Here is a 144,179-nt window from a genome sequence, read left to right on the forward strand (position 1 = left end):
GGCTGAATTACCCATACCCAGGGTAACCTTCGCCCAAAGTGTTTTACCAGAGACACCTACCCCAGCCGGTACGATAATAGCCCTGTGCAAGCCCCTAGTCAGAGACCAGATTATTACAGTCACCTGTCTCTGGGAAACTCTGACCTGGGAGTAACTCTACCCCAATTGTAGAAGCTCTAACACTGTCCTCCCAGTCCCAGAATTATAGGAAGTTCAAGTCTTTCTCCGGGGTAACACCCACCCCAGTGGGAGAAGAAGGGATTGCGGCCTGGCGAGAACACACCCTAAAAGGTGCTGAAAGAATGGTCCTGCACCAAGGCAGTGAAGCGACAGCGGATCATGGAGTGTCTGCGACCTCCTGCCTCCACAATAGTGAGCATCCACCGGGTGGAAACGCGGATGTGACGGCTCGGATGCTGTTCGATTTCCTACACGAGGCCTACGATCTGGAGGACGATGAGTGGGCTCTGGGCCAAATACTATGCCCTCCGCCAGAAAGAAGGTTGAGGAGGTGTCGGCGTTAATCCACCACATACAATTGGTGTTGTGGCCGCTACTCACCCGCAAACTCATCCCCGCCTCCGATGTGGATGAAGGCCGACGTAAGTAGTTTCTGCTAGGGTCAAGCCCAACCTACCCTATAGCCAACATACTTCGGTGTGGCCTCTTGCAAGGGAGTCCACCTACGTTCACGAGACGCTTGAACCAAGTGAAGGTTCACAAGGCACACGCTCGGCTGCATGCGCCTAAGAAACATAAAGAGTCCAAGGGGGCATCGACCACAAAGTCCAAGGAGGCAGAAAGCGCTGAAGACGACCCTCCTCCCAAGGCACCTGCCTCTGCGCCTCCGACGCCCAGGAGAGGATCTCCTTCCTCCAGGACTGGGATGAACCCAAGTGACATCACCTGCTACAACTGTGGACAGGTGGGTCACTACTCTCTGAACTGTCCGAAGCCCAGAAAATCCAAGACATCCAACCCTAAGTCCATGACCTGCAGGGTTCAACCAACAGAAATACCATCTCTGTTAGCGGAGAGCGCCCCAGCACCAAGCCCCAAAGAAACACCCTAATCGGACGCCTACAGTCGCGTGGGACCGGCTGCAATAATACGCGTCCTCGTGGATGGTACATATTCCTCTGCATTGCTGGATACCGGGTCACAAGCAACGATCATATACTGACCCTTCTACAATCAGCATCTGCCCATGCAGTCAGCGGACAAGATGAAGTTGTGGGGACTCAGTAATGATGACTATCCCATTGATGGCATAGTGAAGGTATGGTTAGCTATACCACAGTTGAACACCAACAAGTCTCACACCATGGAGGTGGAGGCTCTGATATGCCCTGAGCCCAGAGAACATCCAAGCTCCCCGATCATACTGGGGACCAACGCCGATTTGGTGCGGGCGATGATTCGAGTGTATCTGCCAGAGGCCGGTGAACTACCCCTGTCTTCTCTACGGATCCATCCGGTACTAAAAGAAGAGTGCTGCAGAATCTCGGCCCAAGAAGGATATGGTGATATCTTCAATGACCACTCCGGGTTGACCGAGATTCCACCATGGGGAGTGAAGTACATGGATGCAGTGTGCTGCTACCTGGGCCGTGATGAGGCTGATCAGTACCAGAGGAAGACACCAACTTTGATATGTCTCATAATAAGATTGCACTGACTATCGCCTCCCCTAACTCCTCCTATATCCACTTCCCAAACTGATGCAATGTTCCAGAATCAAAATGCTCCTGTTTGTGACACTTTTGAGTCTTAAAGCAAGTTTTATATGAAAATAGGTGATTGATAGAAACTGTGTTCATGGGCCAGACTAACAAAACCACATGAAATCAAACTGTCACGTGTGAGCGCAGGTAACGAATCGGTAAGAACAACTACCTTTATTTGGTAGCAATTTTTAAAATGAGAGAATTTGGCTTTACTACAGTAACATAGAACGGGTAGGGCGGAGTCTTGGAGGCCCCTACTAATGAGGAGAATATGAAAAGCAGTTGAAGTGATGGATGCTGAATTCTGATTTCACAGCAAACGATGGTCTGCAAAATGTTTGATATTTAACAGCAAAGCTCAGCTGCATGAATTAAACAGCCTGCTGCAGCGAGGCCGGGAGAGAGCCTGGGCTGGAAATGTTATTTATTACCCCACACGACAATTACAGGCTTTAGTCTTACAATTGTGACAAGTGTACATAGGTAACGATGAAAAGAATTGGTAACAATTTATTCAATTGGGAACTTTGGCTTCCAACACAAACATAGAATGTGGAGGGTTAGAGGTCAAAAAACGCTGATTCTGTCACAGAATACCAGAGCTATTTGCTGTGATCAAGGCACCAGACAGGACACAAGTCAAAATAAAGTACATTTATTCTGGCTGGAGCCAGCAGTCACAGCACATAACACAGATCACAGCTATACTCACTAAAACCGGGGAATACAGGGGGGAATCCTAGCTAACTAGGTGCTGAGCGCCGCTTCTAAGGTTTACCCACAGTAGGAGAGGAGTACTTCCATGTTCATAAGGGTTTAAGGTTTCCCAGACCTCTGGGATAAAACTGGATACCAAGCAAGTTCAAAAGTCTTGTTCTCAGGGTCTCCGGCAAGCATACAAGTCACAGGGCACAAAGTAGGTTTGAATCTCCCACTTGGATTGGCCCTGAGTCTCGTTCCAGTGTGTCTCTGGCAGACACTCAGGAAACACCATTTAGTCAACTTACATGCCAACTCCAGGACAGACTCTATAACTGAGTTCAGGTACCCGTTTCATACGTTCCCCCCGCTTGCATTGAAAAGCATGGGAAACTGGGTGCCGACCAATCACAGCACATATCCTACTCACAGCCAATCACAGCGCAAGGGCTTGCCTGTGATGGCTCAATCCGGACTGGGGTGATGACCATGCATCTAGGAACACCCACAGGGGAATGATTAGGGAAAGCAGGGATTTCAAACTGGCCAAAGAGACCAGCGCCTACAGGACTCATACCCAGCCACTGTTCCCATAGCTGGACGGATATCATCCGCAGAGATAGGCGCCTCAGTGTCTGGGGAGGACAAAGCTTCGCTCTTGGAACCAACACCTCCCAGACCTGATTACCACCCACCTCCACTCTCTATATGTTCCCAAGCCCTACAACTCCCCCATTTGTTTAACTCAAGACCAAATTGCTTTGTGGGCAGGTTAGGTAAGAGAATTATCAGCCTGACTAACGGAGAGCACAGAAACACATGAAGTAGAGGTTACATAAAATAAAGGTTTTACAAACCCTCAACCTATAGGGGGATTTTGATGGGGAAAATCGGGGAGATCCAGCCAGACTGGTAGGGCTTAACCTTTATTATGTGAGAAATCTTGCCCTTACTATCACAGATACATCCTACAACTCAAAAGTGTACAGCAGCATGCAGAACAGCAAAAACAAAAACCATGTGGAGGAAACCTCTCAGGAACCATGGCTTCTGCACTGCAGTTAGTTTGAGCATACTAAAGGAGGCAACACTATAAATAGAATATAGGTAATATGCACACCAGCAGCAGTGAGGAGGCAGAGCAAAGCTGAGAAGCACAAAGAGGGAGGGAAGCAGCTGAGGGTGAACTAACTCAAGAAGAGGGAAAATGAGAAGAGGTCAAGGATGTGAGAGTAGCTCGCCCAGGTAGGGAGCATGCCCGGGAGGGTCAAGCAGTTTGCCCATTTGGAGGAGAACAACCGGGTGGGAGCGTGAAGTGTAGCTTGCCCAGGAATGGGGAGGAAGTGCAGGGCACGAGAGCGACACCAGGCAGCCAAGGGAAGGCGGCAGCCAGTGTGCAAAATCCAGGGAAGCATAAGGAAACACAGGTATATACATACTATGTACAAACCAGGCTAGAGGAGTATAGATGATCCAGAGTGGAGCCAAGAAGTATAGCAGTGCGCAGATTGGCATTCTGATTTCACAGAGTCTAGGAAATGCTTCATATTTTAAGGCATACCTCAGCTGTGATTTATTCAACAGTCTGCTGCAGCAAGATAGGCTGAAAGCCTGGACTGGAATTCCTACTCGCCTACACAACAATTACAGGCTTTAGCCTTCCAATTAACACCATATTCACCAAGATGATATATTGCATATTGGTTTCTTTAAAGACAAGTTATTTGAAAATGTGGAGCTATTTAGTGTATATTCACTTAACAGTTTCACATGCATGACTAGCCAAAAAAATTCCTTCATATTGCGTTTTGTGTAGTTAAAAAAAAAAAACGTTACATACTGTGTCATTACAGTATTTAAGAATGTGTTTTAAAGACATAAGAGAGTAAATGTGGGATGGGAGCGACATTCATGACAACCACATCCTTTTATATCTCAGTGCGATCCTGTGGCTGATGTTTCTGAATCAAGTCGAATCACCCTAAAAAGTTACATAATGCATATTGAGGTATTGTAATAGTGGTAGCTGGAATTCTGTGTGCTGTGATAGCATTAAGGAGCTGCAGTGGTTATTGAGCATGGCTGGCATCTTTTCTTTGTGAAGCTGTTTTCTTTTTTTGCATCTTTTGCATAAAATTGAGCACGTTTGTGAAATAGAACATTCAATGAGTTAAAGTCCATTAAACAAAGAATCAAATTAAATGTAATAGATGTTTATTAAATGTGGCTGCTAACCAAGTATTTGTAAATCTAATAAGTACAAAGTCTACTTATTTATACACTGTTTTACCAGGAAGTAATACATTGAGAGTTACCTCTCGTTTTCAAGTACGGTATGTCCTGGACACAGAGTTATGATGACAATACATGGTTACATTAAATAAACAGGGTTATACATTATATTGCATGAACAGTTACAGATAATATATGTGATGGGTGTATGTAACAATTACAGACCAGATTGAAATGTGAGACAGCTTTAGTTTTGAAAGAACTTAGACCAGTGGAACCAAACAAGACTTATCAGGTGTCACAAACAAGACTTATCAGGTGTCACAGGTGGCCTTTTCATCCATTAATGGTGTATGTTATATACTGTAGATGAGTTGATCAGCTCTTGGGCACATAAAGTCAAACTGAAACTTATTCATTATTCAAGTTTTGGACTGTGATTTCATACTTGCATATTTCAGCCAATACTAATTTTCCTCACTACTATAATGTCTGTTTTTGTTTTTTTTATAACCCTGAAGGATTGACTAATTCTTCCTCTTCTATTACAATAGACGGAGTCAGCATACTATGCAATTTTTCTTGCATTTTTCTTGAGTGGTAACACTTTTCCATAGGTTTTTGTTTTTTACTATAAAGTCTAATTAAATATTGGAACTGAAAGTGGAGGTTTCATCAGGAATTAAATGTCACTAATATGATTTGCATTTTCAGGGATTGTCCGATACAAAGATCCCAGGATTGGAGTCTCACTCAAGCCACAATATGTCAGTGGTTCGAAAAACGAGTAAGGTCAGCCACAGCTTCTCTCAGAATTCTCTCTATCGCAGTGCCAGCCAACTTCTAACAACGCATGATAAAAAGTCTTTAGTAGGCAGTTCAATATGGGATAGTGTTATTCAAGGCCATGACAGTGGAATGGTAAGTTGTACCAAAAAAGTGTATATACTATTATAAGACCTACTGTAGACAATAATTGTTATTGTAGATATATTTAAAGAAGTATGAGTGGGAACATAATTCCCAGTTCTACATCAAGATTTACACAAAGGTTTGTTGGTACCAGAGTCAAATAAATAAACAAGAGGGCCTAGCACAAAACAGAGAAAGCAGATATTTAGATTACTGTATCTGTAGATGATGTGAGTCCTGATACAGTTCTGCAATAATTGTATAACTTTATTAAGCAAATTCAATGATTTATTCTGCCTTAGGGTTCAACTGATTATCTTTATCTGGTGGACATGGATAAATTATGGTGTCTGTACTTACTACCTGCTATTGAAGGGAGTGGTTACCTGGATCAATAATAATAATAATAAATAATAATAATAATACTAACTATTTATTGATTGTCTCCCAATGGGACTCAAAGCACTTCACAGTTACACAAAGGAAAAAATAAGAAATCATTTAAGGTTATAAACAAGACCAAATGGAAGGAAAGATACAATACAGGGTGGGGTGATTACTGTAGCTATTAAATGCCAGACAGGTTGTGGTTCATTAATTAAATGCTTGGGTATCAACATGATAAAACGTAGGAACCAGAAGAATGGGTTTTATGAACCTCCGAGTCTTTTTCTTAAATAATATATGATAGTATTATGCCTTATTATGTACAAATAAATTATATGTTGTCTATCAAGGTCTTTCAGCTACACATAAGCAGCATATTTATCATACAAAAGGAACCTATTTCAAAGCAATGAGACATTTGTTTCCTTTGATAAATATGGTGCACTTTTTGCCTCTGTTTTGCAACTGTGACACTTTGATGAATAGACCCTGATGTCAATTAAATTCAGTCATGGAAATATAGCACATATGGCCTAAATAAATTAATGTTATGATCAAAGACAAGACACCCAGTGTACATTTTTATACTTTTACTACAGCAGTTCGGGGAGGTATAAAAAAAAGATTTTTTTTTTAAATGAAAAAGGAATTTGAATTAACATGTCATTTACATTAATGTTTCAGTGGTGTATTAATTTTGATGGCACAAGATTTAAGCTCATAATGATTGAACAGGTACACCTAGAATCCCAGGCCCCAAAGTACTCTGACAGAACTCTCACAAAATATCCAAAACGTCTGGGACAGCAGTCCAGTCAGAAAGGCCTACATTGGTGGAATACGACAGGTGGCTCTCTTATTGCATGACCACATTTGTCATACTTGCAGTTGTGTGTCACAGCAAATTGTTTTGTTTTCCTACAAAAGACAATATATGTGCGGTAAACAATAATATTTATGTTATGCACTATATTTACTAAACATATTTTTTAAATATGTACAGTACATTTCTACCTTGAAGAGCCTGTACTGAAATTTGTGCTGCTGAAAGCAAGGCACATAAATTGACTTATCCAAAGTCACAGGAGCTGTCCAAGGTCTCTCACCCCTTACTGTACTGTATCTCGGCTTCAAGTTGGTGCTAGAACATTGGGAGACTTGAAGTTTCTAGACATTACAGGACTAAGGGCTAGATGCATCAAGCTCCGATGTGGCGTATCGCACCCGGTCTAGCGTTATCTGCCTTTGATTTGAATGGATTGGAGTGCGATAGTCCCCGTCAGAGTTTGATGAACCCCAGCGTCAATTTTTACTAAGGTAGTGAGATGATGGACTCTTTCAGACAGGAAATACAAATGCAGAACGTGAACCACAGAAAACATGATTTATCATGTTACTGAAAGTTGTCCTGTGTCTATAAACAACAAGGTTCAACAAGAACCCGAGGGGGGATTTATGAAGCTCCGATAACTTGTATCAATGTTGTTCACCCTTAACGCCATTCAAGTTTGATACCTGTTATTGGATCTCTGTGATTTTATCCCTGAGTGATCAGTGGTGGGGTGTCATCTAAGCAGTAGCATGATTCATTCTACATTGATGCCCTATTTGCTTTACGTCGCTGTATACAAACAGGCCACCTATAAATATTACAATAGGAATAGTGCTACTCATAACATTTAAAATACCCAGTCTGACTGATTTGGCCACATCAGATGCATGTAGTGAAGCCATTGCATTTGTAATCTGTAATGTCTATCTAGCAGTGAAAGTATACATTTTCACACATCGCGTATGACCTCTCGCAAATGTACTAGCACAATTATACAGTTTTGATGTCCGTTCCATATGTTGTAACTACTGTACATTTGAAAAAAAAGTGAAAGGGAAAAAATAGGTAGTATAGTATGATAACGTTTATTGCACAAACAAAAGTGAACAGTATACAAGTTTGTAAACCTTACATGGTTCTTCTTCAGGTATGGCTGTACAGCCAGTCAGAGATTACAGTATATACAATTTGTAGTATGATGATTTACACTGGAAATAGGTAAAAGAGATGCAATATTGAAACATAGGTTTGTAGTTTTGTCGAAATTGTCAAAGGAGTACTTCTTAATGTAATTAAACTACAGAGTCAGGAGGGGGCAAGAATCAAGAATGTGTGACGAGTCGAAGTTGAGACCCTCCAGACATGATGAGCTGAAGACTGAAGTGCTAAGTTTACACATTCCCCCTAACAAGTTACATCTTGGCACCTTGCACCCTATCCTACTATTATTTATTTACAAAAGGTTTTACCAGGAAGTAATACATTGAGAGTTACCTCTCGTACTGATATAATAGCTTGTATAACAGATGAATTCAGCTAGTCATATACAAAATGTATAACTGGTTGTCTTTTTTTTTTTCTTTCCCCTTTTAGTGTGTGGATGATGAAGATCTAATTAGTACCATTAAATGCTTCAGTACTGTGACCAAACAAAACACAGCATTTACCGACACACCATTGTAGACTGGGAAAAGCACAGCTCAAAGAATGTGCTCTGCCTTGTGAGAAGCACAGAATTAAGCCTGCTTTAGCATGTCTTTTCTGAAACTTAGTACAGCTGATAACAATAACCAACAGGCTCAACGTGGATTCCTTTACATACTGTAGTCTCCTAAAGCAAAGCTTTACAAATGCAGCTCAACATTCATGGATTTTAACTTACAAATGAGGTCCAAGTAATGTTTTTGTTGTTGTTGTAAATTATTGTAATAAATCCACTGCACTACGCTGCTCTACTATTTAGTATTTATAAATGCATGAGTGTCACAGTTTCTGATGCACTGTGTTATATATTATGATGTTGACATTTCAAATGGCAGACTTATATGCTTTACTCTAAGTAATTAAACTTTTTATTAATGATAAATTCCACTTAGGATTTTCTAATAAAAAATATCCGCAAAAACAAACTGAGCAAGAGACAGTTACTCTTGCTCTAAACAGTGTGTGTAACACTGTGGAAAATATGATGGCATTATATATCAATGACTTTTTTCAGGTGCCTTACAGCCACAAAAACAATCAACATTCTCATGCCCGTGTCATACATAAATAAAGAGTCTACATCATTTTAAGCAATTTGAGTAGCATGACACATCCACAATTCTAAGTGCTCAACTCTTCCCAAAGAACAGTAACTCCACATTACTGATGGTAATATACTGAGGATGCAGTATGCAGGTTGGATGAAGGATGTGATATATATGCAGGTTGGATGAAGGATGTGATCAAAGAGTAAAACCCACCTATTTAATATGGTGCAAAGCAGGTAGCATGCAGTCAAAAATGCAACAACCTCCATTCATTTGAATGGAAGTTGATGCATCAATAACTGTGCATTATGCTCACTGTAAACATATTGTATGGAGGCCAACGTTTCTACTCTATAATTTAGGTTAACGGCTATACAGGACAATTCATGGCATATAATATGTGAAATGTTTTCAACAACTAGACAATCATTTAACAATGTGGATGTATCAGTTATTAATCTATTAAGAAACCCTTCCTATAGTAGCAATATTCTTGGAAATAATAAATTGTTAATGTACACGCATGTTAATAATGCAGACATTAGCTATCTAAAAGTGTGCTATATTATATTAGAGTCGTTTACAACTAATAAATAGTATTTCTATTTTATTTTTAATCACAAATTTAGCAATTAGCTACTTTTTTTCCAACATTGATCTAAATAAATATAATTCGTTTTATTAGCATGCATATTGTAAATGACTTTCTAAAGAGTGATTTTGTTTTCTGATTTTGAAATAGACGCATTTTAGACAATTGATTTATAGTTGAAACTTTTTGGGACCTGCGTTTATATCGCAGATTTGTAACAAAAAATAGCAATGTAACATGCACTCCTTTTTTAGGTTGGTTTCCTGTAAAATCATTGTCTGTGTTACCACTGGTTTTTAATCACTACTGTACTTACAATCGAGCGTATTGAATCTCCCCCATGGTATTTTGTCTACTTTTACAATAAATTAATATTAATACAATTCTTTCTGGTTTGGTTAATGTTTTTCCTTATCATTGTATGGTGGGGTCCAAAAGTGGTATTGGTAAGACATAAATATGGTGACTTAACAATAAGGCATCCAGACATAAGTAATATTTTTGGAAAGTAGACAAACCAATGAAAACTCGGACGAGGTCACGTTAAGCAATCATAAAATGTGACACCCCAGATTATCCCCAAGTCTGATAGATAACCCCAAAATGTTGTATGTATATGTGTGTATGTGTCTGGGGGAGGTGTTTGAAAGAAACCCCAGTGGTGGATCTTTATTGGTGCAAATATGCAGGTACCCTTGAAAGAGGCATCACTGCCAATCAAGCATAACCCCATATTTATAGGAATACAAATGTCTAACTTTTGTGACATTAATGTACCAAATAATTTATGTAAAAATAGCCATTTAACATTTATCCGGGTAGTTCTTTTTCACAAGCACTATCGCTGATTAACAAGTGAAGGAGCATTTCTTTCGGTGCTTGTAATTGTTACATGCACAATAAGAAAAACTCTTCAAAATAAAATAAGTTATTATTCATAAAGAAGTGGAAAATTTGGTAGTGTAAGTAAATAAAAAGAGGAGCGATAATAAATACAACACAGGATTATTACACTTTAACCTTCACACCTAAATTATTCTCTTGAAGATGAGTTTATAATGGATGTTGCTTACCAACCAAGATACTCTCAACTTGAGATCCTGTCTTTTCACAAACATTTGGTTAACAGAGGAAGAAGTGCAAAGGCGGCAGTGGTGTAACTATGTTGCCGTTAACAACCGCAATGCGGGGTGGGCCCGAGAGCGCAGGGAGGACCCAGTCGGCACTTGAAGTTGGGCCTGGCCAGAGGCCTCATGCCAATGATCCTCCCACCCCCAGCTTACTCGATGCGGAAGTTGGGCCAGACTTCTGGGTGGGCTCAACTTCCGCAGAGTGGCCTCAGCTTCACCGACACGGAACCGGACACTGAGGCCTCCCCCATCACACAACAGGTAAAATTGTTAGGGGATTCAGTGTGTGTGTGGGGGGGGGGGGGATTCATTGTAAAAGGGAGGGGAGTGAGTGAGAGGGGGGAAGAGTAAGAGGGGGAGTGAGAAACGGGGAAGAAAAGGAAGGGTGTAAGTGGGAGTTAAAGAGGAGGGGGGAAAGAGCGGAACACAGAGCGGGGAGATAAATACATGGGGTGGGATAGGATGAGAGGGGGAGTGTGAGAAGGGGAGAGAAATAAATGGGGTGAGAGCGAGGTGGTGTGTGAGACGGAGTAGGGGGGAGTAATTAAAAGAGAAAGGAGGGCCCCGGTAAACACTCTAGATTTAGCTTTTTTTTTATTTGGGAGGCCCTTTAAATAAATTTGCGGGGGGCACAAAAATTGTAGTTACACCACTGAAAGGCAGCTTGATAAAATTAGGTAAAATAAAGCTCCTGGTGCCGATGGCATTTACCCAAATGTTCTTAAGGAGCCAAGTTCAGTAATAGCCAAACCATTGTATTTAATATTCAAGGACTCCATTTCCAAAAGCTCAGAACTACAAGATTGGCGTAAAGCCGATGTGGTGACTATATTTAAAAAGGAAGATAGAACACAACCAGGGAATTACAGGCCTTTACGCCTGACATCAAAAGTGGGGAAGCTACCTGAAGGTTTATGAAGGCATAATATAGGTTGAACTTGATGGACATACGTCTTTTTTCAACCTCATCTACCAAGTAACTATGTAATATTCAGGAAGACCTACTGGATTAGGAAATGTGTTAATAACAGTCAGCATTGATTTATGAGGGAATAGGGCATGCCAAACTAACTGTATTAGTTTACTTGAGAAGGCAAGTAGGAATTTAGACCAGCACAATGCAGTTTATGTGGTCTACTAGAATCTTGAAAAGGCTTTAAACATGGTACCATGTACCAACAATATTTTTAGCCAGACCAATTTCTTTTATTTGTACACTAACCTCTTGAAGTTAGTGTACAAAATAAAAGAAATTGGTCTGGGCACACAAATAGTTGCACCTGGATTTAAAAACTGGTTGAAGGAAAGACAGTAAAGAGTTGTCATAAATGCAACATTATTAGGTTGGGCTAACATATTAAGTGGCGTACCTCAAGGACCGGTACCCCTGCTTTTAAACCTGTTTATTTATGACCTTGAGGTTGGCATAAGATCAAAGTCTCCATCTTTGCTGGTGACACCAATGCATGTAAGGTAGTAAAATCAGAGCAGGATGTCATTTCTATACAGAAGGACTTGGATAAACTGGAAACTTGGGCTGGTAAATGGCAGATCAGATTTAAGTAATGTTATGCATTTGGAAAACACGAATAAACAAGTTATTTACAATTGAAATGGGAAATAATTAGGTCAAGTGTTGCTGGAGAAGGATTTAGGAATGTTTGTAGACAGCAGATTTAGCAATGGTGCCAACGTCCCGTAGTAGCAGCAAAGGTAAATAAGATATTATCTTGCATAAAACGGAGTATGGATGCAAGGGAAGAAAGCATTTTTTTCCACTAAATGAATCCTTGGTAAAACCACACCTTAATAATCCAGGAATGGGGAGGGGGAAAAGGGAAGGGTAAGGGATGCTCCCGCATCAGCAGGTATAAAGTGAGTTGTAAATAGTGTGTCATGCAAAATACCGGTGCAAAAGAGGGAAAGGTATAACTAAAGCAGAAAAGAGAAAAGGTTCCTCCTTGAATGCACTCGGATAAGCCAGTGGTTGATAGTAATGAGTGTATTTAAAAACCTTTTAATCACAAGAGAAGGTTAAAAAAGGATTGTATAGAGGGGCATGGTATAAATAATCCAAGGCCAGCCCCTAGTAGGCAAACCAACAGAATCGTCCTCGCTCGTGAGGAGATATAGATATAACAACACCTTAATGTGGAACTGTGTCGCTCAGATAATCCCCATTATTGTAATACCAGATTAGAAGGCCCGTAAACCATATGGGGATCCTTTTGTCAATAATTCAATGAACCTAAAATGATATAGGTCATTGAAGCTAAGTCTGGAGGGGTAATTATCTTACGCCGAATGGACAGATGGTATATATCTGGGTGATGTCCCTAGTCCACTAAAGCGGTGTGTACAACAAATAAACGAAACATGGTGAAAACAATAACAACGCAACAAAGATGATCATCATAAAATGAAAACTCAACCACCATATACATGTAGTAGTGAGATGCGTAGCTGGATAGTGTGTGAGCTCTGCAAAGGGCAAGCACAAAGTGTGCTACCGAAGACGCCCTGAGGCACGGTTCAAGGACCGTATCCAGTTATAGCCTCTATATACTAATTGATGTTAAGTGCAGAGGACAAAATCACAAATAGCCTCTCTGGAGTCCAGTAATTAACACTAGTCAGACCTAATAGTTATAAGTGGCTGATAAGTACATGGGGTAAAGAACAAACTGACTCATAAATCATATTTAGTCTCCCTCTGAGCGGGTAAATATAGTATATACACAGCTTGGGATGATAATGGTCAGTGAACAGTACCCCTGGTTATACCCCCCTCTCTTTCGTGCACATATTGTGCTGGTAACCTGAATGGTAGCTATGATAGAATGAAGACATAGCAAACATAGTAATGCACAGTAGAATATCAGGACAAAAATGTATATTAAGTCCTAATAAAGGTTCTACTTAGCTCCTTGGTGCATTCAAAAGCCGTTGCACCATCGTTGGTAGAAGGGAACGGCAGCAGGATACCAGGGGAGGGGTGTTTTGGTCTCGAGGCGGCAGCTACAGCCGCGGAAGCGCCATCTTGGCTGCGGTGACGTCACCACGCTCGTAGTCACCTGACGCACGTTTCGCGCGGGATCGCGCTTTCTCAAAGAAAAAGAAAGCGCGATCCCGCGCGAAACGTGCGTCAGGTGACTACGAGCGTGGTGACGTCACCGCACCCAAGATGGCGCTTCTGCGGCTGTAGCTGCCGCCTCGAGACCAAAACACCCCTCCCCTGGTATCCTGCTGCCGTTCCCTTCTACCAACGATGGTGCAACGGCTTTTCAATGCACCAAGGAGCTAAGTAGAACCTTTATTAGGACTTAATATACTTTTTTGTCCTGATATTCTACTGTGCATTACTATGTTTGCTATGTCTTCATTCTATCATAGCTACCATTCAGGTTACCAGCACAACATCAATTAGTATATAGAGGCTATAACTGGATACGGTCCTTGAACCGTGCCTCAGGGCGTCTTCGGTAGCACACTTTGTGCTTGCCCTTTGCAGAGCTCACACACTATCCAGCTACGCATCTCACTACTACATGTATATGGTGGTTGAGTTTTCATTTTATGATGATCATCTTTGTTGCGTTGTTATTGTTTTCACCATGTTTCGTTTATTTGTTGTACACACCGCTTTAGTGGACTAGGGACATCACCCAGATATATACCATCTGTCCATTCGGCGTAAGATAATTACCCCTCCAGACTTAGCTTCAATGACCTATATCATTTTAGGTTCATTGAATTATTGACAAAAGGATCCCCATATGGTTTACGGGCCTTCTAATCTGGTATTACAATAATGGGGATTATCTGAGCGACACAGTTCCACATTAAGGTGTTGTTATATCTATATCTCCTCACGAGCGAGGACGATTCTGTTGGTTTGCCTACTAGGGGCTGGCCTTGGATTATTTATACCATGCCCCTCTATACAATCCTTTTTTAACCTTCTCTTGTGATTAAAAGGTTTTTAAATACACTCATTACTATCAACCACTGGCTTATCCGAGTTAATTCAAGGAGGAACCTTTTCTCTTTTCTGCTTTAGTAAAACCACACCTTGCATACGGAGTAGGGTTTTGGGCACATCTACATAAAAAAGACATTATGGAACTAGAAAAAGTACAGAGAAGAACCACCAAATGAATTAAGGGGATGAAAGGACTGACATATGAGGAGAGGCTAGCTAAATTAATGTGTTTACATTAGAATGTATCTACGAGAGGATATGATAACTATTTACCAATATATTCAGGATCAATACAAGAAACTCTCAAGAGAACTATTCATCCCAAGGGCAGTACAAATGACACACTCCCATGCCTTACGGTTGAAGGAAAGGAAACTTCACCAATAACACAGGGAAGGGTACTTTACAGTCAGGGCATTTAAAATGTGGAATTCATTACCCATGGAGACTGTGATGACAGATACAATAGATATCTTCAACAATAGATTAAACATATTTTTGAAAAGCAAAGTTATACAGGGATATATCAAATAAGTTAACATAGGAAGGATGTTGAACCAGGGAGAAATCTGATTGCCATTACTGGAGTCAGGAATGTATTTCTCCCCTTATAAAACATCATCAGATAATGTTTCATTTGGTGTTTTTTCCTTCCTCTAGAACACTATACTGTAAATGTAAATATAAGATGGGTATCTCGTCTAAATGTAACATAAGTTGTAATCAATTGACATGTCTTTTTTTCAATCTCATCAATGTAACTATGTAGCTTCTTGATCATGATTGCAACACTGGGTCCCATTATTCATTCATTATTCATTACCTGCAAAAATGCTGTTTTCATGACATGATGTGCATTTTCGCATACAGAATCATCTCGTCGTATTCATTAAGCAGTTCTCGCATTTACAAGCTGTTCAAAACTTGTTGCAGTTTGGGGGTGCTGTGCAAATCTGGGCAATAAGTACATTTTGTATGCAAATTAAGAAATCTGTCAAAATGAAGTATTCACATACAATCCCGTATCTTTTTGAATAGTATTTCACACAGAAACAAATATGAAATGTACAACTCTTGAACTCAGTGTGAGAATCAAATACAGGCGGTCCTCGGCTTTCTGATGGAATCCGTACCAGAAACTTGCATCAGAAAGGATATCACACGTTAATGAGCGGCGGCGAGCATCAGGCAATCCGTTCCGCGGAATGTGGCACGTTACATAATCTGTCGTAACGACGGATAGCGAGGACCGCCTGCAGCCGCATATTTTTGCATATATATTGTACGTTTCTGAATGTATCCACTCGTTCTTTGCTTGAGTGGTCAGAAGCACATATTGCGTCAAATAAAACACATTTAAAGCAGAAAGCGCATGCAAATTAAATTCTTTGTTCTGATAATTCTGCATAATTTTTAATGAATACAGAGAAGATGCTCGATTTGTACTGCATCTAATTGCATTCTGTTTTTAAGTAATTTTCTATGGCAAAACTTGCAGTTGAATGAATAGGCCTCACAGCAGGTGCCCTTTACATCCCTACAGAGAAGAAAAAACACATGCATACAGTATGAATATACCCTGTGAACATAATTCAGTGGCTATAAAGCGATCACGACGTCACAAGAAAAGAGAGTAAAGAGATAGAGGTCAGTCACAACATATTGGAAGGAGCCGAGACAGCAGCACAATTGTAATCCAATTAGAATCGTGTAATTAGTTAACATTTGCTAGTGGTAATTACTTAGGGTTGCTGGACGTCACGTATTTATGAGATTGGCTCTTATTTCACTGACTAGTCCCTGAAAGGTCTGTTGGAATGCACAATTGTCCGGTATTTTAGGGAAATGCCTGAGCTTAAAATGTCTAACTAAGTCAGCCATAAAAATATAGATTTCTACTTGAGTGTAATACAGTAATTACCTTTCCCAATAATGTTGCCTTACTAAATTATAAAAATAATAATGTTAGGACACTGCGTGGTCATCTCATAATACCACGACACACACCCCTATAGGTGTTACTTTTTCTAGCAGTGAGGGAGGATAAGACAGAGACATAGCTTTCACAATAAATCCAATCTGAAAATTGAAGTGATAAGCTATCTATATCTAATAACTATGAGAAATGTTAAAAATAAATAAATAATGAAACCTGGTGATGTACAGTACAGAATTATCTTCCAAGAGTCTGGAGTGAGAGGAGATACGTTCCCTATTACCGGCTGATACCGGAAATAACAGAGGACATCACCTGCTCACGAGACGCCGACATTCAAATCCACGGAGGTCGTGAGGCTAGGGAAAGTCTCCGGTTCAGGAGATCCAACTCCTGTACTGTTAAAGTTTTATCACTGCACTAAAGAATGCATTTCTTGTGAGTGCAAAATCCGTAGGTTTTAAGTTGGTTATATTTAAATTTATTATGCCATCTGCACTATTGTGTCTCTCCTTTCATCTCTCCTCTGAGATCCTCCTGTTGAACACACACACACAAAATATATTTGAAATTTTTTTATCTGTCAAACTGCTTCAGCTTACACTATCCCTCTTTTACAAAATCATATAAAAAATATAACCATATTTATTTTATTAAATAAAAAAATGAATCCTGTAAAATAAAATACATTTTAAAAAAGTAAAAATTTTTATCATCTCAAACCCCAATGTATATCGTATCTGGTGCGTATGGTATAGATCCAAAATTGTTCTTTACGAATAAGTGACAGATCTCGGTCACTAGATCTGACATTTTTAGGTTGGCCACAGTTCTACTGCCCCCTAAATTCAGCTTAAATTAATAGCTAACCCTCAACTAAATAACACCAAAAGTAAAAACATTGTAATTTTGTTTTACAAATATTGAGAAGTAAAAAATTCTAAAACAAAAAAATATATATATATTATTCTGAATGTTAAACGTCTCAATGTGATTTCTTAACTTGCATTTAATTTAGTTTCTCAATATTAGGATTGATTTTCGAGCTTGATAACAGAAGCAGCTGTCAATAGACCTGTACTGTACGAAAACGTCTGCTCACAAATATGGGGAATAACTTAAATGTTATTATTTCAATTGATTTGATTTTTAATTGTTAAAGAAGTGATTATTATTATGAAATGGTGTTCACAAGTGGTATTTTTTATTTGCTGTTTATTTTAAAAATGTATGTTAATATTCATGATTACCGTAAAAAAAATTTTCATTTTAAGAATTTCGCCTTGTTCCTTTCCTTAAATGATTTTTCAGTCGATTTTTCTTTTTTGCTTCTTCATCAGACTTGCCATTCCAAATGCCGTAGCGGGCCACTTTTTGGCCAGTTACCCCTGCTCTAGAACATGTTTATATATCCAGCCTTGATTTTTAAATCACTAGCCTTAGAAATACAGGATCTTTTAAAAATGTTCGAGAACCTTAACTTGGAGACATCTTTTAGTTTAATCTATATAGTCAAGTCCACATACAGTATGTAGGACATCAGATATATAACAAACTACATTTTTTAAAGTTCCTAATTGGACACATTGAAATATGTGTTATACAACATGAAGTCAAACTATTTAATTCCAAATGGACAAGTTTTGCAATGACCACACTGATGGAATCCAGTGTATTAGCTCCCGGAATCAACACCAGGAAAGAACACTACGTTAATTCACATCAAACTCTGGAATTACTCCCATCTAGACCCACAACTTGGGGTTTTGCTTTTTCAGCAAAAGCCCCCTTTCAAGTTCTGGATGGGAGTAACACCTAGACAAATGTCACGTCATTTAAAGATTATGTTATTTCAGGATAGGGCTGTGTTATGTAAGACTATGCTATGTTTAACTGCGGCCATTATGTTTGCAAATATTTATCTGGTGGTACCAGTTTTAGGTAATGTTATGGTTTCGCCCCAATTTAACAAAACTTAGTGAAGCTACTTACAAGAGAAAGTGGTTAGGCAGGCAGAAAATGTACAGAAAAGCAAAGAGGAAAAAAGGGGGAGCACAGGTTTGAGAGGTGATAGGAAAATAATATAGATTCAATGTGAATAAATCAAATGTTCCTAAATTGATAGGAGCAGGGGTGGTGTGTAAAATGTTATAAACACTTACACGGCCTTGTGTAAATGCTGTCACGTAAGGGTCTTCTTCCTCTCCTCCTTCTTCCTTCTTTTTCTTTCTTCTTTTTTCTTCTTCTTTCTGTAGTGCTTCTTCTGCTTTGGTCCGAATAAACATCTCTTCCGTCTCTCAACGAGTTTCAATTATGGTGTTACCCTCGGAGCAAGAGATAAGAATTTAGGGACAAAAATTTGTACAATATAACACACCCTATTCAGATGGTTGTAAACAATAAATGCTGAAAATACTGCAAGCACTCACACGGGCAAGTGTGAGTGTATTCTTGGAGGGGGTATCCTTATCCTCCTCACGGGTAAGAGTTCATACATAGAGCTCTAATCCTCCAGATAATACACCGTTAGTGGGGGAAAGAGATATAACAAAATTAAAACAAAGATACTCACACGGTCACGTGTGAGCTCACACTGTGGTTAGGTATCTTTAAAACTCCTTCCTTAAAGTCCAACACTGCTGCCAAGTGGAAATGTTCTGAGTGCTAAGAAGGCCAAAAATGGTCAAAAAAGACTCTAAAAAGTGGCGTGTACCAACTTATACTTTAATAAAAATAAAAACATGCAAAACACAGTCTAAAAAACACTCAGTCTACACGACGTAGGTGCCGAAATACAAAAGAAAAGGCCAGTCCTTAACGGAACTTTTGCAGGCTGAGGAAGCCCAAACTAGGGCGAAACGCTAAAGCTTTTTGGACGTTTGCGGCCACCGTCGGTGCAGGAAGCAGGAACACAGCACAACGCCTGGACACGGGCAAAGTTAGCTGTGAGCCTGACAGCCTGCGAAAGTTCCGTTAAGGACTGGCCTTTTCTTTTGTATTTCGGCACCTATGTCGTGTAGACTGAGTGTTTTTTAGACTGTGTTTTGCATGTTTTTATTTTTATTAAAGTATAAGTTGGTACACGCCACTTTTTAGAGTCTTTTTTGGCCATTTTTGGCCTTCTTAGCACTCAGAACATTTCCACTTGGCAGCAGTGTTGGACTTTAAGGAAGGAGTTTTAAAGATACCTAACCACAGTGTGAGCTCACACGTGGCCGTGTGAGTATCTTTGTTTTAAATTTTGTTATATTCCTTTCCCTTTCCCCCACTAACGGTGTATTATCTGGAGGATTAGAGCTCTATGTATGAACTCTTACCCGTGAGGAGGATAAAGATACCCCCTCCAAGAATACACTCACACTTGCCCGTGTGAGTGCTTGCAGTATTTTCAGCATTTATTGTTTACAACCATCTGAATAGGGTGTGTTATATTGTACAAATTTTTGTCCCTAAATTCTTATCTCTTGCTCCGAGGGTAACACCATAATTGAAACTCGCTGAGAGACGGAAGAGACGTTTATTCAGACCAAAGCAGAAGAAGCACTACAGAAAGAAGAAAAAGAAGAAAGAAAAAGGAAGAAGGAGGAGAGGAAGAAGACCCTTACGTGACAGCATTTACACAAGGCCGTGTAAGTGTTTATAACATTTTACACACCACCCCTGCTCCTATCAATTCAGGAACATTTGATTTATTCACATTGAATCTATATTATTTTCCTATCACTTCTCAAACCTGTGCTCCCCCTTTTTTCCTCTTTGCTTTTCTGTACCAATAAGGATCCTGGATAGATCCTACGGGGTTTTTGAGTCACAGGAAGAGACTTTCGAAGCAGATGTGAACCTTATATACCACATAAGGTCGTTACGTTTTTGATAATATCTTATTATATAAGGATGTTTTATACTTTGTCTAGAGGGAGCGCCCGGGTACTTCTTTCTTTGTTATAGGCAGAAAATATATGCAGTTTTATGTGAGCTGTGTTGCTCTTGTTGTGTCACAAGAGAATTCTGTGAACTACAGTAATCCATTGTCCATTAATACATATATCTATAATGTAAGGAGATAAATCCTGTTTTTTTTTTTTTGTTTTTTTAAACGTCATCTTGTATTCCCATTAGGGAAGCTTAGGAGGTAGGTTTACTTCCTACTTTCACATAAAAACACTTAATTATTTGTAAGCTACCTACAGTATTCATAGGACACAAAAGAAAGCCAAAACTCTTCTCTACACTCAGAAGAATTCTTAGGACTATAATAGCACAAGCCTAAAGAGAAACCATTGCTATAGATTATTTATGTATCTGGTCAGTGTAGTATGGCAACTACTTATACCTTGTCTTCACTAAAAAAAAATCCACAGGCTTCTCTATCCCGTTTTCTTTTTTCAGATCATTACCTAATCTCCTATGCCATCTCCGACTTATCTTCCCATATACCTCCTGACACCCCTCACTATTCCAGAGATGTGCGATTCATGGATTATGAGGCTCTGAAAGCCTCCCTAAACTATAAACGCTTTTCTGTACTCCACTTACCCTGGACAATCTTGTCACTGCCTACAACTCTATCCTTTTTCAACTGCAAAGAACAGCATGTCCTACTTCTGCTACGGCACTCTCACCGATCAAACCATCAACCCTGGCAGAATACTCAGACATGCTTTCTACGCTCTTGCACTTGCTCATCTGAGAGTCTATGATGGATCTCTCGTATTTGCTGATTTCCTCCACTACAAATTCCTCCTGTCCTGTTACAACTCACCACTATTTCTAGCCAAGCAAAATTACAGTACTTCTCTTCAGTTAACATTCAACACATTTTCTTTAACACTCTACTTAAATCTGCAAGTAAGTGAGGCTCCATCTCTCCTCAACCTTTTGCTGACAACTTCAAAGACAAGGTGGACTCTTATCAGACAAGAGCCCCTATGTGCCTTCCTTTGCACTTGTTCTCTTGAATCCCCCCTCACCTACTCTAGCTGTTTTCTCCCCTGTAACAAGAGAAAGCATCTTGAAGTATTTCAATAGTAGTCTGTTACTCATTTCCAAATATTAATTATATTTGTAGTTTTGAACTCCAAAACATCTTCATTCCAACTTAAAATTCTAACTTTTGATTAGATATAATCATTAGCTTTAAATAAAGCCACTAAGTGTTTGCCTCTTTGTAATGCTCTCCCTAATCTCCTCTAACACATACTGTACTCCCAAGATTAGGACTGAAAATATATATACGGTATCTATATATTTCATTTCGTTTTATACTTTAATAAAATATTACACATTTATTTTCATATGACTGTTCTTACATTATCCTACTTCTTATAAATATAGTGTTTCCTTTTAGGCTTTAAGCTCCTATCGGATAAATCTGTCTGTGTGGCTGTTTTGTTAGCATGAATGGCAGTGAGATTACCAATATCATTATTGCAATCAACTGTTGCCTTTGGTACTTCAAGTTTGCAGGCCAGAAATTGGCTTTGAATGTTTGTGTGCGCAAACATTTTTGTGTGTGCCATTAAAAAAAAGGAAATATGAATACAGAAAACAAGTTCATGTGAGGAAAGATTAATTTACAATTTTAATATTAGGTTCTGTAAAATTCCATTTTACAACAGAATGAGCATAAACACATCACAAACTGTAAGTTGTTGACATTATGATTTTCATTACATTCTCAATAGGATATCTTTATTACTTTACTAAAATGATGTTTCCTGTTTTTTCTGATTTAGACAATATTAGAAAATCTTTGAAACTTCGAATACTGAAAGAAAATGTCAATAAACTGTAAATAAACGGTTAGTCCACTAGTGCAATGGAGAAGTCCATTTACACAGCACCCGAGAAGGATATTGCTGTACACGTCAAACACCAACAGAAAAATATAAGACTTACGACCTGCCTCATGCTAATTTGCCATGTTTATCAAAATTAAAATATTTTGGATAAATGACTATGTACTATATCAGTGCTTGCAATTGTAGGATAAATAACTATTTATAAATCAATAAATTATTAACTAGCATATGTACTGTATAGAATTAAGCCTCCTAAAAAAGTAAATGTTTTTAGAAAAGTACATGAATGCAGAATAACTGCGAAGGTCACAAAACCCCTAGCATGAATCTCTATAACAAAACCAAAAAGCAGCAAGTAAAAAAAAAAAAAAGGATTTTATGCAGTCTTTTTTAGGCTTCCAAAATAATAAATAGCTCTGATTTATATGCCTTTTGTCATATCTTAACAAGATAAAAATAATAAGCTTTTTCAACTCCGATTATACAGAGTAATAAACGAAGTATTTAAATTCAGCTTATTTTTTAAACTTTCGTTGACATGCTCGAAAAGCAAATATAGTTTGCGGCTGATGTTTTCACAAAGCATAGTCTTGGCAGGAGGAGTCACTTTTTTTACGCCGTGGTGAAGTGGTAGACTTTGTAGGAGATGGGGTTGCAGTACCAGGTGAATCATTTCCACCATCAACTGTGCTTGTAGAGGAGCCTAAATGAGGTACTTGGGAAACCTTTTTTCTTCCCAGAAATGCTCCTTCAAATCCACTCTTCTTTTTAACTTCTGACTTCGAGTCATTCTCATCGTCTACTGCTCTTTTCCAGACATCTAGATTTTCAGTTGCTCTGCAAGCATCTGTTATGTTGTCTCTTAGTGCTGTTGAAGTCTTATCAGGTGAGAAACTTTCACAATCGGGCTGTTTTATTTCACTTTTTATGAAGAAACTCTCATTTTCTGAGACCGCTTTCTCAAAAGTGTTTTTACCAACATTAAAGCACTGGAAGTCTTTGTAACTGTGAAAGCTTTCAGTTCGTCTTGCCCTTGCCAACAATGGGCTTTCACGGTAAGGCCTCACTGAACCATAGGTTGCGGCTTCATGGATTGTTTCATGGTGAAGCTGTAAACTAGAATAAAAACAAAAGGCATATTCTAAATAATAACATAAAAAATGATACCTTAGATATGATCGACTTTAGTACTGCTGTTGCAGTCTTTAAATGCAGCTATAAATTGTCATTTTGTTACACCAAGTAATGTTGAGGATAAGGCTATGGTTTTCAAATAATAGGAGAGAAAGCATAACTTTTACAAGGTACTGAACACATTCTAGTCCCATGCAAAGCTACAGGACTAAATAGGAATCGGTTCACACAGAACAGGGTGTATAGTGGAATGAAACACACACACACAGAATTTTATTGCAGATTATTGTGACCGCATACTGCATGTTTCGGGGGATGCAGCCCCTTCGTCAGGCGTCACAAATCGCACAAAAAGAAAACCATTTAGGTTCCGATATTTCTGTTTCTTCAAGTCCTCTATGGCAGCCAAATAGTAATGGGATAACTCCTCTCCTACTTACAGCTGGTAGGACAAGCACTTCCTGTGACCACTCTATGAGGGGGCGTTATCCACCTTAGGTTAGTAAACTTGTTAGAGCTCTTTAAAAAAAAGCACAAAACATTAAAATGCCAAACATAAGAATACTCAAGGGAGGGAGGGAAATGCACTGCCATAGAGGACTAGCAGAAACAGAAATATTGGAAGGTAAATTTCCTCTTTTCTTCTATGTCATCTATGGCAGTCAAATGCTAATGGGATGTACCAGAGTAATACCATGACTGTTGGGAGGGAGTACTTCTTCCCACCGTTGGAACAACTGCTTGAAGCCCCTTCTACCAAAGTTTGCATCCACTGATGAGTGAACATCCAGACAGTAATGCTTAGCAAATGTGTGTAAAGACGACCAGGTTGCTGCTTTACAAATTTCATGAGCAGAGGACTGAGCTTTTTCTGCCCATGAAGTTGCAACGGCCCTAGTAGAGTGGGGCCTTTAGTCCTTCAGGAGGATTTTCTCCTGCTATTCTATATGCCTCAAATATAGCTGCCTTAACCTTCTATATATGGAAGCTATGGAGGATGCCTGACCCATTCTGGGTCAAACAATATAGAGGTCGCTCTATCAGAAATAGGGGTCGGACAAAATGAGGGGACTATAATATTCTGATTTATATAAAAGTTCAATACAACTTTGGTTTGAAACTGTGGAACAGTCTTTAACACCATCTTATCCTGGTGTATCTGAAAAAAATGGTTCGTGACATGATAAATCCTGGAGCTCTCCAACCCTATGGGATGTAGGAATAGCTGATAGGAAAACTACTTTAATTGTGAGTAATCTCATAAGAAGCGATGTGTCGTGACGTGCCTGCACCACAGAGAAGTGGCTCCAGAGGCCTCTGGGAAAATGTGGCTGGCAATAGCATTACTACGGCAGCATGAAAGCGGACATTCTTGAGGTAAACTGGGGAAATTGTAGGGAAATCGCCTCCTACTCCGTTTAGGGCATCAACACGGCCCTCGCGAAAAAATAAACCTGTCAAGGAACTTGCCTGAAGTCCTTTCTTCAGCTGAAGTAGGACAAGAATAAATGACCTAAGGTGGATAACGACCTCTCATATAGTGGTCACAAGATGTGCTTGTCCTACCAGCTGTGAGGAGGAGGGCTATTCCATTAGTATTTGGCTGCCATAGAGGACGTAAAAGAAACAAATACCCTCTACAGAGTACCCACCCCCACATGAATTTGCACCATTTGGTTTTCTTCTGACATTATAGGACTAGTAATCGGAGATTTGCATATTCTAACGTCACTGTTGCCTATTGAAGAGTCCATATTGCAAGTTGCTAATACCTAAATGAAATGTTGATTATCAGCAGCCTGCTCAGTAGATATACATTCCCATTAAACGTATGTTTAATTATTAAACATATTTATTATTTAAAAAAAGTATTATTTCAATATTAAAATTATATGCAGAGAAAAGTATTAACATACATTAATCACATACATTAATGTTCAGTTAATTTATCTACTCATTGCCTTTAGAAGAATTGAAAATATAGCACAGACACACAGTATAAACACCATCCAGGATTAAAGTATACCTATGGTAAGTAGTTTATTTACAGTAGGGCAGTTCATTAATTCAGTCTGCTTACTGCCCGACATACAGACATGCAATTGAAAGTTACCGATTCTAATAATTCCTTCATAACATTGTAATAGCTGTAGAAGGTAATTAAACTAGTCATCAGGCTTAGAGATACATGGTGTCCACAATATTAAATATGTACTTGTGTAGCCTGCTGTTGGAATCGACAGGGCATCAATTGTTCCTGTGCATCCATGTTCTTTTTACTAGGCTGATGTGTACTGATAAACTCTGTACTCACATCATATATACTGTACAATGCCAGGGAGACTGGTTCTAATTAGCTCAGCCTACAGGTACTGTATGTATAGACCTAAAATAAAATGTATCTCATTTACATAGAGCCCTCGCGCTACAATGTATCCGCTTCAGGAATGAATAAATCAATGATCTAAATAAGCCAGCTACCAGGTTATTGGGCTTGTTGTGACAAGAGTTTGGGTGTCACTACATGCTTGTACTGAAAATGTATCACTATAAAGCAATAAGCAAGGTTACAATTCCAATAGGTTGAGTGTGCCACAATTATGTATTCATCGGTCAATACAACTATACAAGTGTCTCAGTTTGGCGAGTCTAAACATCTAAAATCGCTGAAGTAAGCACTAGAATGTCCTGCTTGTGAAGGAAGATAAAATATTAATAATGAAGGCGCTCCCTCTGCTAAATGTAGGACTAGCCAACCAGTTAAAAGGGAAGGAGTAAATCATGTACTATATTAATGTATGTATACAGTACATCCAGCAAACCAAGAGGCTAACAATAATTTTATATAGAGGAATATGTCCACATCTGTTTATGCCTATTGTAAAGCATACTGCACAAGAGCAGGCTACCACATCCCATGTATCATTGTATCTGTTTAATGGCAAATCTAATCAGTTAGATAAAGACAAATAAGCTAATGAATAGCATACTTGTCAGGGAGAAACAAACTCATTTGCAGATACTATCCGATGAGCATGGCATCGGATAGACAAAATATCAACAATAAATAAAACATCTAGCGTGAAAAAAAATGTTGAAAAGGTGACAGAAACAAAAGACAATAAAGATAAACCAAATAATAGAAAAAGTATCCACTTTCATGGATCTAGGCTAGGACAGGCATTCAGGGAGACTAAGGCTAAGGCCCCGCTCCCTCAGTCAGCGCGCCCGCACTGCAGACAGGCGGGGCGCTGACAGACACAGACCGCGATATGCGGTCTGTAGGGAGCGGGAGCCAGAGTGCCATGGTTTAAGCGGAGGAGTGTGTGGTTTAAGCGGAGGGACCCGCTACCCCCCCCCCCCCTCCACGGGCTCGGGAGATGCTGCGGGCTGCCCTACTCACACGCTGACACTCAGGCACACATACACACACTCATGCACACACACACACAGGCAGGCACTCATGTACACACACACACACACAGGCACTCAGGCACACACATACACACACACAGACAGGCACTCACGCTGCTTTCCCTCCACACTCTCCTCCCCGCTCCCCGAAGCCTCCCCTCCTCCGAAGCCTCCCCTCCTCATTGGCTCACAGCCACACCACGTGACGCGTCGACGCTAGGGATTACAATTCTCTTGAATCCCCTAGCAGCTGACGCGTCACAGCGTGTAGTGAGCTGTGCCGTGAGGGGGGACTGGGACCGGCTCGGGAGAATTCCCCTGCTGGTGGGGAACGCTCGTGTGGCCGCCCGCGCCGCCGGGCGCAGCGGGTCCCAGGCCTAAGATATGCATGCATACAGACAGGACTCAATGTGCCATAGCATAATGTGATAACATAAAAAGGGCAGAGGGTTGCATAAAATGTTATGACTAAAGATGACCAAGGTGGGGCCAGATAAGGCACTAATTGGAATACTATGCCGATTTACAGGTGCTTGGTCTTGCAACAGGCTGTAATGATAGGAGATTATATGTTTTATAAGCCACAACAGATGTACAGTAGATGTGATTGCCCCATTACCTCAATGCGATGCGTTAACGCTGGCATTTTATTTATCAGTAGTGCTATTGAACAAAATGGCCAAGGAGATGACACGTATTATTTAAAGCGTTGTTTTATGCGCTAATGCTCACGTTAACGTGGGGTATTAACCTATGCTACATCCGTATATCCAGTTCCTTCGGTCTATCCTACTGTAAAGTAACTACTTACCATATGTATACTTAAATCCTGGATGGTGTTTATATGTCTATGCCATATTTTCAATTCTTCTAAAAACAATGAATAGATCAAATAACAGGACATTTATCAATATACTGTATGTCAGGCCTGCCCAACTCGTAAAGTGAGAAGGGCCGAACTGCTCCAAGGAAAAAAAATTTGGGCCGCACGGGTTAAATCATCATCATCCTCATATCTCCCCCAGAACCCCTCACTATCAACCTTTACGATACTCCCCATCTATCTCTCATAACCCCATCTCTCCCCCTCACCCACACAATACCCCCCTCCACATCAAACACACAATACCCCCTCCACATCCCCCCAGCCCATTCCATGTAAGCAGTCCCCCCCAAGTCAGCATCCCCCCCATGTCTCTCTTCCCTTAATATGACACTCCCCCACCCCTAAATGACACTCTCTACCCCTCCTATCAATATGACTCTCCCCCTCCCCTCAATATGACACTCTCTCTCCCTCCCCTCAATATGACTCTCTCCCTCCCCTCAATATGACTCTCTCCCTCCCCTCAATGACTCTCTCTCCCTCCCCTCAATATGACACTCTCCCCCTCCCCTAAATGACACGCTCTCCCCTCCCCTCAATATGACACACTCTCCCCCTCCCCTCTATATGACACTCTCTCTCCCTCCCCTCAATATGACACTCTCTCTCCCTCCCCTAAATGACACTCTCTCCCCTCCCCTCAATATGACTCTTTCCCCCTCCCCTCAATGACACTCTCTCCGCCTCCCCTCAATATGACAATCTCCCCCTCCCTTCAATATGACACACTCTCCCCCTCCCCACAATATGACAATCTCCCCCTCCTCTCAATATGACACTCTCTCCCTCCCCTGCAACTCACATCACACCCTCCCCCTGCAACTCACATCACTCTCCCCCCCCTGCAACTCACATCACTCTCCCCCCCCCCGCAACTCACATCACTCTCCCCCCCTGCACCTCACATCACTTCGCCCCCCTGCACCTCACATGTCAGCAGCCCACCCCCCCTCACATCTCAGCAGCACACACCCCACCAGCCCGTTTTTCACACCCACCCCCCCACCAGCCCGTTTTTTACACCCACCCCCCCACCAGCCCGTTTTTCACACCCACCCCCCACCAGACCGTTTTTCACACCCACCCCCCCACCAGACCGTTTTTCACACACACACACACACACACACACACACACACACACACACACACACACACACACACACACACACACACACACACACACACACACACACACACACACACACCTCTTAGATCAGCACATCCTCTCCCCGGTACTAAGCCCCGCCCTCCGGCATGCTCTGACCTCCAACCGGCCCCCCGGCATCCTGCTATTGAAGAACAAAAATAGTTACGGCTGCTGCATCCTCCTCATGCTGCTGCTGCCCCCGCGCACCGCAAAACCCGGGGGTGGCCATTTAAAATTTTTTTTTTTTAACTTTTTTTAATTATTTATTTAATTAACTTGCGCCCGGCCGGAGTCATCGCGGGCCGCACAGAGAGGCCAGATGGGCCGCATGCGGCCCGCGGGCCGTATGTTGTGCAGGCCTGCTGTATGAGAACCACTATTAATACTTTTCTCAGAGTAGCATTTCCATAAGTCTGCCTGCTAATACACATTTCAAATCGATATTGGCAACTTGCAAAATGAACTCTTGAATATTCAGCAGTGATGTCAAACTATGCAAATCTCTGATTATTAGTCCTATAACGTCAGACGCAATCAAAATGGCGCACATTCACGTGTACTCTATAGTGGGTATTTGCTGTTTTGTGTCGAGAGATACACTTCTGTGACTTGTGTGTACCTGACGAAGAGGCTGCATCCCCTAACACGTTGTACAGTATGCGGTCACAATAATCTGCAATACAATGCAATAAGTAATCAAGAAACAGTATATTGTGTGTATGTGCGGCGGAGGATTTCTCTATCCATCTACAAGTGTTGATATAAGCAGTGTCGGGATTCCCTGTGCTACTCTCCAGTCTGCACCACAAACATCGGGATCCCTAAAGGACGAAGATAAAAGTGAGTGTACAAAGAATGCATATTATTAATGAAAAGCGTGTAGGAAATGGGAAAATACCAAAAAAGAAAATACAACTGGCGATTACACTACTAATTGTTAAAAATTTTGAATAGTGATTAAGTGAAAAATGTGTATACTGTAACTGAAAAGTAAGAGAGTTTTACCTTGAGCTTGAGTCACGAAGACGGCTTTGGTGAACTACAGATGTGGCAGGACTGATGTTAGGCGTAGCGCAGCGGGATGTGCTGAGGTCACATTGATCGAGTAACTTCAGCAGCTCTTCTTCTGTTGGACCCCCTACATCTTAAAAAGATAAATTACTAGTCTTTAACCCCCAACAAGACATCTTTTTAGAGAAAGCACATTCTCACTTACCTTTGTCTTCAGTTTTAGTCACCATGTCCATTGCTGTGGTCAGATCCCACATTTGAATGCTACCATTGGAATGTCCTGTAAAGAGGTAGCGTCGTGGCCTGGACCCCATTCTACTAGATCCTTCACATTCTCGCACTGTGAAACACGTGATTGATGTGCAGTCTACAGCCTGAATTTCACAGATTCTACAAAAAAAAGGGAACGCTTAGGTTTCAAATCCCTAAACTCCATTAGGCCTTGTAATGTTAACTTTAACATTATGTTACTGGTAAGACTTCTCACTAAAAAAAGTCACGCAATGTTAACAGCCTAGCAGTATAAACCAAGCATGTAAGGAGAAATTATATGCATGTGATATGCAAATGAGCCACTAGCAAAATAATACCTTACTCAAGAAGGTCTGTTCATGTTAACTCCAAAAAATAATATTATATTATTTAGGTCATACTTAAAATTGCCGTTACTCCCATTGGGACACTGAAATAGGGCAAAAGCAACAGACAATGCCCTATTTCAGCGCCTGGATGGAAGAAACTCCAGGTTTAGGGATGACTTGGGTATAACAACGTTATTTTACCCTCTTCTCTCCTTCAATAGCTCTGTTCCAATGCCTGACTGACAGTAACACCAATACTTAAATAGTGTCATGTTGTTTGAAGATAATATAGTGTTATTCTGAAATAGCATGAAAATGCCTATATTAATGAGCTGTAGTACAGACTTTATTTTTGCATGTAATTTGTTTAGCGAGTATGCAGTTAACGTCAAATAACGTCAAGGGCAAATAGCGTCTGTTACTGACTTAGATAACATCACATTATTTTGCCTGATTTAGCGAGTCTATTATGTGTTAGTACAACACACACACACACACACACACACACACACACACACACACACACACACACACACACACACACACACACACACACACACACACACACTAAGAGCTTGTGGTTAAAAAAAACAAAAGAGAGGGAAAGAGAACAAGGGACAATAACAGCTAAGAATAGAGATCAAGCAAAGTTTATTTTAATGCACATATTTGTTATTATATACTGTATAGGTTTGTAATGGACATATTATTTAGGTAACTTAAGAAACGTAATAGTCAAGCAAAAGGTGTTTCACTTTTGAGAATGATAGGAAAATATGAAGGCTGTATTTCTAAGATTACATTTGTGGCATAAAAACCACCTCTAAAATAAAAAAGTAGGAAGACTTATGGTTCATACTTTTGACAGAAATTGAACTTATATTTAGGGAAACCTTGCATTTCTATTATTTTTCAGACATAGAAAACATGCATTGAGAAGTGGAATTAAAAAAAGAATTCGGCAATTTAAGACAATATTGGATTTTGTTTTTCCTTCTCTGTTTTAAAACCAAAAAGAATGGTAAATTAGGACCACAAAACAATTTTAGAAATAGTAAACATGGCCATAGTTACCTTTTTCCAGTAGAAGAAAGCCTTACAAATAACTTGCTAGTTATGGGAACAACTTTCTGGATAAACACTTGTTGATCATCCCTTTCTCCAAAAGGCCCTGTGGACAAAATATTACAAAATAATGAAACTTGCCGTAAAATATGAAGTTCCACTAGTTTTGACAAATCATTTATTTATTGGATAAAATTGCCTTTACTTTCACTTTTCCATTTTAATCATAAACTTTATTGTGAATCTTCCAGTAGTTTTCTGTTTTGAAGAAGTACTGTCTTAAAAAAAATATTTCCACAAAAAGTGCTTTATGACTAAACCCACATCCCTGGACTGCAACTTCGATTCTGGTAACATTCTTTCCTCAGTTACGTAATGTATGAATGTGCAGACTTGTGCCCCCCAAATGTTGCACCTCTGAGTTTAGTCTGGCTCAGGATAACCAAAGGATGCAACAGGTTTATACAATGTTTTATATGCACGCACTAATGCTCTACTGTAGTGATGTATCAGGTACCCGGAAAAAAAAGAAAATTACGCGGCCGGGTAGATTTGGGGGACATTGGAAGAGGGCAGTAAGCCCAGGACGGCAGCCATAAAAGAGGACAACAGCGGGCAGTGGAGGGAGAGTAGCACATCAGCTGGCAGACGAGGAGGACGACAGCGGGCGGTGGAGAGAGAGGACGTCAGCAGGCAGAGGAGGTGGAAGTCGGTCGGCGATGGAGGGAGAGAAGGAGGACGGCAGTCGACAGCGGAGGACAGCCGGTGGTGGAGGGACGACGTTAGCCGGCGGTGGCGAAAGAGGACTGAGGACCATGTGAGCTGAGCAGAGCGGCAGAGGAGGACGGCCGGGGAGGAGTGGTCCCCAGCTGTCTGACCCGAAAGTCTTCTCTGACTTCAGGTGTCTGCCGCTGCTACAGCGCGCTCCTCCCCAGCCACCCTGCTCCGCTCACATGGTCCTCAATCCTCTTCTCCCACCACCACTGGCTGACTGGCTCCTCCTCTCTCTCCGCCGAACGCAGCCATCATCCTCCTCTGCTGGCTGCTATCTACTTCTGCTCCTGCCATTCTCCGTCCTTTTCTCCCGCCACCAGAGGAAGGGGGGTGATTGAGGAGGATCGAGGGAGCAGGGCAGGAGGGAAGTACCCAGTACCGGGCCCCAGCTCCGCCTAATTTCCGGGTACTAAAAATATGGCCAGGTACATCACAACTTTACTATATGTGATTTATTAAAGGTGAATTTAGAGTCATTTGGGAAGACTTGCCACTTCGAAGTTGGACACAGGAAGGCACAAGTCGGGCTTATATGGAAGGACCAGCAATTCTGCTTACAATTAGAAAGTGTGTGGGGTTATATACACAATAATGATTATATTTTATTCTTATACAGTATAGTGCCGACAGTGCTCGTGGCAGTGTGTCATACACAGAATTTTGCAGGCACAATGAGCCCCAGCTCCGTAGAGCTTAGAATCTATTTCTGGTGCCTGAGGCACAGGGAGATTGAGTAACTTGCCCAAGGTCACAAAGAAAGCGGACACAAATTTGAACTGTGTTCACCTGCTTTAAAGGCAGTGACATTACCACTTAGCTACTACTTCCGACACAGTGAGAATATATAGTTAGACTACAGTATGACTAGTGGTTGACTAAGGAAGATTGCATCTTCTGCAAACTCTTCTACACAAGACAACAAACGGTGAGCTTATATAACCGCACTATGATCCCATGCTTGCTAGCCGGCACTTTTAACACCCCCTGTACACCTTATTTACTGCAGCCTCTCCCAACAGACTGGAAATCCAAGTTGGCAAAATCTGCCTCCCCTTTTCTAGGCCTCTCCGGATTGCTGGCATTTACTGCCCCCCTAAAGCCCCTCTACAGTCCCTGACTATCACCCAGTTTCTTGGCTCCATTTCCTCTCTGAATGAGAAGAGCGAGCTGCTAGTTCTTGGGGATTTCAACTACAATTGACTGGACCCTAAAAACCACAAAATCCAGATACAACTCAAGTCACTTAATCTAACACAACTCATTTCCTAACCCTCACGAAAAAACCTGAAATCTCACAACCACTCCTTGCTAGACTGGATTCTTTCCTCAAATCCCAGCAGAATCCAATCCTCTGGCATCCTTCCTGACATTTTCATTGATCATGCAATAGTGTACTGTGTAAGGAAAATGAAATCACCCCAATCAAGACCTAAAGTTCTCCTCACTAGAACATTTAGAAACATTTAGAAACTTTAACCCACAACACTTTCTGGCTAACCTTACCAACTGCCCTTGGTACAGAATCGACTTAATTCCAAACACCGATTCTGCGCTTGACTATTTCCAATCCGAGTTCTTAAAACTCTGTGACACCCATGCTCCACTACGCAGAATAAGAGTATGGGGGGCCCACCTTCCGTGGGTTACAACTGACCTTATAGCGCTCTACCATTTCAGGGATGTCTTGTGGAAAAGCTACAAAGTAGCTGGCACTACCAAGGATCTTAATAACTACAGATGCATGCGGAATATGTGCACAAGGAAAACAAGACATGCAAAAGCACAATATTACTCTAACAAGCTCTGCCAGAATACATCAAACCCAGCTAATTTCTGGAAGGTTATCCACAATATATTCCAGCCTTCTAGCCATCAACAACCATGTAATATCACTATGGAGGATATTACTCTGACAAATCCCACTGACATTGCAAATGCATTCAATGATTACTTTGTGGTGTGTGCTACCAACTTATTAGCGAAAGGCAACCCAAACCACAAATATGAACCTCATTCTGAGAGTACCCCTATAGCCAATCAGTAAATAAATAAACACAGAAGCAAAACTGTATACTCAACAGATACTTTCCTTTAAGAAAACGTAAGAGTTAAATAGTCAAGATAACAAGCGTTACCTATGTCATTGCCTGAAGAATAGCTACCATGACTTTCAGTTTCTTCCAAGGACAAGATTTTGAAAGAAGCAAGTGGAGTTGACCCTGGTTGTGTGGAAATCATTCCTCTGAAACGAGTTACTGTCCATGTCCGGACATGGTTGTTATCAGCGCAAACTGGAAAATCACACATGCAAAAACAAAAAGTGAACAAATATATAATACAAGTGTCCTTATTGTGTGAACTTTTCTATAGAAGTTAAGCAGACAAAATTACATGGCGTTTTCTAACACAAATGTACAATAGAAGCTTATATTTCTAAAACACATTAAAAAAAGCAAATCACTTTGTATTCATTATAACTCTACGATACAATAAAAATATAGTTTTCTGTGATATATTTATGTTGTTATACAATTTGCATCTATAGGATTTATACATTTCACAAGGTATTGCAATGCAGAACAAGATTACAACTTGGAATATGACATAAAAGTGCAAATAAAAGTGCAGTAAATAGTACCAGATACAAGGTGCTTCTCAGACAACATGATTTTTGTAACAGGACTTCGATGAACTGTGAAGGTCTGGAAAAGCTGAGGGCCAGACCCAACTGTCTCCGGATGCTGCACTATCACTCTCACAGCTCCAGAGCTTGTGCCATAAGCAATCTCTATCCAATTCCCACTCACACCTGAAAAGCACACACAATGTGCATGAGTGATGTTCATGCAGTTAGCAATCAGTGTGTGCATGCGCACAACTACATAAGAAAAACCAACAGATTTAACTGGAAAGATAAGGCATAACAACTATAAAAGACATGTGTCTATTAACAACTCACACATTGGGAAGCATTTACCAAGAGAAATCAAAGTGCATTGTTTATATTAAAATAAAAATTTAAACACACGGGAAATGTGTATAATAGTTAGAAAATAAATATTTGTTAAGAACTAGATCACATGCAATTTGTCCTACAACAATGAATCATGGGAGTTCCAGAAACAATACGTGTTTTGTTTTTGTACCTTCACGGTGACTCAATGGATTTAAAGGTGGTGTGAGATAGCCATCTAGTGACAAAGACAGACTACTTCAATTATGTTAAAGCATTTTAGTGACACATTTACACTGCATATTCACAACTATAGTGAATACCTTGAAGAAACAGCTGATGATATGAACATTGTTAAAACAAACGTTTTTGCCAAATCAAAAGGTCGACTTTCAAAGCAAACACATTTTCAATAAGATTCACTAACCAGTGTTACTGCACAAGAAAAAGTGCATGTACCAGTTAATAAATATAGCTGTTAATACAGCTAAACCCCGTTATAACGCGCCTCGCTATACCGCGAATCGGTTATAACGCGGTCTGAGCATGGCTCCCGAATTGAAAGCCTCCATTTTGCCGCCTTACCTGCATCTCAAATTTTCCAATTTCCCGCCGTCCCGTCGTGTGCCATAGGGTTTTTTTTTTTTTTTCAAACATTCAATTCAATGCTTTATTGACTACCAGACACAGACACAAATAAACATTAATACATTTTGTACAAAACACATGCAGGGTTTGAACTCGGGACCTTCTGATACCAATGCATTGCCTCTTACCTCTACACCATAGGCTTGGTGTGACAAGACAGAACCTATAAATATATTTATCCTCTACAACACAAGGTACATGTCAATGTGAAATGTCAATGTGAAATCTTAAGTCTATTTCTAGCTGTCTATGACATCACACAGTTCTGTGGTCTAGTGGAAGAACTTCTTACCACCATATGCAAGGGTCCTGGGTTCAATTCCTGTATGAAATGGTATAATTAACTTTTTTAATAAATTATTATTTTAATTATGTTGTATAATTTATAAATATATAATTCTTTATTATTCTTTATTAAATAATAATTATTCATTAATCAATAATGATGTATTAATAATAATTCATTATTAATCATTCTTTATGATTAATTATGTATTATTAATAAGTATGATTATTAATTATTATTAACAGTTAATTAACTAATTAATAATTATTACTAAATACTTAATACTAATTATTAATACTTACTTATTAATGAAACGTATTAATACTTACTAATTATTAATAATTAGTAAGTATTAATAATTGTTATTAATAATTAAGTATTAATAATTACTTAATAATTATTAGCACCCAATTAGTAATAATAATTATTAATACTTAATTATTAACAACAATTATTAATACTTACTAATTATTAATAGTTATTAAGTATTAATAAGTTTTATTAATAATTAAGTATTAATAATTATTATTACTAATTGGGTATTAATAATTATTAGGTATTAGTAATACTTATTAATTAGTCAAAATTATTAATTGTTAATGATAATTAATAATCATACTTATTAATCATAATATAATTAATAATAATAGTATTATTAATTAATAATTATTAAAAAAAAATAATTATTAATAATACTTAATACATAATTATTCATTATTAATTAGTTAATTAACTGCTAATAATAATTAATCATCATACTTATTAATAATACATAATTAATCATAAAGAATGATTAATAATGAATTATTATTAATACATCATTATTGATTAATGAATAATTATTTAATAAAGAATAATAAAGAATTATATATTTATAAATTATACAACATAATTAAAATAATAATTTATTAAAAAAGTTAATTATACCATTTCATACAGGAATTGAACCCAGGACCCTTGCATATGGTGGTAAGAAGTTCTTCCACTAGACCACAGAACTGTGTGATGTCATAGACAGCTAGAAATAGACTTAAGATTTCACATTGACATTTCACATTGACATTTCACATTGACATGTACCTTGTGTTGTAGCGCTGTGGCACTGTGTTGTAGAGGATAAATATATTTATAGGTTCTGTCTTGTCACACCAAGCCTATGGTGTAGAGGTAAGAGGCAATGCATTGGTATCAGAAGGTCCCGAGTTCAATCCCTGCATGTGTTTTGTACAAAATGTATTAATGTTTATTTGTGTCTGTGTCTGGTAGTCAATAAAGCATTGAATTGAATGTTTGAAAAAAACAATGGCATACGACGGCAAGAGAGCAGAGAGATATGAGCACGTGGACAGCAGGAAGAGGAGCGCACTGGTAAGGCGGCAAAATGGAGGAGATTTAAATCTGTAATGAGGAAGCTCCAGAGCTGATGCCGGTGAAATTTTAACGCGACCCCGGTTGTAACGCGGTCTTTGGGTTGTGGACCCCAAGGACCGCGTTATAACGGGGTTTAGCTGTATAATGTCAATACAAAACCACTGCACACTGCCAAAATATTATTACATTAAGCACATTAACACAACCCGCCTCACTAGCTGGGTTCATGTAATGTCAGATTTTCAAAGCTCCCGCGTCCTGCTGGCCAATAGGAAACCGGGACATCGTCCAATGCGGCTTCCTATTGGTCCACATGACGCAGGAGTTTTAAACTTTTCCTAGATACAGGCACCCCGTTCTTGGGAAGTAGGAGGGCCTCGGAGCCAAAATTAATGCTGTTCAGCCCTAGAGACCCCTTGCTGCAAACCTATGTTAATTTTTATTTTAAATTACTGTACAATAAAAAAGCCGTTTGGATTGCTTCTTTAACATAGGTTGAACTCGATGGACATGTCTTTTTTTAACCTCATCTACTATATAATTGATACTGTAATTCAAAATCCTACAAAAAGAAGACACAGGAATACATGGTGCTAAAGATATCTAGCACAGTGTATGTATGTATGTATGTATGTATGTATGTATGTATGTATGTATGTATGTATGTATGTATATACACACATTTGTACTGAACACATTTATAAGCATTGAATCAAAATATCAGAATTACAGAGGAAATAGCAGCCATCATGTTTTATGCAAGAAAAGAAACTTAAGCATAATTAAATTACATAACAGCAGTTTGCGCTACATGCAATTATTATATATATGTCTTTGTCTTTTGCCCCCGACCTCTCGGGGGACAAGACACAGTGCCAGATAGTCAAGCAGGTTTGTCCCCTCAGCCAGAATACTTGCCAGGTGGACACATAATGGCAGCAAAGCTGGGTATTTTGCCGTGTTTGTTTTGCAAGAAGTCATTGTTGAATGTATGAATGTGACATTTACTAAACCAAGTAACACTAGGCTATGTCCCTTTCTAAACTACTTCAATTGTGTCATGCTCTATAACACCAGATGGTCCTTATGTTATTTGTCATTAAATGTCAAAAAGCTTTGCCCAACATGTATAGCTGCAGCTTTATATAAAATAAATATTTCTTGATACAATGATTGTTGTTTTGAGATCATGATTTATGCTGAAATAACAGTAACTTAAGTGATGGAAAAGCCTGAAGCAGGTTCACAAGCATTGCAGGAGACTACAGCATTTGCAGGATTGTATGTTACTAGCCTATATATATCCAACTTCAATGATAATACTTTGGAGTTCAATTATTCAGAAGTGGCGGGTCACAAACTCGGCTAACGTTTATTAGAAAGTTTGTATTTAAATGTAATGTAGAGCAAGAGGAACAGGCATTTTTGTAAGGGTCTCTAATTGAACCCATGAAACGTTGCTGCTTTATGCATCTCTGCTCCCAACTGAAGAATAAATTACATTTTTCTGGCAACATGCAGAGTTTGGTATATTGAGTACCCTAGTTGGATGTGCTTTAACCATTCTTTTTTGGTATACTCCATGACGTTATAGCCTTCAAAATGATCTGCCAGCCCGTTTTAAAAATATCTTTCTTTTAGAAATTGTCTTTACGTTCCATCTTAGAGACCCTACTGTCAAATCCTCAAGTAATTTAAAAGTTAAATAATTTAGCGCGGTCACGTATATATACACACACACCGAGGGATCATACTCGCGACACAAAATATCATCTTTATCAAAATTTGCATTGATTTGAGGTGGTTGTTTATCTTCAGAGCAATCTTATAACGTCACCTCAAATCAATTTAAATGATCATAAATATATCATTCTTGTGTCTCAATTATGATCCCTCAGCTAATCCCCAATGAAAAAAAAAAAAGCATGTATTACAGCATGGGTGCTCAAATTGGGGGGCGAAAAATCTCAAGGGGGGGGGGGGGGGAGATAGCGGTTACAGAAGCACCACACTCTTCCCCAAAGCATTTAAATTAAATGCCAGGGGGTTGCGCGAGGCCTTTGTAACTTCTCTTATCTTGTCTCCGACGGCATGTCGCCATGGCAACGCGGCGTGGGGTCACGTGACGTCACAATGTCACATGACCTGTCAGAGGGGGGAGGGGCGCGCGCAAGCAATTGGGGAGAGCAGGCGTAAAAGTTTGCGCACCTCTGTATTACAGTATATATTTTTTTACATTTGTTAATGGGAGAAAGACTTGAGGGCAAAATGTTAAAAGCTTGTTAGCTATTGATGTGTTGAAAATATCTGTTTTATAGTTTGACAGTGTGTTGCATGACTGGCTGTATGATTTATTTCATTAACTATCTAGTATTTGGGGTCTAGTAGAACTCATCTGCTATAAAGTGATACTTTAAAGGTCTACTTTATTAAAATGTTATGGTCCCAGCATCAAGGAATCTGGATACACAAAGCTTTTTCGTTGTATTATTTTAATCCAACTTCATTTAATCTAATTTATTTATTAGCACACTAACTTGTTTTTGGAGTGAGGTAGACACTTAGAGCTGTGATGGCATCATTGGAGGGATCATGATACAATTCAGTCACCAGAAGATCATTGTCTTTCATACGCAATGGAAATTTCTGCATATCTATTAAAAAAACAAAAAACAAGACAAAGTACAAATTACTTGGATAATAAAATTACAGACGTCAACATATTTAAAAAAAAAAAAAAATACTATATGCAAAAACTAATAAATAGAAACCAAGTGATGTCATAATATACGCTCAGATATGAGGGACTTCAAAAGACCGTAAGAAAATAGTTTAACTAAACATTTCTTAGATCAAAATATATATTAAACATAAAATATTTTATCAAAATTTAGATTATACCCATATTAACAAAATAACACAAAAACTATGTATAAACTTAACTTTAATGTTGCTTACCTATATAATAAATGGATCCATTGTTACATCCCAAGAGAAGAAAGGATCCAGCTGTGTCATAGCTTGTAATTGGAACAACATCCTGAACCTAAGGAGAAATGTCATTTGTAACTTACTTAGCAATTTTGCTATATACTGCACAGAATGTGGTACTGCTTCAAGCAACAATGACATATTTTGAAATGTATCGTTACTGGTCCAGACTGCATAATGTTCATTTAAGGTTTCAAACAAGATGATTCCTGCAACAAATATTAATTTGTTTCCATGACACAAATGGCATTCAATTTCTGTTCTAGTTCACCATGTTTATTTCATTGCTGTATTCATTCATTTACCAGTTTAGTACGGCTTCTATGCGTCTAACTAGTAATCTTCATAGACATATTTATGCAATTAATCTTGACTATTACATAGTTGAACTTTTGACATAATAAATACTAGAGGAATCATAACATAGTTTGACAAAGACAAAAGTCATGGTTCACAAATCAAGAAAACTTGCATTGTATGAAAAATAAAAAATAAACACTTCATTACAACTTTAAAGTTTAGAAAACTGAAATGTTAAACTACAGTAGTTGCCAATACCATATCCTTTAAGGGACGGCTGTGGCCATTCTGCTTTTCGGCATTGATTTCTATTGGGTATAAATAATGAACAGTACAACTTACGTCTCAACAATAAATCGCCCTATTAGTCTTTAAATGGTTCTGCGTGCCTTTGTCAGAAAAAAAAGGAACAAATCCTCAATACCCAAGAGAGGCAAAACATTCTCTATCTTCTTATAGCTATAGAGGAAGGTGCATGTCTCTTCTGCTGTGGCCACACTACACAATAACCAGAACAAAATAGAAGAGGCACCACACTACCAAGGTACAGTAGCAAAGTAACACTCACGATTGTAGGGTTCTATCATTCTCTCAGACAACTTTCAACATCACTCATTTGTAGTGAAAAATAGGTTGCCTTTATTGCCAAGGTTCCAGCGGTGGATGCTGCCGGCTTTGCAACTTTCTTAACAACTATCTGATGAAAGGCGCATTGCGGGCCTGAAACGTTGCTTTTTTCATGACTGGTTTATTCCTTTGAAATAAAGGTAACCTATTTTTCACTACAAATGAGAGCTGTTGAATAGGGTCTGAGAGAATGATAGCCCCCACCTTGACTAAGGCGGATACAGGTATATGCAGCCAAAACGTTGTTTTTTTCCTGGCACTGTAAGAGATGTATGCAGAGGTACATATAATGGAGACCGATTTGGGTGAAATTATATATTGGCTTTATTGTGCCTGTTCCTTTATCCAAGCAAACCTACAAAAACAACAAAATAACAAACCCCTATCCCTTTGTAAAGGCTAACTTACTTCCCCAGACCCTATCTGCAGGACTGGAGGGATATTCCCATTACCAGCCTATCACCCCAAAGTCTCAGAAGGTACCTTAAGCAGGTGGCCCTCCATGTCAGTCTCTGGCAGGTTCCTGGGTCCTCTGTGTCCAGGAAATATAGGTCTCTGGGTGTCTTGATCTCAGCACAGCCTTTGTGCTCAAGACAGTGTCTGTGTGCAGGCTTCTCTGCTCTCCTGTCAGCCCAAATGTGAGCTAAGGAATCTCTCTCCTGTTTCCAACAGGAGGCTTTTCTTACAGACTTAATTGGCCAGGTGGAGTCTGGTTAATCGTCTGCTGCACTTACCCAGATACCTGCTGGATTTTAGAGATAGTTTCTTCTACAGGGACAAGTCCCTGTTACAGGCACATGAAACTATTTTTGATGAGCAAGTCCGTGTGCCTGTTTCACGCCAATCTCTACTGAGAATGATATGACACTACAATCGTGAGTGTTACTTTGCTACCTTGTTTTATTTTTTTCCATGCCTTTGGCAGCTAACAATGAAATTTATTATTTTAAATAGTTTGGCTCATTTTATTTAGACCATTAAAGGTCAAGTTTTATCTGATTTGACAGTCAGGTTTGCTCACAATGGAAGTTAGCAGTAATAATAATTGTAAACCTCCCCTTGTTTTGGGGGCAATGCCCTTTAAGAAGAAGCTTTATGGTCTGGAAGTATAGTCTTACTTTGCTGCATTATGTAGATAATACATACAAAACTACTCATTAATAGACGGTCTAGAAGTAAATCAATATTTACTAATAGAAAGCTTTAAAAGTTTGAATACAAAGAAAAACAGTGAGAATGTCTTCACTTTTCTGGCGAGGAGTCAGTTGGTTCGTCAGTTTGCTATAATAAAAATAATCTTTAAGGCATATCAATTATCAGATGATTTGGGTTTCCTCACCAACACCTCAATGACTCTTATTATACTAGAGCAGTGCCAAGGGCCTTGGTAGTGTCTTGTAAACCAAAAGAGACAGGGATTCAGGAAGAATGTACAGTCAATCAAAGGAGATCTCAACTACACACACACAAATAATATCTGAATGTGTGACCCTGAAAATGTATGAATCCATTAAAAATAAAAACCAATTCAGTTACATTTTAAAAAGGATGAAGCCTACTTTTATCATAACAATTTATCCTGTATGCTTTCAAAACATGAATAATAGTCCGCTCAGAAAGTATGCAGAATTGGGAGAGTTAGCTCCTTGTTGGACCTAGCATCAGGTAACTTGCCTGCCAGTGCTGGGTCACAGCGTTCCATACTCCAACTTTTCCTGTATGACTGGTAGCCACTAACTGGTTACCAATAAAGAAAAGAGCATCCACTGGCACTCCAAGACTGAACACACCTACAATAAATAACAACATTTTATGTATACACACAATGTTCAGTAACTGTGTTTTGTTATCAGAGCATGACAAGGTTACTTCGTTATGAAACCCTTCCCAACTTTACACTTAGAAGAACATTTCAGGGTAAAATATTTGTGGTTCCAGTGACAGATTTAATTATGACACAAGCTTTAGGCGTTCTCATTGAAATGCTTCTCTCCTTACTTACACATATTTATGCAGTATTTCATATTCCTTGGTACAATATTTGTGTTGAATATATGACACATAAGGAGTTAAGGAATGGACTATTTTATTTGGCCCATTATGTTTTAAAATGTTGTCCCTTAGCCAGCATTCTGTGAAGCGGCTTCCCAGCATATTGAATAAGATACATTGTCTGCCAATTTCTGACTCCTAACCCTCTTGGTGTCGTGAATCAATACATTGCAAGTCCTCTAGCACCAAGAAAAAAATGTGCAGACCAATTTAGAAAGATTTACTGGAGCTGCAATAAAGTTGATACCCTAACCGACGTAATACTATTTGTTTATTTTAACAAGTATTTCATACAGTAATTCCAGATACGGATAAAAAAAAAAAAAATTGAAACTCAAAATACCAAATCATTAACAGTGTTGCCAACACAAATGTATTAAGTGGGCTGCTCCTTAAAGAATAAGTAAATTCATCTATAAGTGTATGCACAGTGAAATAATAAATGGATATGCACCATTCAACATTTTTTAAATCTGCTATATCTGAGTTAGGGTCCCAGTTATTTCATCTTATGTTGTGATTTCATTACAAATAAGCAATTTTTGGTGAATCTAAAAAAAAATATTTTTAAGAAACCGACTTAATATACATTAAGAAGCACAGGGCATAGACATGCAAGCAATAATAAAAACAGAAAAACAAGTAGAATTGATTACTCCAGAGAAGGATGAGGTTCAGGGAAATCAAGGAAGACAGCTTGAATGGTCTGAAGGAATTTAAAGTGTCACTCCTGCTTAGGCTCAACAATCTTGACTACTATCCACAGGGAAGAAGATGGTATAAGTAATGACATGTTCCTCTCTTAAGGGGCCCTCTCAGTAAAATACTGCTTATAGCAGCAATCTGGTAGTGGTGTCTCCAGTAAGTAATATTGAAGGCAGAGCAGCCTAGGGGAGAGCTCTATCACAGAGATGCCAGCCTTTGTAATTTTCTCTAGATGGTGTTACTGAGGTCTGAAGTGTTTGTATCAACAAATTGTTTCTTTTACAGGGAATGAGCAAAGAGCACCTCTGTGATCCCCCTATGTAATCCCAAACTATCATTTTCTACATTCACAAATCAACAGGGTAAAAGAGCACTTCATTATTAAATAAAATGGAAACCTAATTGCGGTGGATACAAGCAATTTCCTTACATCTCACCCTAGTGTCCAGAGTTTTGATTGTACGGCCACCCATAATTTTATTTATTTGCTTCTATACGTCTCAGGATCATACAAGATATGAAATCAGATCAATTTCTTGTTTACAGATAGTATATAGAGATGACTTCCTGTTATCCCATTCACATTGCTTACTTCCTGTAGTTAAAAGTGATAAAGTGCTCTGTGAAGCACGAAACATGTTGGTGGGGTAATGCCTTGCCCCTTTTTTCCTTGACTATTAAATATTTTTTTATGGATTACGCATTTTCCGCCTAAATTCTTTCTGGATGGTTCCGGTTGTGCTCTGCCATTTTTCTCTCCCTTTGTTACTTCCTGTAGTTAGCTGAAGGATATCTCCAATAAATGGACAATTTAATTTTTGACAACCCCTTATGTATAAAATTATTTGAAGATAATATAAACAATAAACAAGCAAATGGCATTCATTTTCCCAATTAAAACCATGAATATTGAAGTTTCTAGCCCTGGAGGTTAAATGCAGTTACTGTACATGTACAGTTTGAGAAAGAGTTCACCGCTCTACAAGTAAAACAAACCTATTTCACTTCCACTGCTACCGTCCTGAATGCTCCAAAGAATGATGTTGTTTTCTGATGCCACAGCCACCATTTTGTCTTTATCCCCATGTGGACCTCCAACAACCTTCGCATTGAGGGCTACCCGCTCAATAGCCCAGTCCAGATAGGGGCTTGAAAAAACCTGTTGCCAGCCAGAAGATTCCTTTATTCTGTAACAAAAGAAGTCTATTATGTAAGAGAGTTGGCATAGTTCATTAGATGTATAAAACATCTATTGATTTAGAATTAAAATGTACATGTTCAAAGCAACCTCATTACAATGCAAATATAAAACTGTATCTCTGGAAATTTGGCTCTCTGCCCAGTTTTGGGTGTTACCACAAATGTGTAATACTGTATCTGGATAAACACTAAAGCTATTGAATTGGTACTGGCCATCTAGCACAAGTTATTTATCTTTGGTCCAAATACTGCAATGCAGCCCATAACAAAAAAAAAATATCTTTAAATAATAGAGAAAATACAAATCAATCATACTTAAAAACATTTTGTGCATTTTTTTATATATATAAAACAGAATGCCTACTGCTGCTTTAATAAAATCACACTATTGATACATTATCTTTTAAACATTGTATGTACAGTAAGTATACCAAAAACAGAGAAGGCAAAAAACCTACTGTACAGCCGCGGCCCCTTTCATTCTCCAACATCTCCGAATTTTTGGGGGGATTTTTTCCGAATGCCACGCACTTCACCACATTCATGCCGCATTCTGACCGCATTCATACTGCATTCACACCCGCGGTTGATGTGTTTATTGATAATGGTTCGGATTTAATTGGTTGCAATTCTTCGCGTATCCGCCAGATGGCAGATATTCATGAATTGTAATGCGCATACGCTTCAGTAATGTGTCGACTTGTAGGTGTTTAAAAGAATACCACAGTGGTCCATTGTAAATTGGCCTTGGGACTGAAGAAGTTACAATAATGTATCAATGTAGGCTTTTCATATTAAAACTAAACGCGCAGTGTCTGGTGTTCTATTGTCCTGAGAGTTCCAAGATGAGTGCACTACTGCAGTCCGTGTTCCAAAAACCCGATAGAACGTACGCTTATTTAATATGGGCCGCGATCAATGCAACAGATGATAAGATGGCAACAGTTGTTCAAATTTATCAGTATTTTATCGAAAACTATGACTTTTTACAAATTTTCACCAGATGCTAATGTGTGGAAGCGTGCAATAAGGAAAAACTTATGTATCGATCCATGTTTTTTTTCGTATTGATCCCGATGTTATTGGAGGGTATTGGTGTGTATCACCGGGTTTTTCCCGTATCTATGATCATGGAGACTTCAAATGGCGAAAGGTCATGTTAAAACCAACTAAGAAACGTCAGTCGCTGGCAAGCAATGCACCAGCACCAGCACCGGCTTCCAATAACGGTCCGACCGTCAGTGAAAACCTGGTGACCGACAACCCTTGCTGACTGTCCCCGCCCGGATACCTGCAGCCTGAGCCGGATTTCGCGTACAGATTCCAGCAAGCTTGCATGTACCCAAGAGATTTCCAGCCTCAGGCTAAAGTATTAGACTTTGAAGACAACAGCTCGCGAACGCCCCCTGAGTTTTTAGACGGTATTGCAGTATTACAGACAGCGCTAATAAAATGCTAATATTACGAGCACTAAAATACCGCAATATATTCCGGAAAAAAAAACCATACTGCATCTGCCTGCGGGTATCAAAGTTGCGCCTCTACGGCCGCACTAGGATAAAGGCAGCCGCCACTGTAGGTCAAGGTGAAAGGTTGTTGAGCCAAACATGACTACAAAACACTGATTTCAACAACACATTATCCATATATTATTCATTAAAATACGCCACCTTATCGAAAATATGATCAAAAAGTAGGCGTTGTGATGGTGTTACAAATTGGATATAAAGCGATGGTTTTTGTTTTTGCAAAAGTTTATTTTTGTTCAGTTTCAGAAGAAAAAGTAAAAAAAAAGTGGACCAGTGTTAGTCTTTATGCTGCTCCCATTATTAATTAAACTTTTGTCAGGTGCCGAGTTTTCCATTTTTGTTTAAGTCACCATGAGTGTGTTTGACTGTGACTGAAACAATTTGAAATAGCGAGCGAGGAGAGACAGGTAATCCATTTGAAATGCATTAGAGCAACATTTTTGACAAATTTCAATAAACCCCTTGCAATGTTCACTCCATCACAGTTAGACAAAACAGATACATTTGCCCAATGGGAGAAAACATAATGACATTACCAGTACTCAATTAAGTTAACATTGGATAGTTTTTTAAAAGCTTGCATTATATTTATATCTTTCTAATTATTTTAAAAAGAATTCAGTTTCCAAAACGGTCAATTTAAATTGTGACAGTATAAAAAAATCCTTAAAATGTTATTGTCAATACGATTATCTGTGGGATCATGGTCTTGAAGGTGATTTTATTCCTCACCATTGCTTATACCAGTGATTTTCAACCGGTGTTCTGCGGGACCCCTCAGGGGTTCAGCGGCTACCAGGGGGGCGGAAGAGCTGGGATAAATCTCTCATCTGTCCCAGGCCCGGCAGAGCGGCGCACCCCATGCAGAACAGCGCACTCTACGCAGCAGTGACCTGGTGGCTCCCGAGTTCAGCAATAGCAGCCTGAGGGAGCTTCGGATCGGCGCAGCACCACAGGCCCCAAGGTAAAAGCGCGCGCTCTCACTGCAGTTTTGGCTGTAGGGATTTTTGCTGCGTGTGCCAGCAGCTCCCTTAAAAAAAAAAAAAAAAATTGTGTGTGTGTAGAAGAGAGGGGGGAGTGTGTGTGTGTGTATATATAAAAGAGAGAGGGGGAGAGAGTGTGTGTGTAAAAGAGAGGGGGAGAGAGTGTGTGTGTGTGTAAAAGAGAGGGGGAGAGAGTGTGTGTGTGTGTGTGTAAAAGAGAGGGGGAGAGAGTGTGTGTGTGTAAAAGAGAGGGGGAGAGAGTGTGTGTGTGTGTAAAAGAGAGGGGGAGAGAGTGTGTGTGTGTGTAAAAGAGAGGGGGAGAGAGTGTGTGTGTGTGTAAAAGAGAGGGGGAGAGAGTGTGTGTGTGTAAAAGAGAGGGGGAGAGAGTGTGTGTGTGTAAAAGAGAGGGGGAGAGAGTGTGTGTGTGTAAAAGAGAGGGGGAGAGAGTGTGTGTGTGTGTAAAAGAGAGGGGGAGAGAGAGTGTGTGTGTAAAAGAGAGGGAGAGAGAGTGTGTGTGTAAAAGAGAGGGGGAGAGAGTGTGTGTGTAAAAGAGAGGGGGAGAGAGTGTGTGTGTAAAAGAGAGGGGGAGAGAGTGTGTGTGTAAAAGAGAGGTGGAGTGTGTGTGTGTGTGTGTGTGTGTGTGTGTGTGTGTGTGTGTGTGTGTGTGTGTGTGTGTGTGTGTGTGTGTGTGTGTGTGTAAAAGAGAGAGGGGGAGAGAGTGTGTGTGTGTAAAAGAGAGAGGGGGAGAGAGTGTGTGTGTAAAAGAGAGGTGGAGGGTGTGTGTGTGTGTGTGTGTGTGTGTATGTGTGTGTGTAAAAGAGAGGGGGAGAGAGTGTGTGTGTGTGTAAAAGAGAGGGGGAGAGAGTGTGTGTGTGTGTAAAAGAGAGGGGGAGAGAGTGTGTGTGTGTGTAAAAGAGAGGGGGAGAGAGTGTGTGTGTGTAAAAGAGAGGGGGAGAGAGTGTGTGTGTGTAAAAGAGAGGGGGAGAGAGTGTGTGTGTGTAAAAGAGAGGGGGAGAGAGTGTGTGTGTGTAAAAGAGAGGGGGAGAGAGAGTGTGTGTGTAAAAGAGAGGGAGAGAGAGTGTGTGTGTAAAAGAGAGGGGGAGAGAGTGTGTGTGTAAAAGAGAGGGGGAGAGAGTGTGTGTGTAAAAGAGAGGGGGAGAGAGTGTGTGTGTAAAAGAGAGGTGGAGTGTGTGTGTGTGTGTGTGTGTGTGTGTGTGTGTGTGTGTGTGTGTGTGTGTGTGTGTGTGTGTGTGTGTAAAAGAGAGAGGGGGAGAGAGTGTGTGTGTGTAAAAGAGAGAGGGGGAGAGAGTGTGTGTGTAAAAGAGAGGTGGAGGGTGTGTGTGTGTGTGTGTGTGTGTATGTGTGTGTGTAAAAGAGAGAGGGGAGAGAGTGTGTGTGTGTGTGTGTGTGTGTGTGTGTGTGTGTGTGTGTGTGTGTGTGTGTGTGTGTGTGTGTGTGTGTGTGTGTGTGTGTGTGTGTGTGTGTGTGTGTGTGTGTGTGTGTAAAAGAGAGGGGGAGAGAGTGTGTGTGTAAAAGAGAGGTGGAGAGTGTGTGTGTGTGTGTGTGTGTTGTGCGTGTGCAAGGAGGGAGGGAGCGTAAGGGGGAAGAGAGTAAGGGGGAAGAGAGTAAAGGGGAAGAGCGTAAGGGGGAAGAGCGTAAGGGGGGAAGAGCGTAAGGGGGGAAGAGCGTAAGGGGGGAAGAGCGTAAGGGGGGAAGAGCGTAAGGGGGAAGAGAGAATGCGAGAGGGAGAACGTGAGAGGGGGAAGGAGAGCACAAGACGGGGAGGGCAAGAGAGGGAGGGAGAGCGCAAGAGGGGGAGAGTGTGTAGAAGAGATGGAGCAAGTTAGACGTGGAGGGAAAGACACGAGAGATGGGAGATGGAGACACGAAAGGGGGGACACAAGAGACGGGGAGGGTGGGGGGGAGAGTGTTGGGGTTCCCCAGAATTTCACAATCTAATTCTGGGGTTCGTTAACCAAAAAAAGGTTGAAAACTACTAGCTTATGTAGAAAACTTTAGAGAAACTCTTTCCCTCACAGCCCAAGATAATGCAGACAGTTTTGTATATTGTTACACTTACTTTGCAGGCTCATATCACAAGTCCGGAGAGAATGTTAGCCGTGACAAAGCTTCTGATGTGTCAATGTTTTAAGCAGTCATTTCTATCAACACAACAGTCTGAACAATAGTTCATGCTCATTACTGTATGTTACAAGACAATTCCAGACTGGGCCACTTATCACCTTTAACTTTAAATGAGATTATGTGATTTTTTTTTCCATTATGTGAAAATCTGAGACAATCATGTTTTTCATCACCACGGAACTGTGCAAAATAAATACTTTGGGGACCAAATACCCAGCTCCCAAAATTGACATTGTGCAGTTAAACTGTTGGAACATATCTCCAAGTATTAATTTACAAAGGTAAATTGACTTGGCATGACAATCACTTGCCAAATTACTGTGGAGTACTAGCAGGAGTTCGAATGGTCCTTATATCTGCGTCTCTTACCGTACATTTAACTCTGGTTTTTTCCTGTGTCAATTAAAGTCAACAGGTACAGTATGATTTGAACGTAGTAACCAGGTATGAAGTAAAACCCATCCACCAAAGAGGTGCATCAAATGTGTGATGATATGTGAAAAAGGAGGTCTGATCAGCACACACCCAACATGGAATTATCGTTGGTACTCAGTGTAACATTTTTCCTTTCTTCTGTTACAGCGTTTAAATGTCTGCTTCATTTACCATGACAGAATAACTTACTTTGGCCATATCAGAACAGCTTGATCTACAGGGCTTATTTCTGAAAGATACAGTACCACATACGACCAAGCTGAACTAATGACGATGTCAGTGGATAAACCATGGTGCTTTGAAAATCAGACAGGCCAAACAAATTTGTAATTTATTTTAGTCCCCTTATATTATGCTTTTTTTTTTAAATTAGGGATGGTTTAATTATTTACACACGTTCGACTTTGCTACGAATATGGCATTTATTCGGACAAATATTTGCATTTTTTTTTTAAACTCACACGAGGGTTTGTGTCATTTTATAGAGTATGCTTATTAGCAATGATATCTGAATACAGAACATTCTGTTGAGGATTTCTGACTGGAACCCCACACCCTTCCTAGTTGGCTGAATGACAGAGAGGTCTGATTAGTGATTCATGTTAAGAGATTTATTAGAGTGGAAGAAACCTGATAAAAAAATAATCAGCACACCCCAGACTCTAGTGTGCAAATGAAAAGTCTTAAAGCAGCAGTCCCACCCTTGCCCCCCACCCCGTTTCTTAATATAGGTGCACATGCGTTGCATTGTACAAGACTATAAAACGACCATGGGACACCGATCAGACAAAACTGGTCTTGCAAGGAAATAATGTATAACTATTAGATGTCATGTTACTATGTGAGGTGCGCAGAGGAAAATTCTAAATGTTTTGCAATTCGTTGGGCGTTTTCGGTTGCATTGACACTGGAGGTTATAACCAGCCTCACACTGATGAGACCCAAAAGGTTGAAACAGCTGTCTGTTGGTATGTTTACTGGCTATGCATCTTAACCCAGACTGTGCAATGCAGCAAGCATAAGCTTACAGGGATCCATGTCAAAATGGATTTGAAGCGAAAGGTGGCACTGTGTGCTCATTTGCATGTCATTTCCCAGAATCCCTTGCTGCAGTGGAAGCACTGTATGCTGGACGATAATGGTGTAATATTTCTATTTGAGAGAGATAGATATATAGATATATATATATAGATATCTATATATCTATCTATCTATATATATATATACACACACACACACACACACACACACACACACACACACACACACACACACACACACACACACACACACACGAGAAGCCAACAGTCAACATAGTCTACCTCAATATAGTACAGAATAACTGTAATACAATACTAGCTCACAAAGAATACTACTGTAGTTGATATGTGATGATTTCAGAGTGGTAAACTCAGAATCGCAAACATACAAGACAAACATTTAAGTATTTTTCACGAGGGATCCGCTGATCACTTGAAAACAAACAGCACTTTTTTTCTTAAGATCAGTGCCAGAAAGGAAAGCAAAGGCTGATAAGAATAAATAAATCAGACACTACTTCCCTCTACTCTTAATATTATACTAGCCAGAGTTCGCGTGAAATGCTAGTAATGCCTTTAATATGTTTGGCACTCATCCAAATTAGCCTTGGATATTTGTGCGCACGAGGCTTCCATTTGCATGCTTGGCCTTCTCCACAGAAGCAGAGCCATCCGTCACCCCAAAATGGCTTGCGTAATGCTACACAACACATTGCGCAAGGCACTGTGGCATGTGAACACCGAGAGCAGAGCAGCTGACTGACATCTCTACCACCATAGCGGGTCAAAGCACACGCCTAGGAGCACGCGCAGTTTATTCTTGTGCCTAGTGAAGTGACAGCAATGGGCAACTAGTCCCTTCTCTCCCAGGCAGAGGAACAATCTGGACAGTAAGGGGTCATATAAAGTTAAAGTTAACACACGACTGAGCATTTTCAAATTAAAATGACCCCTTAAAAACAAATACATTTCAGCTTGCTGGTTTTATATTCCAGTAAGCACGAATTAACTTAACCGGGAGATTCTGTTAAATCGGTATATTGGCCAAACCTAATTGGGGGTTGGGGGGGAGAGGAGGGGGAAAGGATTTTCTGGGCAGTGTTTTTTTTAATTTGACAGATTTTTCCGAATGGGATTTTGAAAAAAAAAATACAAAAAAAACCTGTTTCAGGGCTTTTATAAAATCCCAAACAAAAACGGCAAAGAACGTGGCTAGGGTGGCAGTAAAAATTCCACCTGTGAACTGAATGTAGTTAGTGAACTAGTGCTGTGACTGAGCCAGTGGTGCCAGCCATCCAAAAGTGTAAACAGTAGGACAACATTTTATGCAAGTGGTGTGCAAAGAAAAAATAAGGAGCGCCAATGTGAAATATCAAGCATGAATGGGTCTTGCATATATAATAATTAAGTAATAATCCCCGAAGAACAGGGCATTACTGGCCAATAATGCCGTGGCTGGAAGAGTTGAAGGCCTGCAGTAATGCTCTGTTGAGGGGATTATTATTAATATTTTTTTTTCATTTTCATAAAAACAGACATTGTAGTCATATTGATTTTTATCAGTAGGATCGTCTACATTATTTTGCTTTTACTGCACGTGTTTATTAAAAGGAAATTGTACATACACACAGCCCCCGTCTATATGCACACACACTCTGCAGCCCTCCCTACACACACTCTGCAGCCCCCCCCCTACACCCACAAAACACACTCTGCTGCCGTCCTCCACCCTCTACAGTCACAAAACACACACACACAAACACACACACCAGCCCCCCTCTATACCCACAAACACACACTGCAGCTCCCTGTAAACCCACAAAACTGAAGACACACACACACCGAAACACACTGCAGCCCTCCCCCACAATCTACAACAGAGGTGCGCAAAGTTTGTGCGCAGCGCCCCCTGCCTGTCAGCCCCAGCTCTCGTGCCCCCCTTGCCAGTGAACCGCGGGTCATGGTGACGAGTCACGTCATTTGACGCAGCATTGCCAGGGTGCCGCGTCCAGATGCCGGCTGAATCCTGGTAAGATGACTTGCAGAGGCCTTGCGCGGTCCCCCAGCATTTAATTTAAATGCCTCGGGGAAGAGCGCAGGGCCTCTGCATCCACTGCGCCCCCCCAAAAATATCCCGCGCCCACCAGCGGGTCCCCCACTTTGCGCACCCATGCTCTACACCCACTGAAGACACATGCTGCTGCCCCCCCTCTACACCCACAAAGCACACACCAGCAAGACACACAACAAAACACTCTCCTGCCCCCTCTACACCCACAAAACACTTAGCAGACAGACGCACAAACCTTTCTCGTCACTCTCCTGTGCGGAGCTCTCTGCAGGCAGGGTGGGGGAGGAGTCGATGCCTAGCTGCTGCCTCCTGTCCAATCAGCTTCCCTGACGGAGAGCTCCTCTCACTCTGTGTGGATAAGAACTGAAAACTGATTGGCTGAAAAACTTGGCAGGGTGCCAACAATTCCGGCCCATTACTGAATGGATAATTCTCGGATTTTAATCAGAGAGCAGGGATTTCAATAATGCCCAGAATTTAACAGTTTTAGTCTATAATTAAGTAATAATCCCAGAAGAACAGGGCATTACTGGCCAATAATGCCCCGGCTGGAAGAGTTGAAGGCCCGAGGCGAAGCCGAGTGACTTTAACCGAGCCAGGGCTTTATTGGCCAGTAATGCCCTGTTCTGAGGGGATTATTACTATTATAGGCTAAATGTTAGCTTATTTTAAAAAATTTTTTAAATTTTTCATAAAAAAGATAGACACTTTTGTAGACACTTTTTAGCCATATTGATTTTTATCACCATGATCGTCTACATTCTTTTACTGCATGTGTTTATTAAAAGGAAATTTTACCTACACAGCCCCCCTCTATACACACACACACACACACACACACACACACACACACACACACACACACACACACACACACACACACACACACAAACACTGCAGACCCCCTCTATACACACACACTCTGCAACCCCCTCAATATACACACACTCTGCAGCCCCCCTACACACACTGCAGCCCCCCGTCTACACCCACAAAACACTCTGAAGCCCACCTCCACCCTCTACAGTCACAAATCACACACAGTAGACACACACAGAACAGAAGAAAAGAGGTGGCGGTGCACGGCCAATGAACTCACCAAGGGTAGGTAAAATAGCTTGAAAAAGTATAAATTTATTGACACAGAGAGAATAAAAAACACTAACACGTTTCGTGCCAGTGACGTTTTGTCAAAGAGCAGGGTGGGGGAGGAGTCAGTGCCTTGTTGCTGCCTCCTGTCCAATCAGCTCCCCTGATTGAGAGCTACTTTCACTCTATGTGGATGAGAATTGAAAGCGGACTGGCTGAAAAACTTGGCAGGGTGCAAAAAATTCCGGGCCATCACTGATTTGATAATGCCTGTCATTTTTACCAATCAGAGAGCAGGGATTTCAATAATGCCTGCAATTTACCAGCTTTAGCCTATAAAAAAAATGTTAACATTATTTTATACAGGCATACCCCGGTTTAAGGGCACTCACTTTAAGTACACTCGAGAGCAAGGACATTTTCAATAGCACCATACCCCTGTGTTCGTACACATTTCGTGAGTATGGACACTTATTCTGCCCTACAGACCGTCATAGCAAGATGCGCCGATTCCCCTCGCCCAATAGGCAAACAGCAGCTCGCGCATGCGCCCGTCAGCACGTTCTGAACAGCAATACCGGCTCTCTACCTGTACCGAAGCATCGATAAGTGGAAAAAAGGTAGTGCTTCACTTTAAGTACATTTTCGCTTTACATACACGCTCTAGACCCATTGCACACGTTAATGCGGGGTATACCTGTACAGCGATTTTCTTCCAATGGGACTCAAAGCACTTCACAATTACAATATTGTGCACGATAAGCAGCACATAAGCAGGACCGTGTTATAATGGGGTTCAGACACACACACACACACCACAAGTCATAAATCGCATACAGCACAGGGGGGGAGGGATAGGATATATATAGATATATATGGTCTAACATTTTCTTGCTGATATCTATTATATCCAATGTCAATGGGTAATGAATTCCACATTTTAACTTTACTATAAAGAACCCTTTACTTTGTTGCTGGTGAAATCTTCTTTCCTCCAACCTGAAGGGATAACCCCCGTGTCGTTTGTACTATCCTTGGGATGTATAGATCTTTTAAAAGTTCCTTATATTAACACTGAATATATTTGTAAGTCGTTATATACGCTCTTGGACGCCTCCTTTCTAATGTACTTTCCTAGTACAAAAATGGTTTATGGAGTGATGCCCAAAACTGTACTCCATATTCAAGGTGTGGTCTTACTAATGCTTTATACAGTGGCAAAATTATGCTTTCTTCCCTTCCATATATGCCCCATTTTAGGCAAGATAAAATATTTTTTGTCTTTGCGACTACTGCCTGACATTGAGCACTATTACTAAGCCTTCTGTCTACAAGCACTTCTAAATCCATCTCCATTGAGGATTGACCAAATTTTGTCCCATTTCATTTGTAAGTAGCCTGTTTATTCTTGCTTCCCAGATGCATAACCTTCCATTCATCTGTATTAAACCTCATCTGCAATTTACCAGCTCATGTTTCCAGTCTACTCAAGTCCATCTGGTGAGAAATTACATCCTGCTCTGATTTTACTACATTGCATAATTTTGTGTCATAAGCAAATATGGAGACTTTGCTCCATATGCCAACCTCAAGGTCATTGAAAACAAGTTAAAAAGCAGTGGCCCCAATACCGAACATTGAGCTACTCCACTTACTCTAGCCCAACCTGAAAAGGTTCCACTTATGACAACTCTGTTGTCTATTCTTCAACCAGTTTTCAATCCAGGTAAAAATATTTTTACCCAGACCAATTTCTTTTATTTTTTACACAAACCTTGTGTGTGCACCATATCAAAAGCATTTGCAAAATCCCAATACGCCACATCAACTGCATTGCCTTTGTCTACGTTCCTATTTACTTCCTCAAAGTAACCAATAACGCCAGATTGGCATGACCTATCCTTCATAAATCTATGTTTACAATTACTGACTGATTAGAATATACAAAGGCATTAAAATGGGTGACTTGTCAACTTCTGCTCCCATACAAAATTGAAGGAGGAGCACTTTATCCAGAGTTTTCTGCTTGGCCCTTCTAATTCTGTTTAATAAAACTTAATATGCGTCAAATGCAAGATGTCAAAGTGCCCTTCAACTGAAAACAAAATCAAAACAAGCAAGCAAACTAGGATAACAGACAAACATCTTAAAGATATTGCAAGAATTTCTGAAGGTCCTTCCTTTATTATAGAAGATGTCGGTACTGTGAAAGGCAGTTTTGATTTTCCAGCAGCAGTAAAAAAAACTGGATAAACAAAATGAGCTGACTGACCCTGCAATTTACCGTACTTTAAAAAAAATGTGAATGAAAGACTGTTGCATGGATGACTGTTTTTGAGTTATCACCCAGTTCATCTATTCTTATACAGTACGTTATTTCAAGAAATCAGCAAAACACGGGTTTCTTATTTTATAAGGCACATTTTCATTTCATTCTTAATGTTCTTTATTAAATATAATACATGCATTTATTTCATTCTAATGCTTGTTCTAGGTTTTAAAAGGAGTCACCATTGTGTTGCTTCACTGATAATTCCATACTACATTTCGGATAGATATACCCTTTCAAAATATTTGAAGAGAAATCTTGTGCAACCTCTGATACTAATTCTACTACACAATATATTAAGTATATAATACCTTTTCATGGGTGCATGCAACTTTGAAAATGTTTTTTTGACAAAAGTATGCCAGCATTTACGTTATTACTGTATATTTTATTGTATTAGCCTAAAGCCAAATTAAACACATTGGCATTTACTGTATATAGAAGTATATGAGTGCCTTAGCAACTCTTTAGTGGTCTATGTAAATTAGAGGATACAAATGCTCTACCCTGAAATAAGACTATAGAATTCTAATTTAATTACAAGGACCTTGATTCTCCTACAGTAAAAGATCAAATAGCTGACCTCTTTCACAATATATAACACTTTAATAATTCCCCTTGTAGTGCTATAAACTAATCCTCTCGGTGCTTCTATCAGACTATCGATATTTTGGGGGGCCCTTAGCATATATTTTCATCTGCAGATTCTGTTTTCAAACATATTTATTTTTTACAAGACACAAAGAAAGAAATTACAGTTTTTATACGGATTGAATATTTTAGTCTTCTATATAAAAAAAAATATATAGCAGTTGAATAGACGATATTGTTAATACTGTATTTTCGTGATCATCACAATCATTTAAACTAATTTCTGACTACCCTATGTGAAGTGCATTCTGTAAAACAAATCGGGAACCAAAAATAAATACATGAACACAAAAAAGCTAATGAATAATTCATACCTGTAGCAAACCACAAAATGAGCATATGCAGCGACAATCCAGTTATGATGACCTGCTACTATTAGCACTTTCCGTGGATCCACTGGGAACCCTACAACACACATGTTGAAAAAACAAAGTCAAAGCAGTTGACAGCATTTCAGTAATAAACCTAAGGATAAATGACTATGAATGGCATACTTTCTAAAACAGTCAAATGATATTGTCGGCAGTCTCTTAATCATAGATACCAGAGTTTCCATTTTACATTTCCCCCACATTAAGTAAAGTTATAGGTTGTTTGCGATGTTGCCATCTTGAATGCCCCCAATAGAAAATAAATTGGATTCTCTTGCATTCTCAAATGAGATGGGGGACTGACTGTTTTGCAGAATTAATGCAACCTTGGTACAGAGAAAGAGTGCGTGTTCACTGTGGCTCCATTTATCTACAGGTCAGGTACGCTGCTGGCAAGTTCCATAATTGCATCACCATCACTGATCCATCAATGTTTCTCAAATCTGAACTCATGAGACCATCCTCCAGTGAAATGGGGCTATTGAAACTGACACTCACTAAATCATAAGTCTCTTAAGTAGAAACTGTCAGCCATATTTAATAACTATAGTTTTGCTCAGACACAGCAATGTCTACAACTATGGTTCTGACAAACATTTGCTCTGTTTTCTTACACAACTACGGACAAACACGTAGGAGTAAATTCATCAAGGCAAAAATCTGGGGCCAAAAATCGGCACCATATGTATCAAATAAAAAATCCCATGTAAAATTGATGGGATGCATATACAGGAGAAAATAGTGACTGGTGCATATACAGTACACCATAGAATATAAACATATACATTTAGTTTAATTTTTGTGTAACTGTTGGTTTAATTTTTACTTCTCACATAACAGCAAATAATTTGTATTCTATTTTGTACATTATGCATTTATAATAAAAAAGGAAATTGTATGATATTTTTCCAGAGCTTTTCAGTTGAATCAATATGTTGTTGTTGTAGTAATAGATACAAGTGGAGACTGCACTTCAATCCCATTTGCTTGACTTTATGCGAGTTCAACTGTACAATTATTCTTACAATTCTTTTTAAAGGTAGATTAATGTGCTAATAAGTGCATCAGTCCTGGAGAAGTGTAGCTACATTGTGGGTTGTGAAACTTTATTTATAAAATGTTTTATTAGGAAGTAATACATTCAGAGTCACCTCTCGTTTTCAAGTACTGTATGTCCTTATAGCAGTGTCCTTCAAACAGGGTTCCTAGGATCCCTTGGGTTCCCCGGGCATCCCTAAAGGGTTCCCTGCAATGTTCTGGTCATTTAAAAATTGTATCAAATACAGAAGAATTTACAATGCATCTGATCTCAGGCGTGCTTTTAGAGAGGGTTCGGGTTCCTCGGAATTTAGGTTCCTTAACCCAAAAAAAGGTTAGAAACCACTGCCTTATAGGGTGACCAAGAGGGGAGTTCTGTATAGAAATAATTCATAGTATGCAGAGCTTCAGGTCTTTCTGTGAGTGGACAATACACTTGCAGAAGTGAACAGAGTTTTAAAAAACTCTGTATTATATCATTTGACCTATAAAGAACTATGCAGGTCCTCTAAATGCTAATTTTCCCTGAGATATTTATCTAACAAGGTAAAATTAAGACAAAATACCCTCTGTATTTGAGCTCATTAACATAGGGTTAACGTCATATCATTTCACATAATGCTGTGTTATTTTGCAATAAAGCAACGTTGTTTAATTCTTGGTGTTCCTCCCATCCGGACACTAAAACAGAGCGTTTGTGCAGGAGAGAGGTAAAAAAGTGAGGGAGAGGATGGAGAAGGGACAGAAAACAATTTAGGAGAAAGCTCATTGACTTATCTACTGTACCCCCAATTAGATTAACCTATACGTAGTGAGATACAGTACCGGTGAACACACTTGATATACCTGGGAACTATAGCAATTCAAATTTTCCTCTGTCTGTATGGGAGTAATGTCAGAGTTAGGCATCATTTAACTCCTCTTTATTTCCCAGCGTTAACTGGAATGACTTAACGGAGCTTAGTGAATATAGGATGAATATCATTTAATTAGCTAATTTGCATATCATTTAGAATAAGGGTCGTTAAAAATAACACATTTTTTACTGGCGTACAACCTAGTAAACGTCATGTTATTTGCTTTAGTGATCACAGAGTTATGATTAATCGGCGTTAATGTAGGTCACCGTCTCGTTAAATAGGCTAATGGAGCATAGTGAATGTGAGCCTATTACGCGAGTAGTGAACATATCAGCTGTTAACCGAGAGAATTGTTTTGGGTCAGGAATCAGAAACTGTCTTTGAAGTAGATATCTGAACCTGACAACACATTACAGTAAGATGCAAGAAGTGAGGGAAAGTTGACAAACAAAAGGTTTGTTTACTCCACACCCAGGTAATAAACATTATTTTGTTTATTCCCAAGAACTTCAAACACCACTTGTGTTCCTGAATTAACATTTAGCCCCCAGGGGAAAGAGATACACATTCCCCGCAGAGATCAAACTCCGGGAACTTGTTGACCAGCCTAGCATTTATTACTATTATATAACAGATCAGGTATTACTAGGAATTCCCAACTTTAAATAAACACACATACTTTAGTTTGAGTATCTTTCCCCAACAATCAGAAACCTCCTACATGTTCAGATATTGCCTTAGAAACACATTTAAACCAGAGACAGGGTATCAGCTAGTAGAAGAGTTTGGAGGGAGAGCTCAGAAAGACCTGATTCAGGTAATTATGATCATAATTCTTGTGCACTTGTAAATCTGTATATATCTGTGTTTTATATCAATGTATTGTTAGATAGGATGAACTGTATTGTATTGCTTTGTTAGGCCTGCAATAAGTACAAACCTTATAAGGAAGTATAATTAGTATGACCGTGTAATTATTATATCTGGTTACTGTTCTAATACATTTCTGTTTGTTTGATTGAAGCCATCTCTATCGTGTCAATAACTCTCATAAACCAGGGTATACATGTGTAAAGGTGTATCCTATTGGAATACATATCTACACATCTATTTCCTTAAGCAATAGTTTTGCCCGTATTATTATATGAATTCTTATAAGCCAGAGATACTTCTATAGATGGATAACTTATAAATGCATCTATATTGTTATGTCTGGATAAGACTAAAAATATATATTTGCTAGTTAATTATTATAAGCCAGAGATACTTTTATAGATGGATAACTAATACATGCATCTGTACTTCTATTTCTGGATAAGGCTAGACATAGTTGTCCTAGTTAATTCTTATAAGCCAGCAATACTCATATAGATGGATACGTTATAAATACATCAATATTTCTAGATAAGGTTAGACATTAATCGGTAACATCAGCACTTACTGAGCTTGACCATTCCTTCTGTGGCAGCAAGTGTTGGCTGTACAGCAACTCCCTGGGCAGCTTCGTCACTAGATCTTTGCACCACTTTAACATCTGAAAATGTTGCATCACAAGGAAATTTACGACTGGGAATGCCTATAAAGATAAGCAAAAGAAAGCAAATTGTAGATGTTGCATTCATTAACAGGGTTCTGGACTTAGATGCTTTTATGGAGTTAAAATAAAATGGTTGTTATAATTCTAATTCAAACAGGATCAGAAAATAGAACAGCCATATATAAAAAATAAAACATGTTTAATTATGGCACTGAACAATGAAGCGTGTCCAAATCATTTTACAATCCACTTAAAAGAATGAAACATTTCTAACCATTCGGCGCATTAAAATAATTCATGTTATTACTCTGCATGCTTAACCCTTTAAATGTTAGAGCAGCATACAGTGAATTCCGAAGACTCTAGTCCTAGCGCCAGTGCTCATTGGAATGCACAGAGGATCCGTCATTTCACTGTACATATTACAATGAATGAATTGACTTATCAAATGAATTCGAATTGGGTTCTTCGAGTAGCGGGAAGGAGTGGAATTAATTCTGCCTATGTTGTAAGAGGCATAGCATTTATCTCACTGGTCCTTCTGTAGAAGAATAAAGTTGCTCATCTTTTGTACAAACAATGAATCCCACTATTGAAAAGACACAGACTCTAAAAACAATGATACTTCGTTTGAAGCATGGCAGCCTGGTTAAAATCCCGGTGTCAGCGCCTTGTGACCTTGGGTAAGTCACTTTATCTCCCTGTACCTCAGGCACCCAAAAAAAAAAATCATAGATTGTAAGATCATCTGGGCAGGGACTGTCTGTAAAAACACCCATGTGCTGCTTATCGTGCACTAAACTGTAATTGTGAAACGCTTCGAGTCCCATTGGGAGAAAAGCGCTATATGAAATAGTTATATTTATTAAGTTATTATTATCTACCTCATATTGGTGAAGATTCGAATCCTGTTCTTTGTAATGGAGCTGAAATTTTCTCCAGCACTGGGAAAACCACTTCACAATACATTGAATAGGGAATTGAGTGAGCAAGTGAACCCGGTGTTCTAACCTTACATGCAATCCAATGTCTACAAGCTATCATGCTATTGTATCGTTGTTAGGGATTGTATAACCCAGGGGGGCGCAAACTTTTTTCCCTGCGCCCCCCTGACGGCTGTCCCCTCGCTCCCGCGCCCCCCCCAACCCCAACTTACCCGCGCTCCGGCGTAATGACGTCACGTTGCCATAGCAACGTGACGTCACATGACCTCGCAGCGTCATTTTGATGCCGCGTTGCCATGGCGCCGCAGGGAGGAAGCCGCCGGAGCCATGGTAAGTTAGGTTTACAGAGGCCCTGCAGCTCCCCCGGCACTTAATTTAAGTGCCTTCGGGAAGCGCGCGGGGCCTCTGTAAACCCCGCGCCCCCCGTCGGCAGTGTCGCGCCCCCCCTGGGGGTCGCGCCCCACAGTTTGCGCACCGCTGGTATAACCTAAAGGTCTGTGGATAGTTTGCAGTGTTAAGAGATTACAAAAAAAAAAGTATAAAAAAGTATAAAAAAGTATTTAACTCTTAGAGGCAACCAAAATGTCATTTGACATAAGAATCACTTGGTGCTCTTGAAATCCATCATTTGTATAAAATGTAGTGGTGAAACTAATCGTCACACAAATTTTTGTAGCCTCATATATAGTCAGGACTGGGAAGAATGTCCACCCTGCCAAGAAGTCTTTTAAACGTCGTGGACCACAAGTGTTAGTATGGGCTCAGAACAGGGAAATAATAGGAGGGAAAGCTAGAGAGAGGCTGGGGAGCGGAGGAAAGGCTTTTGAAGAGGAAGAAAACATGGAATGTTATGGAAGATATGACTAGAATAGGAGAGAAAGCTATGATGGAGATAGAAGAGATCTTCTGTGCATAAGGGAAAGAATAAGAGAAACTAGAAGGAAAATCTATGGGAGATGTTGGAGATATGTGGAAGTAGAAAATTAGGATGGAAATATAGGAAGAATTGGTTTATAATGGCAAGAAAATGAGCAGCCGGACTACAAAACAGAGAAATTAAATTCTGTACTCCAATCTCTCCTATTTCCTCTGAATTCAGAGGTATTGGCTACAGAGAAGGAAGTGCAAAGGAGACGACTGCATGGAAGGCATGCACAGGAAAACATCAATTTATTTAAATTCATGCCCAGAAAAATTACTGCCTGACTCAGCTCAAATTCTTGTAAACAGAAACCGTAATGGGGAAAAATGTTACCTGGTGGAGGTAAGTAGCCATGAAATAGGACACTACCACATGATGAACGCTCAAGCTCTTCACATAATAGTAGTCTTCTTACTATAGAAAAATGTATCAGTCATAAGCTTAATACATGGATGTAGCAGGCAGTAAAAAAACCACTAAAAACTAGTTTGTAGACTTAGGGGCTAATTCTATCCTTTCTGGAGTACACTGTGATCGACCAAAAACTCCCATTTCAGGTCAAGGGAAGTCGATCAAGATCGTCCACTTAAAATGTACTAATTAGAATTAATGTTTCATAGTATGTACACATGAAGATGTTACATTTTAAAAACATAGGCACATAAATAGTTGATCAGACTAGCTTGGATATTATCTGTATTATAATTGTAGCTGTAGCAGGGAGTGCTCCACATTGGATATAATAATTACCATCTCCCTGCATAATGCATTCTTCAGTTTTACAACTGTTACTCTAATACTAATCTACATTCACAGCTTGCAGAAGCAGAATCTAGTGTTAGACTCAATTGTTGATAATACGGTCTGTTAAGCCTTTAAACGGCAGTGACCTTGAGGAAAACGTAAACAAATGTTTAAAAAAAAAAAAAAAAAAAACCCCAGGGAATGAAGTTACCGGAAATATTAGCAATAATTTTTGGAATCTCTTTGGAAATATTATTGACATTTAATTTTAAATCATTTATCAGTGGAACCATTTTTCCTTGAAGAAATGGCATTTGGCATGCACGAACAAAAAAAAGGGAAAGAAATGATACATATCAAGTAACATATAGAGTGCCAACATCACAAAAATGAAAAACAAAAAAAGAAATAAATATAACAAATATATATTAAAACATAGGAATGATTTTTACCAATAATTTTATTTCCATTAATCCTTCAAGACAATCAGATATGAATGGGTTAAGCCCTCTCCACATCTAAGCTGGACAAGTCACTGACTCAATCCCTATATAAAGTTTTATGGTTTTCCCCCAGATGAAATTATATACCAGACTCCCCGCACCAAATATACAGCATACAATAGGGAGGGACGTAACACTGCCCTGGAGGACTCGAGGAAAGAAAATTATCGGCAAGAATAATTCTTCGGTTTTCCTCATTACCCACCATGGCGTCAGATGCAAATGGAAGCACCAAAGCAATTCGTGGGATGGGTTAGACAACATAAAAGAAACACACACGGATCATAAAAATAGACATAGAAATATGTCACCCAAAGACAAAATCTGATGAACGACTCAGCACTCCAGTAATAGTGTTTAAAAGCAAATAGTTATATTGTAGAGACCGAAAAATACAACGTTTTGGTCCAGCTATGGGACCAACCTGCTGAAGGTCCTGTAGCTGGACCAAAACGTTGGATTTATCTGTCTCTACAATACAACTGTTTGCTTTTGAACATTGTTCCTGGAGTGCCGAGTCGCTCTTCATTACATTGGTCTTGGGTGAAGTATTTCCATATATATCTGTTAATTACAGTCTGCCAAACCTTGCAGCCAAATCTATATATCTACACTGTAGAATGTAGAGAATAGGTGTACGGATAACCATACCGCAGTCTTACATAATGCTCAGCACCCATGACGAAGTTGGTGTTCTAGCAGAATGTGCCCTCATGATCTTTGGTGTCTGTAAACCTTTTTGAGTGTATGTGGTTTTGATGCACTCTTTGATACAAGATGCAATGGTGTCTCTTGATGCTGGAGAGCCTATCTTTTTGCCGCATGAGATTACTAGAAATCTGTTTTCCTGAAATCTCTTGTTCTGTATTAAGTAAATTCTGGTTAATCTCCCAAGATCGAGAGTATTACATTTTTGTTCCTTAGCATTAAGTGGATTTGGAAAAGAAAGATGGCAAGATTAGGTGCCTCGGTTCAGGTGAAATTTGGACACCACGACATTAGGTAAAAACGTAAGGTCTGTTCTGAGGCCTACTTTGTCCAAGTGTAGTAAACAGCTCCATAGCCGAGTTTGCTTATTCTTCTGGCTGATCGCAAATTAGAAAAAGCTAATTTAATTGTTATATATCGGCGTAAAGATTCTCCTATTTATTAGTGGTTCCACGCCTAGATTTAGAATCCAGGGTTGTAAAAACGATTTAAATTGAGATCGACCCATATCAAAACCTTTTTTTAAGGAATTACAGAACATTCATCACGGACACTTGCTCCTTTATTTATTTCGGTCTGCATCAGGCAGAAAACTTGTTCCAGATCCTGTAATAAACTTTTGTAGCAGAAGTTTTGGCTTTTATCATAACATCGGATTTTGATGTAAAATAGGACCTTGAGAAAGTAAATTTGGGATTGAGGGGAGCACCCAGTGTTTCGTAATGGACAAGTTTATGACTTATGCATACCATGCTCTCCTGGCCCAGTGTGGGAGTATTACAACCGGTATTGGTGGAAAAGCGTAAGCCAGAGTCATTTCATGATGCTGTCAGCGCATCTATTTGCTCGGCCCCTTCGCCTTCCCTTCTTGCAAAGAACCATGGGAGTTTGAATTTGTCGCCATTAGGTCATCTATTTCTGGTAGACTTCTTCAGTTAAACTATATAGTGACCATACCGCTCATCCTAGTACTAATAATCAATATGAATTTCTAACAGGGTGCTATAGGAAAAAGAATAGACATTTTATCAAGGTGGGTCCAAAGAGAACCCCAAAAAGTTCCTATAACTAGCACTCACTGTGGTATTGAGTAGATGAGTAATTACTCCATGGGATATAAATATCCCTGACAAAACGGTCTATGAACGGACACTGACCAAAACTTATTTATAGGCGGCACCCACTTCCATTAGAGGATGTTATTCTACCACACATTGTATGTCCATGATTTACACTTCTATGTTTATTAAAACTTTTTTGCTTTTTCACTTTTAGTCCTATGTGGACATACTGTACTGTATATGTTTTATATATGTCAGCTGATGGTCAGTCTCCGGTCATAGACCATTTTGTCAGGGATATTTATATCCCATGGAGTAATTACTCATCTACTCAATACCACAGTGAGTGCTAGTTATAGGAACTTTTTGGGGTTCTCTTTCAAATCCACCTTGATAAAAAGACTTCTTAAGTTGGCTACCATTTGGAAGACCTCAGTATTTAAAGTCCATTCTCCTGGATGGACCTTATGCCTGCTGAGGAAATTGGCTGCTATATTTGATTTCCCTGCCATATGAGATGCATGATTCTCTGCCAAATTTAGTAACCTACTGACTTCTGACATAGCTTGCAAAATTTTTGGTTGGCCGTGGCAGTTTATACAGTATAGGTAACGGCTGTGCATTTGTCAGAGTTGATGTTCACTGGTTTCCCTTGACGATCTGATTGGAAACTTCTTAAGGCCATGTTTATATTGCCTTGAATTCTACTACATTCACCCCTGTTCCCAAAATCTTTGATGGAAGTTTTGTATGAAATGGGCTCCCCAGCCTATGTATGTATGTAGCATCTGTTGTCAAAATATTCCAGAGAGAATCTACTAACAAACACCCTTTGCTAAGTTGCATTTGTTTTCACACCACAACAGTTATTTCCTTGCCTCTTCAGACAACATTATAGTTTGGGAAAAGATCTTTTGGGTCCTTGTTCCGTAGCATTAGGAAATTGTTTTGGAGAATCCTCAAGTGAAATTGTGTCCATGGCACCACCTATATTGTTGAAGTGAGAAGTCCTAGCGTTCTCATGCATTCGAGAGCTGTGGACGAGGCAATTTCCTTAGGTAACCTGCTGCCTCAATATATTTTTCCGGGGCCAGCATGGCTCTTCCCCACATCATATTAATTATTATGCCCAAACAATTTAGTCGCTGTGTTGGAATAAGATGACTTTTCTCCCAGTGTATGAGCCAGCCAGGATATAGCAATACCCCAGAAATATTTCCATGTGCTGCTGAACCTTTTGACTGGAATTTGTTATGACTAACTTATCGTCTAAGTATGGCCAAACCATAATTCCTCTCTTTCTGAAACTTGCGATAACGATTAAGATTTTTGTGAACGTTCTTGAGGCTGTTGCAAAACCTTTGTATTGAGAATAGGTGCCTAAAATGTGAAATTAAGGGAATTTGTGAAGCGATTTTGCACTAGGGATGCTACACATCCTTTAAATCTATAGAGGTCATGAAATTAACCATCTTGAATAGCGTGAAGTATAGATTCAAGGGACCATCTTGAATGATTTTACCCTTAGAAATCGGTTCAAAAATCTCAGATCTCAAATGGCTCTGTAAGTCACCTGAAGCCTTCTGCACTAGGAATAGCCTACAATCAATCCACTGGTTTCTTAGATGTTGCGGCACCCTTGAACTTACATTAGTTAATAATAGATGGGTAATAATTTCCTTTGAGACTTGCAATTCTGTTGATTCCCTTGTAGTGGGGGATTCTGTGAAAAAAACTTTTTTGGCAATAAAAACTATTCTAGAAAACACCAGTCTGTGATCGTTTCCAGAACCCAAGCATTCTTGGTTGTGTGGGCCCATTCAAAATAAATATTTAAAATCTTACCATGGGGGGGTTTAATGAGGGAGATGTGTCTATCTTCTTAATTTTCTTCCATGCCAAAGGTGAAGGCCTTCACGACAACGTTTTCAGCCTTTTACTGCTCTATTTGTGGTCTAAGTCACTCTGCCCCACAGTCCTGGAGGCACTTCCAGTTTCACGACTCAGTTCCTGCTATGCTATATCACGTCCGGCGTGTGACAAGCATTCTTTTTGCATGGATTGTAATGAGCAGGCTACCGGATAGATGTTGTTTGCATAAAACCGCTGAGGGCATACATGAGTAGGGGAAGGGGCAGGGGGGGGTGGGGGAAAAAGCTGCCCACCACATGGCCACTATCATGATAAACATCCCCTCCATTATGGGTCAACTGCACCCACTGAATAGCGCTGACCCAGATTGCATGTACTGGCTTCATTAGCGTCCTCAATTTTCTCTTACCATATGTGGGAAAGAGTAATAAACAGCCTTCGTTATATGCTATTGAGAAGAAGAGAAATGGAGCTCCCTTTTCCAGACCCATCCAGTCTGCTTAGCAGGGGCAGGTTATATAAAAAAAAATTAAAAAAATGAAATAAGAAGATGCCAAAGGACATGAGCCAAATTTGGGGTGGAGTCAAATGTTGTTACCTGTCCAGCTCAGCTGTGGAGAGGGCTTAACTAATTTGTATCTGACTGCCATGGAGGGCAAAGAGGAAATACTGATAATGACCAACATCCAAAATACCTTTAATTAAGAAATAACAGTCACAAATCAGATCACAAGTCTTTTTCAAATGGTGTACTGTAAGTTAATGTGTGTCTGACAAATGTTAAACATTCTCTCTTCTTGAATCTGCTATCAATCTTATCCTTACTTATGTTAAATTAAACGAATGCATGGGTTTAGTATTCCCATCCCTTAAACTAGATTACATTTAAATTCACCTACTGAAAAATAACATTAACTTAATTTTCAGCATTGTTTGTTTGTTTGTATATGTCTAGATAGTTAACAAGGGACTTAAAAAACGATATTATGTCTGCAATTTCATCTGAAATCACAACTCCTATGGATTCCTCCCATGCAACATATTTTCAGATTAACAAATATTAACCTGATACATTATGATGTGAAATGCCCACATAAAAGTTATTGTTCAGGCATATAAAATGGTTTTAGTTCACCACTGCTAATTACACTACCCAAAATGCAAACATAAATAATAAATAGGGGCAACACTAGCGCAAGATGTACTTTGGTGCAATATCGAAAGATGCACTATTTTTGCTCCAAAATGTTATTCATATATTAACCCCCATATTTTCTTTGATATTTTGTGTCTGCATGATATGATATTTAAAATAAAATTACCCAATGGAGTAATTCCATAAAATTCAGCTTCATGTCTGAGAACATTCAAACTTACTCCCCTGAAAAAATAAGGCAACATAGTTTCAGATTAGTCAGCACATCCCCTTACACTGTCATTTCAATGCTGTAACTTTAGAGCAGCAGTCCCACATGATTTAGTTTTTTTTAATGTTTGTTAAGCAGCATTGGCACCAGGAAACTGGAAGGGAAACGGCGCTACTGCGCATGTCCGGAAAAACGCTCCCAGAGTAATCTTCAAACAACTTTATTGAACACACACGGGGCTACACCAGCATCTCCCCATTGAGGGGGAGATGCTGGTGTAGCCCCGTGTGTGTTCAATAAAGTTGTTTGAAGATTACTCTGGGAGCGTTTTTCCGGACATGCGCAGTAGCGCCGTTTCCCTTCCAGTTTCCAGTTACCTTTTGACGGCGGCACGCAGGAGCCAACGAGGAGAGTGGGCCCCAAACCGGAGGACAGCAGGTGAAGTATCATACCCCTCTCCCTGCACCGGTTACTTCTGTGGCCTGGCATAACTCCCTCGTATGGCTCCAGTGTCTGAAGCATCCAGACCTGGTTAACTACACTGATGCGCACGACAGACCCATTGGTACTAGCATTGGCACCAGGAGCTGAACCACGTTATTTTAAGCTCCAGAGACCCCTTCCCCCAGCACAGTTCCCGAGATACTTACCAGTGTTCTCCTCCCCTTTAGGGAGCTAAATATGGCCACCAAAGCTAGTGGGTTCCATGGGCCAATAGAAAGCCACAACGTCACCAGTTGTGGCTTCCTATGGAACAGCCATTTACAGATTTATTTATTTATAAAATATTTTACCAGGAAGTAATACATTGAGAGTTACCTCTCGTTTTCAAGTATGTCCTGGGCATAGAGTTAAGACAAATAATACATGGTTACAAATATAATTACATAAATGAACAAGGTATACATTATATACAAGACATTGTCTGCACAGTTAAAGAAAATATATATTATGGGCGTATGAAACAGTTACAGACCAGATTAAAATGTGAGACAGCCTTAGATTTGAAAGAACTTAAACTGGCGGTGGATGTGAGAGTCTCCGGTAGGTTGTTCCAGTTTTGGGGTGCACGGTAAGAGAAGGAGGAACGGCCGGATACTTTGTTGAGCCTTGGGACCATGAACAGTCTTTTGGAGTCTGATCTCAGGTGATAAGTGCTGCATGTGGTAGGGGTGAGGAGCTTGTTCAGATAGCTGGGTAGCTTGCCCAGAAAGAATTTAAAGGCAAGACAGTAAAGGTGAACTTTGCGCCTAGACTCTTGTGATGACCAATGTAGTTCTTTGAGCATTTCGCAGTGATGTGTGTTGTAGTTGCATTGGAGAACAAAACGACAAATTGAATTGTAGAGGGTGTCAAGTTTGCTAAGGTGGGTTTGAGGAGCGGAGCCATATACTATGTCTCCATAGTCAATAATTGGCATTAGCATCTGCTGTGTGATACGCTTTCGGACCAGAAGACTTAGGGCTGATTTGTTCCTGTAAAGTACCCCTAGTTTGGCATAGGTCTTGGTTGTCAGGGTATCAATGTGCATTCCGAATGTTAAGTGGGAGTCAAACCATAAGCCCAGGTATTTAAAAATAGTGACAGGGGTTAGGGTGGTGTTAGCGTTGGTTCTAATCAGGAGCTCAGTCGCTGGAAGCCTTAAAAATTTAGTCTTGGTCCCAAATACCATTGTTACAGGTCTTGTCAGTGTTTAAAAACAGTTTGTTTTGGGAAATCCAGTTTTCGAGTCTCAAAAAGTCAGACTGAAGTATGTATTGAAGGTCAGAGAGGCTATGGCTGTGTGCATATAGGATTGTGTCATCTGCATACATGTGTATTGAGGCTTCCTTACAAGCTGTGGGAAGATCATTAATGAACACTGAGAAGAGTAGGGGCCCCAGAACAGAGCATGCGGGACACCACAGGTGATATCCAGGGGGTTGGAGTTAGAGCCTGAGATGGACACATGTTGGGATCTTCCTGATAGGTAGGACTGAAACCAGTTTAAAGCATGCTTCCCTATTCCAGAGCTCTGGAGTTTGTTAAGCAGGATAGCATGATCAATTGTATCAAAAGCCTTTGCAAAATCTAGGAATACTGCACCAGTGAGTTGTCCCCGTTCCATTCCACACTGGATTTCATTGCAAACTTTTAGCAGGGTAGTTACGGTGGAGTGTTTGGGACGAAAGCCAGATTGGAATTGGCTAGGGAAATTTGTCTTGGTATAGTAATCGCTTAATTGGGAGTGGACACATTTTTCCATGACTTTGGATAGAATTGGGAGAAGTGAGATTGGCCTGTAGTTTGAGACAGTGTTTTTGTCCCCACTTTTGAAGATTGGGACAACTTTGGCAGTTTTCCAGGTCTTATGGATATGGCCTGCAGACAGGATAGAGTTGACTAAAGAAGCAATTGGTTTGGCAATGGCTGGGGCACCAAGTCGTAGGAACCTAGATTGTAGTAAGTCAGGTCCGCATTGGCTGCTTAGTTTTAGTTTGAGGAGCGCTTGTGTAATCTCCTCTTCAGATACTGGGCCAAATTGAAAATTGTGGGCAGTGTTGGGAGGGGGTGGGACTATAGGGGTACTCCCAGGATGAGATTCAGGTTTGTGGTTTGGGCTGCGTTTCGCTAATAAGTTAGTGGCACACCTCACAAAGTAATCATTAAATGCATTTGCAATGTCAGTGGGGTTTGTCAGAGTAATAAGCCCCTTAGTGATATTACTTGGTTGTTGATGGTTAGGAGGCTGGAATATATTGTTGATAACCTTCCAGAAGTTAGCTGGGTTTGATGTATTTTGGTGGAGATTGTCAGAGTAATTGTCAGAGATGTAGTCAGACTTACTGTTTTCAGTACCGCGATCGCTTACGGTGCCGTGACCGCGCACGATTGCAACACCAAAAACAGAAAGGATTAACACTGGGGGGGGCTGCTTCTAAATGGGACCCCTATAGTGTTAATCCTTCAGAATCATCTGGGTGGAAGCCAAACAGTGCTTAGGAGCTGTGCAGAGTCCCAAAACAGTTCAGAACTCGAAGTAAGAAGCAGTCTCTGTGCATGGGCTAAGGACATTTAAAATTGTCCAATCACCTTGATGACGTAGATAACCAAATATGGGATTCTGCATCATGAGAGAGAATACTATAGGACCATATTCGGTAATCTACGTCATCAAGGGGGTTGCACAGGCAGTGTTAAATATACTGCCCAACCCCCTTGACGACGTAGATGACCGAATATAATGACGTAGCTAAGCAAATATGGATATCTACATCATAATAGGGAATTTATGATGTAGATATCCATATTTGGTTAGCTACGTCATCAAGGGAGTTGGCCAGATTTAAATGTCCTTAGCCCTTGCACGGAGACTCAGAGACAGCTCCTTACCTAAAGAGTATGCTCTGAGACTCTGAGCAGCTCCTCTACACTGTTTGACTTGTCCGATCAAGCGAAGGATTAATGCTGCGGGGTCTCATTCAGAAGCATGGCCCCACGTAGATGAATCTTCCTGGACCGCAACCGATCCCTGCAGGCACTGTCCCCAACACCGCAGACCTTTGCTTGTTTGTCCGCAGTTTCCTGGGGACAGTAAGTCTGGCTACATCTGTAAATACCCTGGGAGAACGTCAGCAAGTATCTCGAGAACCATGGCGGCCAATGGATCTGAAAATAATATGGTTCAGCTCTGGCGAACCCCAACCCACCCCAAGTCCCAATGCTGTTAAATATATTGCTATTAGGCAGAATTGCAGCTTTAATTGTTTTCAAATCCTTATAGAAAACGTAAGAATATTTATGACTGACATTGATAGATTGCGAGAATTCAAAAGGTCCATATTTACTAAGCAGTGCTATTCCCCAAGACTTCATCTTTCCAAAACCCATGCAGAGGAAAATATATACAGTGAATGGGAAAACCAAGCAATATTTTTTTTTATAGAATACATAACCATCACATTAATGACTTGCTATTTCGGTTTCTAAAAACGGAAGCAGATACTGTAGTAGTATCATGACGTGGCAGATTTGAAATAATCCATGTCACAGAAATTGATACATCTTGTTAGATTATCTGGGCAGCCCTTTCGTTAAACACTCAAACACTTGCTAAAACTCCTCCTAAAGTGCTAAAAATAAACTCCCGTCAAAAGCAGATCTTAGCAGAAATGATAAAAATGAAGCGGTCTTATACTATATGAGCCTTAATAAATACCTTCCCATGTGCGACAGAAAGAAAAGAAAAATTGTTTCTTACCTTAAGTCCAGCTCTTTTGTTCGAAGAAAATTTAAAATGGGTGCAAATGCGGTTGGATCTCTATCAATAAATATCTATAAAATGAAATGGATCACTTGGTTGGTTTTACACTACAATATGTAGCAAGTAAGAACCTCGTGTTGTGTACGTGTGTTAATTCTAAAGAACCATACTATTTACTGTACCGGTTACCAATACAATTGCACTTACAGTATGTTCTTTCTTGAATATGCATTTTATAGAAGCAATTGCAGTTTATGGACATTCTCCAACATATTCAGAAAAGAAACACTTAACACCTTAAGTAAAAAGTAACACATGTCCAAGTCATTATTGCCCCGTAAAGAATATTTTTTCATTACACACCATAGTAGCTTTGCAAGTCGCCCGCATTACATATGTCTTGCGGCTAACACTCTCATAATCAGAGCAGAAGGCATACAATGCATTTGGGATGTGACATATGAAAAATGTGCAAACATAAAAGGTTCTCAAGCAAGAGCATTTAATTACAAATTAGTAACACTGTATACTTCTGGATTCCTTGCAATGATCACCTAATTACTACCTTTATATTGCAGTATAAATACGGGTAGAATAATGTTAGTAGGGAGGAGTGGCTCAGTGAGTATAGAGTGACACGGACTCTAAACAATGACACAGAGTTTGAATAAGGGGACTTTGGTTCAATTCCCGGTGGTGTCGGCTCCTTGTGACCTTGGGAAAGTCACTTTATGTTTTGGCGCTTGAGGCACAGGGAGATTGAGTGTAAGCTCATCTGGGCAGGGACAGTCTCTGTAAAAATCCTATGTGTTGTGTACCGCGCACTATATTGTAATTGTGAAGTGCTTTGAGTCGCATTGGTAGAAAAAGCGCTCCATGAAATAAATTTGTTATTATTACTTAGCATGAGACTTACATTATAAGCACAAGTCAATGAAACAATCAAGATCAACTCATCATTTTGAATCTTAACATCCAAACCACAGTTGGCTCTATTTACTGTGAAAGATAGTACTGTAATTTTAACAAAATGTCTCAGCATAGCATTTATATTTCGGGACTATAGCTTGAAAAAAATCTATACCTAGCACACAGGTACAAACAACCTTCATGCGTTTGAAAAGATCTTCGGCTATTCCTTAAAAATGTTGCAGCTTTGGGTCTCAATGACATGTATAGAGAGCCAAGCTTTAAGAGAAAGGGCTACATTACAAATAAAGTGCTTACAATCATGTAAACAAATGATATCTGCAAAACCAAATACTGTATAGACCACCAAAAAGTGATTACCCATTTCATTATATAAAGAGTTTCACACTGTAAACAATATCTGTCTAGCAGATGTTGAGCAAATAATTGAACTAAAATAAGGAAATGTCACTTGTTTCTTTTATTGCAGAAGAATATAAAGCCGATAAATGAGATAATGTTTGATTGTGTGGCTCATCTCTGGTGTGCTTAGTGTTTTGTTTTCGTTCAGAAAGAGTGTAAAGGGCGCTCCTATAATTGGAGTGCAAGTGCTTATTTATACGGTATTTTGATAATCAGTGCAAGCTGATAAGTGAAATATACATATATGTGAAATAAGAACACAAATGTGACAAATATAGTGATAAATATGACCACAAATGTGACAAATATAGTGATAAACTGTGCTATCTGCATGCACATTACATATTAATGGTGAAAAAGAAAAATGCAGCTCAAAACCCTATGGGGAACGGTCCAGAATTCTTCTTGTGGATCAGTGAAGCAGAGGTTGGGGAGCTCAGTTTCCATCCAATATAGAAAATACAACATGGTGCAATATATTCCAAGCTAAGTAGAAACTGCTGCTGCTGATGATGATGATATTTAAAATGGGGACTCACATTTTCTGAAATAAAAACCTCCATGTTCCAAATAGCTTTGGAAAGTATTCCTAGATTTAGAATGAGTGGAGAATGATCCTGGAATCATTTGTGGCATATAGATCCTATGACCAATTTCCTTTGTCTTCTTAGGTAGTATAATGATCTCAATATGGAAAGAAAGAGAACATAGTGCGAACTGTATCAAAACTGTTTTGTATTAAAAGATCTCTAAAAATGCACACTTACATTTTATTTAAGAAGATGTGTGTCCCCATTTCAAAGATCATCAGTTTCTACCTAGCTGGGAATATACAGTATTGTACCATGTTGTATTTCTGCGTTTTTCATACAGTATTTAGTGAAAACTGTGCTCGCCAACCTCTGCTACACTTTTGTCTTTGTTGACTGTGAACAGATATGGACAATTTCCTATCTCACAAGGCAGTTTTTACACCTACCACTAGATGGAATAATGGACTGTAAAATGCAGTTGATGAAATTGAAAATTCTCATGCGTTCTTGTGAGAATTACTTTTTTTTATAATGTGTGTGTATATATATATATATATATATATATATATATATTAATATATTATTATATTTTTTTTTTTACATATTTGCACACACATACTCCAAAACACTGAACACAGGAAGACAAGATCGTGCCAGAAATGCTTTTATTATCATTCGATTGTATCTCAACACCTCACAAAATATCAGGGTTTGTAAAATTTTATAATCATAATGAAAAAAAATAGATAACTCACAGCTCCAGTTTCATCCCGAAGTGTTGAAATTCTTCCACTTAGCAAACTGCAAAAATGTACAGTATTTCTTAAGAATTATCAAAACTTAATTGTAGCAAAAAACAAAACAAAAAACAAGCACAAACTAATAATATTGCAAACACGTAGATTTCCAATCTCAGTAAGAAAAATAAATGGTAAAGGAGATAAGACATTTGTTATAAAATATTTGATGAATATTTTTTTTATTTTTTCTCATGTTTCCCCTTGAACTTTTCCAATCAGATCACAAATAATGCCAAAACACTTATGGATTTCTCAGATAGAGGATACGGTTTGATTTCTCTCTCGTAACATTTTTTGCAAACCCAATAAAATTGATAATTTTTTTTACCTTCCCTGAACCAGGGCTGATCTATTTAGGGCTGATCTATTTAGGGCTGATCTGTCCCCCCCCCCCCCCCCTATTTCTCTATTTATTTGTAGTTTGTCTGTGCCAATGTTGACACACAAAAAATAATATATACATTGCTGTGTGGTCAGGAATAGAAAGTCGCAACAACATCTCCTGTTGTAAATTTCTACTGTCCGCTAGAGCAGGGGTGCGCAAACTGGGGGGCACGAGATTTTCTAGGGGAAGCGCAGCACTTAAGAGGCCCCGCGCTCTTCCCCAAAGCATTTTAATAATATGCCGGGGGACCGCACGAGGCCTCTAAGTTCCCTTACCTTGTCTCCGACGGCTTCGGGTGACACGTTGCCATGGAAACACAGCATCATTTGACACCGCTGACAAGAGGGGGGGGGCGGGGGGAAGAGCAGGAAGGGGAGGGAGAGCAGGCAGGGGGCCACCGACTGAAAAGTTTGCGCACCTCTGCGCTACAGCAAGTCTCCTCCCTGACACGGTAGGCAAATATATTTGCCTCGTGCCAATAGTGTGGGAACCAGACCCAGTACCACTAAGTAGCTCCAGGACACTCCTGATCTGAAGCCAAGAAAATAATAATTGAGCAGTGTGACTTGCTGCTTTAAGGATACACAATACACTGGTGAGTTGTTTCCATTGTCTGCTAATTAGAATGACTCCTTTGTACTGGAGTATGGATGACCGTGGAAGTGATAACCACATGAAACAAGAATAATATTATTAGCCACATTTTGTGTGTCACATTTTTTAAAGGCCTTCAACAGAGAGAGAGAGAGAGAGAGAGAGATAGATATATATATATATATATATATATATATATATATATATGTTGAAGGCATATTAGTTTAAAATACTAAGCATACAGCACATGTTTACCTCTGACGTACAATGATGTTTATCGAGAGGGAAACGGCAAGGGGAGGATTATAAAAATAAATATATTCCCTGTACCGGTGCTAGTACTAAGTGGAGCTTTAGTTTACAATGTTCCTATTATTCGACTGCAGGGCTCTTGAATTAGTTTTACAAAAGTGGCGGACCACAAAGAAATTTAGGAGTAAAAAGGGGCCACAAGAGTATTGTAATTAACAACATATGTATTTATATTGCATTATCTTAGAAGTAACTTTTAATGTGAAAATGTTCACTCATAATGAAATTATCAGGAGCAGACCATCCAAAAGCCACAGCACGCGGCTTCGCAGGCCGACACTTTTTTTGCATAACAGGGCTTATTTAAACTATTATCTCAACAGCAAGAAATGTTTGTACAGTAATCGCACAACTAAAAGAAATGTCAATATTTCAAGTGTGAATCCCATTGCTTAAAAATATTGTGCGAGTCCCCTGAACAATGGCTTGGCATCTGGCTGCGGAAAGTTTAAAGTCAGTGCTTCACTCAACAATGATATAGGTCAGGCAGACATTTGAAGCATTTCAAATATTTGTAAACTACTGAACGAACAAATTGACCCCGAATAACACAAAGCACCAATGGCATTATGCAAAATAACTTCACTAGAGGTACAGTACCATGGCACTTTGGTGGAGCGAAAAGAAAATGGAGACCGAATTCATAATTTAAATAATATATATTTCTTATGCTGTTTGTAGTGTAAATATTTTCAAATGTTAAAACTGAACCTATTGATAATATTATTCAATTTGAGGAAATTTATTTCTAACTGTAATAAAAATACACGACTGGTTATCCCTGAGGAATGCTCCAATGGGAATTAATTGGATAAATATTCTTTGCCTTGAATACACCTAAAAGGCTTGAAAAACATATAGTCGTTGTAGAGATAAGTCATTAACTATATTCTTTGAGTACTGAGGAAAAGGTGATTAAATGTTCTTTTTTATAGGGAAAAAAAACTGTATTTTAAAAGAAAGGTATTTTGATATGACAAGTTCTGAAGATTAGGTGTATTTAATGAGTTTTTCAATAGAAATATCAAGACATTCCAAGTTAGGGAGTGCATTTAGTGAGCTTTTGCCAAAAATTTACTTAATGAGTGTTACCTCTGCAACAACAATATTTGGATTAGACACGTATCTCCTGAATGAATCAGGAAAGCCTAACCCATCATTAAAAAAAAAAGTGACTGAAGAATTAAAAATACCGCATGTAATACATTTAAGATATGCTACTGTGCGGATTACTGACGTGCAATTACCCTGCGCTTCCTCTCGGGGACCCACGCGCACGCATCAGCCGGCCGTACTCCCTCCCTAGCGCAGCACAACTATGACGTCATCTGATGCCACAGACATTGGCTCCGCCCCAGATCACGCTGCACGCTTCCAGTGCGCGGCGCGCACGTGACGCGCGTGCAACGCTCCCAAGCTCCGTGGCAACTACTGATCATCAGCTCTAGCAGCTACACCTGGATCTCGGACCCAGCCTATCATAGGCTTCTGCGGAGGCCGTGCCTCCGCTCCAACCCCTTGGGGATTGGCTAGTCTTACCTATATATGCTCAGCTGTGCCACTGGCACTTTGCCTGAGCATAGATTCTTGTCAACCTCTGCTAACCTTGCCTTGTCCCTAACCTGTTGCCTTGCTTTCTAGATTGACCCTTTGTGTACCGGACCCGGCTTGCCTTTGGACCATCCGCATCTCTGGAATACTGAAATCGGCCATCTCTGACAATCCGTTCTTCCTTAACCCTGACCACGGCATTGCACCTCGACTATACTCCTCTCTCTAACCCTGACCTCGGCTTTAGTACCATCTACGTTCCAGACCTCTCCTACTCTGATCTTGGCAAGTATTACGACTACCCTGACCTCTCCGCCCCAGATCCGGCTACCAAGACTATCCTACACTCCGGACGTGGCCCCCGTGCCTGTGGCTGGTGTTTATTGCTATTCCCATCTCAGTACCAGGGTCCCGTCTAGTTTGTGGTGAGCACAGCGTAACAGCTACTCAATTACACACCTGTAGGTACATAAATATGCAAATGAAAATGTCACTTGTGTGCACATTCACATGTCTCAAACAGTGGTGAAAAGCAGGGTCGCAGACCTAGCTGTCTGTGAGTAGGTTTACCAGCTGCGCTGACAAACTGTGTAATGCAGCAGGCACAAGCTTATAAGGGTCTATGTCCAAATGAATTTGAAGCAAAAGGGACACTGTGTGCTCATTTGCATGTCATTTCCCAGAAACCCTTGCTGCTGTGGAAGCACTGTGTGCTAGGAGAGAAAAAGCAGGGTTGCAGACGTGTCCGAGACATGCAAGTGTGTTCACAAATTATATTTGTATTTGCTGTATGCTATACAGTGGAGGGTTTTTGTCACCTTTTTTACCCACCATAACTTATTTAAGGTGTACATAAATAAGATAACCTCCTCATTGGTGTGGAACAAACAAGACTGGCAAATATCATGCTTCCAATTCAAAGACTAAAAACAGTTTTAAAAATAAATATACAGTACCTGTTTTTTTTGTTTTTTTTAAATGGTAGCCTACCAATCATCTGGTTTAATCCATAAACATACCTCTGTCACTAATTCACTTTTATCCACTGCATCTTTAAACTGCAGACTCCTTTTGATCGCTTTGGTTAAAGGAAAATTGATGTGTCACTTACCTAGAGAAGAAGGAATCTGGAATCCACATTAGTGTTTGCCTGGATGTACTGAATCTGAAGGTACAAAAATAAAATAAAATTTCAATCATTGCCGTCACAATTGTCTGCAATCTGCCATTCAAGTTAATGGCAGAGAGATCGGCAGCTATGGAGAATATGGAATTAGGCCCAAGGTTTTTTCAGTAGTACAACTAAGCTTCAATAATGAGTATCCAAGCTGAATCCTGCGTTAACAGGCATTGCTTTGAATGGCAGGTAACACAGGATCAAGTTCTGATTCCCCTTATTGGAGTATATCGAATCACCCTGTTAGACACTTACTTCAAAGGGGTGATAATTAGTGACCTCATATTATACTTACTATAATGTGATACCGCCCAGATCCCTGACGAAGCGGTTGCGAAACGCGTTGGATTGGAATTTATAGGCCACCGTAGCACTCGCAACATGTGGATTTCCCTTCACCTAGCCGTCAGCTGATTGCCCTACGGGTACCCGCACGCGGACGCGAGTGTAACCCGGAAGACACCGCTGCTACTCAATCATCTCCTGACCATGCGCAAGGTCAGGAAAAGAAAGGAGAGGCTGTGGGAATCCCCCGGTTTAAGAACTTGTGGAGGTGGGCACAGCAAGCGTGCAAAGGTAAAGGGGACAAATTGATTGGACTCAATGGAGCCCAAATTGTGAGCAGGAACGACGAGAGGAGGAAGTCCGTCACCACATGCTAGGAAGCTATCCAAAAACACTGATTTACCCAGTGCTGTCTGTGAGTGCAATATTGCTCTAAGCCACTCTAGTGTAATAAATTTATTGTGCCATGATGTTCTCTCTCTTTTGTATAATCACGGCCTAAGGGTTAACATAAGCATCAGCAAGTTTGTGACTAGCATGACAAAAACTGTCAAAGTACAAAGAACAGTGAAAGAACAGTAGAATAGTAAAGTACAGCTAACACGCGGCCCTTTACTATTCATGTTTGAAACAATTCTGAAATAGGACTATGTGCCATATTTATTAAACCCTTTGTGACACTTATAATAAAAAATAAAATAGAAGTCCCAAGCAGACTTTACTTTTGCAGCAGCTACTATAAATAGTGTGAAGATTGAGATAAGGTGTGTGGCTCAGGCTATATGAAGACAGACTATCATCACCACCATTTTGGCGCAGCAGCCATTTTGAGTGTTTGCTTGTATGAATGTGTATCTTTTTATTTGTGTATGTTTGATATGCTGCAGAGCATCGCTCCTGGCAAAGACTAACCCTTGCATAATTCCTAACCAGTCATGGAATTGAAATAATTGCATTTGAAAGAATTTTTCCTGCAAAGTAATTTTCGCTGACCTCCGCTTCCCTTATCTTGCAGCTACACCCAAAGGGCTAAGAGGTTTACTCCTTAAGTCAGGAGGTTAAGAGGCCCACATTGCGGTGAAATATATAGGATAAAATATAGCATACAAAGGATATTTATGCATGAATAAGGATTTTTATGTCATCATATTGTTTTTTATCTTTAAGCCAGCCCCCTTAAGGGGCGTATTACTCATTTTGAAATGTATAAAAATGTGATGCCAAGCAATAGGTTTTCTGAGGAATGAGTTCATTTTTGAATACTTTCTCTCATTTGTACCTTGGTGCAGATAAACTCGCGTTGATACTTTGAACCCTTGACTCGTTGATATTATTTGTACAATTTTACAATAGATATATCAAAATGAAAAAGCCATCATCATGTTTTCTTTATTAAGAACCAATGACTGATATTGGGGGCGCATGTGTGACGTCACAGCGCATGCACGTCTGCTTAGGAGCTCTGTGCATGCTGCTGCCCATTTTTAACAACAGCCTCCGATCGGCACTTCGAATCAGCCCGAAATTAACGGGAGAGGACGGGGGAATCCTCCGACATGCCCCCCGTAAGAAGGACAAAAAGGTAGTGCCAGATCTCTCCCGTTTCGGGCACAGACAGCCCGTGACTGCCGGAGCACAGCCCCAAGATGCCGCCGACCGGGAGGTTAGGAGCGGGCCTCGCTAAGCCCTGACAAGAAGCAGGGTGAAGAGGAGAGTGACGTGCCCATTACAAGGCAAGATTTAAAGAAGATGCTGCAAGATATGCAAACTATGTTTCAATCTGCCCTGGACAAATCAGTACTGGAGCTCAAGTCTGAAATTTCTACCCTGGCTAGAAGAACTACAGATCTGGAATCTAAAATGGACACCTCCCTGCAAAATCAATTGAGTACGGACGATGAAGTCTTGAGACTCATCGAGGATGTAAGAGCTATAAGAGATAACGTGGACAATCTAGAAATAGGGAGCCCAGACAAAATTTGCGAATCCGCCACATCCCAGAGACAATGGCTGCCGAGCCACGGCAACCTTATCTTGAAGGTTGTTTCTATCAATTGACCCCCAATTAGAAGACAACAAACTGTTAATTGACAGAGCCCACCGAGCGGAATGTCTGAGACTACCTACGAGCACCCATACTACAATTCATCAATTAGCCTGTTGGCGCCAAAACTGTTCGTTGCGGAAGAGACGCCGGCCGTGTATCTGCGCTGCTGGTGAGAGAGACCGGGAGGTTTTCCAGCTGACTCTGGCGTGTGGCTTGCATAAGTACAACAAAAAGCGCTGTGCCTTGTGAGCTGGATACATTCATTCTAAGAGGGAGAAAAATCTTCAAATTACGGGAGCATAAAAGAGCAGGATTGGAGGGAAGTTCAAATGCAGACAGAGGGAGACTGCAAGAGACACAGAGAGTCAGCAGACAGGTGCGGGAGATCAACAGGTTGTGAGTATATTGCAGCATCAAAAGCCGAGCAAAACCAGGTAACCTTTCACAGAGTGCTCACACACCAGGAGGTCCTGTGTCTGCAATAAACAAACTCCACTGCAAAATCAGACCAGGTCTAACAGAGGAGATTGGTGTATATACCACAGCAAGTTTGTAGAGTAACATTGATGTGAATAGAGGTACCGTCTGCTATACTCACATACTATCCCCAAAGCAGCCCTACCCTATTCTACTGTGTTGCAGCATAATCCCTCTATACCTGCACATCCGTTTTTTCCACTGCCATAATATCCACATCTTTTTTCTTTCACGGAACTGTCTCACTCACAGAAAACGGACCAGAAGAGGTTAAGATACATTTAACTACCAATTCCCCAAAACTGTGTATACAGTATGCATAACACACAAGGACTCAAATCCTTTTTTCTTCAAAATTGAAGTATATTCTATACCGGAGTGTTAACACAGCCCATTTTTCTTTATCTTCTTTTCAGCAATTTGGTATCCATATATTTTTTCTGGTGAAATTAGAGGATTTTTATTTAAAAAGGGGCCCCAATCACAGGATATCCTTGATTATTTCAATCTCTATTTACTGTAGTATGTTTTGCTTTATTGTAGATCTCAGTTCAATCAGCTACTAATTTTTCTTTATTGGAAATTAGAGTTTTTTATTTTTTCGTTTTCTCAATAAATTTCTGTGTTTTATTAGCATATTGTTTGTTATTTCAAGCAACTTGGTACACCCCATTTTCTAATTCATTTACCTGCACCCAAGAGTATTTCCCATTTCTACTACCTACCTTGGAGTTGTGAGATCCCCATTTCACGAAGGCAGCAACATCCACATTAAACACTTTATATGTGCATGATTTTCTACACTTATTATTAGCGCTTTTATATCACTCTTTGCATTAGAGCCCACGAGCGCTGTGTCTAAGATTTGATGACCTTAAAAGAACCAGGGATGTGGTGTTGCGGCTTCACCAATACACGACCAAAGACAAGATAATAAGGGGAAGCAAAAATAGGGGATCGATTTAGAAAATTCCCCGATCCAGATTTTCCAGGATCTGTCATGGACAACTATAGACAGACAAAGAGAACTACGAACGGTAACATCGATACTTCAAGAAAAGGGAATTCTATATCGGCGGCCCTTTCCGTTCAGTCTCATCGTTAACCAAGGAGGACGACAAATCTTGCTGCGATATCCAGAGGAGTCGTCAGCCTTCCTTCCGGTGCTGGGTCTGGAGCAGAACGGACCGATGGAGCCAATCCCAGAAAAATGGCTCGGATGATGGGTCACCTGAGGATACGAACACCCAAGAAGGGAATAAGTAAAGCCGGCTGAGTACCCGCGATGCTTTATTGGTGATTTTTATATGACGATTATCAAACTTTGGTAGGGCCCATCGGAGCCAACGAGAGCCTATCCAACGGATGAGTCTACAATTTGTGATCATCTAAGAAGCCTAAGTTGGAGCTTTGTCTTTCTTTGCTTTGTTTTCTGTTCCCCTTGTTTCCCTCTGTTCCCTTCTTTTTGACTTACAGATATGGCCATCGTGACTATTTCTCTACTCCATGGACAGTAAGACTTACTCTACAGAGGAGAGAGGACCCTCTGAATATAGAAGAGTTTGAGGTCTGTCTGGAGCGGAGGAAAGACCTCTTTATGAGTCCGGAAAAACAACTAATGATTGTGGTTTCAAGTAAGGCAAAATAAAGGTGCAGTTCGGAGGTGGAAATGTAATAGTGGCGGTATGTGGGGGTGAAGCCTGTCTGATGTTAGGGCGACCCCAGTAGGGCCATATGCCCGCCAGGCCAGCCCATGTAGGGACTGGCTGCAAAACTGGGATGAGTGGCTGGTTACACTCTTATGTTTCAAGTTAATTCTTACCTTTTAAGTCCCCTCTTTTATTTTATTTTTTTACAGCCCCCCCCCCTGTTCCCGGCAACCATTAAAATTTTACGCTCACATGAGAGAGATAGACACGATATAGGAAATGACTAAACAAACACCATTGAAACTAGTATCCCTGCATGTTAAAGGCGTTAATAATAATAATAGTAAGCGTAGACTGGCGCTAAAAGAATTTAGAAAGCTAAATGCAGAAATTGTTTTTCTACAAGACACATTTTGACTCCCAAGAACCCTCAAACACTTTTAGCACGACATATCATATCGCATTCGTCTTTCACTAATAAGAAAAGAGGGGTTGCGATCTTGATAAAACAAGGTATCCCGTTCCAGACAATGGAGGTTAAGAGAGACTAGGGAGGGAGATCACTGGTAGTACACAGCCTTCTCTCAGGCGAACATATTACTCTAGTGAATATATATGCACCTAACGAGGGTCAAATTGACTTTTTAAAGGAAACAAAGGGAGATCATCAAGAACAGCTATATAATAATAATAATAATAACAACAACAAGTTATTGTATAGCGTTGCTAGTTTTACGAAGCGCTTTACAGAGACATTTTTGCAGGCACAGGTCCCTGCCCCGTGGAGCTTACAATCTATGGGGTTTTTTGGTGCCTGAGGCACAGGGAGATAAAGTGACTTGCCCAAGGTCACAAGGAGCTGACTCCAGGAATTGAACCAGGCTCCCCTGCTTCAAACTCTCAGTGCCAGTCAGTGTCTTTACTCACTGAGCCACTCCCTCTCCACTATATATTGTACGAGGAGATTTCAATATGGTCCCAGATCCGGACCTAGACAGGTCCACACCCGCAGGACATTCACACTCTGCAATGACTTACAGGGTAGCAAAGAAATTTTGATTGCTAATCAAAGAATTTGGCCTGTTGGACGCCTGGTGTTGCTCACAAAAAGCTCAGAGATTATTCCTTCTACTCGCCCCCGCACGACTCGTACTCTAGAATAGATAACATCTTTGTATCCGCAAATATTCTAGAGGTTTTGGTCCACTCGGACGTAGGGCCTATTACCTGGTTGGACCAAGCCCCGACTATTCTGTTTGATCCACCATTTGCCAAAATTCAGTCATTTCATTGGAGGATGAATGATTCCTTGCTAAATTATCAAGAGATTAGCGCACAAATTGGAGACTCTCTTAAAAACTATTTTCGGTTAAATAAAGGGTCTGTACGATCATCAGCGATTTTTTGGGAGGCACATATTAGAGGACAGTTCATCTCAATTGCATCGTACAGAAAGAATAAAAATAAAAAGACAAAAGTATTTAACAGAGAAAATTATAAAGTTAGAAAGCTCACATAAAAAAAAAATGTTGAGGAAAGTATATAAAATTCTTAACCAGGCAAGGGAGGAACTTGAGAGCACAACGTGTAGAGAAGGCCCATAAGTGGACTAGACAAACGTACTACGATAAGGGTGATAAGGCAGATCGTTTATTAGCAAGCAAACTTAGAGGGATAAAGGCGAGAGCCTCGGTTTCCGTTATCAGAACAAAAAAATGGGGGAGTGACCTATAACAATCAAAGATAGCAGAGGAATTTGCTAAATTCTACAGTATACGAATCTTTACAATCTAGATTCTAGACAATTCTACCCTGAATGCTAAAATCTCGAGCTTGAACCAGATCAAGGACTGCGAGACTGTGCCCTCCGGAAATTGACAGCAGAAGATCTTAAGATTTAAAATGCAAAAATAACTCCAATAGAAATGGGAAATGTGGTCGGCTCCCTGAAGCCATCGAAAGCACCGGGCCCTGATGGTTTTTCAAACCTCTACGACAAAAATATGTTATAGGAATTTACGACCTTATCTGTTGGATCTATTTAAGGATTTCCTAAACGGAAAACAAATTCCTCCACAGATAACAAAGGCTAAAATAGCGGTGATTCCTAAAGAGGGAAAGGATCCTCTATGCTGTGGTAGCTATAGGCCAATTTCACTACATAATACGGACTTGAAAATTTATAGCAAAATTCTAGCCAACAGTTTGAACCCAATACTCCCAAGATTAATTTACTATGATCAGGTGGGTTTTGTGAGTGAGCGCCAGGCGTCAGATAACACAAGGAAAATTATTAACGTTATTGATCAAATACACAAATCTAGGTCGAAAGCAATGCTGCAGAGTCTTGATGCAGAGAAAGCGTTTGATAGGATAAGGTGGGATTTTCTAGATAAGACAGAGGTATTTGGATTCTCTGGAGCCTTTCTGCAGTGGGTCCGAGCTCTTTATCAGTCGCCAACTGCTACCCTGAAGATCCCAGGAGGAGAGGGGAATTTAATAACAATTAAGAATGGGACTAGACAGGGGTGCCCCCTCTCACCACTTCTCTTTGCTCTGACAAGCAAGCCTCTAGCGGCCACCATCAGAGCCTCCCCAAATACACAGGGGATCAAAAAGAAAGATGATTGTTATAAAATAATTATTGTTTGCAGATTATGTTATTCTCACTATAGCTAATCCATTGACATCTCTCCAGAATTTGCAGTCTGCCCTTTGGGGGTTTGGTGAGCTCTCCGGGTACAAAGTAAGTATGGGAAAATCAGAAGCCCATAATTTGAGGTTAACGGAAAGAGGTCGAGGTGCTTAAACGACATTTTGACTATAAATGGAAAAAGACCCATTTGAAATATTTAGGAATGAATCTTGCCAGAGACTATAACTCATTACATAAATATAACTACCCTGATCTGTTCTCCAAAATTAAAAAAATTTTACAAGTCTGGAACTCTTATTGTATATCCTGGGGTAGGGCATATAACCGCAGTTAAGATGAATATTCTCCCTTGACTCTTGTACTATTTCCAGACATTACCGGTAGCTGTTCCGCATTCAAATATAAAAGAAATTCAGAACCGAATTAAGTAGTTTATATGGAAACATAAACAAACAACCGAGGATAGCTTGGTCAATAATGTTGGACGCCAAGGAAAGAGGTGGTATGGCTGTTCCAAATATTCTAAAATATTATATAGCCTCCCATTCCCCGAGAGGAGCTTATGTTTGGGTGGATCTAGAGAGCTTGTTAAAGCAACCGATTGGACTGACGTCTATGTTGTGGTCTAGTTCTGGGATGGGAGCCGGGAGACAGGCGAAACCAACAGTAATTGGATTTACATTGAAAATACGGCAGATGGCAAAAAATAAATATACAGTAAGGTTGTGTCGACCCCTTCTAGACTCGTGCCTCTGTTCGGTAATCCAGGGTTCACCCCGGGCTTTCAGGGTCAGGGTTTCGAAGTTTGGAAATAAAGAGAAATTCTGGAGGCGTGAGATTTATTAAAAAAGGATAAACTAAACTAATGTCTTTGAGGAATTGACGAGAAAGTATGGTTTGCCTCAAATAGAGCTATTTAGGTATATGCAGGTCCGACATTTTGTGTTCCAGGGCCTCCATGACGAGGAATTTCCCAGATATACACAATTTGAAGATTTATGTAAAACAAAAACAAAATACCAAAGAGGTTTGATATCTCTGTACCAGGGGCTAATTCTTAAGAAAGATACCCCAAACCATAAATATATGGACCAATGGGCTCTGGACTTCCAGACAGATAACAAGGGGACTGGGAAGATATCTGGGATAATATAGGCAAAACCTCTATATGCACAGTAACAAAAGAGAATATATATAAAATGCTGTTACGTTGGTATTATACCCCCAAAAGACTAAAACAGATGTTCCCGGGGACCTCGGATAGATGTTGGAGGGGTTGAGGACAATTAGAAGAGTTGGCACATATTTGGTGGTTCTACCCAGAAATGCAGGGATATTGGAAGATAGTTCTGAAATTAATAAAACATGTGACTGATATCAAGATCCTGTTAGATCCAACTGTAATTATACTGGCTAAACCTATTGAAGATATAAATCATTGTCCATAAAAATTGATTCTGCATATCCTAACGACTGCTAGGTGTGCTGTAGCAGCGGCATGGAAAAAGACACTCGCGCCCTCCATATGAGAGGTTATTCGAAGGGTTAATGATGTTTAATTGATAGAGAAACGTACCTCATTCCTGAACCACACCACCAGGAAGTATGAAAGGGTCTGGGAGCTCTGGGATGCTGAATAGGGGCGCGATACCGGAGGGAGATTTTGGGAGTGCTAAATGTAAAATATTGTATTCACCAAAAAGTTGTATTATAAGTAATGTGTGATTGTTATTTGTTTGTAAGAAAACCGATACAAAATGGTTATTTCCCTCCCCCCTTTTTTATTTTTGTATCTTTCCCCCTTCCCATTTATTTGTGAAAATCAATAAAAATATAAGTTAAAAAAAAAAAGGCCTATATTCTAGAATGGAAACTGGGTCATAAACTAAGACTCTTGAAAAACAGTTATGTGTTTAGTTGTTGCTCTAAGAAACTATGGCTCAGTTAGAACAAGCAAAATTAATTTGCCAATTGAAAGCATGCAGAATTGGCAAGTCAACAATTCTTTATTGTCAGAGAAGATTCCAGGATATGTTATACGATACATACAAGGGCGAGTTACAGGTTGAGTAAGCACTCCCCCATTCAAAAAGGACTCAATAAAAAGAATATTCTTCCTAAAAAGAGCAATGTCCCTTACTCTTTTTTTTTTTCTTCTTACAGCATCGGAACCAGGGGGTCTCCTGGAACTAAACCCAACTATTTTTGTTTCCGGTACCCCATGTCCTCCATATATTTACCTTTTTATGCTCCAGTGTTTCTGGTCTGTTTTAAAAAAAATCGATATGGCTGTTGTCCAAGCTTCATACTCAGAGCAATAGGAAGCAGAAATGTCCTCAAAGCATGACATCACAGCTTCCTATTTGACAACCCCAGCAGCCATCTTTACCGGTACATAAAAAAGGTAAACATGAACGAAATGAATGGGTTCCCACAGAAAGGTGCTGTTCAAGTCTTAGGCCTCGGCCATGTTAACCGCTTGCTGGCGGAAGCGTGCTGAGGCGCGCTCCCGCTCAGCACTGAGCCCCTACAGCCGCAATTAGAGCGGCTTTAGTAGGGGCTCACCTGCGCTTCCGCGCGCTTGCGGAAGCGCAGATCTTAGGGGAATTTTAAATTCCCCCGCTTGCCGGCGCGACAGGCCGGTCACGTGAGCGGTTCGCCCAATGAGGGCCCCCGGCCAGTGACGCGACGGCCCCCGGCCCGCCCCCTGACGGCACGTGCGGTAAGCAACCACAAGGCCAGGGAAAGCACCCGCTTTCCCTGAGCCTCAGCACGCAAGCAGGGAGCATGGACTCAGCCTTAGAGACCCCTTTGTTCTAATTCGGTAAAATTTAAAAAAATCCAAAAATGAGGGGATTGCTGCTTTCATTTTGAACGCAACTAAAAACTGCCAAATGTGTGTTTTAAGAATTATTACATTTCTTGAGAAGAAGATACCTATATTGGTACGGTAAGTTGTTTTCAAAATCATTTTAAATTAATTCTTTGGCACAGGAGTAGCCAACTCTAATCCTCAAGGACCACGAACAAGTCAGGTTTTAAAGGATATTTCTGTGTCAGCACAGGTGGTTTTAATGATATTCCGGTGTCAGCACAGGTGGCTCAATCAGTAGCTCATTCAGTGATTAAGCCATCTGTGCTGAAGCCGGGATATCCTTAAAACTTGACCTGTTGGTGGCCCTTGAGGACTGGAGTTGGCCACTGCTGCTTTAGTGCATTACAGACTTGATTATTATTTTATGTACACACAATCACATTGAGCACACAAGTTCTTTGGACATGCATCAGCAGTGTGATTTCTAACTTTTATGCCACAACTATTAACAAGGAAACTTTGAGATTGTGAATAATTACAAAACCTCAGTGATTCGCTGCAAGCAGTGGAAGGTCTCACAGCTTTGAATGGAAACAACATTAAAGATGATAAATTACAGGCATTATTGAAATCCCTGCTCTGAGATTGGATAATGTCCGGAATTTTAACCAATCAGTAATGGCTCGGAATTTTTGGCACCCTGACAAGTTTTCTAACCAATCAGCTTTCAGTTCTCATTCATAAAGTGTGAAATCAGCACTCAGACAGGTGAGGTGATTGGACTACCTACTCCCTCACCCTGCCTGCAGAGAGCTCCTGCACAGGAGAGTGAGGGGAAAGGTTTGTGTGTATGTTTTGTGGGTGTAGAGGGGGCTGTAGTGTGTTTTGTGGGTGGAGGAGGGGTGCAGAGTGTTTTGTTGGTGGGTGTTTACAGGGGTGCTGTAGTGGGTGTATAGAGGGGGCTGCTGGTGTGTGTTTTGTGGATGTAGAGGTGGCAGAGTCTGTTTTGTTGGTTTGTGTGTGTGCCTGCAGTGAGTGTTTTGTGGGTGCAGAGAGGGGGGGGGGGCTGCAATGTGTGTTTTGTGGGTAGAGGACGGGTGCCGAGTGTTGTGTGTGTGTCTGCAGTGTGTGGGTTTACAGGGGGGTCTGTAGTCTGTTGGTGTGTGTGTGTCTGCAGTGTGTCTTGTGGGTGTAGAGGGGAGCTGCAGTGTGTGTGTGTGTGTGTGTGTGTCAGTGGGTGTAGAGGGTGGAAGAGGGCTGCAGTGAGTGTTTTGGTGTGTGGGTCTGCAGTTTTGTGGGTTTACAGGGTGCTGCAGTGTGTGTTTGTGGATGTACAGGGGGCTGCTGTGTGTGTTGTGTGTTTTGTAGGTGTAAAGGGGGGGCTACAGAGTGTGTATGTGCATATATAGAGGGTGGCTGTGTGTATGGATCATTTCCTTTTAATAAAGACGTGCAGTAAAAGCAAAAGAATCTAGACAATCATGATGATAAAAATCAATGACTACAATTGTCTATTTTTTTTTAATGAAAAATGTAAAAAATAAATAAAACAAATAAGTCTACATTTAGCCTATAATAGTAATACTCCCCTCAGAACAGTGCATTACTGGCCAATAATGCCCTGGCTAGGTTAAAGTCCCTCGGCTTCGCCTTGGGCCTTCAGCCAGGGCATTATTGGCCAGTAATGCCCTGTTCTTCGGAGATTATTACTTAAATATTTATCCGATTCAGTGCTTTAAGATTAGACATTTTCTTTTTACTGAGAAACAGTATACACCAAAAAGTAGAGTAACAGAGTTATGTTGTCCTCAAAATATTTTCTGGAGGGAACTGCACCTTTGGGCTATTCAAACTCAAACTCAGACTGCTATTGCTTGGTTGTTTGAGGTTTTGTTCCAAAAAGCTAAAATGATTGCCTAGTCTAGCTCCAAACATAATAATCCTGTATCTGGAGCAGGGCAGCAAAGTTCAACTGGGAAAAAAAAGAAAAAAAGAAGGATGAAGACCGCACATAGAAAGTTATCCCAACTTACTTGCTTACTTGGGTTACATTTCTCTATACACTCCACATACTCTAGGTGCAATACACATGTGGTTCTTGTAAGGACTTCAAGATCTTATTCACCAAGGTCCATTGTGGGGTAATGTACCCGATATGGCTGTTAACTGCTGTTGACTTGCAGACAGTTGACATCGGATTGAGTGCGTTACCCCACAAGGGACCTTAGTGAATCTCCCTCGTGTGACTGTAGCTATGTAACACATGAGAAAAACAGAAACAAGCACAGACCTCATGCTGTAGTAAAATGTATATGTAAAGGTAAAAGATGCATGTACAGCAACAAAAATCTTTTAGGCAATGGTTAAAAACCGTTATATCCACGATGATGCCAAGGTTCGCCGCTCCATGATCCAGTTGCATCAGGTGATCTGCAGAAGGCGGGGACATGAAGGTGAAGGAGGTAGTGCAGTCCAGTAAAAGTGACTCCAACTCTGGATTTTTGGACATTGCTTGTGATGCTAGAGACCCTTTTACTGGATTGGCACTGTCTCCTTCACCTTGCGTCTCCGTTATTCTTTACAATCCATCCTAAACGCTGCTGTCAGAATCACTATACTCTTTCCTAAATCTGTCTCAGCATCTTCCCTGCTGAAATCCCTCTCCTGGCTTCCGATCAAATCCTGTATCACACACCCAATTCTCTTCCTCACTTTTAAAGTGTTACACTCTTCTGCTCCTCCTTACATCTCAGCCCTAATTTCTCACTATACACCATCCCGACTGTCTTCTCTCTACCCCTTTGTATCTAAAGTCCTCTTCCGCCTTAAACCTTTCTCACTGACTGCTCCACACCTCTGGAATGCACTTCCCCTCAATACCCGACTAGCACCCTCTCTATCCACCTTTAAGGCCCACCTTAAAACACACCTGCTTATCGAAGCATACGAGTAGCTCCGTGGATGTTACTTTACACCTCATCCATAAATCTTGGCCCCTTGCAGACACACTTACCTGAACACCCTCCTACTGTCTCTGTACGTTCTTCCTACCTACCAATTAGATTGTAAGCTCTTCAGAGCAGGGACTCCTCTTCCTAAATGTTAATTTTTATGTCTGAAGCACTTCTTCCCATGACCTGTTATTTGTTATTTATATGATTGTCACGTGTATTACTGCTGTGAAGCATTATGTACATTAATGGCGCTATATAAAGACATACATAAATACATACAGTTCACTGTTTCACTGGATACGTTTATAATACTCACAGTTCACATTTTTCCCACACAATATTAGTGTGCTCTATGCCGTGTTTTCTGTGCAACACATGAGCACTAATGCTGTTTAGTTAATGACCCCATCCCTAATTAGGCATCCAGTAAAGCTAAGTCATCTTCAAATTCACATGCTTCAGCACATGATGCCCCCATCTTCCGGCTTAGAAATATTTCAGCTCAATTAATTTTAATAGGGGCAATGATACTAGTTACTGCTATATTTGGTATCATGAGCTGAAAGTGTAGAAAGCAAGTAAACCCGGTTCAAGTTCCAGTGCCAGTTTCTCAACCTTGGGCAAGTCACTTTATCCCACACCAAAATGAGATTATAAACTACTTGCAGCAGGGTATCATTGTGCCTGCAAAATGTAATGCACAAGCGCTCAATAACCAACAGATATTATACACTCTCTGTTGCCAGACTTTCAATTTATGACCAGCACTTTTTTCAGTGAAAGGATAAATACAGGGCTGCAAAGTATACACTGGTATAGATACCATTTACATGGATGTCCTGCACTGAAGCGCATTCTGTCCAAAGTGATGAAGAAAATAAATAATTGCTTTACAATGCATTTAAGGTCACAATAGCAGAATAAGCTGCAACTCCGCGGGCAGCGAGAGAGCGGCAACTCCCCGGGCAGCGAGAGAGCGGCAACTCCCCGGGCAGCAAGAGAGCGGCAACGCTGGGAAAAGTGCCAACGCCCCGGGCAGCGAGAGATAGCGTGTCAACAGGGCAGCGAGAGCGTCAGCACCCCGGGCAGTGAGAGAGAGCGTCAGCTGGGCAGCGAGAAAGAGAGCGTCAGCGGGGCAGCAAGAGAGCGTAAACACCCCGGGAAGCGAGAGCGTCAACGCCCCGGGCAGCGAGAGAGCGTCAATGACCCGGGCAGCAAGACAGCGTCAATGCCCCAGGCAGCAAGAGAGCGTCAATGCTCCAGGCAGCAAGAGAAGATCAGGAGGACGATAATGTGTAAGGCCGTGCTTATAGTGCCGGCGACGTGGCCCGAAAACAAATAAATTGCCGCCGCGTGCGCATATAGTGCGTGCGACGGCGACAAAGCGAAAACTGGAAGCCGGCAAAATTTGATTTTTCAAGGGCTGCCGCGTCATGTGACTGCCCTTGAACAAATCAAATTGCCGGAATCCCGCGACGCAGCCGCCCGGTGGAACATAACTTTCGCCGGTGGCGACGGCGATGTGTAACGTCACCTGTCGTATTGCCATCGACGGCACTATATGCACGGCCTAAGGCTGCGGCCAGGCTGGGAGCGAGTGCGCCGACGCTCGTGCACGGTGACATCACACTCCCTGCCTCGGCCGAAAGATTTGTGGCCGACTAGGTGCGCGCTGGGGGGGGGGGGGGGTAGGGCGCGTCCATGATGTCACGTTGTTGCTGGTTTGCCCTCATTGGCGAACCGCTCACGTGACGCCGTCAGCGAGAGGCAAATTCAATTTTGCATGCTTCAGCATGCAGCTATGCGTGCTCGCTCACGCTGGCCACACATTGCCGCACATACCCGGCTCTGCATCACCCTGGCCGCAGCCTTAGGCTATGCTGGTAGTGCCGGCGACGTGACGTCAGGCTACGGTCGCTGGAAAAATAAAATTGAGATGACTTCCAGCGATCACGCCGTCGCTCCGTGCTTACTATAAGCGCAAGCAACAGCGGCAATGCATTTGTTTTGACGTGATGTCGCTGGCACTATAAGCGCCGCCTTAGGTTGTAAGCAAAAGGATAGCAGAGCGCAGATTACTGGGCCCCTAATGCAGTGACATAATGAATGGGTTTCTTGGGAGTCACCCAGTCCAGTGATGCTGGGAGTCAGTGACACTGCCCCCGCCCCTCTCTCACCCACCCCAGCTCCTGTTCGCCATGTCATACCGTACCTGGTGCCCCCCACATTCAGCTGGGTGATCTCCCCGCTCCCCGGGGTGACGTTGTTCCCGCAGTTCCCGGCCATGTCAGCGGCGGCGGCCTTCCGTCTCCTGTCAGCCGGCCCCCCCTCTCCTCCCGGGATCCCAGCGCCTGCCAACGGCGTTTTATTTACTGACTCATTGGAGGCCAAAGTCCGGCGCATTACATCCAAAGGCTACCCCCCTCCCTCCCTTACCCTACACCCAGCAGCCATATGCAGGCCCTTGCCGCTGCCTGCTGTCGGGCGGGTCCGCGTCTCCCTCCTGTCAGTGGTCGCAGGCGGCGGCAGCGGCGGCTGCTTCCCTCCCCGCTCGGTGTCCAGGTGAGAGGCCGGGCAATCCCATTGATTCAGTGCAAAGCCTGCCGCCGGCGGCTCCACCAATAATAACTGCGTCACCGCCAGGCCTCTCCTATCCGAGCCAACACGGAGCACGGTCTCCATGGCAACCGAGAGGATCGCCGCTTCCTGATTGGCTGCGAGAGATAGAGGCACGCGAGCGCAGCCCGTCCTACAGCAGGTCCAAAGGGAGCTAAACGTGACAGGGACATAGAGATCAGTCACCAGCTATCTGTGCCAGGCATTCACCAGCTATCTGTGAAAGGCATTCACCAGCTATCTTTACCAGACATTCACCACCTATCTTTACCAGGCATTCATCACCTATCTTTACTAGAAAAAGGCACAAGAGCTACGAATCTTCCTTTAATAAATGACACTTCTGTGGTGAACACGGTTTATTTTATTTAAGGGTTTTGGCATCTTTATCTAACTTGTATTCTTTGGTGGTAAAACATCAAACCAACTGCTGTGAGACCACCATTAAACTGATAAACATAAGTAGCACAATGAAGCAGACCTGCAGATAAGGAAAACAAATGTTTTTATGGGGTATAAATAAATAAAAGATGTTACTTTAAGGGTGATTAGATGTTTTTGAGGAAGCCTCTAACATTTATACGTTACAATGAACTTATCAATGTTAGAGGCTTTCTCAAAAGATCTAATCACCGTTAAAATAACATCTTTACTTATGTGTACCCCATAAAAATATATATGTTTTCCTTTTCTGTCTGTATTGGGTTCCTGTGAGGGGTTTTCCTACTGCGTTAGGATCACTCCCAGGTGGAGGAGCTGTGTACCAAAGAACGCGATCACCCCAGGCTCCCAGTGGCGGACTATAAGGCCTCCTGTACGCCAGACAGGTACTCAGTACACGTAGTTTCCTTAGAAACGGGGAAAGGGGGCTACATTTAGAAAACAGATTAAATCACACACTGCTTTACTCCCCCCCATTGTCTCTCCACCCCCATCCTCTCTCTCATCCCTCTCCCCCATCCTCTCTATCATCCCTCTCCCCATCTTTCTCCTCTCCTCCCTCTCCCATATCCTCTCCCCACTCCCTCTTCCCCATCTTCTCCCTCTTCTCCCACCCTCCCTCTTCCCCATTTTATCTCCTCCCTCTTCCCCATCTTCTCTCTCCTCCCTCCCCCCATATATACACGCAGACACGACACCATATATACAAATACCAAACATGCAACATTAATGTAACACACACATACCATATACAAATACACATTTATATTCAACATATACAAACACTTTAAATACTGTAAACATATGCATGCACACATGCATGAAACACACACATATGCATTACAAATACACCCACCAGCACACACACACATTTACCAACACACACACTGAGCTGGAAGTTCTAGGGATGAGCAGCTATGCTGTCTGCTGCCAAGAAGCTGCAGTGGTTAATCAGCGAGACAGCCCTGCTCCCTCCTACCGACTAGAATAGTTATAATGTGATTGGCTCAGCCACCGGCATCCTTCTCTGATCTCCTCCAACCAGACAGATTTCTTGGGGCCCTGTACTAGAGTTACGACCGGCGGTCTTGCGAGCCCCCCATTTCACACCTCGCGAGCTTCCTCTATTTCCCCCCTCTTCAAATGTATTTCTCTCCCCTCCGTCTCACTCCCTCTCTTCCTCACTCACCTTCTCTCTTTCACTCTCCCCCTCCAGCAATTACCTAACCTACACTCATTCTCCCCCACCTCCTCCCATATATTTCTCTCCCCTCCGTCTCACTCTTACTCCCTCTCTTTCTGTGAAAAATATGGTGAATAAAAATGCACAACTAATTGTGATAAGTGATATAAAGTGATTAAATATACCTTCCACCGTGTAAATATAAGTGTTTATACAAACACTAAATAATAAAGTGATATAAACAATGAAAAAGGACAAAGCTTTTTATCGCATAAAAAATGGGAGTCTGCTGCTGTTTCGCTTCGGATGGCCCAGCATCTGTTTCAACTAATAAGGAAAAAAGAACAAACAGCGCACGACTCTCATAGTGTATTAAATTAAATTATATTGAAGTCAGGTGAAAATGGTGAGTAACACACGTACATCAATACTCAATAGGCAATACCTGTATTTTGGCACATGTTACCAGCACATGTTACCAGCACAGTTACTGCTCTGTAGGTTCCCTCACGCGACGGACATCCAGATCCTACACCGGCAGGTTTAGAGGTGAGGTCAGCTCCCGATAGCCTTGCGACTGTAAATGCTACCGGATTCTGACCTATAAGGTCCTTGATGTCCCGACCTGTCCTCCTGGACACCCACACTGGTAGGGCTGGCGACAGATGAAGGTGCAGATAATACACAACACCCCCTCATGTGTCGGAACCCAGTCCCGACTTCAATCTCATACGGTCGCCTGATGACGTCACTGGACTAGTAACTTAGATGTGCGCTCAGCAAAGCATGTGGAGGGGGAATACATGCACTATAGCAGGCAGCAGGGATACACACGGGTACTGTGTAGAGTCCTTAAACAGTGTACCGTGTAATGTTGAATCCTACGCGTTTCGAATTGCACCAATTCTTCCTCAGGGATAATTAAACTAAATACATATGAATGTATATATACTCTATGTGAGTGCGTGACTGGTCGGAACTGGGGGGCAGTTCAGCCAATCAAATGACGCCGCGGGTCATGTGACGTCATGCGTTGCCATGGCAACACGCGTCAAATGATGTGGTGGGGTCACGTGACATGACCCGCAACGTCATTTGAAGCCGTGCCTTTGGGGGAGGGGGGGCATGAACGCTGGGCTCCCAGGAAGGGGGCTGCAGCTGAAAAAGTTTGCGCAGTGCTGGCATAGCTGACTGTTTTCAAACAGCATAGCTGACTGTTGTGCCAATCTTCTATAAGTAATAACAAAAGTTACCAATATGGATATGTGACAGTTACTTGGTTACCCCTGATCCGTGTTTGACGGTCCTTGAGTGTCAGCTCTTGGATCTGACTGTCATATGGCATCACTGTGACTGTATGTAAATTATGTGACAATACAGTATTTTTGTGTTTTTACCTTTCCAGGAGTTCTAGCCCGAGGAGTTTGCTAGGCTGTGAGTTTTAGGGTGGGTTTTGCGGAGCAACTTCTTTCAGATTGGGCCTATGTAGCGGGGTTCCCAAGTTATGGGATACCCCAAAGATGTACCCAGAAATCAGGTAAGATTCTCAGGCACATTGAAGCACAGTGCTCCGGCAAAATCCTACCTTGGAAACGTTCTTGCGACTCACCGCCAGGGACAAAAAGGAAAGGTAAAAAGGGCATCAGGGATCAAGGTATCCCCAGAACGGTCCCTTGGTCCCCAGCCTAAGGTGGGATGCCCAGTTCATGCCCAAGTCACCCTGAACCTGGTACAGGGGTTCAGGGGTGCTCTAGCTATGTAATAAAGCTGCAAGGATTTTATTTGTGTATAAAGCTGAAGTCAGGGTTTTGCAGTGTGCCAGGGATAAGGCTAGTAAGAATAGGGAACATATATTCTTATTCTATCCCTGACACCAGACCAGAAGACTTAGACATGTTTAAACACAAGGCACAGAGGCAAAGTATATTTTATTAAAGGTTTTTATTTAATAAATATATATGCTTCTACCTATGTATATGTGACTGTGGGATTTCCAAGTCCGTGTTTCCCAGAGACCAGATGGCTACCAAGTTGGTGCCCCTGAGTCTGCTCGGGTCCCGGAGTTGAAAGCCTCAGGGATGCCAAGGTGTTAGAACAGGAGGAGTAATGTAGTTATCTTTAAGTACCCGCGTCCTGGTCTGACAAAGGGCTATCCGGCAACCATATGCCCAACCCCAGACTCTGTGGAGCCTGGACAGCGGGTGGGATCGATATGCGAGGTTGGCGCATGCCCCTTAGCAGACTCAAAATCGGTACACACCCGGCTTCAGTATACCTGCAAATCGGCGATAGGCTAGCAGGAGAATTTCCACGCTCTGATTGGCTGTAGTGGTTTCTGAATGGGGCTCCAAAACCTATAAGAAACCTTGCAGCCAATCAGGACCTCAGGTTCCAAGCGCCAAACCATCAGCGGCAAATTCAAGTTACGAAAAAGATGCTCTGGGAGAAATAGACGCAAGCCGGCTTCAGGGATTTTCAACTCAAGAAATTCTCAAGTCCCGCTTTTGAGGGTCCAAGTTCTGCGTGCGGCTGGGATTGCATGCCGAATTGCGTTCCAGGACTTTCGTGAGTACCCCCCGGTCATTGGAAAAGGCTCCTACAGACGTCAGTTGTTAGCATTTCCTTCCAAAAAAGATTTATTTAGTTTGCCCCGTTCCCAGTAAGTGTGTTTTTAGTGCAAATCGTGTTACATTGTGTGTATGTCTTTTTGTGCAATAAATGACAGTTTATTTTACCTCCTTGTCTTGCTCAATCAAATGATCCCGGTATATAAGGTGTTAATAAACCTGGTCTCCAGTGACAGGATAGGAATTCTATTTTAATTGGTAAAAATAAGAAAAACACTAACTAGTATAATAACCCAGAAAAAAAAGTAATATCTGTTCCATTTGTTACAAATTTTAATTCAGTAAGTTATGAGATAAAAAATATTATTAACAAAAATTGGAACCAGGACACTGGTGAACTGGAGAGTCTGGGTAAATGTAACTGATAATGCAAATGTGTTCCCCAATGTGTTCCCGCAATGTATGGTGCAAAATATCCCTGCTAGTTCTATTCCAGCGGTGCGCAAACTGTGGGGTGGGAGATTTGTCTGGGGGGGCGAGGAGGTTTGCAGAGGTCCCACGCTCTTCCCCCAGGCATTTAAATTAAATGCTGGGGGATCGCGTGAAAAAAAAAACTTGCATGGACTCAGAAGCGGTGACGCGTCTCCATGACAACGCGGCGTCAAATAACACCGCACGGTCATTATTTTTGTTTTTAATGAAGACCTTATATCTCCATAGGAGCCAATCAATTCCTAATACTTACCTTATCAAGACATTATCATAGAGTGCATGTATTTGGAGGGTCTTTTCTTGATCCCCTTTGGGACCATACTTTCTAACCATATATTTTCCTCTATTGCACCTGATATATAATAATTTGAAGTAATAGGAGAGCAGAATTAAAACACATGTTTTACAGTAATCTATAGGGCTACAGGGAGCCACATTCTATTTTTCTTGCTCCCACTCAAATTTTGAGTACAAATATAGCTACTATTAAAGCTTAAAAATGAAGACATACTTGATACCGTTAGAATGACTGTTTTTTTTTAAACACAATACAAAATGTTGATCAATGGACCATAGAAGCATCAGATATCTTTTCTGGTGCTGCGTTACCTGAAGAAAATACGAGAACAAGAGATATAAAAAAAACTACTTTCATGATTTAGACAAGGCTTATACTAAACAAACTAAAATCTGGTGGGAAGTGATTACTTTGAAACACTATAACACTTCCAACTTGGTACCTAGAGGACTAAGAGTCAGATTACCACCATCTCACCAGATCTTAGACAAAACCTTTATCTCTAATTGGGAGAAAATACTTTTTGATTGTTCATCCCAATTGATAAAACTGCTCATAGATTTCGAAATAAATAAATTGGAAAATGTAAAAAAGGAGATTGCTGTTCTTCTGGCAGACTTAGAAACATAAAATAGTGCAATATTGTCTACTCCAACAAAATAGCTTCAATGCTGGAAGATCTATGAAATTTGCACTCACGTGTTTAACGTGAATTGAAAGCGTTGTGGTTGTTTAAAGTTACCAACTTATGTCTCCAGACAGGTACTCCAGATCCATATAGAGGGGGGGAAATCCATATACAAAAAAAGGGGAAAGCAAAATAGTATAGTACTGTTTTTAATGTTAAAAACACAAAGTATTCCACTTACATAAGTGCCTTTGTTTGTGAGCATTCAGACCACCCTGGGTCATAGGGTCAGACAAGATATTCACAGCAACAGCATCCGCTCCACGGCCGTCACAGCAGGTACTGGGCTGATTAAAGTTGTCCTCCACACTAGATGTCATCAACAAGGGCTCCTTAGTAGTCACTGATATCACCCAACGCGCGTTTCCACTGCAAAGTCTTCATCATGTTGCTGTGAATATCTTGTTTGACCCTATGACCCAGGGTGGTCTGAATGCTCACAAACAAAGGCACTTATGTAAGTGGAATACGTTGTGTTTTTAACATTAAAAACAGTACTATACTATTTTGCTTTCCCCTTTTTTTTGTATATGGATTTCCCCCCCTCTATGTGGATCTGGAGTACCTGTCTGGAGACATACTGTAAGTTGGTAACTTTAAACAACCACAACGCTTTCAATTCACGTTAAACACGTGAGTGCAAATTTCATAGATCTTCCAGCATTGAAGCTATTTTGTTGGAGTAGACAATATTGCACTATTTTGTGTTTTTACTTTCTTTTTCATGTCCTGATGTGATTTGCGCACCGGTTTCTCCTTCGTTTGCTGATTGAATTTGGTTTGAGTTCTACATCAGGAGCTGCACTCATTAAGGATAGTATATTATTTGTGTTACCTTTGATTTATTTGTGATATTATTTGCGCTTGTTTTTTCTTTTCACTAGACTTGGAAACATGGCAGACGAATCCCGAGTTCCTAGAACTGGAGACAAAATTACAAGATAACATTGCTAAACTCAAAAAAGATATTAAAGAAAGAAAGCACAAAAAATACTTACGTGATTCTGCAGACTTCAAAGAAGGCAGAATATTCCAATTTAGGACACGAAAACAAACATATAGACAAAACTATAGAACCCAGGATTCGTCTACAGATTGGGAAGTGTCAGCAAGTGAGACTGAACAAGAATCCAATATAAATAGGACAGATCAGTCACACCTGATGCCTCACCTACCCCTTCCACTACCACAAAGACAGGGACCCTCTACTTCTTTTTTTAGAGGATCCAGGCCTCTCTGCACATATACCAGAAAGAGGAAAACAAGAAGGGGGAAGGGGGGACTATCAGAGAGACCTGAGAGATCGAGAAAGATGAGGGAGATCAAGATCAAGGGAGGAGCAAAGTCTCACGTCACCGACACATGAGAAAACCCAAGTAATCAACCTCTAAATACTTAATTTAGATCATTATAAGGTACTATCCAAGGGTCTATCTTTCTGCCCGACTAATCAAATGGACACATTTTAAACAATTAAGGATCTGAATCTGTTCTCTAGAAAATTACATTGACATAAATTTTTCAACAGACGCATACAACTACAAAACAGAGATACACCGTATGAGGGTTTTGATTCCAGAGATGAGGCAATGGTTGGGATATTAAATAGCCTACTAGAGGAAGATACACGCAATCCAGGAGAGGGACCCTTTACAGATCTGAAGAATAGGTCCTCCTTTATACCACCACCTAACACATGTAATAATGTGGATGTCTTTGTGAAAATGGTCACCCGGGATATCTTGAATTTTTCGGTTCAAAAGGGTAAAAAAAAATCAAGAAAATCTTACTTATCATGAAAAACTGTCACTAAAAGACTTGGAGAAAGATAAGAACATCGTAATAAAATAATCAGACAAAGGAGGTAACGTGGTGGTAATGAATCAAGAGGACTATGTCCTACCTAGAATGCAAACGTATTCTTGCAGATAAAAAATGCTATAAGACATTACCAGAAGACCCAACAAACACTTACATGAAAGAACTTCAAATTGTTTTGAAACAGGGTCTTGATGACAAACTCATCTCACAGAAAGAATTTGATTATATGCTAATCCCTACGCCACAAATAGCCACCTTCTACCAACTACCTAAAATCCATAAAGGCAAAATACCACCGCCCGGTAGACCTACTGCTGCGGCCAAGTTTATTCGAGCATTTGCCCGTTCTTGGCCGCAGCAGTATCCTGGCGCGCGCCGGAGGGTGACGGGCGCGCGCCGAAGCAGCGGAAGAGCGCCCTCCGATCGGGGCGCTCTCCCTACCGCTGCCGGGTCCGCCGGGTCCCCCGGAACCCCCTGCCGCCGTCCCGCGATCGCGGGACACCAGGGCTCCCTCGGGGAGCCCTGGACGCGCGTGCAGGGGGCGCTGGCACCTGATGATGCGTGACCGCGCATCGGTGATGCGCGGCACGCTGAGGGAGTGCGGCTCGCAAGCCGGGACATTTCCCGGCTTGCGGAATGAGCCGCACTCGGATAAACTGTGTCGGCAATGTATAGTATCTGGTATCGGGAATTTAACATCCAATATAAGTGTTTACCTTGACCGTTTTCTTCGACCTTTTGTAAGTGCCTTGCCATCTTATGTGCGGGACACTAAAGATGTACTTTTTAAATTAGAAGGTATATCTTTGGATCAGGACACTCTGATGGTTGGTCTAGACGTGGAGAGTTTATACTCTAGTATACCGCATGCTTTGGGACTAAAAGCAGTAAATCACTTTCTGAGAGCAAGAGATGAACGTGCCGTACCTCATAATGTCTTTGTCAACAAGATGTTAGACTATACCCTCAGCCACAATTTCTTTCTATTTGACACGTCAATATACCTGCAAATACAAGGCACTGCCATGGGGACAACCTGTGCTCCCACCTATGCCAATTTATACCTAGGCTGGTGGGAGGAAACAGTGGTCTTCATGGCAGAAAATGACAGATACACCATGCATATAGAAATGTGGCTGAGGTATATAGACGACATACTACTTTTTTGGAATGGCCCGGAATTATTGTTACATGAGTTCATCAATATGCTGAACAAAAATGAAAATAATCTAAAACTCACTTACCAAGTAAGAAAAGAGATAATAGAGTTTTTGGACATCATGATCTTAAAAAATCAAAATGGTGACCTAAAAACAAGCATTTACAGAAAACCAACTGCAACCAATAATCTATTGGAAGCCCGGAGTAATCATCCGAAACATATAATAAACAATATTCCGATAGGCTAATTCCTCTGGCTACGCCGAAATTGCTCGACATTGAGTGAATTTAAACTCCAAGCACTAGATATGAAAGCTAGATTTCATGAACGGGGATATAGTAAAACCTTGACACACAAAGCTTACCACAAAGCCTTAGTATCCAATAGACCAAAACTCCTAGCCCCAAAACTACAAGGAAAATCAGACACAAAGATCAGATTCATAACTACCTACTCAAAGCAATCTAATCAAATTAAAAAGATACTCCAGGAACACTGGAATATCTTAATGGAAGATAATGACCTAAACAAAGTTCTTACAGATTACCCTGCAACTGGGTACAGAAGAGCAAGAAACATTGGAGATAGTCTGATACAAAGTCATTTTCAAACGCAGTCAACCAGAACCTGGTTGGGGGATAAACCTATGGGATCTTACCCGTGCTCACATTGTAAGGCATGCAAAGCCATGAAAGTAACAAAGACATTCACAAACACAACAAAGACAGTTACACACAAAAACAAAGTTTCATTAACTGTGAAACAATAGGTGTAATTTATTTAATAACATGTACTTGCGGTAAAGCATATGTAGGCAAAACAAATAGACAACTGAAAAAGCGTATTTTGGAACATCTAGGGGATATAAGAAACTTGAGAGATACCCCAGTAGACACACATGTTTTACAGTGCCACAATGGTAACAGTGACACATTAAGTTTTGCAGGCATTGAACATATCACCTTAGGCCCCAGAAAGGGCAATTGGAACAAAAAATTATTACAGAGGGAGTGTCGCTGGATATTTCAGCTACAGACATTAAGCCCTCAGGGATTGAACGAGGGTTACATTTACTCGTCCTTCCTATAATCACAGTAATCAGTTATCAAAAAAGTATTATTTTCTTTAAAATCACACTTTGGTATAATTCAATCACATTGATCTTCATTGTCCACTTAAGGGCAGATCATTTATTCTTTAATAGTTACATTCCTACATAATATACACTAGAAAGTTGCACCTTGAGTATAGGAAAAATTCACATTTAATGCAAGTAAACACATGTTATTTCACTAATAAAGTAGTTAAAATATTTTAAATATTAGACGGTCTGCATTGTCCTTTAGGGGCAGACCATATAGAGTTAGATTACACTCCTACACAAATCACATGCATTTGAATTTGTTATTATCTATTATTTTCTATTTATTTTATTTTGTTCCATTGCTCCTCTGGGGCACTACCCTTAAACCTCAATCTAGGTTTTTGCACTTACAATAGTGGGCACTAAAATAACCCCGATCCAGATTTCATTAATATAACATATAGCAATGTGCATGAGATGCAGCCGTTTGTTTATATTCCTTTTGGTCCGCGATTCCAGATAGCCGATTGGTTCCTGTATCTTCCACTCCAATAGGCGCAAAAGACATAAGTCACAACCCTTGAGAGTATAAATAACATCACATAGGGCCTTACTTTTAAACTCCTCCCCATCTGAAGAAGCGAATGGTCTCGCGAAACGCTCGTCATGAAGTAGAGCGTCACGATCGGTGACGTCACTGGAGCCCGACAAAGCTACCAGAATACGGGTTGTATTTGCGCCTCCTCCACTCTTGACCCGCCGTGGCAGAGTGTTTGGATGCATATACACGATATATACCCTGTTTCTCTACGAATTGCCTCCTCCACTAGCAAGCCAAAACAAATGTATTTTACAAGTATAATTTTGGCGTTTCAATGGTTTACTAGCACCATACCCCTAACTAGAGATTTGTTTTAGGGATGTTTGAATATCAAGGGTGATGTAACGCTGATATTTTAAGCTTCAGGAATAGAGGGCTAAAACAACAGTGATTATATATCAAAATAGGGATAAGGGTTCACACGACTACCCATAATTTATTCCTATACTCCCTTCCAAGTAATACTGTTTGCATATGGATACGACTATTTAAGTGAAAGAAGTTGTAAACACACTAACTTACTTATACATATCCATATTTCAGACATATCTTATATGGAAAACTGGCAAATATCTGGCTAAAGATTGATGTTATATAGGAAACGTCTGTGTGTCAAAATAGAACACTCTCTCTCTTTCTTGTATACCAGCCTGGAAATAAGGGACATATAGGCTATTCTCAACTAATAACCTGTGTGAAATATATCTGGTAGTATTCCAACTATACGGGAGGCAGCATATATACAGTACCACAAAACATTGAAGTTTTTTCTGGGAGTTAATAGCACTTTGCTGATGTCGCAGTAATATTGAATTTACCCTACGGTTAAACAAATGAAATAATTGCCTATATACATTTTGGGCATTGAATATAAGCAATATTACAACTCCTCTACAGGGATTTTAAAAACATTGTTGGTTTTTTGTTTTTAAAAAATTAATTCACACAGTCACATTTATTTGATGTAATAAAACGTTTTTATTTTTGTTTTTAATGAAGACCCTTTATCTCCATAGGAGCCAATCAATTCCTAATACTTACCTTATCAAGACATTATCTAATTCTATTACTAGATAAGGTCCTTCAGCTTCAAACTGATGTCGTATCTGATAAGAAACTGCCCCCACTTCCATACAGAGAATAATAAACTTTTGGGCATGTCTTCTGGAAAGATCCAACTTAAGGCTGTCTCACATTTTAATCTAGACTGTAACTGTTTTATACGCCTTGTGACATAGTCGCAGGATAATGGGCAACTTTCTGTCTAATTTATAGAAGAAAGTACAGACTTAGTATGGAAGTTATCCATTCCACAGTTTCACAGTTGCTGAGACTGTGGGCTAGAAACTCCAGGCCAGAGATTCGTGCTTCTGGTTTTATCCCACCTGCTCTCCTAATCACTAGAACAGGTATTTAGAGCAGAGAGGGTTACTTTTTCAGTCTCTCTTCTAGAGCCTGGGGGCTGGGGCACGCTTCTCCCCTGTATCCAGTTTGGGGAGGACGCCCCCTTCATGACCTGCGCTGTCTGGAAGCATTGCCTGGAGTCTGGGGATGCTGTCCCCCATCTATCAGTTAAGCTGTGTCTAAAGACTGTGTATATTATTATGCTGAATCTAGTGACCCTAAATGAGAGGGTATTGTTTAAACTGGGGAACCAGGTTAGTTGGCCAAGCAGCAGATAGAGAGGCTGATTATACTGTGTAGTTAGATCCCTGTAAGGGATAGGATTTATTTATATGATTTCTTTGGTTTCTTAAAGTGACAGTGTGTGAAATATTATATCACTGATATGAGTAAACCGCTGAAGGTTAATGACTCAGTGCCTCCTGCCTATACCTGTTAAAACTGCAGTCCCTTATTGGGATGAAAATAAAGCAGGCAGAAGCCTGATTTAAGCAATGTAATACTTTCTATTATCCCGTTATTTCTCTAACTAACCCTAGGAGACTGTGTCGTGAAGAGCCCAGACAGACGTCAGTGCTACAAAAGAGGGGCGTTTGTCACAGCCTATCATACAGTATATATTATCTTTAACTGTGCATGCAATGTCTTGTATATAATGTACTGTATAACCCTTTTCACTTAATGTAACCATGTATTTGTCATAACTCTGTGCCCAGGACATACTTGAAAACGAGAGGTAACTCTCAATGTATTACTTCCTGGCAAAACATTTTTAAATAAATAAATGCTATAGTCTTCTGGTTGCATCAGCTCTAACCACAGTTGTCTATAGTAACTCAAATGTCACCCACGGGGCTACTCTACAGAGAACTCAGCACAACTGCACTATCAATATAACTAAAATGCCATCCCAATGTAACTAAATCTATCAGAAGATACCAATTTCATTATTAGAATATCATATGCGATATAATATGTATCCTCAGGGATCTGTATCCTGTCACTCTGTGTACTTCTCACCTTGTCCATGCATATTGGATCTGGAGTTTACTAAGCACCTGTCTGTGGGGAACATCCAATTATGCTCCAGAGCTACTACCCTGAGAACTATTAAGCAATGCTCACTCTTCCCAAATAAGAATAATCTTGAGCCATTACTTTAGGTGCTAACTGAATGGGGTACATTCCCTAACTGAAAACAATAGTGACAAGACATTCTTAGTACATATAACTAGACACATAAACATATTTACGTGACTCACAGTGAGGCCCTCTCCCATTGCCACTCCAGACGAACCTGGTTCTAGAACATTCAGGGGAGCTACATATACACTCTCATCTCCATATGATAAAATCACTGGTCATGAGACCTACTGGGGAGTAGCTATTCTTTCTGAAAGTCATCCTTCACTACATGATGGGGAGTAACCTGAGTGAGCCACACACAGTTAACCCATTAAAGCTGCAGTTCAGTCAATATCCTGCATGTTTGTTTTTTTTTAATAAATCAGTTCTGTAGTAAGAAAAAATACTTATAGCATTTTCTGTTTTTAAAAAAACAACTTTGAAAGACCAATTTTCTTGTACTCTATTTTAACAGCCATTTGCTAAGGCACTGCCCCTTCTTGTCCTGTCACAAGCTCTGGCACACCCCTTTGTCAGCCCTGCCCTCCCTCTAGCACTTGTCAATGCAGCAGTGCTCATGAATATTCATGAGCTTCCACTGCCAGTCAAGCAGATTATAAACAAATGCCAGCTTTTAATATGTCACCAAATTTCGACCTATCAATACATGGAAAACAAATTGAGCTGCAGCTATACTGTTCTTTAGGTAATTAGAGATTGCACACATAAAACTATTGAAGTAAAAAAATAAATGTAAAAAAAAAAAAAAAAAAAAAAAGACTGAACTGCAGCTTTAAGGCTGTTAATTGTGTACTCTAACTATAGTCCCCAAAGGGGTGGCTACAAGACCTCTTTTTCACCCCTATTAATATCATTCAATTACTGAGGCGCCTCTTAATTTCCTGAGCAATTAAGTTAAATAAAATCCCTATTAAACAAGTTTGATATATAAACCCCATTGTTTTTATCTTTGGCTTCTCTCCAAGTAATTAGATATGTTTGATATGTGTAACCCCTCTTTATTTTTCCAGGCGTGCGGGGCCAGGAAAGGGGACATGTCACAGAGGAGAATGTGCTGTTGCTGATCTCATCTTCTCCCTCTACCACCTTCCCTCTTGACCCCATTCGCTCCCATCCCCTAAAAACTCTTGCTCCTACTATAATCCCTATGCTAACATACATTTTTAACTCCTCCCTCTACTCTGGTACATTTCCCTCCTCCTTCAAACATGCAACAGTTATAACATTACTCAAACAGCAAGCTTGACCCTACCTGTCTTTCTAACTATCGTTCTGTCTCCCTCCTGCCTTTTGCATCTAAACTCATTGAACGTCTTGTATCCTCTTGCTTGCTCCATTTTCTCACCCGCTATTCTCTCCTAGACCCTATAGAATCTGGCTTCCGCACTGCTCACTCCACTGAAACAGCCTTCACTAAAATAATTAATGACCTTCATGCTGCCAAAGACAGGGGTCATTACACTCTGCTCATATTACTCGACCTCTGTGCAGCATTTGATACTGTGGACCACCCACTTCTCCTTCACATTCTCCATACTCTTGGTATTCGTAACAAAGCTCTATCCTGGTTCTCCTCTTTCTCTCCCTCCACCTCTTACCTCCATCGTACGTTTAGTGTCTCTTTTGCTAACACCTCCTCCTCTATCGATCTCACTGTGGAGGTACCCCAGGACTCTGTCCTGGGACCTCTTCTCTTTTCTCTTTACACACTCTCTAGGTGAACTAATCACATCTCTTGGGTTCAAATATCACCTCTATGCTGATGACACACAAATGTACTTTTCAACCCCTGACCTTACACCTGCTGTACAGACCAAAGTTTCTGAATGTCTCTCCACTATGTTATCCTGGATATACCTCTGCTGACTTAATATGTCAAAAACAGGGCTCCTCATATTTCCTCCCAAACCTGGCCCTACTACCTCCTTCCACATTGCTGTTGGAAATACTATCATACACCCAGTAGCACAAGCACGCTGCCTATGGGTCACACTCGACTCCTCTCTCACATTCTCTTCTCACATTCAAAAGGTAGTTAAAACCTGCCTTTTCTTCCTCTGCAATATTACAAAAATAGGGCCTTTCCTCTGTTGCTCGACTGCTAAAACTCTGACACAGGCCCTCATTCTCTCCTGTCTCGATTACTGTAACCTCCTGTTGTCCGGCCTTCCTGCCTCTCACGTGTCTCCCTTACAATCTGTCCTAAACGCTTCTGCCAGAATCACTATACTCTTTCCTAAATGTGTCTCAGCGTCTCCCCTGCTGAAATCCCTCTCCTGGCTTCTTATCAAATCCCGTATCACACACTCAATTCTTCTGCTCCTCCTTACATCTCAGCCCTAATTTCTCGCTATACACCATCCCGACTCTTGCGTTCTGCTTAAGGATATCTTCTCTCAAACCCTTTTGTTTCTAAAGCCCTCGCCTGCCTTAAACCTTTCTCACTGACTCTCACACCTCTGGAATGCCCTCCCTTCAATATTATACTAGCAACCTCTCTATCCACCATTAAGACCCACCTTAAAACACACCTGCTTAACGAAGCATGTGCAGATCCATGGCTCATACTTTACACCTCATACATAAACCTCTGCCGCTTGCAAATGCACTTTCCAGAACACCCTACTACTGTCTCTGTACATTCTTCCTACCTACCAATTAGATTGTAAGCTCTTTGGAGCAGGGAATCCTTTTACTAAATGCTAATTTTATGTCTGAAGCACTTCTTCCCATTATGTGTTATGTGTATTGTTATTTATATGATTGTCACGTGTATTACTGCTGTGAAGAGCTATGTACATTAATGGCGCTATATAGATAAAGAACAGGAGGGAAATGCTGCACTCCTACAAATAAACAAAATCAAATAAATAACGGTGCACCTGGTTCAGGAATCTCTGGGTGGTATTCCAATGTCTGACAGGAAGGAAAAAACCTGGGCACGGCGGTTTTCTGCTTAGAAAAATTTATTGTAAGCCAATAATGTATGACAATCATGGACACATGTGGTGGGGTCTATTTAAGAATCTTTTAAGTGTTGTTTGTCTATTATGCTACTTTGCATTTGAGAAAGGCCCTTGAGGCCGAAACGTCATATATTATTGGCTTACAATAAATTTTTCGAAGCAGAAATACGCAGTGCCCAGGTTTTTTCCTTCCTGCTATATAAATAAAGACATACATACATATCAATCAGGCTAGTGTGTGTGTGTGTTATGATCTATCAGCTAGCGGAAAAGGCCTCAGCCCATCTGAACGCATGCAACAAGCGACTGTATGACCACATGGTCCGCTATCTGGAACTTCAGCCCGGAGACGCTGTTCTCCTGCGCAATCTATGGATCCCCGGGGTCTTCGAAGTAGAATCCCAGATGCCATGCCTTCCTGTCTACCGCATACGAGACGCAGATGGCAGGGTAAAGCTCTGGCACAGAAACCACTTACTGCCCATTCCTCAAGTAGGAGAAGATGACCCTGAACCGGAGATAGTAATATTGGCCAGTGAGCCAGAGGAGGCTGACGAAAATTCAGAGTCTGTGACTGAAACAAATCAGGATCCTATGGAAGGACCCTCTTCTAGTCCAAATGGAGATCAATGGGCACCTCCTGAAGGAGCAAAGGGTAATGAGCCTGTACCCACATGTACCCACACCAGCGGCTTCAACAAGCCGTTATCTGGACCCCAGAAGTCCAAGCTTTGTACCACTAAGAGACTTTACAGAGACTGTTGCACCCCCTATGACAGAGTCAGAGCCTCAAGCTCGCGAACGCTACTCCGTAGAGGGGGACGCGGAAGAAGTACTTCGCAGGAGTCAGCGAGTGAGGCGCCCTCCCACTAGAGTGGCCTATGATTCATTAGGGGCACGCCACTATGAGTCTCATAAGTTGGTTCGGAGCAAGCTGGCTTCGATTATTGCTATGTTCCCGGAATTATTTAATCTTGTATAGAGCCTGCAACAGATAAGTTGTATATCTCTGTATGCATTTTCCATTATATAATTCTGTGTATGGTTATGCGTTGTTCCCAAGCAGGGTGTTTGGAGTCTCCACCAGGAGGAGGTTGTAGCCAGGTTCCCCTTACCTCGCTGCAGGGAAGAGGGAGACTACAGCTGCAGCTGAGAGGCGCGTGGGTACCACTAGATTGTGGGCGGACCCACCGGGAAGTAGGAGCCCACGGGGAGAGCTTGCAGGCGAGTGACCGAGTTGCTGGGGCTCCGCAGCGCACCCGGCAGTGGAGGTCGCCATCTTGAATGTTGGTACGCATGCTCGAGACCCAGTGCATGCGCAGAATGGTATAGTTGCGTTGGCCATTAGAGGCAGGCTTTGAGCAGGGACTACATGTCCCATGAGCCTTAGGGATGCACACCACGTGACGCACAGTTGCCAATAGGGCTTTGCAGGGAGATTGATACATTTTGCGTGTTAACACCTCTCGCGTCAGTCGGGAGCAGAACGGAGAGGAAGAAAGTAGTGTCCAGGGAACAGTGCTCCACTGGACTATGCCAGAGTTCCCCCAGGGTCCAAACTAGGCCCCAACTCCCTGTATATTGTGTGTGTTGCATAGAAGGCCCATACGGAGGGAGGCTTCCCCAGTAGTGCATAGTGTCAGGGACACAGTGACAAACGCTGCGCGGTGACTTTGCGCCTGTGGTCTGGGACCAGACCACCGTCTATCTAAGACTATTGAAGGTGAGATCCTCCAGGGGAGTTCACCCCAAGGAGAGGCGGATGTCTTCGTTGGACAGACCTGATCGACTTACATCAGACGGATCCTTGTGTCACTCGGCGGTACCTGAGTACAGGAGTGCCCAGGGAGGTTTCTACAAGTGCACCAATGGCCACACACTGTGGGTAGCGCTACTCCACAGACCTTGGTGTGTGTGTATTATTGTATTGGGTCCTGTGAAAGGGTTATCCAGCTGCGTTAAGATCCCACACAGGTGGTGGCACTGTCACCCGATAGAACGCAATCACCCCAGGCTCCCAGCGGCGGAGGAACAGGCCTCCTGTAAGCCACTCAGGTATCACACCACACGTAGTTTCCCTTAGACACGGGGAAAGGGGGCTACACTTAGAAGAAAAATATTATTTTTACTGGATCGGATTGAAGCCGGGAATTTCCAGACCAGACGCGCATTAGTATCAGCTCCGGAGACCCCCGGCTTCCATCCTTTGTTATAAAAATATATTTACAGGCAGCTTCATTACCTTAGCGGTTAACGTAATGAAGGGGTTAAATACCCGTGCCCGGTTTATTGGGGGTAGAGGGGGTGAGTGAAGGTGGTATTTGCTTACTACTGCTTAGGTAATTAAGGATTAACCCATCCTGCTACCCACCCGGTAGGCATTATCACCTTCCACGGGCCCCATACCACCTTCACCCACCCCCACTACCCTCAATAAACATTCAAACACAATACAAACACCAATACTAGCTAATACACCCATTGATTGCCAGTGTGGTTACCTATGCCCGCAACCTCAATGGCAATAAATTTGCACCCTACTACCCACTCCATCTACCCCCAACAACCCCTCCATAGTTGTTTTTTTTTTTTAATTCAATGTTGCTGTCCGAGGAAGATGAAGACGAGGGCGGCCTTCATCCTGGCAGGGGTAAGTACTACTTTATTTTATTTTATGCTGGCTGGGTACTGTGTGTTTTTTTTTTTTAAACGGGCAAATGCGCTTTTATCAGATCTGAATAATAGTAATTTTGCCCATTACTGTACTGGATGTGTTCTGGGAAGGTAGAGAGGGGCGGGTAGTAGGGTTATTCTACTTTAATGTTTCTTGGGGGTAGAGGGGGTGGGTGAAGGGGGTAGTGGCCCCAGGGTGAATTGTTAGGCCTCTCGGGTGGATAGCGGGAGGTCTTAACCCCTTCATTACCATAGCGGGGGTAGTGAAGGGGTTAACGCATCCCGCAACTTTCCCGGTAGGCCTAAACACCCACCCTGGAGTAACTACACCCTTCACCCACCCTCTCTACACCCCAAGAAACCAGATACTCTGACATAACCCCTTCATTACCTTAGCGGCTGCTAAGGTAATGAAGCTGTTTTTATTTTAATTACACAGTATTGAAGCAGGGGGTCTCCGGATCAGAACCACATTAATTTCAGCCTCGGGGACCCCCTGCTTCCTGAGTTACAGGCGGGGGTGCCGGTATCTCCCTGCATTGTTTAAATGTCCTGGTCAAGTGACGCGTGAGATTTAAACATTGCGGATATACTGGCACCCCATAACGGGGCCTGTAACTCGGGAACCAGGGGATCTGAGGCTGAAATTAATGCAGTTCTGCTCCAGATACCCCCTACTTCAATACAGTGTTATTCAAAGTGCAGGGAGATGCAACTCTCTCTGTGCAGTTCTTACAGACTGTGAGGGCAGATCGCAGCAGTAGAACATAGAAAAAGACTGAGATAAGGACACTGCTATCCCGAGCGGTTTGGCATTTTCCTACCTCACGGTTTCTGGCTTCCGATAATTCTTTCTGATTACCGTGAGAACACAAATGTCAGACCATGAGGTAGGGTCATGCCAAACCGGTCGATTTGGCAGTGATTTTATCGAAGCTACTAAAATAGGCCCTTATGATTGAAATGTAAAATATGTCAAAGAAAATAGTCTCACACACTACTCATGTAGTATGGAGTATCACTATGTATTTATAATTACTCTTCTTGAGTTTCCCTGTTCACATACTTACTAAGGCAGGAGCATAGCTATGACGACTGTGACCCTAACTTGTTATGCACTTCCTTGCAAACTCTCCCCAAGTTAGGCTAAGTCCCCGGGCGTCATGGCGGCACGTGCGGTGGCGTGCGCGCTGCACACCCGACACTAACCTCAATCAGGCAGGCCCCAGTGTGTTCTCTCGCGTGTTGACTCTCAAAGTGCGGTGGCGCATCAGCCAGCAGGGGAGACAAGAAATGTGTCTTCCTGTGCAGCGACGCAGTCACGTGGTGTGCTGGGAGCCAATAGCAGGGCTTGAAGAGAGGCTTCAGACTAATTGCCTTTTGACCCCTCTTCCCACCTGGATCGCATACAATAATTCATTCTGAACTGATACAGCAGTCTTCCCAAATTTGTTTTTAGACATTCAACCCAGGGGTGGTATTCTAAATTTTAACCGGTTCTTACCAGGCGGGTTGTGGGCGGTGTCTCCCAGCATGCTCCCCCTGCAAAATTGCTGTGTGTCTTCACATGGACCCGCTTTGCCGTGACGCCACGTAACATCATGTAGCGTCTCATTGCCATAGCAATGGACGGCACCTGATGGGGTTGGCATGGCAACGCGGTTCCATTTGACACAGCGAGGCCATATTGAGAAGCTATGCAGGGAGAAGATGCTGGGACACGGCGCTCGCCTCAAGCATCGGTTCGGCAAAGTTGTGACATTTTAGCAACAGGTTCGCGCGAACCGGCAGAATCCCACCACTGATTCAACCCCAAGTGCTTGCTATATTGTCAGCTGGCAATAAACGAATGAGCTAGTAATGAAACAGTACTGTGTATTTCTGTGTTATTTTATACAGATTTTTGGGCTGAAATCAACAGACTTTTTAATAGATCCAGCCCCAGGTCTGACATCACATCTGACATCACCTCTCCTGCTCAGAATGAAAACAGTTTGGGCCATGCCCCCACGCATCCCGTCACTCCCTACAGGCCGCGTTTTTAAGCTGTACACGCGCCGCCAGGACGCCAGACGCGCGTGCATTGTCACATTGAGGATAAAACATCTTGCTGCATTTTGCAGTTTCACCAGCAGATGCCACTGTTGTTCCATTTACAAATTAAGATGACCCTTTACAGCCATAAACCATTTTAATCTTGTGGATGCTATTCCAAATCCAACAACTATTTCTTACTTACAGTATGCGATGAGGCAAGCATCACAAAACTCCCTGCTTTTAGTGAGAACACATCACCCCTTGTTTTCTGCTACTACCTTATTGTTACATTGTTTGGACACTTTGAGGTCATTAGATATACAAATGTATCAGGCGTTAATGCACTTGCTGCTGGCACAGTAACTCTGCCCCTTTTTTGCACACTGCTAATACCATTACAATGGTGTCCGTTCCCGCTTGCACGCGGAATCCTGCTGCGACGGCGGGGGAAGCGGCAGTGGCTACATCATGTAATAAAATCCAGGTATCTTTTTGGTTAGCTAACACCTCTGTACATGCATTCTGCCCGAGGAACAGATGCAGTATTTTGTACTGAGTACTTGTCATGCAGTACTTGCGATACTATGCAATATATAGTTAGTTCCTTGCCAGACTGTAACTCCATGGAGCTGGAGTGGTTATACCAAAGTTTACTGAAAATATATATCCTCATGTTGTCCATTCTCCTGTAATATACATAAATAGATGAAGAAACCATCATGCACATCTAGTATGACAAATTATTTAGTTAATTAGTATATATTGATTTCTAATAGTTTTTTCTTCTCATTAGTATGACCATTTAGTTCAATCCTTTGGCCAACACATTTGAAGCCTGCATCCACACCAAGGGAACCCTATCAGCAGGTCCTACACTTCCTGCATGGTGTCCTTTGTATTTCTTCCGCTGCATGGAAAAAAGAGGAAACAAAACTATGATTTAGTCACTAGCAAGGGATGCGTGACATGTACGTGGGGTCTAAGGGGAGCACTATATGTGCTATGTGTGAGCTATATTGCAGTTAAAACCAGAAGTGCCCTAATAAATTTAGTGAAAAAAAATCTAAAAATAAATTTTAGTTAATTTTATATACGTATGTACTTCCCACACTTATTGCTACAGAGGTCATATAGTATGTAACACCCCTATCCCCCCTGGCAGCAGGAGATAGGGTGTACATATGTGAACCGGGTTCAACTCTGCTCCCGATGGGATTAGAGTGTTAGCTCCTCGGTCAGTTACCTGTGATCTCAGGGTTCCCTCTGGCAGGTTTAGGCCTGGGGCTGTAATGGAGGATAGTTGGTGGTTGTGAGGACAGGACAAGAAATAGGGTGCCAGGATCTTTTTCATCTCAAAGGTGTTTAATTGACAGGCACATCAGTCTCACAGCTCCAGCTTAGTCACGAGCACCCTGGGTATCAATTATGATTTTATAGAACACAGTACCTCATTAGACAGGTTCCCTGTATAAAGCTCTCTTTAGGGCAAGTTCCCTCGGTGCCCCTTCCCATTCAGGTAAGTACATCTGGGTCAGTCTTTGGCCTCTTGTCCACCACATTTCTTTTGGGCTTCCTAGCTCCTAGCACCCTGCATCCCAGAATACTGCTTCAGCCTAAATATCACTTAGGAAGGGCTCACTTCTTTTCCCTTGATGTTTACTGTTCATCCCAGGAGCTTGAGGCTCCCAGGCAGTCTTCACTTAGCAGTCCCTGGTCCTCAAACCCAAAGGGAGGAATGAACCTGCACTTCCCTAGGTGAGGGAGCAACTGACTGCCTTTTGCAGAACCCACTTAAACATACAGCAGGAGGGGCCAAACTATCCCTCCCTCTCTGCTTGCAACTCTGGGTGGTCCCTGCGGGTGTCATGGGGCCTCCAGGTGGTCCCCACAGGTAGAAAAAACAGATAAGTGCGCACAAGAATTCAAACTTAATAAAAAGTGTTAATTGTGATAATAATTAAATCAAATACACCCAACCTCATGATAGAAGTGCAATAGGTAAATAAATGTATACCAATGTAGATGAGCGTCTGCTGCTGTGCAAAAGGGTAACCCAAGACCCTAGAATCTAGTAACAACAAAAACAAACAAAGCGCACAACACTCATCGTGAAAAATGTAATAAACAGTGTTTTATATATAAGGTGTTTCAAGGTTATGCGTACATCAAGATTGATTTAATCAGGCATAGAGAGCCACAGTGTGGCAGTTACCGACAGCTGCAACCAGGAACCGCCGAGATTTCTCTCCCCCTTCCACGCACTCAGGTCAGGTGCAGATCAGGTGGAGTACCGGAACACTGATGTCTCTGCCACAGTCTCAGTGTCCAGCATATGGCGTTAATACGTCTGATGGATCCTTAAGGAAGAGATGTCTTTCTCTCACGGATATCCTACATGTTCCTTGCTGCAGACCTCACTGCACATCCGCACGGGTCGAACAGCGTGGTGGCGTGGTCACGTGGTCCCGTCTGTGACGTAGGGACGCTCAATGCGGCTCGTAAGGTGTTCAAATCTGCTCTGTGTAGGAGTATGTGCCAGTCCTTCTTCAGACCTCACTGCGCAACCTCAGGGGAAGGCGACGGCACATGCGCAGAGGATTAGAAATCACACTCGGTACTCAAATGAATCCAGTGACTTCACAGAATAAAATATACCTTGGAATAAAGATATTAAAAAATATATAGGTTGAATGGTATCTCTCCAACGCGTTTCGTGGCTCAAAGGCCACTTCTTCAGGGGAAAAAACTCATAATCAATTGATCAGAGTATATACCATTCAAAACCATACGATTGGTTAATACTGTAGCTCAGTAGTAACAGCAAATCACAATTCACTATACTAATGCAGCACAGCTGAAACATCAGAGCTGCATGAAAACATTTTATTATTTTAAAACTACATAAAACATGATACTAAATATGACATCAAATCAAATAAATGACAAATGGCAAAGATTGAGTTATTATTAACTCTGAAAGAAACAAAAATTAGTTTCGAAGCAGACATAAATATTTAAAGACACTTATTGACAGAATCAATACAGGGACCATATATCCACATCCTCATTTAACCCTTTGGGGGTATGAGATTCTAGTTTATAAATCCAGAATGTTTCTTGCATGGAAAGATTTGTAATTCTATCTCCACCTCTCCTCCCTATGGGAACAGTATGTATGCCCTTAAATCTAAGGGAAGATGGATCTTTTTTATGGTATGCAGAGAAATGCTGAGACAGACTATGTTTATCATATGCTCTCTATGCCTGATTAAATCAATCTTGATGTACGCATAACCTTGAAACACCTTATATATAAACACTGTTTATTACATTTTTCACGATGAGTGTTGTGCGCTTTGTTTGTTTTTGTTGGTCCCCACAGGTGTCGTGGGTCTACGGGGGTCCCCGTGGGTGTCCGGAGGTCTCTGGGGGGGCCCCGCCAGCCTCTGGTATCAATCCTGTGCCCCCCCAAAAAAAATCAAGCCAGTTTCAAAACCTTAGTAGCTAACCGCTAAGGTAATGAAAGGGTTAAAAATCAGACACTGCCTAGTTGTTGGTACAGAGGGTGGGTGAAGCTTGTAGTTGCCCCTGGGTGGGTGTTTCGGCCCTGCGGGAGGGTGGCAGTAGAAGTTAACCCCTTCATTACCTTAGTGGTTACAGCCGCTAAGATAACGAAGGGGTTAACCCTCGCGCTACCCTCCTGCAAGGCCTGAAATCAATGCGGTTCTGCTCAGAAGACCAACTGCTCCCGCACACTAGTATTAAAATTAATATTGAAACTGTAACTTGATCACCTGTAAGGCTGCGGCCCCGCTGCCGCTGAGCTCGCTCATGCTTGGAGAGCGGTGATGTCACCAGCTCTCCAAGCATGAGCGATCGCTGTCCTGCAACATTTTTGGAGCAGGGGGGCGTGGCTATTACGGGAGGGGGGGTGTCATTGGCTGGATAGGGGCTGTCTGTGTTTCTGTGTACTGTATATCTCTCTGTGTTTCTGTGTATATCTCCCTCTCCCCCAATTGCTCTCTCTCCCCCCATTGCTCTCTCTCTCTCTCTCTCTCCCCATTGCTCTCTTTCTCTCTCTCTCCCCCATCTCTTTCTCTCTCTCTCTCCCCATTGCTCTCTCCCTCCCCCCCTGTGCTCTCTCTCTCCCACCTGCGCTCTCTCTCCCCTTCTCCCCCTCTCTCTCTCTCCCTTCTCCCCCCTCTCTCTCTCTCTCCCTTTTCCCCCCTCTCTCTCCCGGACATCCCCCTTCTCTCCCCCCATTGCTCTCTCTCTCTCTCTCTCTCCCCCATCTCTTTCTCTCTCTCTCTCTCTCCCCATTGCTCTCTCCCTCCCCCCCTGTGCTCTCTCTCTCCCCCCTGCGCTCTCTCTCCCCTTCTCCCCCCCTCTCTCTCTCCCTTCTCCCACCTCTCTCTCTCTCTTCTTCCACCTCTCTCTCTCTCCTCTCTCTTTCTCTCCCTTCTCCCCCTCTCTTTCTCTCCCTTCTCCCCCTCTCTCTCATTTCCCCCCTCTCTTTCATTTCCCCCTCTCTCTCCTTTCACCCCTCTCCCTTCTCCCCTCTCTCTCTCCCTTCTCCCCCCCCTCTCTCTCTCTATCCCTTCTCCCCCACCACACCACTCCATTTTCCCCCCATCAGTCCGTTTGCCCCCCTCAGTCCGTTTCCCCCCCTCAGTCCGTTTGCCCCCGCTCAATCCATTTCCCCCCCTCTCAGTCTGTTTGCCCCCCCTCTCAGTCCTTTTGCCCCCCCTCTCAGTCCTTTTGCCCCCCTCTCAGTCCTTTTGTCCCCCTCTCAGTCCTTTTGCCCCCCCCCCTCCCCAGAGTCCGTTTCCCCCCCCCCCTCCCCAGAGTCCGTTTGCCCCCCCTCCCCAGAGTCCGTTTGCCCCCCCCCTCCCCAGAGTCCGTTTGCCCCTCCCCAGAGTCCGTTTGCCCCTCCCCCTCCCCAGAGTCCATTTGCCCCTCCCCCTCCTCAGAGTCCGTTTGCCGCCCCCCCCTCCCCAGAGTCCATTTGCCGCTGCCCCCTCCCCAGAGTCCGTTTTCCGCCCCCCCCTCCCCAGAGTCCGTTTGGCCCCCCCCCTCCCCAGAGTCCGTTTGCCCCTCCCCAGAGTCCGTTTGCCCCTCCCCCTCCCCAGAGTCCGTCTAAATGGGCACAAGATTCGCCCCAAGCTATGCCAATCTGTACATGGGCTTTTGGGAGGAGTTTTCCGTGTGGCATTGCGCCATGTTTGGGGCGGGTCTTGTGTGCTATGGCCATTTCATAGATGATTTGATTATTATTTGGGATGGTGTGGAGGCAGTTTTGAGGGATATTTTGGATTCATTTGACATCAATGATCTGGGTTTAAAATTCACCTACGAAATCGGTTCTACAGTACATCCGTTGTTTTTTTTTAGATCTCATACTTAGTGTAGACAATGAGTATAATATTTCTACCAAAATGCATTTCAAACCGGTGGCTGTAAATAATTATGTTCATGCAACCAGCAATCATGCTGATCGCTGGCTTAAGAATATACCATTGGGACAGTTTCATCGGATGAAACGGAACTGTTCCAAGGATAGTGACTTTATATCCCAATCAATAATTTTAGAAAATAAGTTTATTGAGAGACATTGATTCCAAACTTATAAAAGAATCATTTGATAAAGTAGTATCTCTAGAAAGATCTTTCCTATTAGTTCAATCGAGAACAAAAAGGAAATTTAATTCCAAGTGCAATAGGGTAGAAGATACTGATAAATTTAAGGCTTTGAGATTTATTACCAATTTCAATCAATCATAAAGAGAGATTGGTAACATCCTCAATAAACATTGGGATATTTTGAAATGTAACCCTCATTTAGGGTCCATCTTGCTGGACAAGGCGTCAGCACAAATATAAAAAACATATTGGCATACATACATAACCTAGTAGGGTTAGAAGCAATATGGCGTCAGCTGTAGCTGCCTCTAGGTTTCATGGGAACTATAGGTGTGGCAGGACACGCTGCATTACTTGTAGGCATCTATTAATATCTAGTCAATTTGTTTTCGTTTCTTAAGGGGAGCACACATAGGGTTTTAGGATTCATCAATTGCCTCAGTATGTATGTCATCTATCTATATTCCAGTGGTTGCGGCAAACAATATGTTGGTCGCACCACACGTCCTCTGTGCACTCAGTTTTTAGAGCACCGAAGAAAAATAGTCAATGGTGCTCCGTAACCGCATCTATAGACATTTTAATCTGGTTCACAATAAGGACCCTGTGACATTAAAAATCATAGGACTGGAATATATTTCACCCCTTTCATTGGGGGGTGATCGTCACAAATTATTATGCAAACGTGAGACATATTGGATCTACCAGCTTGCCACACTGGCACCTGGTGGATTCAATGAGTCTCTTGATACCAGTACTATCATCTAATATTCCTCCTTCTTCCTCTGAGATTTGTTATGTTTCAATTTCCTATCCTGTATTGCTCTGGCTCTTTTGAACTCTCCGATTCCCATTAGCCATGGTATTTAACCTTGTATATATATGACTGTGATTTATGGGATATAACACACATAACTATTGTAGCTGTAATTACTGTATCTTATGTTGACGTTATCCCCTGATTTTGATCTATGGGATTTATTCTGTCCTTTATAAGTATAACTTTTAGGGTTGTGTTCACTGCATCTAAAGTTAACGTTAACTCTTATTATAAATCTCAGCTATGTGATAGTTATATGTATGGCATAGGTTGTTTTCTGGCTTGAATGGGTTAAATCCTTATATATAGAGCACCCCCATTGCACTTTGAGTGTTCTATCTTTTTTTGTTATGTGATTTTGTTTTGTATGATTCATTTGTTTTTAAGGCTCATCTATCACTTCTTTTTAAAGATTGTTCTTATAGTTGGTATAGTAAGATTATTTTGAACATGTCTCTAGCCACGAAAGGGTTGCTAGGCAACCCGTAGGGTATTTAATGCTGTTTGGTAGTAGAGACAAGCATACTCCTATGAGAAAGTCGCCGTAGAGTGACGAAATGTGCCAAGACGTCAGCCGGATCATTACGTCATCACTGTGGGACTGTCGGATCGTGGCCAGATCGCGTCCCTGCTGCACAAGGCTGACAGCACTAGTTGCTCATTTTATTTAGTCTGTGGATTGAGACTTGACTTCCAAGGACACAAAACTCACCGTTCACCACCTACCGCACTGATGTCATTACCGAGGGGCAGCTGATTCCATTCCAGGGCTGTAGAAAATCTCTGAGGATACATCCTGTGGATACTTACCTGTGGTTCGACCCAGCTGGTGGTGACATTATTTGTTCACAATTTGCTTGGTTTTATGCTTCCCTTGTGAGTGTGCTTATTCCCTCCCTTGCCTTATTAAATGTAAATATTTTTACGCTATGGGAGTGCGCTTTCTTCTTTCATGTTATATATATGCCTATACATATACAAACACAAGGAAAATAGAAGGAGCACTGCGATAAATGAGAGAACAGGAGGCAAATGGATCCAAAAATAGTGCTAATTTAATGTACTGTAGCATCAAACAGACAAAAGTAAAAAAATGAATCTCTGATGCGCTTCCCGCCGTAGCTGGCGCTTTGATGAACTGTACGAAGTTAGTTAATTTATTTACTTACATTTCATTTATTTGTAACCTTAAATATAGAATCTTTACTGCTGTGTATTGTTATTAATTAAACTAAAGGCGCGAAGGGGAATAGTAAGTTTACTTATTTTGTCTATAAAGTTGCGAGAACGGTAAAATGGAGACAACGTTGTGGACCTCTCTGCAAAGTTTAAATATCCTGTCATGTGACACTTGCCTCCTTTTAAGATGACCTCACATCAATAAAAAAAGAATCGGGTTGGTGGATGTACCATTTGTCAGTCAAATGTGACGTCATAGGCCTTATATAAGGTGTGCCACGTCTCATTTGAACCGAAGCAGCCGTCGGATCAACATCTCCTGGACCTGTTGGATTACAAAGAAGAGGAGAAAGAAGAAAAGGATGGAAACAAGAAGAAAATAAATAAGAAAGACCTACAGTACTCCCCAGAGTGGACGAGGGCAGCCTTCATCCTGGCAGGGGTAAGTACAACTTTAATTTACTATATGCTGGCTGGTTGTTGTTTTATTTTTAATGGGCAAATGCGCTATTATCCAGATCTGGCGGGTGGGGTTGTGGGGGGTAGAGGGGATGGGTGAGGGGGTTGTTGTATTTTAAAGTTTATTGGGGGTAAAGCGGTGGGGCTTAAGTGGGTAGTTTCCCCAGGGTGGGTGGTTAGACCTCTTGGGTGGGTAGTGGGAGCAGTTAAACCCTTCATTACCATAGCGGTTATAATGAAGGGTTTAACCCCTCCCATAACCTTTCCAATAGGCCTAACAACCCACCCTGGAGCAACTACCACCTTCACCCACTCCTCTACCCCCAATAAACCAGGTACTCTGGTTTAACCCCTTCATTACCTTAGTGGCTAGCCACTAAGGTAATGAAGCTGCTTTATTTTATTTTAACAGAGTATTGACGCAGGGGATCTCCAGAGCTGAACCATATTCATTTCAGCCCCGGGGATCCCCAGCTTCCCAAGTTACATTGACCTGCATTGTTTAATTCTCCCGTGTCACGTGACCGGGACATTTAAACTATGCGAGGATACCGGCACCCCATATCGGGGCATGTATCTCGGGAAGCAGGGAGTCTCAGAGGCAGAAATTAATGCGGTTTAGCTCTGGAGACCCCCTGCATCAATACTGTGTTATTCAAATAATAATAAAAGCTGTGCGATCGCCTGTGAGGCGTGCAGGTCTGCTTAGCGCCAGCCTGGAGTACAGATGCAGCGGCCGTTATCCAATCATTTTGTGGGTTGTATTCCTTTGCATACCCGGTCATGGTGCATGATTTCTTGAACTTTTCCCGCGTTAAGACACGAGTTTTCTAGTGTTTTGATCGAGTGCAGAAAATTGCATTTTAGCGTTGTCTGCAATACCGTCCAAACTCAAGTGGGCGATCGCGAGTTGTTGTCTTAAAAATCTAATTGCAATTCAACCTGTCTTTTATTGCCGTACAGTTCTTCAAGTGTGTGTAATTGTAATTTGAAGATTAACGTTATGAGTTCATATACTGTACATGGGAAAGAAGTCCTTTCTGAGGCTCCTTAGCCATACAGTACACAAATCCTCAAACTGTACCAACCTATAGAAGATTAAAAATATGAACACACACCCCAGTATTTTTAATGAATTAAATGTTTTATTTGTACAGGATAATACAATTAAAATGAATAATACAAAAATACAACGTCGCCTCTTCCGAATGTAAAATGTATAATCCGCGCATGCGTGTATATCAGATTGGAACCTTGTTAAAATACATATGCGTGTCATCACATTTCTGCGCATGCGTGTATGTCAAATTGGAACCATATTGAAACTTATATGCGTGTCATCACAATTCTGCGCATGCGTGTCATTATGTAACCTTGGTCAGAATTAAATTACTGTACAGTAAGATACAGTGCATTTCCTCACAGTCACTAGGTATCTGCTAGACAGTAGTTCAGTACTGCTGTTAGTGTATCTAAATTGTAAAAACAACTTTTATTTTCCAGATATATATAGTATTTTTTCATACTGTATACTGTACAGCATATCAATGACACATTTTTATATATTTAAATGCCTTTAGAACTTTAGGTATAGTACTACTGTAAGTGTCTAAACAGTAAAAACATTAACACACCAAAAAGTATATTTAAAGAATGAAATTTTTTATTTGTACAGGATAATAAAAGAAAAAAGATCAAAAATACAACGTTGCCTCTTTACAAAATTTACAATCTTGTCTTTTTCTTCTTCAAAATGGCTGGTGCTTCTTGGATATCTGGGTCTGTAAAAAAAGAGCCAATATTCTATATTATCAATCGCACTGTACATTATACAATCCTGACTTTTGGGGGGTTTGGGGTGAAGGGGCATGACATGGGGAAAAGTACATTATGACTACATTGTGCCTACACATAAAAAAAACTATTAAACCATGACACCAGTTCAGTTCAATAATATACAGTATCTTCTGCTTTTTGTGGGTGTTGGAGGAGAGAAAACATGCATGGCATGGGGTACAGCACTTTACATTAGGACTAGAGGTTTACATTAGGTTTTTGGGGGTTTGGAGGGAAGGGACTTGGCATGCATGGATTGGAGCACTGTGTCTTACCTGGCAGTATTGCTGGGAGCATTTCTTGAACCAAGTGGGGGAGGAGGAGTATTTCCTGCATGTTGTCTTTGCCCAGCTCCAGACTGGCTCCCGGTGTGCGACTCGAGTCTGTAGGAGAAGGCTCTACCGCCATCCCCCCTTTCCATATCAGATTGCTGCTCGTCCCTCTATACGATACTGACCGCACCGAAAGTGACGCAACCAGTCACCGGATGTGACGAGACGCACACCGGGAGCCCGGCAGATTGAGAAACTGAGAGACTCGAGTACGAGCAATGGGGTTTCTGAATAGCCACTCAACTATAGTCTTATGTGCTTATGCTACAACTTACCCATGTAAGTGTAATACTATTTGTCTAATACACTTTCGAATCATACTGTGTTGCACTAAAGTGTCATTTCTGTTTCACCTGAGGACACACCACATCGAGACCACTACCATCTACTTGCCAGAGACGTAAAAGTCTGGATATCCTGAGCCATTTTTTATGTGGGAAATGCTGTTTTGAATCTGAGAAATTGTGAGTCCCCACTTTGCTGAACCCTAGAATTAAGAGACAAATGTGAAGCTGATTACAATATGTAATTTTTATTTTTATTCATTCCACATATGGTGAAATATAAAGGAAAAAGGAATACCAGTGCGTGGGTTAAATATGTGCCCTAATGTGAAAAAAAAACTTTGTTAAGTCCACTTTGGAGAAAGTATCCACAGGTTAACTTGATCCAGATGATAGGTGTGTCTCTTCACACTTGTTCCACTTTAAGAAAAGAGAGAGGGACATGGCATAATAACGTTTATTACAGGAAAAGATAAAAGTAGGAACACTCACAATCGTGCTATACAGCAGCGCATTGGTGCATACTGTAGCTTGCCAGCTCCTGTTGTCTTTGTTAGGCAGATTGATCTTGCTTCACTTGTCCTCTGTTGATTTCCTTGCAGGAGGGGGGGCGGGGGGTTCACCAGCCTCTCTGCTTCCAGCAGGCTGCTTCTCCTCCCCTGCTCCCCAAAACACATCACTGAGGAAGGCATTGCCGAAATGCGTCTGATGTGTTTTCGGCACTCACAGCCCCCATAGTTGTCTGAGAGCAGAGTTAATTCCTCACACAGTCCTCACGCAGCTGTTGGAGCCTGGTCACGTGCGCTCGTGCACTCTGGAGCAGGAAAGGAGAAGCAGCGTGCTGGAAGCAGAGAGGCTGGTGAACCCCCCCCCCCTGCAAGGAAATCAACAGAGGACAAGTGAAGGAAGATCTGCCTAACAACGACAACAGGAGCTGGCAAGCTACAGTATGCACCAATGCGCTGCTGTATAGCACGATTGTGAGTGTTCCTACTTTTATCTTTTCCTGTAATAAACGTTATTACACTGGCGACACACTTTATTCGAGCTCGGCTAGTCCCACGAATTCGGGTATACCCGGGTGTATTGAGGTTTGTGACTGTTTTCTGCCCGAGTGCATTGGGTTATTTTCCAGGCAGGGATTGAAGCATTTTATTCCCGCTGGCTGCAATACTGCACAGTATATATATATATATACTGCATTACAATTCATGAATTTATGCCATCTGGTAGACACGCGAAGCATTGCAGCCTATTAAATCCTAATCATTATCATTTAACAGATCAGCCGCCCGTCAGCCAGGCATGAACCCAGGCTGGGAAGGCAAACGCAACGGGGCTTGTCAGAGGTGAGGAGCGGCGCATTCCAGGTATCTGCCAGGTACATATACAATAGAGGTGATTTGGTGCTCAAGCATGGAATCCTATTGCAAAGTATTGTGAAAGGAACACTTCTGGGACATAAGATAATTTCAACCTAATAAAGAGCTCCAGATGCCCTGAAGGCAGGGGTATATGCACAAAAACACTCCCCTTAACCTCATTGGGCTGGCCCCAGGTAAGTACTCACAAATGTGTCACCAGTGGTCCCTCTCAGTCTGCGTGCTGTTGCCAATAGGGAGAAGTCCAATGCAATGTGGGTTGGTGCAACGCACAGCAAAAGAAGGGGGTGATGGCAGGTCTGGCAAAAATGTTTCTTTATTGTGTGGACATAAAAACAGAAGGCTGCAACCTTCTACGCGTTTCGTGCAGACAAATTGCACTTTATCAAGAAGTGTATCAACATAGTGTATAGCAAGTATATATAGGGGAGGGGGGAGGGAAGGACAGTCTGCCGATTTTGGCGCCAAACTCGCTCATTGGAAGCTTCATGATACTTAAACCAATAGTATATAGCTGTGAGGGCATGTGGGAATGGTTAATTACCTGTTGGCACCCGCAGGAGAGCCGCCTCCAAACACCGTGCTTGGTGGCACGCACCGCACTGCAATGGAGGGCCAAATCTCGCGAGATGCGCCTCAGGCAAGCCACGTTCTTACCGCGCATGCGCAGATCAAAAATTCTTAAAAATCAATCCTGAGTCACACGAGCAGTGCCCACAGTGTCATAAGTGCTCGCGCATGCGTCCCTATGTCCATTAGTGACAGAAAAAATATAATAAATGCCCCACCACACAATAAGGATGTTGATGGAGATGCCTATACTATGAAGTGACACTCACATTGCTAATCCCCCTTTCCCCCCCCCCTTTTTTCCCCCCACCGCACCATGGATTAGCAATGTGAGTGTCACTTCATAGTATAGGCATCTCCATCAACATCCTTATTGTGTGGTGGGGCATTTATTATATTTTTTCTGTCACTAATGGACATAGGGACGCATGCGCGAGCACTTATGACACTGTGGGCACTGCTCGTGTGACTCAGGATTGATTGTTAAGAATTTTTGCTCTGCGCATGCGCGGTAAGAACGTGGCTTGCCTGAGGCGCATCTCGCGAGATTTGGCCCTCCATTGCAGTGCGGTGCGTGCCACCGAGCACGGTGTTTGGAGGCGGCTCTCCTGCGGGTGCCAACAGGTAATTAACCATTCCCACATGCCCTCACAGCTATATACTATTGGTTTAAGTATCATGAAGCTTCCAATGAGCGAGTTTGGCGCCAAAATCGGCAGACTGTCCTTCCCTCCCCCCTCCCCTATATATACTTGCTATACACTATGTTGATACACTTCTTGATAAAGTGCAATTTGTCTGCACGAAACGCGTAGAAGGTTGCAGCCTTCTGTTTTTATGTCCACACAATAAAGAAACATTTTTGCCAGACCTGCCATCACCCCCTTCTTTTGCTGTGCGTTGCACCAACCCACATTGCATTGGACATCTGCCAGGTACATACTGGGTATTTGCTCGAATAAAGTGTGTCGGTGCAGTATGCCATGTCCCTCTCTCTTTTCTTTTCTTAAAGTGGAACAAATGTGAAGAGACACACCTATCATCTGGATCAAGTTAACCTGCGGATACTTTCTCCAAAGTGGACTTACTTTGCGGGACATTTTCACTTGGACATTTGTTTATGTAAGTGCACTTATCACAGAGGTTGGATATATTTTGCCCTGTATATAGGATAGTTGTGTGTTTTATAGGTTTAATCACATAGTGTTTTTGCACATTAGGGCACATATTTAACCCACACGCTGGTATTCCCTTTTCTTTATATATTACTTTTTGGGAGGATTTGAATCACCCCCCCCCCCCCAATCCAGCAGCGGGATATTTAGTCACTGTTTGTATTTAGAAGTTGGCGCTGTGTTTTCTTTATTCACATATGGTGAAACCTGCGTGCTGGAGCGGGTGTGCTTCTGGCAGCGGGCGGGTGTAGCTGGTCTGGGAGGATGCTTTCCTCCTGTAGTGGCCTAGCTCTTACCGGGGGTTGTCATCGTCTCCAAAAGAAGGTTATATGTGTATCCTGGAGACAGAGGGGGTGAGCATGGGGGGTCCAAAGGTGTGCTTGGTGTTGGCACCATGAAGTTCAAACCCAGGGATTGAGAGAGTGCATGGGGGGGTGGGGGTATGCAGTTCCTCCATGGGAGAATCAGGCACCTCCAGGTCATCCTCCTGCTTCTGCGTTGGACATACCAAGGCAGGGTCTCCAAGCAAAGAATAGAGCCCCACGATTTTCCTCTCAATCTTATCCAGACGAGCACCCGTGTACCTATCCATGCATTCTAAAAGACAATCCACCTTGGCCTCCATGCTATCCCTGTATTGCTCTGAGTTTTCAGTGATTTCGATACCACTAAAAATACCCAGCAAGCGGACAACTGAGCTGGAACAAGGAGTGCTAGCTTCATCCGGATGAACATCTGCGTGGCTGGGTGCTGGAGGTGAGCTGGGGGATTCGGGACGAACATCGGTGGTGCTGGAGGAGGTGAGCTGGGGGATTCGAGACAAACATCTGCATGGCTGGGTGCTGGAGTAGGTGAGCTGGGGACTTCGGGATGAACATCGGTGTGGCTGGGTGCTGGAGGAGGTGAGCTGGGGGTTTCCGGACGAGCATCGGTGGACAAAGGGTCAGAGCGGGCGGATGTTTGGGAATCGGTGGCAGAGACTGACGGCAGTGAAAAGTCTGGAACGTCCGATTCGGCTGCGCTGGGTGCAGGGGCACTTCTGGGACCCGTCTAAACAACTGGATCATTGTTGATTTTGGCCATTTTTTTCTTCACATACAAAGGGCCAGGGTTCTTTGCCTTGGGAGCCTTCGGAACCTTTTCTTTAGGCACCTTTGGCTTTGGCTTGGAAACAGCTTCCGACTTTCGCTTTCTCGTGGTCGGCACAGCAGAAGAAAGCAGGTTCATGCGTCCGTAGAATCAGGGTTGATCCATGGAAGCAGATTGAAGAATGCACAATTCAGTATCCGTACAAGAGCTCATTCAGATAGAGATCAGCGTGTGGGAGGCTATGCAATTTATGACACCTTTTATGCACTGTGTCCCTATTGTCCCTATTTTCTAAAGCAGCGATGCAGAGGAAAGTTATTTCAAAGGATCTCAGCATGACAATACAGGATATGTACAAGAGAGGACACAGAATTTTACAGATCAAACGCTGGTTACTTACTTCGGGCCTTGATTTAGCACAAAGCACTGTCAGCTATCATGCCCATGGTCAGACAAAAAGTGTAAAGCTGAGTCCCCCAGTCACACAGAGTAATTATTTTTGTTTTCTTTCTGCAATTACTGTATCCAAACAAATCAGAATCCAGGTAAAACAAGGAAATCAACAACGGTAAACACAGGTGTGATTGGTGTGATTGGCAGCATTCACAGCAGCGTTCACGGAAGAACGAGGGAATCCCACGTGGAATACAGCAGACTTTACGAAAACGGCTCAGAGACATGATCGGATAATGGCCGCTACATCTGTAGGTGATAAAAAGTGGATATACTGTAATACAAATATTAGTAGCGTCTCTAAAAATATCGAAATTTGAAGCATAGAATGTTTTTACTAAAACTTGCTATATTGTCTCAGTTTATCGAAATCGATAGTTTTAGCGTGCGAAAATCTCTGTTTGTTTTCAAAATCGTTAATATTTACTTAAACGTGCTAGATTCGCTGTTTTTTTTATTTTTATAGAATCGATATTTTTAACACACCCAAAATAATGTGCCACATTGTTGGCGATACAACATTCATGTATTTCACCATAAAAATAACTCAAATTTTTGGGCGATAAACTCGCATTTTTAGGTTATCAAAATTTGATGTATCCAGCCCAATGTTATTAAAATTAAAATAGACCTTTCTGTAATGAAATCAAATAAAAGTAGCTTCATTATATTAGTGGCTAGCCACTAGGGTAATGAAGGGGTTAAACAGAAGTACCCGGTTTCTTGAGAGTAGAAGGGGTGGGTGAAGGTTATAGCCCCATGGTGTGTGTTTAGGCCTCCCAGGAGGGATTAACCCCTCATTACAACTGCTAAGTTAATGAGGGTGTTACCTTCTCCCGCAACCCTCACACAAGGCCTAAACACCCACCCTGGGGCAATTACAAGCTTCACCCACCCAGTCTACAATAACAATCCAGTTCCTGCTATTTAACTCCTTCATTACCTTAGCGGCTAGCCACTAAGATAATGAAGCTGGGATGGGATTTTATTATTATTACATACAATTGAAGCAGGGTGTCCCCAGAGCTGTAATGAATGTGAATCTCCCCCTGAAAACCCCAGCTTCAATCATAAGTAGTTAAAAAAAAAAAAGTAACTCTCAGATGCAAATCGCGATTACAATCTTGCCACTCTTTGATGTGATGATAAAAAATAGCGAGTGTTTAATCTGCGATTTGCATCTCGGAGTTTTGTGAATATCAATTACTTGCCAAAAATGCAAGTTTGGGCATTTTTGGAGCTATTGCACGGCTTAGAGGAAGAGTTTCCAAACGATTTTGACAAGTTATTGAAGCTTTGTGAATGCAAAATCGCTTGAAACATGCGTTTACCAACCGTTAAGTCACTTATCAAAGTTTAGTGAATTGGCCCCGAAGTGTCTGGTAGGTCATAATGCAGCTCTCTCCTGGAGTCCACTGCAGCCCTGGGTAAAGACATTTCAGAACCAGTCAAAATGGGATTAGAAAGATATTAGATTAGATTATTATATGTCTGGGTGGTCTGGTATAGTCTACTGCATGGGTGCGCAAACTGGGGGGTGTCAGAATTGTTTAGGGGGGCACAGTGGTTGCAGAGGTCCCGCGCTCTTGCCCAAAGCATTTCAATTAAATGCTGGGGAGCGCGCGAGGCTTGTGTAACTCACTTACCTGCTCTCCGATAGCTTCTGGCGACACGTCACCATGGCAACATGGCGTCATTTGACGCCGGATACCAGGTAGGGAGGGGCACGAGCACTGGGGCTGTGCAGGCAGGGGGGTGCAGGGCCAAAGGTTTGCGCACCCCTGGTCTACTATATGTATGTATCTCTTTTTGTTGGGTAATTCTTGGCATCCTTAAGGGCGCTGCTAAAAAAACAAGATGTGAGGTTGGAATATGACGAATCCCTCAGAGACGTAAGGTCTATAAAAGAGGATCTCTTTTCAGGTTCTGGCATCTGGGAAAAGGGGGTATATCTGGTCATCTGGAAAGGTAATTGTCATTGAATGCCAGCAGCCCCCAATAGACAAGGTGTTCCTTATTAGCAGTAATTGAGCAAATGTTTTTCCTTCTTCTATTTTAATAGATTATCCCAATTATCCTGTATTTTGTTTGACGACCCAAATGAGCCTGGTAGTCTGAACAACCCGTGATTGTGACACACGTGCACTGGCCTGTAATGGCCTTGATTTGCTTATCTAAATGTGTGCTCTCTCTCTATATATCTATACAAAAACAAAGCAGCGCTAACACATACAGGTCATGCACTAATACACTTATCTCCTCTTACAGCTGATCAAAACAAGGTGCCAGAGGCAATCTCAGTATACAGGAGTCCCTTAGTTAGCAGCGGAACGTAATGTGCGTGGTGTTCCGCTGCTAACTAAGGGACTCCTGTATACTGAGATTGCCTCTGGCACCTTGTTTTGATCAGCTGCAAGAGGTGAGACCGTTACCATATCCCACTGTACCTGCTCTCACTGTGACTCTGTCTGCAGTCGTTTCTGCTGTGTGTGAGCGTTCCAGCAGCAGGTCTAAAGGCAACTGGCTTTCAGTGGGTATACATAAAGGTCTCCCCCATCCATCTCAGCTGATCTGTACCAGGATTCTGTGTGTAAAGATACCGTTACGTGCATTTTACTCTATATGTATTGTAAGTGTGTATTATCTACCTTACATTTATTTAAATACATTTTATTTCATCTGCATCATAAGATAATGCACTAGGGGAGTGCGTCTCTGCGTCTCTGCGTCTCTCTCTCTCTCTCTCTCTCTCTCTCTCTCTCTCTCTCTCTCTCTCTCTCTCGTATATATTATATATATATATATATATATATATATAGCGTTTACCTGTATATATAGTACATGTGTGTATATTGAAATAGATATAAAGATACATACTGTACATACATATTTTAATAATAAACATTTGTTTTCTCTATGCATTGCAGTGGCCTACAACAGACCTATTATTAGCCATGTTTGACTAGTAAACCAGTAGCCATTGTTGGTGGGGGGGGGGGGGGGGATTGGTTAGGTGTCTTGGGTGGTGGTAAGGCGTGATGGTACAGCTGAATAATCATGGCCTTACGGGCCTTTTTGGAATACAATGGGTAGTTAATCAGATAGTTGGATTAGTTACCACAGTAGACATGATGGAATGCATGATGTTTGCTTTCATAAGCACTATGGTTAATGAGGGGTTTTACCAATATAGTCATTTTATATGTTTGTATTTTTTACCTACTCCAGGGTTTCCAATGAGCTTTTGGGACTTTGCTCAGTTTTGCACCCTGCAACCTTGTGGGGAGGAAAATAGATATAAAATGTAACCCAAAAAAACATTCTTCTGAGTTTATTAAATACAGGGTTAATAGTTATTTTTGAAAAACAAGTCTTTCAATTGTAATTTTTAATTTGGCCAAATATCCATTCTCTTTCAGGGCTACGGGGTAATTCAAACTTCTCTACAGTTGAACCTATCGCAACCTATCGCAACTCATTTCCCAACCCACACGGATAAACCTGAAATCGCACAACCAATCCTTGCTAGACTGGATTCTCTCCTCAAACCCCAGCAGAATCCAATCCTCTGGCATCCTTCCTGATATTTTCAGTGACCATGCAATAGTGTACTGTGTAAGGAAAATTAAACCGCCCCATTCAAGCCCTAAAGTTCTCCTCACTAGAACATTTAAAAACTTTAACCCACAACAGTTTCTGGATGACCTTACCAACTGCTCATGGCACAGAATCGATTTAATTTCCGACCCTTATTCTGCGCTCGACTATTTCCAATCTGAGTTCTTAAAACTCTGCGATACCCATGCTCCACTACGCAAAATAAGGATACGGGGGGCCCACCTTCCATGGGTTACACCTGACCTTATAGCACTCTACCAGTTCAGGGATGCCTTGTGGAAAAGCTACAAAGTAACTGGCACTACCAAGGATCTCAATCACTACAGATGCATGAGGAACATGTGCACAAGGCAAACAAGGCATGCAAAAGCACAATATTACTCTGACAATCTCCACCAAAATACATCAAACCCAGCTAACTTCTGGAAGGTTATCAACAATATATTCCAGCCTCCTAACCATCAACAACCAAGTAATATCACTAAGGGGGATATTACTCTGACAAACCCCACTGACATTGCAAATGCATTCAATGATTACTTTGTGGGGTGTGCCATTAACTTATTAGCGAAACGCAGCCCAAACCACAAACCTGAATCTCATCCTGGGAGTACCCCTATAGTCCCACCCCCTCCCAACACTGACCACAATTTTCAATTTGGCCCAGTATCTGAAGAGGAGATTATACAAGCGCTCCTCAAACTAAAACTAAGCAGCCAATGTGGACCCGACTTACTACAATCTAGGTTCCTACGACTTGGTGCCCCAGCCATTGCCAAACCAATTGCGTCCATAGTCAACTCTATCCTGTCTGCAGGTCATATCCCTAAGACCTGGAAAACTGCCAGAGTTGTCCCAATCTTCAAAAGTGGGGACAAAAACACTCTCTCAAACTACAGGCCAATCTCACTTCTCCCAATTCTATCCAAAGTCATGGAAAAATGTGTCCAATCCCAACTAAGCAATTTCTATACCAAAACAAATTTCCCTAGCCAATTCCAATCTGGATTTCATCCCAAACACTCCACCGTAACTACCCTGCTAAAAGTTTGCAATGAAATTCAGTGTGGAATGGAACGGGGACAACTCACTGGTGCAGTATTCCTAGATTTTGCAAAGGCTTTTGACACAGTTGATCATGCTATCCTGCTTAACAAACTCCAGAGCTCTGGAATAGGGAAGCATGCTTTAAACTGGTTTCAGTCCTACCTATCAGGAAGATCCCAACATGTGTCCATCTCAGGCTCTAACTCCAACCCCCTGGATATCACCTGTGGTGTCCCGCAAGGCTCTGTTCTGGGGCCCCAATTCTTCTCAGTGTTCATTAATGATCTTCCCACAGCTTGTAAGGAAGCCTCAATACACATGTATGCAGATGACACAATCCTATATGCACACAGCCATAGCCTCTCTGACCTTCAACACATACTTCAGTCTGACTTTTTGAGACTCGAAAACTGGATTTCCCAAAACAAACTGTTTTTAAACACTGACAAGACTGTAACAATGGTATTTGGGACCAAGACTAAATTTGTAAAGCTTCCAGTGACTGAGCTCCTGATTAGAACCAACGCTAACACCACCCTAACACCTGTCACTAGTTTTAAATACCTGGGCTTATGGTTTGACTCCCACTTAACATTCGGGATGCACATTGATACTTTGACAACCAAGACCTACGCCAAACTAGGGATACTTTACAGGAACAAATCCTCCCTAAGTCTCCTGGTCAGAAAGCGTATCGCACAGCAGATGCTAATGCCAATTATTGACTATGGAGACATAGTATATGGCTCGGCACCTCAAACCCACCTTAGCAAACTTGACACCCTCTACAATTCAATGTGTCGTTTTGTTCTCCAATGCAACTACAACACACATCACTGCGAAATGCTCAAAGAACTAGATTGGTCAACACTAGAGTCTAGGCGCAAAGTTCACCTTTCCTGTCTTGCCTTTAAATTCTTCATGGGCAAGCTACCCAGCTACCTGAACAAGCTCCTCACCCCTACCACTTGCAGCACTTATCACCTGAGATCAGACTCCAAAAGACTGTTCATGGTCCCAAGGCTCAACAAAGTATCCGGACGTTCCTCCTTCTCCTACCGTGCACCCCAAAACTGGAACAACCTACCAGAGACTCTCACATCCACCACCAGTTTAAGTTCTTTCAAATCTAAGGCTGTCTCACATTTTAACCTGGTCTGTAACTGTTTCATACGCTCATAATATATATTTTCTTTAACTGTGCACGCAATGTCTTGTATATAACGTATACTCTGTTCATTTATGTAACTGTACTTGTAAGCATGTATTATTTGTTTTACTCTGTGCCCAGGACATACTTGAAAACGAGAGGTAACTCTGAATGTATTACTTCCTGGTAAAATATTTTATAAATAAATAAATATATTGAATTAAACCCTTTAGTCAGATAATGAGACATAATTATTCTGTTTTTACTTTTTATCCAATAACCATTTAGAGGTTTGTGGTATTTCCCCACGATTTTCACTTCCCAATTTGAAAAAAGTTTTTTTTTTTTTTTTGTCAAATGTCTCATCTTAAATTATTTATTACAGAAACCATGGCACACAGATTTGAAAGCTCTATAAATACAAAACACTGTGAGGTTGTAATGCTTCGTGGTGTTTTATTAATGATAAGAACAAACTCAAGGGCAGTATTCCAAGCAGTGAGCACATACAGATGTACTGTGTTGTTTATTTAGATGCCAGTATTTGGGCATGAAATTGGTCTTTTTCCTTTAGTTGATTGTTGATGTGAAGCAAATGTAAAGATCTCCATGTCTGGAATTGAATTGAACATACTCTATTATGCTGAAAGAGGGGCCATATAGACCTTTGGTCATGCCTATTATTGTATTCCTTGACACAGAAGCTACACAATATTACTAATAGAAAGAAAATAGCACAGAAGCGCACAAGGGATGGAGTTAATAACAGTATTTTAATAAAACAAACACATAAATGACTGAGAGGATCCAACCCCTTCTCAGCTCAAAAGATGAAGGTAAAAGTAAATTGCCCAGAAATTAATGCCATACATATGGGGGCCTATGCAGAGAGGAACGGGCAAAAAAATCTCCATTGTGTTAAAATAGCAAAATTGTGGCGTTTTTATGACAGCTTATGCAGAAAGGGAAAAATGGCTATAAAGTATCCATGTGAAGTACTGGCGAGTGCTAATTTCGCCATTCCTGACAAATGTTCTTGCATTTGGCTACAAATGTAATCCGTGTGAGTTGAAGTTGCGCTCGCGAGTCTCGCGAGACGTGATTTGAAGTGGGCGGGCAATTTGTACATAACACTGCAGATTCCTGTCAGAGCGCCTCACGGACGGCTTGTTTCTATTTACATACCACAGAAACGGATGCCCTTGGTGGGAGGGGCAGCAGGAATGCAGCATGAATAAGAGTGCCAATACAATATTATTGGCCCGTCACGTGGTGCGAAACGCGTAGAGGTCACGACAGGTCATCCTGCGCGTGTTTGCTGAGAGGCTGAGACGGAGCCTGCCTGAGGCTCTAGTGGTGGCTGTTCCATCTTCCCAGGTGCCGCGATCCGGATCTTGTGCGGTCAGCTGTGGACCCCCACCTTTGCCCTAGTGTAAGTGTCCGTCTCCCCCTGTCAGCGGGTATTTAGTCCTTTATGGTGGTTTTTACCCAAATCCCCTTGGGCTGTCAGTACTTTCTATGTTCATTTTTACATTGAATGTTATTTGTTGTATGTGATGTATTTTTCCTAGATATTTTATGTTATAGAGACCATATGTATGGCATTAATTTCTGGGCAATTTACTTTTACCTTCATCTTTTGAGCTGAGAAGGGGTTGGATCCTCTCAGTCATTTATGTGTTTGTTTTATTAAAATACTGTTATTAACTCCATCCCTTGTGCGCTTCTGTGCTATTTTCTTTCTATTTCTTCTCAGGGTGCCCTCCCCCCTCTTGAGGGGGGATCACCTCTGAAGTGGGAGCCTCTGGGGAGACGCTCCATGCACGTGCAGCACAGGGATTATTCCAACTATTACATCTGCAGCACGAGCGCTGAATATCCTATTCCAGCTTACAATATTACTAATGTATTATTGACTTATCTGAGAATTCTCAATTAGTATTTGAGCATCTGAGAATCAGATACAAGATACTTTGTTCTCCTCTTTTTTTTAACATTATTCAAATGTAATGGGCTTCTGGACAAACATAATAATTATAAAGCTTGCACTGCTAGTGCGGCCAACTTCATTGCGTTAGAACTCAGCCCATATGAGTTTCAGGACTCGTTCTCCTGAATTATTCTCTTTCAGTCACAAAAGATCAATTTAGCTCTGCTTCAAACACAATCTGGGATCTCTCTTCTCCTGACAGTCATTTCATTTGTCCAGAGTTGTTTTTTGTTTGGAGAAATACACTGCAGAAGCTGCAACAATTTAGAACAAGTTATTGCATAATCTCAAAAAGGGTGCCATGGTAAAGAATTCCTTAGGGAAATTAAAGCAAACCATAAAAAAGGGAAATGATTCAATACTGCCAACTTACATACTGTACTGTATCCTCATCATACTTGAGTCCAGTCTCCCAAGTTTCAATTATCCACGGAGATACAGATTTATTATATATAAAATATAATGCACGGGGATCAGACAAAAGTCTTATGATGACAAGCTGGCCTTGGTTTCATAAACCTAAGTGTCCCCTCACTAAATGTATTTTGGCTACAAGCTTTAGCTCAGGGATTCCCAACTTAGGGCTCTATGCAGTAAGTGCCGAAAAAGTGCATTCGGCAAGTGTTCCCTATCGGCATGATTGTGGCGGTTTGCCCTCGCAGTATTCAGTAAGGGCAGAATCCATGCCGATCCCTGCCGAATCACTGCGAAAGCAAAACTGCCGATGAGCCTGTGCTGAAACAGCCTGGCTCCCGATAACCTGCCGATAGGCCTTTTCTGCCGATAGGTGTTTGCAGCAGAGAGAGACCAGCCGCTCTCTCAGCGCAAACATCGGCAAAATATAAAGTATTTATAAACAACTTTTATTCATAGTGTACATGTGCAGGGGGTCTCCGGAGCTGAACCGCATTGGTTTCAGGTCCGGGGACCCCCTGCTTCCCGAGATACAGGCCCCTTTATGAGGTGCCGGTATCCCTCTGCATTTAAAGGTCCCGATCACGTGACCGCGGAATGTAAAAAAAGCAGAGGGATACCGGCACCCCCTAAAGGGGCCTGTATCTTGGGAAGCAGGGGGTCCCCGGACCTAAAACCAAAGCAGTTCAGCTCCAGAGACCCTCTGCACATCTACACTATGAGTAAAACACATATATAAATAAACAATCATTCCTTACCTTTGCGGCTATGTGCTACGGTAACGAAGCAGCATGAATGTATTTTTAATAATAGTGTACTGTGAGCAGGGGGTCCCCTGAGCTGAACCGCGTTGCTTTGTGGACCAGGGACCCCCTGCTTCCCGAGTTACAGGCCCCGGTATGTGTCATCGGGTGGCAGTGTCGCCGCTATCTTTATAGCACCCCATTCGCGCCGTGTTCGCTATAAATATGGCGGAGACACTGTAAACGATGCCCCAAACCGGGGCCTGTAACTCGGGAAGCAGGGGGTCTCTGAGCCACAAATCAATGCGGTTCAGCTCAGGGGACCCCATGCTTCGGCACAATATTATTAAAATACATAAATGCTGCTTCATTACCATAGCTGATAGCCGCTAAGGCAATGAAGGGGTTAAGGCAGAATAGCATGTTTATTGGGGACATTTGCCCCCAATAAACATAGCAATAAACAACATACACCCCCTGTGTATTTAAAATACATAAACAACAATAAATACATTAAATACATATAGCACTCACCCATTTCCGGCTGCCACGATGAAGGCCATCCTCATCTTCATCCTGGCCATGCCCCCTCCGCTGCTGCAAAACAGACACAAGAATGAAAACATCCAATGTAATGTCCCCTAACCCCTTAATCACCATAGCGGTTATTAACCGCTACAGTCATTAAGGGGTTAACCAACTCACACCCACCACTCAGGACTCCTACATACCCTCCCACACTAACCCCCCCACCCTGTGAGGCCTAACCACCCTCATCCACTACCCACAAGGGAGGCCTACCCACATACCGTTGGGGAAAATACCCCCACACCCAGTACCCACAATAAAAACAATACACAGCCCCACATTAAACATCATTCTATTTATTAAATACATTACCCACCCCCTGTCCCCCCCCATAAATACATGGTTTATCCTTTTACAAACAGGGTTCATAACACAGCCCCACGCGAGTCCCCGGCGGGCTGGCGGGGCACCTGACAGACCTACAGGGTACCAGCAGCTCGTTTCAAACATGTTCTGGAGGCCAGTTGGTGGGTCCCGCCAAGTGCCATGGCCCCCAGGTGATCTCCTTGGGTCACCGTGGGCCACAATTGTGTCCCCACGGTAGGCCCGCGGATGTCTGGGAGCCCCGGGTCAGACCAACAGGTGTCTGCGTGGCCTCAGGTGGTTCCCACGGGGGTCTGGGGAACTCACGAGTGCTCACTACGGGTCCGCGGTGCCCCCACAGATGTTGGACCACCGCTTCATCCCCGCAACTATGGGTCCGCGGTGCCCCCACAGATGTGGGATCACCGCTTCATCCCCGCAGACTACGGGTCCGCGGTGCCCCCACAGATGTGAGGCCACGGCTTCATCCCTGCAGGTGTCACCCGTGGAACCACCAGCCTGATACCCGTGAGATACCCGAGGAGACCGCAGGTGGTCTCCAGAGGTCTCACGCAGAACCAAGGAACAAACCCTGAATGTAAAAAAAATAAACCTGGCCTATACATTCAATACATACACCCCCCCCCCCAACACCTACAGTACAATAATGTGCAAAATAACTATTATCCAGATAGGGATAATAGATTATTTGCCCATTATTAAACACATTAACTAGCATATTCAAATAAATAAAGTACTACTGACCTCATCAATAAGAAGCCCCCGTCCCCAGCAACATCCTGGTCTTTCGTTGCCCACAAAATACATAGCCAATACAAAGCCAATACATTGCAATTACATTCAGATATCAATTAACCCCTTAAACACCTTATCGGATAATAACCGCAAAGGTAATTAAGGGGTTAAGCCACACTGGCCTGATACCCACCCATCACCCACGCATTTGTACAGTGGCTTCATCATGCAACTATATATATATATATATATATATATATATATATATATATATATATATATATATATATACACACACACATGATGAACCAATATACAAATAAATGTAGAAGGATAATCAAAAACATGCTGTACTACAAATAACACTTCTCCATATAGACACACAACAATAAAATCAATTTCCTTTAATAATCCTATCTGATCTTACAATCAAAATCCTCAAATGCCAATCAAAAACCTCAAATGACAATCAAAACATTGCATTTACATTGTATATATGATGCATACAATCTATGCACCATATACATTCTGCAAATGAATGTTAACAATAACATTCAAAACAAAATACTAATACCTCCAAACAAGTATACTATTTAAACCAATCAAGTAAACATAAATCAATTAGCATTCATTAATGACATCCCTAAACAATTTACATTCCATCCCTAACAATTAAACAATTTACTAATTCAAGCGTTGAACAGAACAATTTATCCTGTGAAAAAATATAAGTACCAACAATAATACAATATAGAAAAGCAAGCCTGACCCTGACCTAAAGTACACCATACAATAGCAACAATTACATCTATCTAATTTTAAAATACACTATACACACATTTATGCATAGCAACATAGCCAAATTAATTTAAAACACAGCAAAGCAAGCTTTTAAAACAACAACATTTCTTACCCTGTATGTATATATCGATCTAGACATACATACATACAGTGGCAAGAAATGATATACCAAAAATAAAGAAATACACATGTTAAAAAAGCTTTAAAAAAAAAATCAAGTTAAATAAAATACATTTCTTTAGTTCACTTACCATTACTTGACCCCACCGACTCCCGTTGAACAGCTTACTCGCGAACCAATCCACGCACAGGAACCCATAAAATAACAAACCATAAAATAATAAACATTAAACTAAAAATCCAACACAATCCACGGGTCTTCTATTTGTAATCCATCTTCATCTGTATTCTTCTTTCTTCTATCTGCGGCTCTCTTCCGGGGTCTTCTTCCTGTTTCCGGCCACGCCCTGGCCTTCTTCTTCTGTAGGAGGTCCTTCCTCTTCGGAGTCTTGCTTCAAAATGAGACGACATAGGCTTTTAAAGGCACATTTTCATTATGGTTCCCACGGCCCTGATTGGGCCGTGAAAATCATGTGTTTTGGCCGAGAAAAAAATAAATGATGACGTCACTTAAAGGCAATGAAAGCACAGCCAATCAGAATGGCTTTGCTTCAATTGCCTTTAAGATGACGTCATGAAAAGAAACATGGCCATCCTCACATGGTACAGTAGCCA

The 144,179-nt window shown here is 41.5% G+C and overlaps 2 protein-coding genes across 13 annotated transcripts in view; one reads left to right on the top strand and one right to left on the bottom strand.

Moving 5' to 3' along the window:
* The window catches only part of USH2A (usherin), a 942,943-nt gene extending 932,966 nt beyond the window's left edge, over positions 1-9,977 (top strand). For all 6 annotated transcript variants that reach the window (XM_075595608.1, XM_075595610.1, XM_075595609.1 and 3 more), the window contains 2 exons: positions 5,373-5,579; positions 8,383-9,977. In XM_075595608.1, coding sequence (XP_075451723.1) covers positions 5,373-5,579; positions 8,383-8,472 — 297 coding nt within the window. In that variant the 3' untranslated portion in view covers positions 8,473-9,977. The remainder of the gene's footprint in view (positions 1-5,372; positions 5,580-8,382) is intronic.
* A 12,256-nt stretch (positions 9,978-22,233) lies between these two features.
* On the bottom strand, positions 22,234-96,305 carry KCTD3 (potassium channel tetramerization domain containing 3). 7 transcript variants are annotated; one of them, XM_075595620.1, is made up of 20 exons: positions 96,073-96,305; positions 95,849-95,987; positions 80,688-80,741; positions 76,690-76,735; positions 74,067-74,140; positions 69,782-69,840; positions 63,905-63,985; positions 61,610-61,744; positions 58,214-58,304; positions 45,424-45,614; positions 43,345-43,460; positions 40,711-40,798; positions 40,290-40,406; positions 35,641-35,685; positions 35,133-35,303; positions 34,630-34,785; positions 31,730-31,826; positions 30,280-30,464; positions 30,069-30,207; positions 22,234-23,598 (listed from the first exon to the last, which is right to left on the bottom strand). In XM_075595620.1, exons 2-20 carry the CDS (start codon positions 95,920-95,922, stop codon positions 23,058-23,060), a joined length of 2,460 nt encoding a protein of 819 aa, XP_075451735.1. In that variant the 5' UTR covers positions 95,923-95,987; positions 96,073-96,305; the 3' UTR covers positions 22,234-23,057. The 7 variants fall into 7 exon arrangements, with proteins under 7 accessions (XP_075451735.1, XP_075451736.1, XP_075451732.1 ...); XM_075595621.1 differs by lacking the exon at positions 95,849-95,987 and having other exon boundaries at positions 96,073-96,304; XM_075595617.1 differs by lacking the exon at positions 96,073-96,305 and having other exon boundaries at positions 61,610-61,702; positions 95,849-96,065.
* Between the last annotated feature and the right edge of the window lie 47,874 nt (positions 96,306-144,179).

Source organism: Ascaphus truei, chromosome 4 (assembly GCF_040206685.1).
Source record: "Ascaphus truei isolate aAscTru1 chromosome 4, aAscTru1.hap1, whole genome shotgun sequence".
Lineage (NCBI taxonomy): Eukaryota > Metazoa > Chordata > Amphibia > Anura > Ascaphidae > Ascaphus > Ascaphus truei.

Bases quoted from the DNA above. Each gene is read 5' to 3' on its own strand.
- KCTD3 (XM_075595614.1), bottom strand. From the start codon at position 96,039: ATGCGCCGGACTTTGGCCTCCAATGAGTCAGTAAATAAAACGCCGTTG. The intron at 69,841-74,066 runs GTAAGAAACAAT...TTATTTTTTCAG, and splicing joins ACAAAAGAGCTGGACTTAAG to GGGAGTAAGTTTGAATGTTC. The intron at 58,305-61,609 runs GTAAGTGCTGAT...TGTGTGTTGTAG, and splicing joins AGAAGGAATGGTCAAGCTCA to GGTTCCCAGTGGATCCACGG.